Consider the following 143195-nt stretch of genomic DNA (forward strand, 5'->3'; position numbering starts at 1 on the left):
ACACTGTATATATTATGTTTACATTATTTATATTCTATTAATATGTTTTTGTACTGCATGTTTACTTATTTGTTACTTTTACTTATATAGATGTTTTGACAGCCCTCTGTGCTGCTGCTGCTACACACGAAGTTTGTTATCTTCATCTCTTTATCTCCAACACAACAGCCAATGCCACCACTTATATTATTATCTCTGTCATTGTCATTGTAAGTAATTTCTTCGTCATCAAGAATTGTCTTTACTGATCTGTTTTTAAAAGTTAAATGCAGACGGTGTCCGTCAGTCAATTGTCCCTCCTGGCTTACCGTATCATGTGACATATACCGTTCAACACAGATTTGATTGATGGTGCTTTTATCCAATGGAAACACTGCACTACCGACAACTAGCGTTTGCTTTTATTTTTGGTCCAATCAGATCGTTGTTATCGTTGTAACAAATGACAGCAAAGGGGACGGCTCTCGTTCAAGGAGCGCGAACGGTTAAGGACGAGAAAATGGCGAATGTAAAGTTTAGTCGAGTGAATCATGTCACCGTCACTCTGAACAGTATTTAAATAGCTTGGACGCGTCTCCTCTCTGCGTGTGGACCAGTCACTTCGAGCGAACCGCTTCACGCTGGCTGAAGCTAACTTGCTAAACTTTATTCTCGGTCGCTACGACACCTCACTAGAGTTAGCTGACTGGTGTTGGCAGCTGTAAATGGCGTCTCGGTGCCCACACACAATGCGCAGCCTGTGATGAGAGCAGTGACCCTGGAGTGAAACAGAATTCATCGAGGCCGGTCTGTCTTCATGGCTCACCGCTGAGTCCGAGGCTCCGGGCCCCACTCTGCCTCGGTGGACGCTGCATTGGACGCAATGGCCTCACACAACTTGGTCTTTGTCATCGATGTGGATTATGGAGGTCGTGATCCTGGCGATCAGCTGGGTGTCAGGAACCACTTAGTGAAACGAGGACTGTTGCAGATTTTGCTGCATTTCGGTTACAAGTCCGGATTCGAGAAGGTGCGCTGGGGCTATAAGTTCTTCCAGTCTAGGGGTGGACGTAATGCCAGCCTCATATCAAGGGGGTCTGACTTCAAGGAGCTAAGGCACAAAACCTTTGAGGACTTTGAGTTGGAGTTTGATGGTAAGTTTGACGTGAAGGACAAACCGTGGCCTTCTCGGCAGCAGCAGCAGGTCTGTCCGTCTGCTTCAGTTCAAAACGCTCTCAAAGAAACCCTGCTAGACTTCCAGTGGGACCGACCAGACATCACCTCTCCCACCAAGCTGTGCCTGAGACCCAGAAGGTCGAGCCGAGCTGGCAAGCCCAGTGTTTCACAGGAGGAGGACGTTTCCAGCAACGGGAGGAATGTGGTGTTTGTGGTCTCCGAGTGTCCACGTACCAGGATGCAGCTGCTGGACTATCTCTCTTTGGGGAACCAGGACCTGCCTACAGATGGGACAGATCACATCATGTCCAGGGGTCTTCAGGACATGCTGGCTCAGAGACAGGTTGTGCTGCACTGGATCGATAGTACATCGCATGTCCAGGTGAGTACAGCAGGCCACTGGGTAATAATGAAGTATGACAATGTTTATGATTCAGTGTTTCATAACAAAGGGACCTAGCAGTGGGTTGATAAAAAAATGATTAGAATGGATATTGAAATTATGCATCAGACAGTCAAGTTTGATTTGATATAGTCATTAGTCAAAGATGTTTACTATAACACAGCTGTAATAATATAATTTAGTTTTTTTATTGAAAAGCTCACGCTATAATACACAAGCCTATAGTCAGTTTACCAATCATATACTTTTGTGATTTTGTTATCAAAAAATTATTTAGATGTGTCAAACAGCATCACAGTCTCTAGGCACTCTTCCATATTTAACTCTCAACCTCGTGTCTAAACATCTAACCTTCACTGACACCTGTCACAGAAGCTTTTCAAATCCTTTTCAGACTGATATAAACAACTGCCTCTATTTCTCTTACTGCAGGTGCTGAGGTCTGAGGACTGTCTCGGCTCTGATAAGCTGTGTGAGGTCCTGGCTCAGTTGGGCGGCAGAGTGATCCCTGTGGTTGCACTGCTGAACCTGTGCTGCGTTCAGGAGACAGACTCAGGCTTCAAGCCAGAGGCCTTCACATTCAAGTCTGGTATTGGATACCTGCTGTCCTCTGAAAGGCTTTACCGCCTGGCTTTCCCTGTCATTGAAGGTCTTCTGCGCTGGGAGCAAGGTTGGTAACATGGAAGTCAACTGTAACTATCACCAGTTATGACTTAAACATGTCTGTCATAGTGCAGCTGTTAAAACTGTTTATATGATCTATAGTTTAAATGCAGATCCAAAACAATCATCAACTTTAAACTGTACATCCCCTTGAAATTTCACTTTGGTTATTTGCCAGTATATGTCTGGATGAAACAAATTGCAGTAAACATGCAGATGAAGGGAAAACTTGGTCCAGGGGCTGTATAACAATGTCCTTGGTCAAAAGAAACCAATGAAGATTATAAGGATTCATCTGATCTTGATCCAAACACAAAAGGGCTGATGAGATATGTAGAAATCACAAGTGAACTTAAACACAAAGCTCAAAATATATTGCCATTATACGTGTGTGGTGTGTTATTCTTTATCCAACAAGGTGGTGTGACACAGAGCTGTGACCTCATGGTTGAGCCAGTGTCCCGCAGACAGAGACTTCTCCCAGAGTCGGTAGAAGTGTGTATGAAAGGAGTTCTGCAGGGCTGGGATGCCTCATCTCTGACCCAAGTGTCCACAGAGTCATGGGTGATTCGGTCCTCCAGCAGAAGTGACCAGGAAGCTGCTGCCTTCCAACATCTCCTTCTGGAACTATCTGCTCACGCTCTTCACATGGTGAGACATCCAATAATGACAGTGCTACTTTACATGAGAGGTTAAGGCTCTGATGCAGTGTAATCTGCTCAGAGCAGAGACTAACAATATGACTACACACAACAGGTGCTGGGGGTGTGCTTTCCTGTTCCGGTTATTTAGTTATTTGGTCTGAATCTTCCTCATTAATATTTTCATAGTTTTGGTCATTTGCTTTAATATCACTCCCCTCGTGCAGATTGCCAGCCATTGTCTGAAATGCTACTTGAACAACTGTTTTGCAGGCCAACAGAAAACAAACAAATTGCATTTTTCATAATGCATTTTCCCTTTCCTGAGTATTTCTGCAAATCCCAATTTTGAACATGTCTTGAAAATGGTGACATCCTGGATGAAAGGCACCCGTCTCATCCGACCTTAAAGGGAGAAGCATGCAAACATTTCACCTGGTCTTGCGGGTATATACAAGCATATGTTGCATCCAGTCTTAATTGTTCAAATTGAATTGGGTGCAAAGTTGGGAGTGGGCTCTACATTATATTGTCCATTCAATATTCCAGTGCAACAGAGGGTTGATTGGAACATGAACTAGCCTAAAGATAGCTGCAACATTTGCAAAGATATTCTGTTTTGAAATCTTTCTTCTTTCCTGTGTAACTTTACTGATTCACTTCTCCCACTTGTTCACTTTGCTCTCCAGCTTGCGGATGTGATTGACAGCGGCCTGGTGTGCTCAGCCGTCCTCTCCCCCATGTCAAACTCTACAGCTCTGCTCACCATTCTCCAGCCTGGAGTCACTCAACGCGACACACTTCTGACCACAGAGAACATCGACCCTTCCACAGCTGAGACATCCACTGACCTGCCAGATGTTGTGAGCAGTGTTCTTGGAGTAGTGTATGACATCATGGAGAAGGATGGTGACATTGTCGATGGTAAGATTTAGACCTAGACTCATAAATTGGCTAACCAAATATAGTATCTGTTATTGGTTTATTGCAGACAGAATTGCCAGATTAGATTTGAGATTATCATCATTGCATAGTTTGTCCATCAGAAAGTATTGAACTTTTTTTATTTAAAATTTCCACCAGATAATTGTCCTTTTGTCGTGGCGAATTCTTGTTAAAAAATGATTTCAATCAAGTTTGTCTATGTTATGTGCTTACTGCTTATATAATGTGCTGTATGTGTGTGTATGCCCTGATTACATAGCAAATACTGAAAGAAGCAAAAGTGTTTAATTTGTGTTTATTGTTTGATTTCCATTTGTTTGTTTGTTTACTTTTCAGACAAGCTTAATGATCAACCAGTTTCTGAGTGGGCTCAGCGAGAAGTCGATCATTGCCAACTGACTACAGGCGTGTTGGAAACTTGGTTTCCTCAATCAGACCAGTCAGGAGTGACCTCTCATTTGATGGAGTCGATTCGGTATGTGGATTCTGATTTCACAATTTTTCTATTAATAATTATAGTTCCTTTAAAATCAAGAGTGATATACAGCTTCACTCAAAACACTCACTTGGTCTTGATGTTCTTCTCACTTTGTTCTGCAGATTGTTGCATGCAGTGCCAGAGCAAAGAGAAGAGGAGGAGTTGTCTGTCCTACAGCAGGAGCTGATCAGTGGTTTGTCTGATCTTTACCAGACGTCCCAGGGTACAGACAACAAGAGGGGCAAAAAACGTATGTCAGCTTTTTCTCAGTTTTTACGTTTATTTTTAGTTATTTCTTACGAAGACTGTTCGTTAAACCTTCACTTTATTCTTTTAGACAACATTAAAGTAAATATAGTTTTTCTCTGTAACAATATTTATCTTTGATCTACAGGTGGTGCCCAGCGCACACCAGTGAAACAGAAGATGAAGACCATGAGCCGCTCCCTGCAGATGCTGAATGTGGCCCGGCTGAATGTGAAGGACCAAAAGAACCAAGCTGAGGCCGAGCAGTTGGGGGGAGAGAGCAAGGGGCCAGACAGAAAGGGGAAGAGACACTCAAGTGACAGAAACAAATCTGTGGGAGCAAAAGCCATCAGTGAGTATCGCCCGCAGAACTTTACAGTGCAACTGCTCAGATTATCACCCTGCTATAACTAATAGTCTCTGTCATCGAGAAAGGAAATATGTTTTTATGGAAGTGTTAAAATAATTGTTTTCATTTATCAAGTAATGTATCTTCTCGTTTTACCCAGGTTTCACTAGTGAGGAGGAGCTCCTGTCCCATCTGAAGTCCAGCTACGATAAGACTCTGGCAGACAGAGACTTGTCCATTGTCACTGCGGTCCAGCAGCTCCTGTTTGCTGTGAAAATCTTTCTTGGAGCAGAATCCCATCTGGAGGTAAGGTGGTAGATTAGATAAAGTTGTATTGCTCTGGATAATCATACATTGCGTTATCAATTGTCAAAAAACTGTCAGTTTGTAGATTTGGAGATATTGAAACATTTAAATTTGTGTAAGGTAAATAGCAATATTATGGTAACTGATGCTGAACCTCTTCTTATCAGGATAATAAAATCATTCAGTGCATCACATAAAGTACATATAAGCCAACAGCTCAACAGTTGGACTGTGATTAAATTGTGTGTCTAACCTCTTCTTCACAGACAAAGATCTCCCTGTTTGTCCAGCAGCATCTCCTCAAGACCAGCAAATCAGTGAGGCAGCTCTATGGCACTGCTGCTGATGTTAATAGCAAAGTCAGAGAGTGAGTATTATCTAATCCAGAATCTTTCCTCCTGTTTTTTAGGCAGCAAAAAGTCTAAAACTCATTGTTTAAGTTACACTCACTCTCTTATATGTGAAATTGTGAACTGTGTGTGTCTGTCTGTGGCTTCTTCCTCCTGATATCTACTATTCTTCTCACACTGTTATTTATCCTTCAGTCAGTTTTTTTTTACATGTGCCAGTTTTGTTTGGGAACCAATAAGCACAGTTTGTTCTGTTTTAGGTGCCAGCTTCAGGGGGTGTTGAGGTTGGAGTTGTGCAGACTTTCCTCCTCAGACCAGTCTGACTCATTGGATGCCGAACAGATGGCAGAAGAGGTAAGATGGTCCCTTTCGAGGACTCTCTCTGTAATCTTTTGTTGTGTGTAAAAACAAAGATCAAAAAAGTAGACATGCATGTAGTTTGTGCTAAATTCCAACTTCTGTTTCTCAGGTGGCTGAAATGCTCAGGATAATCTCTCTATCCAAGGACCCAGGTTGCCTGACAAGGTTCCTTCAAGATGAAGTTCTTCCAGGGTAAGAACCTGATTCTTCCAGAAAATTACAAGATAATTAATAAAAATGCTAAAAGACGAATCTCTAACTCTCCGGTGAATTATAATGGGAAGCATTGATTCAGAATAAGCCAAGTATTTCTTATCTATAGAATCTAACAGGCCTTTCTACGTCATGGCAGGTTCCTGACTGCTGTCCCCAGGGTGCTTGCAGACATTTACAACAGTCTGGGCACCCAGCTCCCTGAGGCTTTGGTGGCTGTTCTGCCCGCTGACTTCTTCAGCGATGACTCTGTTGCCAAGGACAGCGCGTCTCCTTCAACCTGCTCATCGCCCTTTTCCACACACAGCCTGGTTTCAGATGGCAAAAGTTGCCTGCAGGACCTGCGAAATCGCCCAGCCAACAAGAGGAGGTGAGAGCAGACTGAATTACTTCTGCAAAGACACTGTTTGGTCCTGACAAAACAGGAATGGCCTAGACAACAAAAATAAGAGTAATTTGAGTAAGCATGATGATTTTGCTCTTTGAATGTAATTTGGAATTGAATCATAGTAGCTAAGGTTTGGTACCGACACCCAGAGAGCAATGCACAGCTCCTTACAGTATGTTTGGATGGTAAAAGTTATTTTCCTATAGTTTCTACTGGCTATGATGAAAGATTTGACTCATTGAAGAAAAGTATCTGGAACTATCATACGGAAGCTACACAATTATTTTGTAGTAATCAACCACCTACCGTGATGAAATTTGGCCGGGACAAACGTGATCCACTATAAGTGATATCCATTGTACTAGAATTTTGTTGGCAGCAGAGGCGGCACAGAATTTGATGGAGGAGGCAGCCTTGTAATTCTCTATGCAGGAAAGACTAATGGGACAATGTTTTGTTATACAGAGAGAGTAAAGTACTGAAATAAAGTACCGTCTGGCACCTGTACCGGTGAATGTACCCAACCCTAATAGTTACCCAATTTTTAGAGTCAGGTGTCTGTTTAACACTTACGATGTAGATACTTTCCTTGGTGAATGTCCAGATAAGTGTTTTCTTTTTCACACAGGAGTGGGATGTTGACTCGTCATCGCAGCATGACTGAATCATCTCAGAGTCTTCGTCAAATAGAGATGCCCAAAAAGACTACAAGAGCTGTAAGATGATTCTGCATAGTTTAATCACCTATAAAATCTTAGATTGTTATTCGGGGCAAATTGTTATTACACTTGGGAAATTTCTCTATAGTGGGATTAATAAAGTATTCTCTTATTTATTGAACCTTTAGCAGCTAATCTTCTCACAATATCTTGAATTGTTACTGCTTAATCAAAAGTATTCTGAACATCACCCAATAATGAGACATGAGATAGCATTTGCACTTGTGTATTATGGTTATTTCAGCTTTCTATTCAAAGTGATCTTATCTGCCCTTTTATGTTTTTTATTAGTCGAAGTCAAAGGTGTGTGTTGCCTTGGAAAAGCCTGTTGCACAAACACAACCTCAGAAACAAGAAACACAAGGTAAGTTCTGTTTCACATCGAATGTAATCGCTGTCGTGTGAAACTCTTGCTTGGCCCAGAAATTAGATCTGAGACAAAACACGGATTTAGCAGTACTTACCATTACGTTCCTAAATACATGTTCTGATTATCCACAGAGGTGACCAAGGTGAGAAGAAACCTTTTCAACCAAGAGATTGTTTCACCTTCAAAGAAATCCAAGCTGCCGAGGAGCCAGTCTGTCTCTGCTGTGGAAGGACTGAAACGCAAGCGATCTAATGAGTCCGACGGTAAATTGATAACAGCATAACAGATTGATTTAAATAAATACTGTAGTGAAGTTTACTAATCATTAGAAGAGAGAATATTGGCAGGGGAATAAGCCTTTTTGTTTTCAGTTGTGCTTTGTCAGGCAACTTGTTGTTCCTCCTTTTCAGACAGACACAAACTCCTCACGAAGAAGGTGTGTGAGACACCACATCACAAGCAGGTGTCCAGTCGCCTTCTTTACCAGCAGAAATTTGGAAGGTGCGTTTGAGTTATTGACAGTTTTCCTTATTGATACATGTTAAGTTTAGACAAGGAATGTATAATGTAAAAACACCTGTTGTAAATTATTGCAAAGTGAAATCTTCTTTTTGAACAGGAAATCTCTCCCAAATGAGGAGTGCATTGTGGAAGAGTCGCCAGTAAAACCTGCAGAAGGTATTTGACTGATTTATTTTAGCATTTATTTTATTATAAGCCTTTGTTGTGCCTCTTTCATGCCCAAAATAAGTGGGGATAAGCGTTTTTTGGCACAACACCCATAAATCCACCAAAAAGGTGATTGATACTTTTCCCATTGCCATTAAAACCCACGTTTACCTCTTCTGGGGTTTTTTTACCCTGGCGAGTCATGTTCGAAGTCACAGAAACCGAGAAGCTTTAACATCTTGTTGTCTTGCCAGTGTTGCATCTTGAATGATATGATGAAAAGAATCACTGTTTTATGTTCCCAATTTGTTAAAAACAATAAGTGCTATTTTTTGAGCAGAAGTCGTAACGTCGTGCCCCAAAAGGTGCAGTGACTGGACTTCCAAAATAAAGAGGAAATGAGCGTGTTCATGCGACTGTCACATTTCCATCACTGCCAAATCGAGCCGTAACCGGCTAAAACCGCTATCGAGTCATTTGACACAGAAGTGAATGCTGAGTGTATCCATTAGCATTGCAGACAAAGGTGAAAAAGTGATCTAAGTTTATCTAAAGGCATGCTGGTTATTTTATCTCTTTTTTGTATCAGATCTAAGAAGGAGTCCCAGGATTAAGAAGTTTGCTCAAAGATACTCGAACACCTTCTACTCAAGTTCTCAACCTCGCTCACGCAACCTAGACAGGGCTCTCTCTGCATCCCAGCTGACTCTCAGTGACGGCAAAATCTGCGAGCTCAACGTAAAATCAGTGCGGTCTCCCATGCGACTCCTTTTTGGGGCTACTGACTCCCCTTGTCATCTCTCTGACCAGAGTGGAGCAGCAAGAGCCACCAGATCACGACTTTTCACAGACTCCAGTGTCTTTGAGGTAAGATCTCCAGTAGTAATTTTTTCTCAAGATAAGAATTGTCAGTTCACAAAGTAAAAGGTTACAAAGTCTAAAATTGCATTCATGTTAAACGTGAGTTAAATAAAAACTCTGTTCCGTTTTTGTTTTTAGAGCCCAAATAAAACTCCAACAAAGTCGCCCGGCAAACATGGGATGGACGTTCTTGGGAACAGAACCCCGAAAACATCCAGGACTCGAGGAACCCCCAAAACGCCACCTTCATCCAGGATCAGTGTTTGCTCTGTTGTAGAGAGTCCTGCTGCTGGAAGCTCTCATGAGCTTAGTATGGCTCTGAGGGGCAGTCCTTTCAGATCACCAGCCAGAAGGACTCTCGTTGTAGAGACACCAACCAAGGAAAGCCCTATGAGAAGCCCGCTGAAGGGTATTCTTAGGACTCCAGTCAAAGCCTTGGTTGAATGCAGTTCCTCCTCTGGATCACATAGGCTCAGTAGCCCAGTTTCCAACACTCCCAAGAAGAGTGTCACATGGTCTCCATCTCCTCGGAAGTTTAGAGTTGTGGAGAACAGCACCACCTTCAAAGTACCAGAGATGCCTGGTATGTCATCTCGAAGGTCTCCGATACAGCTGAACACACCCAACAAGTTCAGCAGTCCTGTCAAACACACAAATACTAAAAGGGACATTTTCAAAACCCCAGAGAAGACTTGTCAAGTGAGTCTAGTGAGGGTTTCTGAAAGTTTAAGTAGTGTTATTTCAGCACAGGAAACCGTTCACAACAGGATGAAGACACCTGAAAAAAATGGAACACTGCTGGCAATGCCTCCTCCACAATCTACTTCCCCTCTACACCACCTCTCACCTAAACCAGACACCAGAGCTCAAAACAGGACCCCGAGTCCTACTTATCAAATGATTACCCGCTCTGGGAGAACTCCAGGCAAAAGTTCAAACAGTGCATCCCCGTGTAAAGGAGAATTCACACCAGCAAGAAGGAGTCCTGTTATAGAAGGTTCAGATACTGAAGTAAAGTCTCCAGCAAAGTCCCTGACAAGGAGGAGGTCGGGTCAAGGCAAAATAACCACTAGACATAACTTAAGATCCATGTCTGGTGAGAATGTTCAATCAGAATCTACTGAGAACTGTGTCTTTGTGGAAAAAAACATGCAGTCAGATACAAAAGCAGAGGCACAGACTGAACCTTCCCATGCCTCTGACTCTAGTTCCCATACTGATTCACAGCAATTAGACTCTTCATGTTTTAACCCTTCTACCACAGATGATGAAAGTATGGACATTGTTGATGCAGAAGTTGTAAAGACCCAGTTTAGTGGTGGGCTCAAGATGAACATTAGTTTTTCACGAAAAACTTCAAAATCGGGTGAAAACTTTCTGTCAAGCACAGCCTCGCCTACACCACCTGTGCTGCCCCAAGGTACACCCGGGCGCAACTATGGCTTCCGGCAGACACCTGACCGACAACAGAGGGAGGCTGCTGCTCGTTTGGGGTACGGAAACGATTCCCCTCGTTTTTCCACTCCGAGAGGCCCTGCAAGACGACAGAAGGGCACCTGTACTCCAAACCCTCTGTCCTACCAAGTAGAGATGGAAATGCAAACATCTGGACTTCCTAAGCTCAAATTCAAACGCACAGATTCCATGAATGCAGGGGATTTGGCCTCAGATGGAGGTCCTCGACCTGGTACTCGGAGCCCTTTAGTTGGTGTGAAGCCTTCTCTGCTGGAAAGCCCCTTGGCTTTGTTTTCTAAACATAGAGAACCTGGATGTGTCTCACCATCTATCTGCACTCATGTCACTCCAGCCAAAAGCACACCTGGAAAAGGTGGAAGTGTCCAAACATACATCTGCCAGACATACACCCCTACACGGCATCCTGGAGGAACAATGTCTCCCCCAGTGGTAATTCCAGAGATAATCCCCCTGACTCCTTCCCCTCAGAGCATGGGGAAGGTGACTCCGGACAATCTCAACAGTTGGCCTCGCAGGAAGAGAGCTCAGGTTGGAGTGTTTGGTGGCAGAGATCATGGCCTGAAGGGGGAGCCACTGCTGGAGGAATTGCTACAGGAAGCTGAACTTGGAGTTAGCAGATTACAGGACAATGATGACATGGATGAGGTTTCAAACAACAAATCTATAATATTAGCTCTTACTTCCAAACCGTCACACCCATTCCCAGGGGATGCATCTCCTCCTTCTCCTCTGGTAGACTTGCACTGGATAGAGAAGCTGTCTGAGCAGGCTGACTGCACGGACCCTCAAAGAGGTGAAGAAGAAAACGTCAGGGCTGCTGCAAATGGAGCTGTCAAGTCAGGTAAGATACAGGCTCTGTAACAAAAACTGATCCCAGTTAATTTAAGTATTAAAGATATTGTGTTGACTTTTTTTTTTGTTGAGATTCTGACCAAATATTTACTTTCGCAGTAGCGACTCCTCCCAGCTCAAAGGTGACCAAACCAGTGACGGTGAGTGGGATTTTAGCTCTGACTAACTCTCCATTGCTGTTCAAATCTGGATCTGCTAGTAAGAGAACACCAAATTTTAAAGGTAAGATGTGTTTCAACTTTAGCTCTTTGACTGAGCTTTATCTTGTCATGTTCTTCTCTTGAACAGCATGATTTTTGTGACCAAACCACATTTTCTTTGTGTATTTTGTAGGGCTTGTTGTTTTTTTATCAATTAATTAACGATTATTTTTTATAACTTGAGTAATATAGTAGTGAATTTATCAAAAATCCTCAAGCAAAGGTCCGAAACATCACAATGTCTCACATGCGTTATGATTCAATGTCATACATTTTGAAGTAGCCTTGTAGTTGTAACAATGTCTGTATGAAGTCAAAAACTTCAATTCAAAAAAAGAAACACAATTCAATGGTATTTCAAAAGTGTTCTAATTAATTTTCACACTGAACTGGAGGGGACTGTAAAATAAGGTTTGCATTTAAAAACAAAATAAAGACATCTTAAAGTAAAATACTTAATTTTACAAGGAACATTTTTTTTGTTTAAGTTTGTCCTGTTTTCTAGATATATATGTATAACTAAATTTCACATCTTAACAAATATCAACAACTTAACAGCTTAAAAACTAATTTTCTCTTTGTTCCCCACTTACTCATGTTCAGTGAGAGAAGTAAACTCTAACATGTGCTGTCACGATTTTCTACCATAAAGATGAAAAAAGTTGTGCAGGTTAAAATAGAACACTCTGTCAAAAGCTAATAACAGGTCTTGGTCCATATAGAATGGGGAGTTGGTACGGTCCAGATCTCGGTCCGTCTATTGGTGAATTGTGCTTTAGATGATCGTTGGCGTTTTTATCAGCTTCAGCTTCTGCTTTGGGTGAATCCAAGCTTTGAGATATTTACGTAATCGATGACGTAAATATGCTCTAGTAGTTCATAAATCACTCTAAATGTCCAGCCTCCAACTTCAATCAACTTTGCATGTCCACATAGTTTTTGAACATTTAGCATATTTACTCCTTTCCCAGGGCTAGTACTTGATTATCCTGTGACTAACAATCCACATTGTTTTCTAAACTTTTTAGATGAGGCTGCTTCAGGGCAGAGGCTAGAAGTGGATGGAGGGGATCACTCGCCCTTCAGCCAGCCAATCAGAAGCTCAAATAAAGGGAAAAGCTACAGCAGGAAGAGACTGCTACACTGAACCACTGAACTGTTGGGCAAGCAAAGCAGAGAGACGGTCCATTTTGTGTTTAACTATGAAGCTGTGACCCTTTCTTTACCTTATGTTGTCCAAAGGGCTTCTGATGGCAGATCTTAACCACTTTCAAGCACCACTTGAAAGACTTTGAAGATGAACGAATGATGCTTTCAGTGTCTTCCACTAATATTTTTGACCCTCTTCGTGCGTATCAGTACTTTAAGATTTAACATTAGAAGTATATTTAACACATTTCTGCCAAGTGTTAAAAAATGACCTTTACTGTTTGTATGTTTCCTGTATGGTCCTCTGTGAAGCTAAACCCTCAGGAAAAAGTGATATTAAATGTTGTCATCGTTTTTAAGATTTTAATCAGCCATTTACAATCAAGTTAAAGCTGTTGAAAGAAGTTTTATTCATGTCTATTTATTAGTTTGTTCTTGTCATAAAATTGCTGTGAAGTAAAGGGGATGCCCTTATGATTGATTCAGGTTGTAAACATGTTGCCAAAGTCTTATGTAAATAAATATCCATTTTCTTTATCAAGCTATTGAAGAAGGGTTTTGTTGTCTTTACCTTGCTTTAACACAATGCTTTTATTTGTTTTTGCCAAAAATGGGGGGGGGGGGGGGAATTACACAGTACATTCAAACTCAACAGTTTACTTTACTATGCAGCTCTCTTCTTTCTGAGAGTGACTTTTATAATTCTCACTTATCAACTACAAGCAAATAAAAGCAAACCTGATCCTACTCACCTGTTCAAAGGTCACTGCTCTGAAACTAAAAAAAAGCCTTTACATGCGTTCAGTAGCTGTCACACAATCAGACATCACAGGTTAATACTGTTTTTTTTTTTGTGATCACATTTTTATTTATTTAATAGTTTTTGATAATGTGCAACATTTTATAAACCTGATTATGATCTTATCAGTAATGGAATTATATTGTATTTCATCAGAACTGCGAGTTGTTTAATAGGTTACTTACTATAGTATCATTGTTCCTTATAATTCACGAGATTAGCTTGGCATCATGTTTGCTGTAAAGTCCGATGAAGGTTACACACCCCTTACATGTGCAGTTTGCCTGTTCACCAGCAACTCTCCTGAAATGGAGAGGAGCTCCTCATTGTGAGGAATGCTGTGCCAGTGAAAAATATTCTACCTCGTAAACAACATTTTATAAAATCTGTTCTGGGATGTCAATTGAAAAATGTGAAATAGAATAATGAGTAAATTGCATTTAGCATGTTTGGATTCAGGATCCTGGTATTGTTCACACTGGGTCAAGTTTGTTGTTCCATGTTCTCGCTGGGTGGCCCTCAAGCATCTGAGGTACTGTAGATTTGAGTGTCTAAAATGCCTGCAGATGTGAGTGAGATTGTTTCTTTGACTCTGTATGCAACCCTGTGATTGGATGGCAAACTGTTCAAGCTGCCTTCACCCAATACCAGCTGGGATTGGCTCTGACCCCTGTGACCCTCAAAGTACCTTTCAACACTCCAACTTTACTGTACAGAAGTAAGTGACCAATAATCAAATCTCACACCTTCATTAGTCACTTGATCGCCATTTAAGATGCCATTTTACAGCTCCCATAGTAAACAGGGTAAATATCTATTAATAGATTATCTCATTGGAATAAAGGTGGAGAAATTAGCTTTATTGTTTGTTTTTAGCTTTGAAACAAAAGCGTGTTGCTAATGTGCAACACGCATGAAAATCCTATTGAGACTAATACATTTTATAGGTACTGTATACTTACCACAGTGATATTTTGTCTTATCTTTCAGATGGTTAATGTTCACCCGAGTAAAATATTTTCAAGTGAATTTGTCGCGCCTTGTTTTAAATACGTCCTTTGTGTTTCAAACTTATATGGCTATGGGGCCATTTTTGTGGCACAACTCTTAAGACATGTGAGTCTCAATCCGTCTCTATGTAATCAGATTTGTCAATGTGTAAAATAATCTCCTAATGTGTAATGACATTTGTGAATGTGTACATGGATCTGCAAATCTGTATTTAGAATGTGTGTGTAACTGGATTTGAATGTATTTACATGTATATCTGTAAATGTGTAGACTAATCTGTAAACACATGCATGGAGATGAAAGGCTTAAAAGTCTAAACATTTAGCTTCAAGAGCTGAAAATCCAAAAAAGTCATCCGTTTCAGCTCAGGCGGCCTTTGAATTGGCTGGGGTTTTTTTTACAGGTGACTTTTGCTACACTTCTGCCGTGGCGGTTCTGCAAATGCATGCAGCGATCTGCAAGTAGATGTGGAGACTTGTCTGTTTTCAGGAGCTGCAGCCTTCATACCACTAGGTAACTGTAGCACCTTGTGATTTTAAAGGTTCAATGTGTAGAATTAAGGGACATCTAGTGGTGAAGTTGCAGCTGAATACCCTTCACCCTCCCCTTCCAAACATGAAAGAAAACCTGTGGTAGCCTTCAGTTGTCATACAAACGTAAAAGGTGTTTAGTGTGGACGACTGTTAAAAACATTGCGGCCTCTGTAGAGAGGATTCACTCCTTATTGGGCACTCAGCTGGATGAATTTACTGTTTGTCAGACCACAAACAGCAGTTAAAAAGGATAGAGACAACCAGAGCACAGTGTTTCTGTTTGCAGAACTTCAGTACAATAATGGTCTTATTACAAATTGTTTAATAGTTTTATTGCAATAATGGCCCAATATACGGCTCTCTGCAGAACTGCAATGTGAACTTTGATCAGAGTTCTGTATTCCCACTATTGTCTCTGTAATCTACAGATTACTGCATTTATCCTCCAAAAGGAGCTCAGGGCCTGAATATAAAACAGTATGGCCTCTGTCTGATCAAAGTAAGTGAGAGGACACTGAACAGGTCAGACTTTGTTTTGTCCATTCATAAAAACTATTTGCCAAACATATAAATCAGATATACGTAGAGTAATAAACTAAGCTGAGGTCCAGTTTTTGAAACTACTATAGTGGCAAATGTTAAGGGTCTGTGTTTTCAGGTTTCTTTAAACTATTACAGCTTGCTTACATGTTTTTCTTATGTTTTTCTTTCATGTCAGAAAACACATTGATGTGTGAGATCGATGTGCATATTGGCCAAGCTCTTTAGACAGACTTTATTAAAAAATATTTTCAAACATTGTATAATAACATTGGTGATGGTATCGCTGAAGGTTGCTTAATAGCATTGTTCACACAGGTCATGTTACTTTTTGTGATTTGCAATGTGTCATTTGGCAAAGGCACCTGATTCAAAGTCAAACCGTGATGCCTCACCATGAGGAAGTTGTTGCAGTACTCATGGTTCGAGTGAAAGGATCAATCCTGTGATTAGTCGTAATGTGGAAAAAAAGAACTGTTCTCGTTTCTGTTCAAACAGAAAGGATGAGTGACAGTATTGAGTGTTTTGGGACTTAGGAGAAACCCTGTGGCCTATTCAGTCATGTCCTTCAGTATTCACACCACATACACGCACACGCACACGCACACACATACCAGTCCACTATTGTCAAGTTTGCCAAAGAAGGAAATGTGACTTCCTGTACAAAGTTAATTTCACAATAAACCCCTTAGTAGCCACCCCTCTGTTGAATTTAGTGTGTATAAGGGAAATGGGTAAAAAAGAAACAACATTCTAATATAATTAGAGCCTCTGTTGCTTTAGAAATTATGGGATTCACCATGAGTTTTTTTATTTTTACAACTGCCATTTTGGCAATTGAACAGTGCCCGAGTGAATAGAAGTAGAGGTATTACTGTAGAAAAATAAAATTAAAGCTGAAAGTTACTGTTCAGTCTTTCTACCTCAGCCAAGAGGATTACGTTCATTACTCATTCATCTGAGTTTGTGGATTTATTAATTTGCTAGATTTATATAAGTTTATATTTTCTGTTTATACAGTCTATGAAAAGTCTTTGACAGATAAAGCATTGTGATAGAACCTTGTAGTGAAAAGCTCTAGGCTAAATCTCAGGTTCATGGACATTTCGCCCCTTAACCTGTGTATCTCCCCTGAGGGGGGCAGCAAAGAAGAGGTCAGCCTCCCCTTGCAGACAGGTCGTTGTTTGAGTCCCACACCAGCTTCTGCAGAAACTAACTCCCCCAGATGTCATGTTCCCTTTGTGTGCTTTTATTTTGAAGCTGCAGCACCTGTCTGCTCCTGTGTGTCTCCTTCCACCTTGACGCAGTTCGGGTCAAATCAGGCTGCGCGTTCTCGTCTCTCCAGCAGAGCCGCTTCATCACCGACAGACGCGCCCAGCCACCTGTCACATCCTCCGCTGCCAGCTTGGAGAAAAGACGTTATTTCATTTATTATAAGTCACTGAGGAAGGCACCATGGCGAGCAGCTTCTCCAGGATCCTGTCCACCAAAGGACAAATCGGGATCCTGTCTCTGGTGGGAGGCTCCGTGACGGCTGGATACCTGCTGCAGCACCGGGACCATGTCAGCGCCGGGATGCCCGTCCGCAGGGTGTACCCCTCCAGGTAACCGAGCCCCGTGTGTCCCTCACATGGAGCCATTAACACCTCACACACCACCACCATCATCATCATCATCATCATCATCATTTACCCATCTCGGTTATTCATCATGTTAATGTGTTAATGTCATCCAGTGATTAGAGGCAACCATGGTCTTTAATATTAAAATATGACTTAATGTGCAGTTTAATCAAATAATATCAGTGAGCAAAATATTCCATTGTATAAGAATGATATGCAATGAAGTAACCAGCAATTACATGCTTTATCAGGCTGCATTATCACATGTATGATGTATCACAGCATGTCAGATAAACAACCAAATCATGAGTCATGAAACAAGACGGTTTATGGCTAGAATCAAACACACGATAACTCTAAGCTTGTGTGCAAAATTTTATTTTTTATTCAAAGCCAAATTTAAGGCACTAGAAACAAGGCAACCTATAATAATAATCATAATAATAATAATAATAATAATCATAATCATAATAATAACAAAAGACGAATTTAAGTATGTCCCACTAAAAAAAATCAAAGATGGCAATAGTATGGAGTTGAAGAATAAACTAGAAAGCAGTTGATTTTGCACCCGACACTGCAGTGTAATGAAGAAGGTAAGATCAGGTTAAGAGGAGGGATGTGTACGTGTTCAAGCACACGCCCGCCTGGATTATAAAGTAGTGATTGTACATAGACTACCGATGAATAAAACCTTATCTGCTGCTCAGATATAAAACCCTGCCCTGGGCTTGTTACATAATGCTCACATCACAGGAACCTGTACAGCTCACCATAAACCGAAAGGTAATCTATTACTTGACAAATTTTAGTATTTAGTAAGTGTTGACATTGGTTAGGTGTACAGTGTGTATGTCCTCAGCCCTTTTCTCTGAGGTCGTCTCGGGTGTGTTTCAGTGGTCAACGCAGCCACACAGTCACTGTAGTGACTCTTATCAAACTGTATTGATATAGTGACCTCAAACAACCTCATAGGAAACACACCCTCAATCCTACCATACCCTATTTTACATTAGTTAACCATTAATGAAAAGATAAAGCTATAAAATGTGACTTAATGGTTTTGCTGGTGAATTAGGAGGATCAAGACCAGAGGATAACTGTGTTTTTTTATGTTAGAATTTAAAAGCAATAATAACGATAAACACTCATATCAAATAGTCTATGTCTAAGGTTATATTGGCAGTGAAATACTCAGTTGACTGTGTCTTTGCTTACTTAAAAGTACAAAGGATTCAGCACTGTAGCCTCATTATAAGAAGCTTTGGACCTGCAGATTTGGTTTAGGTTAATTGGAGACTCTAAATTGTCGGATATCGGTGGTTTGTTTCTGTGTGGTGGCGCTGTGACACGCTGGCGACCTGGCCAGTGTTCTCCCCGCCTCTCGCCTGATGAGCCAATCCCTGTAAACTGGGATTGGCTTCAGCTCCCCGTAACCCTCCAAGGATACGCTGTATAGATAATAATGGATAAACTTAAAGTACGAGAGTTGAAGAAATAATTATATTTTATATCACAATATTCTCTTATGTTATTGGGTTATTATTAAAAGTAAATATAGGTTCAAGTATTAGAAAAAAATGCAGTTGAGTAAAATGTACAATATTTCCCACAAGTAGCAGAAAAAGGAGATGGGTTAGTAAGTAAATTGTCAAATTTGTACTTAAGTAAAGAACTTTAATAAGTATGATTCGTTAAATCTCTTTGATTAAAGGGACAGTTCACAGAAAAATTAAAATTCACAAATTCAAGTAGTTTTTTGCCTAAATTTTATAGCCGCATTCGTGCGTGGATCACAGGACATTTAGGCTAAAAACATGGTGTGTATGAACTTGTTTCAAGTCGAATTTGAATGTCGGGGTTTATGGACACTTGGATGAAACCACACGAGCAATATGGCGGCATGATATTTTTTTTTCAGTAGTGTTCTTACATCTGAAGGATCAGTCACCATTTACTTCAATTGTATTGGATTAGGCTGCAACACTCTTTACCCCTAAAAATGTTTGGGTGATAAATCCCTTTAAGACCTACCGATAACAGCAATATCGATTCAAACTAGAATTGCACTCATTACAACACATACCTCCACCAAGGCTGAATTGTTCCCTTATGAAACTAGACCTAAATCCAGATTTTGATTTGGATCTGCACCTTATAGCACACACTCATAAATATCAGTTCCCAAAACCGCTGATTCATCCATCCATCGTTCCTACAGGACAATATGTGCCATGAGGACCGTGAACAGGCATCCTGTTTCATTACTGAACCCTGTCAGACGTGCCAATGTGGCCACCTGGGTTTTCCTGGCTCAGAAAACATTGTAATGGGTTTTCTTTGCATCTTTCTACTTCTGCTTTCTGATACAGGCTTAAATTGATGGCTCAATGAAGGTAACACTTCTGAATCTATTGTTGTGCAGACAAGAAAAAATAGAAATAAGGCAAGAGGCAGCAAATATTTTTAGACTGTCTACCCTTAGTATCACCAGTACAGCTCTGCTGAGTCACAGTTACTATATTATTTCATTTTGAAATGTCTTAGCCTTCCTCATATCTTGGCAGGCAGCAGGAGGAAGTAATCCATAAGCTGCTTAGTCTGTGCTTCTTTTGAACTTTTAGTTTTTTAAAGTTCTAAGTATGCTTGTTGCGATTAAACCCAGTCTTTGACAGTGGTTCCTTTTGGTTTTTCCACATCAACCTATGCTGAGGCCTAAATAGTTTGTTTGAAGAGATAAGTGAATTTGTCAAGTCAGCAGTATTTTCTTACTAAAACAAAGTGGATCTGAATGCTTTTTTAGCCACCAGCACTAAACATATGCCACTTTCAACATCTCATGAGGATTTAAACCACTGGTTTCATATATATACATATATATCCCTTTATGCTTTCTCACAGTGCCCATATGAGTGATCGCACCAGCCTTGTGTCATCTTTTTGCAGCAGTGTCCCATAATCAGACAGGCACAGGTTTAATCCCCAGTTTCCGGTTTACATGATATGTTGGAGTGTTGTTGAGTGACTCACACACTCTGAACCAGCTCCCTCATTAACCTGTGCCAACACTGCTTCAAAACTTATTTCTCTCTCATTGCAACATTATGTTATCTTTCATTTGTGTTTGAACAGTGCGGAGTACCCTGACCTGCGCAAACACAACAACTGCATGGCCAGTAACCTTACCCCTGCCATCTACACCAAGCTGTGTGATAAGGCCACTCCCAATGGTTACACACTGGACCAGGCCATCCAGACAGGCGTGGACAACCCCGGCCATCCCTTCATCAAGACCGTGGGCATGGTGGCAGGAGACGAGGAGACTTACGAGGTCAGACATCACTTTACCTTTTCCAACGCACCAACACACACAAACAGTTCCGCGGTGCTGAGTGAAAAGAAGGGCTGGCTCACCCCCTGTGTATTGTACTGATGAAACTTGAAACTTCAGTCTGATGAAACTTGAAACAACAAAAAGAGGGAATGGCAGAAAATGACAGTTAATGAAAGTGTTACAAAGTGGAAAATGACTCAAGACATTGCCAGCCACATTCTACTCCACGCGCAACTTCCTGTACCATGACCCTGAGCTTATGTCAGCAGAGATAAAACGTTTTTTATTCTTCAGAAATAATTGAAAATTCTTCTGTTGCGATAAGTGTAGAGAATTGAATAATCAATCCTCCCTTTCATCAGAAAGTATTTCAGCCCAGGAGAGGGAGAGTTTCAGCCCAGGACACCTCTTCTGGGATGTTTCATTATATCAATCTATATTGAGGACCTTACTACGTTTCGGTTTAAATTGCCTTCTTCATTTAGGACATAAAAATATCTCAATGTTATTTCAGTAGTCAGGATTTTTTTCAACTATGGATTGCCGAGAACCAGTGTTCAGGATGCAGATGCATAATTTTCAAAGACTCAAGGTGCAACACTTACATAACACGTCCTGAAAAACAATTGAAATGTGTATCAGGACGTGCTATGTTTTCAGGCAACCACACTTATTAGTCTCATCCCTGTAAACGTAATATCAGGAATGCTGTGAGGGAATTCATCAGATTTGGGACAAAAGATTTGCGACCATGTGACCTAACAAAACACAATTTTGTCCACAACACAATAATGAATGTGCTAATTATGATTAATCATACATACATTATGCATTAAAGTGCAATTTTACTGGTTGGCAGAGTCGTACATTCATAAGGCAATGATGCTCTGTATATATTTAGCATAATTTTGGGTTGTATTGATTCGGCAGATGTCTTTTTTTGTGTGCGGAATTTATGCAAATGTTTCCTATCCATTATCTCTAAAATGTAATGCAGTATATGATTCATCATTGCTCCCTGCTGTTTACTTGTTTTTTGTTTAGTTTCTCTCCACTGTGGTCTTATGAGAGGTGTTGGTGAATGGATAAAGGTGAATTGTGATGATGTAGCTTGGAAAGGTAAAGGTTGACCAACTGGGCAGTATAGCAACAATGGTCTCTTCCATCCCTCAGACAATATTATATGATTTTAATATTATGTTGAGGACTGTATAGTGTTACATTATGCTTTGAATTGGCTTTTATTATTTTTATTTTTATTTGGCAGCTTTGTTTCACTCAACCAGGATATTTGTTATATTAAAAGTATTTGTAGGGTGGCACTGATGTCTCACAGCAGGACGGCTCCCGGTTTGAGGGAGTGTCCCAGGCCTGTGTTTGCATGTTCTCCTCATGTCTGCATGGGTTTTCTCAGGTTACTCTGGGTTCCCTTCACAGTCCAACGACATGCAGATTGGAATTAGTTTAATTGGAGACTCTTAATTGACTCTAAACCACAGTTGTGAATGTGCATGTGATATGTTATTTGTCTCTGTATGTTAGCCCTGTGATACCCTGGCTCTCGTCCAGTGTCAGATTGGCTACAGCTCCCCCTGCGACCCTCATAGTATAAGTGCTATAGATGATGGATGTATTAATAACTTGTCTTCTGATACAGTCTTGCAGTCCAGAAACATTCTCTATATGTGTATGTCTGATGTCACATTTTTTGTCCAGAGTCTACCATACAAGTGATTAACCCAAACATTTGTCCTGTATTTTCATATTGTTCACCTCGGGGTGTTTTTCAGGTATTTGCAGCCCTGCTGGACCCGATTATCAAAGAGAGGCACAATGGCTACGACCCCAACGTCATGAAACACCCCACCGACCTGGACGCCAGCAAGGTAAAATTCACGTTGAATTGAAAGATATTTCATTCTATGACTTGAAATGACATACACATCTGTACATCTCCTTAATTGTCTTAATTGCAGATCCAGTCGGGCAACTTTGATGATCGTTACGTGCTGTCCTCCAGGGTGAGGACGGGCCGCAGTATCCGGGGACTGAGCCTGCCCCCTGCCTGCACCCGGGCTGAGCGCAGAGAGGTGGAGAGGGTGGCGGTGGACGCCCTGGCTGGCCTGAAGGACGACCTGACTGGGAGATACTACAGTCTCACCGAGATGACAGACAAGGACCAGCAACAGCTCATTGATGTGAGTCGTGCTGGGATGTTGCTGTATGCATGGGAAGATGTCGGACCACTTTTTACAAGTTTATTCTTTTTCACCAGCAACAACACTGTTTTTAGACTTCGCAAAGAAGGGTTCCTGTTTTAGATAATGAAAGAAAGAGTTTCTGCTTGACTGATGCAAGACTAGGAAGAAATACTAAAACATGACAAATATCTCAGTTTGAAAAAAAGGGAGCCATACACGTACAAGACACGGACAGAGATGTCAACTTGCAAAGACAATAAGATTGGCGTTTGGTGATAAGGGCTGACGCTGGTGTCAGTGTGCTGTTAACTAAAACCCAAGATACCCACAGTGCAGTTTATTAGTCAAAAAATAACTTGTCCAACGTAGAGAATTGTCAGCTCTGTTCTGAAAGAGAATTTCTGTAGAAAGTCCAGACATTTTCCAAAGTTCATGTGAGAAAATGGCTATACATGTGAACGGCACATCTTTTTTTATCTGAGGATGTTGTCACAGTTTCCCTTCAAGTCCTGGACTAGTACAAAATTCAACAATGAAATAATAACTGTGGGTGGACTGTGTCTGCCATGGCATTTTTCTCCTTAACAAAGAGAAAGATTGGCCCGATTACTGAATTCTTAAGTCTCACAAACTTGTTTCTGTTTTCCAATCTAAGATTTTGTTGCCACTCCAGTCATAACCATTGTTGAAACTTCAATTCTCTGTATTTATAACAGGACCACTTCCTGTTTGACAAGCCTGTGTCTCCCCTCCTGACATGTGCAGGCATGGCTCGTGACTGGCCAGATGCACGTGGTATTTGGTAAGTGAAAAGACCTGATGGTACAAGTAGGATAATATTGTCTGCAGAGTTGTACATTTTAACACAAGTAAGCATAGTTTGCTTTAGGTGTGCAGTACAGCACCGAATTAAAAAGTCTGGAAAAACTGCAACAGCACAACAGTAGTTAAACAATTATAGGATATTTATGTGAACTAGTTTGCATTTCCTTAAAATATTGCCCAACAAGCTCATGTACAAATTAAAAAACAATGTTCCGAGTATTGACCCTTGTGGAACTCCTGTAGAATTCCAAATCTCAACAGATTTAAAACTTCTCTCATCAACGTAGAAGAGTTACTCTTGTAAGGAAACTAAATATTGGAATCTTTCAATTAAATGATCATGACCAACAGTGTCAATGTGTTGACAGCAGTGAGGGAAAGCAAAACAGATGTACAAAATGTATTTTAAATGTGTGTTGATCCTAAGGTAAATGATTTGATTGTGTGAATCTGGGTTATTTTGGTAAATCAGGATTCAAGGAGATCTTTAAAAAAAAAAAGAAAGACAGAAATAAACATTTTTTTTAATTATTTTTTTTACCCATATTAAAATTATATAGACACATATGTAGACAGTAGATTTATTAAGTTTATCACTTTTTAATCAATCTTCTTAAAATGTCTCCCAGGTACATTATTTAGTTGATATCCTGAGGTTACAATAATGGGCAATAAACCCATTGAATTTAAGGGTGTCAAACAGTGAAATCCACTTATTTGAGTCTTTGCTCAGTTGCTGAAAACTGTCAGAGTTTTTTCTTTTTTCTTTATTGTCTTATTTCTTTCTGTATTATCTCATGTTCACAGCAGTATTGTCATTTCCCTGTTATTGAGCTGTGTTGGTGTATGGGCGATGCGGACAGCGCTCCCTCAGTGTGGAGTCATCTGCCAGCCAAAATCAATCAGCAGCCTCCTTCCTCTCTCCCTCTGCCAGTCGTATCAGCCAATCCTCTCCTCTCCTTAATAATTCCCCCCCACATCATCCCTCCATCTTCTCCTCTTACAGCTCCACTGCTAGCCTTCTCTTTCTCTCATTCTTTCCCCCACTTTACCTTTTTTACTTTTATCCATATGTCATGCTCCACTTTCCTTTCATTTTCACTTATCATCCTCCACACTTCCAATACAACCTTTCTTGTTCCACTCCAAACATAAACCTGTTATTTTCCCCTGTGGTTCAGATATTCCATTGGTGCTCTATTTTTACTCCCAATCTTTATCTCTCCCTCCTCTCTCATTCCCTTTTTGTCCGCTTTGCCGAATGTCTCTCCCTTACCTGCTGCCTCCACAACCCATATCCATTACCTTATTAAATCTATTTAACAAGTTTAAGGAGGTCAGTATGGACAAAAAGCTTCTGTACTCGCTGACAGTGACTTTATACAAGTTTTCCCTGAGACCGGTGCTCAGACGTGTCATGTGGTGGTTGAAATCCACCCTTCTCCTTTTAAGACCATCAATCCAACCATTTGTCCCTCCAATAGATGTTGAGCTTCTTCAGACTGGACGTTTACGTATGATCAATGAATAAATAGACAAACCTACTAACATCACCAACATAAGCTGACTTAAATTAATTTTGTTCACGTTGTTTGTTAAACCAAACATTTAGATTTTGGTGGTCAAAGGTCAAATGTAATTGAAAACTTATAAATCATATGTTGGGCTTCAATCATTAACATGCTAGTGTGACACGATTGAACAAATATATCTAATACATTAAAATGATAAGGTAATGACATTTTATATCCAAACTGTCTAAACTTCCTTGTGCTGTCACAATGTTCTGTAAAAACATGTTTCTCTCCATGAACTGGGGAACTAAGCGGAGATTGTGAACATATTTCTTGTAACATCACTTATTGACGGTAGAGGCGACACAATAATTCTTTAGTTTTTCTGTTGTTGACAAACTGTTCTCCATTAGGACATATATAAGAACATAAGTTCTAAATCAGTAGCACAGTGCAGCGTTGCAGATCACTCTGACAAACACACGGGTCAATGACTCTCAGCAGAAACAAGCATTATCCTCAATGATTAATGGTTATTGGTCTTCTCTCTGCTCACCAGCATCATCTCGCTCCCTTTATTTAGAAACCCATCATCTTCTCATTAACTTATTTTACACACTTTCTCACAATTGGCTTCCAAAGTACCATCTCTGTATCGACTCAGTCTTTGAAAGAAAGATTCAGATATTGATTGACTGTATATATGACTACTGTCTACATTTGGAACAAGTAAATGTATTAAAGTTGTTGATAAGGTTAAAACTGTCCACACAGTCTATCCAGTGTAACTTTCCTGTGTGCAGGCACAACAATGACAAGACCTTCCTGATCTGGATCAACGAGGAGGACCATACTAGGGTCATCTCCATGGAGAAGGGAGGCAACATGAAGAGAGTCTTTGACAGGTTCTGCAGAGGCCTCAAGGAGGTGAGAGTGTGATTGTATGTGTGTGGCCTGTTTAACATAGAATGTGCATGTGATGAGATGGAAAGATGTTTAAATAAGAGAGGGAAGTTGTTTGGGATTGAGAATAATTAGACTGAATATTTAATTGTCTTAATATTTTTTACTCTGAAATGAATCCACTTTATTCCCAATGAGAGTTTTGGCAGCGTATTTAATAAAGAATACAACTACCTGAATTTTAGGCCTTTAAATGATTATATACATTAAAATAGTATGCACTGGGTTTTAAACACCTTATGTTAATGTTCATTTAACGCTTCTTTCTTAACACTTAATCTTTTTTTAGGGAGAAATATAAATATATAAAATGTTTGTTAATAAGCACACTGTTAACTACATCAGCCCAATAAGGTAACTACACTCAGCTAGGCTATGGATACCAAGAGGCTACTGTCTCTGCCTGTAGTTTGGAAGATAATGTAGTGTTTCAATGGTTATTCTCTACTAGGGTACTTTACCTTATCTGAAGTGTAAGTAATTCTAGGACCCTGATATTCCTTCGTATCTGTCGTGTTTGACATTGGTATTAATTGGTTTATTAAAAAGGTCTCATAAAGTCTCACTTGTGGAAACCTACAGAAACACTACCAACGCTCCTCAGGGTGTCACACATAAATCAGGAGTATTTTGCATTACACCTGACCAGCCTGATGTGCACAGAAGCTCATGCACAATGGTGATAGTTGTGCCAGATTCAGCCAAGTTCAACCAAGGACACAATATTTTGAAGTCGGAGGCTGCAGCTGTATCAGACATACAGTATCCACTCTGCTGCAATCAGATGGCTGCAGGATTTAATCAGAGAAGAGAAGAATAACAGAATATAATTGATAAAAGTGCTAGCAGAAAAAACAAACAGCTCCCACTAGTCTTTGCCCTGCTGTGGATGTAAAGCTTGTAGACAGAGGGACAAAAACACACTAACCAAACATGACCACGCAAACATAAATTATTTAACCAAGCAGCCGCGGTTGCGCATTACAGAAAGAGCAAAAGACAAGCAGTGCAACATTTGGTATCGAACTGTTGCAACAACTCTGAGGGACACACCTCAGTGCTTTGCTAAAATAGTTTTTATCTCCCATACTATGCCAGTCCAGTCCAACCACAGTACATCTCAAGACGACAACTTTCAAGTCTTTACTTGTCAGCTCTGATGAATGAAAAATCAACAGCGACCAACAGTTTGCTGTGTTTGAACAACAGTATTTGCACATCCATCAAACGTATCAAAGGTCAAAAGATTGTTGAATGAATGAAGCACACCTTCATTGTGTTGTGACCGATTCTCTCCCTACAAGGTGGAGCGTCTGATCCAGGAGAGAGGCTGGGAGTTCATGTGGAACGAGAAGCTCGGTTACATCCTCACCTGCCCCTCCAACCTGGGCACAGGGCTCAGGGCCGGGGTCCATGTCAAACTGCCCCTGCTGGGCAAGGTAACTCAGTAGATGTAATAGAATGAAGACAGGGTGATACTTCAGTAGATAACGTGGGATCTTTTGACTCTCTATTCTACTTGTGTTACATAATGATAGTCCCAAATGAATGCATGGCCTTAAAAAACATTAAAGTATTAGATTATCAAGGCCACAAAAAGCCTCATCTTATCTAGTCTCCTTTATCTGTGTTATTACATCTTTTATTCACAAAAGTGAAGGACGAGAAGAACTAGATTTGTACTGTTAAAGGCTCTTGAAAACCAACAAATAGATTTTTATTAAATGAAGTTGGAAATGTTGTTGAGCAAGAGTTTAAATATCAGGATTCTGCTCATTTGGAAATAAGCTCTTAATCTATTTTCTATAAATGTTGCTATGAAGATTCTTAGTGATGGATGGATGGATAGAGAGGGGTGGATTTATCAGGTCATCACACTGCTCAGTGCAGAAAACTGTGGAGAGACAGTATTTATGTCATCTGGCCTCGGAACACCTCTGGACCCAATGAGGAAGTCATATTGGTAATTCCAAATACCTGCGAGAAAAACATACAGATGCAGATTGATTAAAAATGTTAATCTAATTGCATTGAAACTATGCTGAGTAGCTCTTCTCCTCCACCTTCCAGGATCTCCGCTTCAGTAAGATCCTGGACAACCTGCGTCTGCAGAAGCGAGGGACGGGCGGCGTCGACACGGCTGCTGTTGGTGGTATCTTTGACATCTCCAACCTGGACCGCCTGGGACAGTCTGAGGTAGGAAAACCTGTGTACAAATGTACAAAGTATATAAATCTCTACCTTTTATCGGCAGAGCAGTAAATCGTCCCATTCAATCAACCATTGTCAAATAAATGTTATGTACAAACAACTTATTTGGGGCACGAGGAGAGGAGAGTAGAGGAGAGGAGAGGAGAGGAGAGGAGAGGAGAGGAGAGGAGAGGAGAGGAGAGGAGAGGAGAGGAGAGGAGAGGAGAGGAGAGGAGAGGAGAGGAGAGGAGAGGAGAGGAGAGGAGAGGAGAGGAGAGGAGAGGAGAGGAGAGGAGAGGAGAGGAGAGGAGAGGAGGAGAGGAGAGGGGAGAAGAGGAGATGAGAGGAAACTTCTTGAACATGCAGTTTGTCTTTGTTATGTCCATGGTCATGCTGTCATGCCTGTGTTACAGAGTCATTCTGTACAATGGAGCGGTTCTCTGTCCTTGTGAGTGTGTGGTTGAATATATTATTCTGATTACATGTAGGCTGGAGATGGCTCTTCACTGTTTCTGGGTGGAGTGCAGTGTACTAATTAACAGCCAGTTTGCTACTGATTGAGACTCACTTATCAAATGTTCTTACTGTTGCATAATATTCTCTCCCTCTAACCCAATGTTTGGTCCTTAATTCAGACGGATGAACCATGAACACATCACTGTTACAAGATGTCAAAAGAGTTTGATGGATGTGGGAGCAACAAACTGTTAGAGAAAAATACACAAGGACAATATTGTGTAGCATGTAAATTTTCATGTTGAAGGAACTGTATTTTGTCAAACTTGTTAACCTCTAACAAATCAGAATACTGTTTACGTATATAAATAGCTTTCTACACCAGATTTTAACAAATTTGCTGGTTAAGAAGATCATTTCTTCACCTCCAGTAGCCTGCCACGTGGCAGTGGATGCAAAGTAATCTGTCAGAATGAGAATGAGACTTCTTGCTGAGCGAGACATTTATAGTGTTGCCAGATGCTTAGCAAAGACACAGTATAATCATTTCAGCTTTGATCGACATTTCGTAGATTGCCACTGTTGCCCCATAAGATTAAATTGTAGCCACTATGCTGTGTCGATGCTGCCAGCGGAAATGATCTTCCATACCTTTCATTTACATACCCACATTTATAAGATTTAAAAATATCAGAATTCCCCTCTTCACTTTTGTTTTAATCTGTACAAAAAGAGGTGCATTTCCAAAAAGGTGAAGCTATTTTTTTCAAAGAGGGACCTCTTGAATTACAAACTTTATACTATGACAAAAAAGTTATTGAATGCTAAATGCCCATGTTTGTTAAACCCCACAGCTCCAGTTTGTGACACAGACTGTCTGTTATAAATTTGTGGTCTTCAAGCCCATGTCATGTTTGGAATCAGAGGGTGATGTGAAGGGTTGTCAGCTGCAACATGCAACTTCACCACTAGATGTCACTAAGTTCTACACACTGAACCTTTAAGACATATTCAGGGTTATTTTCTCAGACTTGACAGAACCCTCCAGAGCGCAGGGAGTCATGTCGGCACATGTCACCTGTTCGATTTCTTGTTTCCTGTCTCTCTCCACAGTCACTGTCAAATAATATAATTTAAAGAAATTCTTCCTGGCTCAAAGGGTATTGAGTGGTATAGAGTTGCTTTCACAGGCGCAGTATACTCCCCATGACTAGTACACAGATCTTTATTAATTAAATTCAATTGAGTTTCATTAAATTAGGACTATATGATTATTATCAGTTAAAAGGATATGAGTTAGAGTTGATGTTTTACATTATTCACCCACTGTTGATTGCTTTTCTTCTGTGGACATTTGAAAATAGTCTTAAAACCGAATTTGTGTGTCCCTCAGGTCCAGTTGGTGCAGACCGTGATTGATGGCGTCAACTACTTAATCGAGTGTGAGAAGAGATTGGAGAAAGGCCAGGACATCAAGGTGCCCGCACCCCTCAAGCAGAAGTAGAAACCAATCCCTGACGTCTGCGCACAACGCACTGGGCACACAACTGCACAAACATCCCGCTCTGTGCCCATAGATACCATAACTATCGATGTCGTCGCATCATTTATTACTACTGTTGATCTAATCCACCCCAAAATATATTTCTCTATAATATAATATAATCAAAATATATTATAAACAGACCCAGAATAGTGCTTAAGTGTGTTGTTGGTGCATATGTAGGGTTTTTAAGTTACAACTCATATTCCCACCTGGCTATAAAATGAGGGCAAATATTAACAAATGATGCACAAGCTCTAGCCTGTTGTAATGGAGCAAAAATGGCCGCCTAACACCTTGCTCTGCCCCGCTGCAGCCTCCTTCCTGCTGCATGTCTCCGTCTCTTCCCTTACCCCTGTTTGTCGATCAGCCATGACTATTATCTGGTGCTTGTAAAGTCCATCCATTGTGGATTGTGTAAACATAGTAACCTTAAAAATCATTTTGAGTGGATCTGAATGTAGATTAACAGTGTGAGACTGAAGAGACTCGTGGATGTGTATGTTGGATGTCACCCTGGTGTCAGACTGTAATGTCATAACACACAGTGGCCTGGGCTGGGTTCTGTACTGTAAGCAACTGAAGCAATATCATTCCATTGTGACATTACTGAATGTCACATTGTTATGTCTTTTATTAAAGGAATCATCTATTTAACAGTACTCGCCTCTGTCTGTCTCTCATTGGTTGTTAAAGTGTTTTTTTTCCTGGTTTCTACCTGAGCAACACATAAGTCATGATATCCAACAAGCCTTATGTTACCATGGTAATCAAGCTGGAGAAGCATTATATGTCTCTATGGGAGCGTGATTGCATCATGTCATGTGACAATGTTAAGTCAGAGGCATAACAAAGCTGTATTCTGCTGAAAGGCTGAATCTTTTAAATCTGGAAAATGTCTGTTAAGAATTTATAAGTCCAATGTTCTTCCAGCCCAGGTAGTGTTTTAATGTAGGAGTCATATGTTAGATGATAAAGCTGGTAATATTTTTTCATCCTGCTGTACACACATCTATTGCATATCTGTCCATCCTGAAAGAGGAATCCTTCTCTGTTATTCATTTAGTGATTTTGGGGAGATTTTCCTTCTCTGAATGGAAGGATTAAAGAGAGTGGGTGTTGTATGCTGTATAGATTCTAAAGCCCCTTGCCGCTTTGGGCTATATGAAGAAAGTTGATTTGTTTTTTACATAAAATGACAAGACCAAAACAGCAGTGAATTGAGCCTGCAACACATATGTTCTGTATTTCAAATCGTGTTAAATCGTATTTCTCTTATAGCATGTTGATGTCCATAGTATTATATATCTATTAAAACATGTCAGCGAGGCTCTCAGCTGCACTCATTACCATGACCATGTGTTCTGTATTTCAGGTAGGTTGAGTTAATCCCACGCTCAGGAAACACTAATCATCACCTATGGTATTAAACAGCAGTGGCTTTACTACAGTGAACAGCCGTGTTAGTTCATTTTTAGAGCTGTAACGCTCAGTGGACTATATTCATGACCCAATTTTAAAGTTGTTTGCATTCATTACATATAAGTTATACACATAAGTATAAGGACTGCAAATAATGAACTTTTTATTTTTTATCATCAATTTATCCGACAACTATATAGGCTTTCTGAGGAGCTTCCACCAGCAAGTCTGGTGTTTTTGTTTTAGAAATGACTGAAACAGCAACTAGATCTAATGTTTTTTGATCGACTCAGTGATGAATTGAGTTGCAGCTTCAGAAAGTATAAAACAGTAGCTATAAGACAGAAGGATGGTCCAGCCGATTTAGTTTGTTTGTGATTTGTTGACAATAACAAAACTATCAAATATAATAATAGTGCTCCTCTATGATGACCCAGTGTGAAATCTGACGTGAACACACAACCAAACGCTGGACGCTGACAGGACAACAAGGCGTTCAGTGTTCAGAGGGGACACAGCTGAGACGACAAGTGTTGGTGGAGTGAGGCATAAAGAATCTGTTCCTCCTTCGTGGAGGGCTTGGAAGAAGGGTCTGTTGTCCTGAATACACACACACACAAACACACAAACACACACACACACACACACACACACACACACACACACACACACACACACACACAACCTGTCTCGTACAGTACTCAGAGCATAACGCTGAAGACCTCTTTTCTCCTCTCCTCTTCTCTCCTCCTCCTTGTTCCACATATGGCCGAGGAGCAAGTGGGTTGCCATGGCAACTACTTTACGGAGGTAATCAGGGATCTTTCTGTTTGGGGGGGGGCTTTGTGGGTAACGGAGTACAAATCTCTGCATCATAGGAGAGGTTTGCAATGCTACACGCCAAAATGAATGCAGGTATCTGGGATAAGATGGTGATAGAGTTATGATGACATTTCTGTAGCAGATCGTATTTACATATATATATATCTACATAAACATATTTATCTACACATTTAGCATAGCTTAACATAGCTGAGGTACGACCAGAATCCATACACAACAGACATGTTTTTACCCCCAAAAAATGAAAGGAACATTCATGAGATAAAAAAACAAACTGCAGTAACTTCATTGCCTTAATTAAAGCTTATAGGTTTTGATGCTTCAAGATTTTGATAATTACATTTTTTATATCACATAAATAAAACAACAGCTTAAAAGTGACACCAGATAAACCAGTTCTGCCAAATGCTAACTACAATCTGAGGAGGCATTCATGTGCTTAAGCTACTTTAAAATCATATTCAAAATGCATTTAATTGTAGATAAATTCACAGAATGGAGACAAAAATACACATTTTGTTTGTAGTTTCTTCCCTTTGTCCAAACATAAAAGGTTACTTTAGTGTCTAAATGTTAGGTTTTACTTAAAGGCAAATTTACAAATAGAGAGTTTACAGCTTATAGGCTATATCTGTGTACACCCCTTGTTTACGCAGGGTTCTAAACACAGTGCTCTCTGCCCTGTACTCAATGTGTGTTCAGAGGTTATGCTGTAATGCCAGTGGGTGTCTAATCAGTGTCCTTCAAATGTTACAGATGTTTAATAAAGTGCTGTGTAGTGCAAATGCACAATGTATTATATGAACTCTATTGTACTGTACGATCACATAAGAAGCTCTACATTTTCAGGATTTAATTTCTCTACTATAGTTGTCTCATTCAAACTAATGCAGGTTTATGACAGAGTTTTCACAACAACTGAAAAGTGTGATGAAGGCCTGAGATCTAAAAGCAATATTATTAAGAGACAGTCAGAAAAGTGAGGGATGAATTTGCAAATGTCAAATGTTACCGTTTTTTGGGGTGTTTTGGGACCAGACTAGCATGTACAAGTCCATATTTTGTGTACAGAAATCAGATTATCACCTATAAATATATAATTGAATAAAATATGAATGATTATAGTATTAATACATTTCGAGTTATAATATTAGCAAATATTAGATGATTACAGGGAATATCAAAATGTAGTCATTCTCTTGAATCAGAAATAATTTGTTTAATGATTTCCCAGCCTACTGAGTGCAGAGTACTTTGGACCAGAGATTGAGGGATGCTCAAAGAGCGCCATCTGCTGGCATCATTGTATAACAGCAGCTTTAGAAAGAGGGAAACATTTCAGTTCGACCAGGAAGTGCTTTACTTTGAAGTAATAGTAATAACATACAAAACAAAAACAAACATACTAGATACCACAGATATCCTTACAACTGAGCAGATTTCATATTTTATTTAGTCTGATCATTCTGTTGAGATTTTTCAAGATAGACTTAAGAACAATTAAAATTCAGACAATCGCACACAAACAGTGCACAAAACCACACATCATTCCAGACAGATACAACTGACAACTACTAGAAAATATAACAAAATTCAATAAACATTCAATACAATTATTTTGAAATTTTGTAAAAGCTTGACAACAATTAATAGGTTTGTCTCAAAATCTCAGCAATGTAGAACAACTTGTTAGGGTCCTGAGGGTGAATATCTGCCTCCAGTTTCCCCAGTAAAACCTGACTATTCACTGCAGCTTCATCTGTTGACCAGTCTATCTATCTATCTATCTATCTATCTATCTATCTATCTATCTATCTATCTATCTATCTATCTATCTATCTATCTATCTATCTATCTATCTATCTATCTATCTATCTATCTATCTATCTATCTATCTATCTATCTATCTATCTATCTATATATATATGATCTATCTTTGCTTTTCTTCTTTCATTTCTTTCCTTTTCTTTTGAACTTATTTGAGTCTAATATAATGTGGTTGGATACAATAACTGATAATGAGAATATTTCCAACACAATCTGAACATTGAAACCATTGACTTATTGCAGGACAGCTGTATTGGATTGGTTGGGTTTAGTTGTGTGTAAATAAAAAATCTGCCACCACAGCTGTATTCTCATGAGAGAAGTTCTGAACTCGTCACCACATGTGTCGGTGCTGCAGATACTGGTGTTATCTCGTAGGTGGCCACTCGTGTTTAAAGCAATAAACAACTGTCATCGACGCATACATCCGTTCATTAAAGTTGTATTAAATCGAGCAAGGAAGTTATAACACGATCCCTGCGGGCATGGGAGTGTGGAGTTTGTATTTTGTCAAATTGTGATTGGTCCTTTGATACTGAGGTCTTATCCGCCTGCCTGTCATTGGCTGACCGGGGTCGATTGACGGGCTGCGTGGACCAATGGGCGGCTGCCACACTGTGGTTAGGAGCGGTCCCTCTGCCTGAACCTCCCCGGCGCCTCGGTCTCTTTCTCTTTCTCTTTCCGACCTGTCTTCGTGTGTCCGCCCGTTGTTGCCCGGGCCCGCACACCTGAACCCACCTGAACAAGGGACTGCCTGCCTGCCGCGGACACACGTCGCCTTTCCCCCTTTGTTAGCAGAAAGAGAAGGAGGCTGCCTTTAGCCCGCGCCGTGTGCCATGTTGAGGCTCATCTTCTTGGCCGCGCTCGCCGGCTTCTCCCGGGCCAGCGATGTGCTGGATTTCACCGATGACGATTTCGACAGCAAGATCGGAGACCACTCGATGATCATCGTGGAGTTCTTCGCTCCCTGGTGAGTGTGTTCCCGGTCTGTGCACAGGAGCTGACGCTTTAGCTCAGGTTAGGCGAGCCACCGAGCTATAGGTGGTTAACAGGTCAGCTAACATTCAGCACCCTGGATGCTAGCCAGGTTTTTCTAGCACTTTAATCACCGTGTAAATTACAAACGTGTCTCTGACAGCTTGCTTGTTGTATGCACAGGATCGATGGTGTCTAAGTGTTTGTGGTTCATTGGCCAGGTACCAACGTTAGCACGTTAGCTACGAGCCCGGAACAGTGAAGGCTGTTAGCTGCACTCCAATGTGTTTTTAAAGAGGAGCGATGCTTCAACTACTTCCACACTGTGACGTTTCACTTGTATGTGAGCTGTTACTCGACTGGCGTCCGTCTGAAGTTTATTTAAACTGCTCTGGAACGGGTTAGATCGACGCTACGTGGGAAGTAGAGCTATGAGGAAGTTGGGGGCGTGCCTATTCGTAGTTGTAACGCCGTGATTGGCCAGGGAAGTTTTGGTGGCCGTGTTTGATTGGCCCAAAGGAACTGTGACGTATACCCACTGTGCCAAACTTAAATAAAATAGAAGTAAATCCCCTTTTGAATTTATAAAACCTTAGACCTTAAACACTTCCGTATACAGAGAAAGTGTCTTTTTTTTGTTTTAAATAAAATACAGATTTACTGCCTCCATTACCTGGAATGTGAATATTTGTTAAAAAGACAAGTAAGAAACTAAGACCAAGGTATATTATTAAGGGTTGCTATTATATGTCACATTGACAGAAAGTTAATCATCAACCAACAACTGAATGATCATTTAAAACAAACTTTTGCTGTTTTTAGCTTCTCAAATGTGCTGATTGTATGCTATTACACAATAGATTATAATACATTTAATAAGTACTGTAGTTTGGCCTGTCTTTCTAACATTTGAAGTGGTCTTGGATTTTGCTTAATTATACTAGCATTTCCAGTATTTTCTGAGGTTTACAATATTTATACATTACTTAATTACATGATGAAAAGGTTAATCAGAGTTACTGGTATAAAAATACTTTAAATATTTGTCAAGTTGAAACTGATTTCTGTTTCTTAACACTACTTGTATTGTATGTGATTTTTTTGTATTTTACTGACCCTATTGAATTACCATGGAGGTTTCCAGTTACACTACACAGTGTGAAATCATAAGATCTCCCTCAGGATATTTGCTGAGCTGACACTTCAGCTCATGTGTAACTTGTTTTCCCGTGACTGATCCATATCCTCCTGTCTATTAGGTGTGGCCACTGTAAAAGACTAGCCCCAGAGTACGAGGCAGCCGCCACACGTCTGAAAGGCATCGCATCTGTGGCCAAGGTATTGCATCATGAAGTTCAGGCAACTTTGTCCACTTACGTGTGGAATTGTGCACTCAGAACTCGAGTGCTCTTTGTACCTGTTTAAAGAAATCATGCCTTTTCCTCTCAGGTTGACTGCACAACCAGCAGCAACGTATGCAGCAAATATGGGGTCAGTGGCTACCCAACCCTGAAGATCTTCAGGGATGGAGAAGACTCTGGTCCCTATGATGGTCCCAGAACTGCAGGTATGTGACTGTGTTTTTAATTAATGTGTACCTCACATTTTTAAAACTGGTTTAAATCTACTTTCTCCCTGTAGATGGGATTGTCAGTTTCCTTAAGAAGCAGGCTGGCCCCTCTTCTGTGGAGCTCAAGGATGAAGCAGACATGGCGAAGTTTGGTTCAGGCCCAGACGCAATTGTTGTTGGTGAGTTGACGTTTGGACTTTAGTGAGATGCTAACTTGAATGCAGCGGGTAAATTTGAGGATTTAGTCATGTTGGTCTGAATGAGATTCATCTTTTGCTCCCAGGTTTCTTTGCTGATGACAAGAGCACAGCGCAGGCAGAGTTCCTGAAGGCAGCCAGCGCCCTGAGGGAGAACTATCGCTTCGCCCACACCAACTCTGAAGCTCTTCTCCAAAGCAACGGCATCGATGGAGAGTGAGTGGCTCTTTTTGCATTCAGTGTAGTTCTCTATCGTTAAATAACTGTCTTACTGACACAACTGCTGTGACAATCAACTCAGTAGCTTAGCTCCTGTTGACGGAGAAGGCTAGGAATTAACAGACCCTTCCTTTGTTGGTTTACAGGGGAGTCGTCTTGTTCCGCCCACCACGCCTCAGCAACAAGTTTGAAGACAGCTCAGTCAAATTCACAGAGGACAAATTCACCAGCGACAAAATCAAGAGGTTCATTAAGGAAAACATGTGAGTGTTGGTTTACTTGAGGTCTTCTCAGTCCATCCTGTCTTTTCATCTAGAAACTGAGAGATTTGTTAATTTTATTTGTAAAGCACAATATGTTCACAGTCCCTAAAATGGTTGACCGTATTGAAACGTAAAATTGTCTCTCATTGTAACAGTGTTTGCACACATGGCCAAGTGCCAACAGGACATTGTTTTGTTGGTGAGTTGTCCATAGCAAACATAGACGTGGCTCTCACTCAGTTCTTGTTGTGTGGCTTAACGTTGTGCAGCAAATACTGGAGTATTATTATCTGTCTTTAAATTGTGGATCCTTGGATCTATTAGGAAACCCACAAGTTTGATGTAATGTGAAAATCAGCAATAGTGTGTTATGAAAAACAATTCATTTGAAAAATAATTGGTACCTGTTATTACATTTAGCCTTTCTTTTTATACCAGATAAACCGTAATAATTTAGTTTAACTTGTTTAATGTTCAACACACCTTTTAGATAAAACACAGCACAGATGTACAAATGTCTCCTACATGTGAAAAGTCACATGACTAAGGCCACATCCATAATGTGAACGTGTGATCAGATTGAAACAATGTAGATGTTAATACAATGAAATGCAATTGTATAGCACATTTAAGGTTATGACAACATGTAAGAGAAACACAAGATAATATAAAAGAGGATTTAAGAATGTTTAAAGGCTAAAATCTAAATTAAGAGAATAAATAGATTAAATGGTAGAAAGAAAGATTAGTAGAAGATATGAATAAATGTTTCCTAACGATTTCATTATTTACACTTCTTACCCTTTTGTGAGTCACCTGTACCATTTGGTTATTTGTTTGTCCATAACCACCTTGAGAATAGCTTTTGCTGAATTTTTTCAATTCTTTCTTCCTTTAGCTTTGGGATTTGTGCCCACATGACAGACGACAACAAAGACCAGCTGAAGGGCAGCGACCTGATGGTGGCTTATTATGATGTTGACTATGAAAAAAACCCCAAGGGCTCAAACTACTGGAGGAACAGGTAGGTGTTTCAAAAACTGGCCTTAGAATTGTTCTCTTCTCAGCTCCTTGCATTGAGCTGCTACTTTCACCTTCCATTTTCAAAAGCATGACTTTTGTTCCACAGGGTGATGAAGGTGGCAAAGAGCTTCCTGGATCAGGGCAAGAAGCTGAAGTTCGCTGTGGCCAACAAGAACATGTTCAGCAACGATGTGTCGGAATTCGGCCTGGATGGCAGCTCGGGAGAGTTGCCCCTGGTGGCCATCCGCACCGCCAAGGGAGACAAATACATCATGACGGAGGAATTCACGTAAGTTGAGACAGTTGTCTATTGCATACCCCAAATAAATTAACAGCAAATCCCTTATTTAACTGTCTGTCTTGTTAACCTTGAAACTGAATGATGCCACAATATAAACCCTGATCACCTCATAATGATCTATACTTTTCTTCAACGGGTCAACTCTTCTTTCATAGCTACGCATTCATTCATAATTCAGCTCGTCTGTCACGCACTCACACACACACAAACAGTGTCATGTTAACTCAGACTGGGTAAAGAAACTGAATTTGTAAATTTAGTCAATGTATGGAGAGCTGGAGTCGATCACAGCTCGACTGGGTTGGCCCAGTGCAGTAACTTGTGTACAGCACGAATAACACAGAGAAGAGCAGTTAATTACTGACAGAGCCGGTAAAAACTGTAAATAAATAACCTTTTAACAATCCACACATGTACAAAAACCCACAAATGAAGTAAGCAGACATAGTGGAGATGTGCATGGCTCCCTGGGTGTCTGCCTTGGTGGCGCTGTGGCTGGACTGTGACCTGCTGTCGTGCATGGCTCGGGCGACATTGTTGACTTGCCCCTGTTTATTCTGCTGAGAACGGTGCGGCTAAACCACAGCTGACTGGCACTGCACCCAGGTCTAATCTGGTAACATGGGCGTGCAAATTAAAACCACGCCGTTCCGATACCTTTCCCCATCCAGGGTTAGTGTCGTTATATGAAATGAACAGATGTCTGAGGGAGCTGCTTGAAGTTTGTGTGATTGCAAATTTTTGAATAACGGCATCCACTACAAGAGTATGTCGTACTCTTGGTGTCTCTGACTTGAACTTCTTTTCTCTGTTCTCACAACAGTCGTGATGGAAAAGCACTGCAGAGTTTCCTGCAGGGTTACTTTGACGGCACAATTAAGCGTTATCTCAAGTCAGAGCCCATCCCAGAGAACAACGATGGACCTGTCAAGGTGAGTCCAAATTGCTCCTTTCTTTCTTTGTGCTTTGCTTTACAATGCGGCTTTATGCTGTTTGTCTGAGCTGAATGTGACACCTTGTTTCAGCATGTTTCTGACTTAATTCCTTTTTAATGTGTAACACTTACACACCTGCTGCATAAAAAGAAATATATCAATAGGAATTATTAGGAGTAAGAAACAGGAATAAAAACGTATATCCACGATCCTTCAATACAATGTTGTGTTCAGGGATCAAGACCAATTTGTCTCATATTTTTAAAGGGTGGCTATAGAAACTCACATGAGTGATTAAGGCCTTGAAGCGGAATATTCCATCAGTCTGTCAGTCCAGCATCTGGGAAAAAATCTGACCTAAGCTGAATGTTTAATAAAATAAAAGTTTTGTGAGAAATCTTATTTTAACATATTTTATTATTAGTCAACCAATAAATCAGTCAGTATTTACTTGTAATGTGTCCTGTCCCCCCCGGTGTTGCTCTGTAATTTTCATTTTCATGTATTCAGACATGAAACACAATTTTAACATTTTATTCTGCCGCCACGTCCTTTTAATGAATTTTCAGAATCGGACATGATGCTTGTTGAGGACCTGCTGTGTGCAATTACAACTCCTGATTCATCAGTGCCTTTTGTAATGAGTTATCCACCTTTCTATCCTCAGGTTTTGGTGGCTGAGAACTTCGACGACATCGTCAATGACGACAGCAAAGATGTGCTGATCGAGTTTTATGCTCCGTGGTGCGGACACTGCAAGACCCTGGAGCCCAAATACATAGAGCTGGGAGAGAAGGTGAGAGAAGGAACACCTAACCTGCTGCTTTTCCAATAATTCTCGGAATAAGACAACACTCTGACAATAAGCAGCTTTTAATAAACAAAACTGACGCATTAGTTCTGAATTTCAAAAGACCATGTTAAACAATTGACAAACATTTTGAGGTTTAACCGTGGAAGGAACTCTGTGTTCTCACACTTGAGATGCTGCCATTTTTAATTTTTGCAATTTAATTATAATGATAATTTTCATAACAAATGTTCTGGCTGTTCAGTAATTTTAGCTCCTGAAATAAACGATTGGTTAACACTTTCTCTCCTCTGTTCCTGAAGCTGGCTGACGATCCCAACGTTGTCATTGCCAAGATGGATGCCACAGCCAATGATGTGCCATCTCCGTATGAAGTCAGCGGGTAAGTCAACAATCACCTAAATGTAATATTCGATCTTCCCCTAATGTGGAAAGTATAAATAGGAATAATTACAGAAAACAATCTGCATACTGACACCTGATCATTATTATAAGGGACTTAAACACTGCCTTTTTTAATGTTTTAAAACTGCAGTCAGCTAATATAATATTATTGGCTTTTTTTAAACTGCCAAATGTCCACCTCAAATATCCCGAGTCATCTAGGTTGTTACTTTAGTTTTGTGTTTGAGATCTTTTAAATTAAGTCAGAAGGACTGCACTGTCTGATGGTAAATTATTTACTTATTAATTTATGCTTATTCTTCCCCTTAACTTTTGCTTTTTCAGTTTCCCCACAATCTACTTTTCCCCAGCTGGAAGTAAGATTGCCCCAAAGAAATATGAGGTGAGTTTTCCACTTGACTGATAATGAAACGGAGCCAAATCACATCAGTGCTTATTACTCATTGTCTTGTGTCACCGCTCTTGTTCCAGGGAGGTCGCGATGTTAGTGACTTCCTCGCTTACCTGAAGAGGGAGGCCTCCAACCCCTTGGTGATGGAAGAGCCCAAGAAGAAGAAGAAGAAGAAGGATGATGACGACAACAAGATCGAGCTATAAAGGCTCCACACAGGAACTCAAGACCCCCCCCACCATGACATCAGGAGGATTGGGGAAATCCGTGCAGAGAAAGAACTAAATTATATTCCACTCTCTTAGTGAACTACCGAATGCTCTGAAGCCAAGTCAAAAAGACGCGGCCCTCCCTTTAGGTCCTCCGCTGCCCTGGGGAAACTGTGGAAGGTGGAGAAGTGGTGGCCAGGGCCTGCCCGATGTTTAAAAACAAAAACAGATTTTTAGGGAAGAGGGGACAGCTTTTTGAAATTGAGATTTTTATTTCCCCCTGGTCTGAATTCTACACCTCAGGCTGATGCACTTTGGTTCGTCTAGTCTCCTGTCATCTTTCGCTTTTGATTTATGTTGTTGTTGTCACAGGGGATAATGGTAAATGGTGAATTCCTTTTCTTTTTTTCGTTGATTTTGTTACATGTCTTTGTTTTTGTACATTTGGAAGGATTCTGAAATAAAAGGCCCACAAAACCAAAATGAGCTCTATGATCTCATTCATGAATATAAATGTCGAGTTACTGTCAGCTGCTTTTTAAGCCACGGCCAAACACTCTGTTTGACTCAGCATTACTGAGATGTTTGACCCTGGAGAACCTGGTAAACGTGCTCTGCTATTTGATACATGCTACTATATGACATGGGAAATCACTCAGCAGTCCTTCATGGTTGAAAAATAACATCCTTTTGTTGCTTGCTTGTGAGTAAAGTCCATTACCACCAGAATCCAATACAACATACAGCGTACAAACCCTCTAGTGCCAAAGCGGTTAAAAAAAACATTGGCCATTCAAACATCTAATGAATGACAGTGACTTCCTCCCATATATACACCTCAGCCTCTGATAATGGCACAGTGACACCCAAAAGACAAGCAGCGAATCACAATTAAATCATGGTAATATTGAAAACGACATTTGGTTCTTCCACACTTGCGTAATAATTTGTATTATTATTGTTTATAAAGTCGTGTCATTGGTTCCTCATTAGAAAAGCCCTTAATTGCTACTGTAAAGGCTTCTACAACTGAAAGGCAGGTAAATGAAACATAAACACAATTGCAGCATCAATCAGGATTTTTTTTGTTTTAGGAATTTAGCTTAAATATTTTCAATATGTTTGCTCATAGATTAATTACTAGTTATACAAAATGGATTAATGGCTAATAATATGTGATCTTCAGAAAATGAATACTGACTTTAGTTTGGTATTTGGAATGTTTTTGTAAATGAACCCTCCATTTACAAATCATTGTGTGACAAGATATGACTTGAATGTTCCTTAAACGTTTTATTGTGTCTTTTCTCTGCGTTGTTTACCTTTTTACTATAATAACAATAATAATAATAATCATACTACTTCAACTTATAATAATAATTAATGTTATTTCTATAGCACCTTTCAAAATCCAGGCTGTTTCACAAAATTGAAATATAAGTCATACATTAATATAAATATAAAATAGCAAACCAAGCAAGAAAGGCCTAATCATACTCAGCAATAAAACAAATAAGAAAAAAGAAAACATTAGAACAATCAAAAAACGTGTTTTTGTTTTTTTGTGGCATTGCAGCACCAGGCCTATAGGTGGCGCATGTGCTGAACACTTCCTGTGAAAAGAAGAAGAGAAGCAGCAAATCAGATGTCAAATAGAAGAAACCTGCTCTGGCACGTCCGGTCCATACACGTGCTGCCTCAGAAGGTAAAGGCTGAATTATCTTGGTTTTCTTTAATGTGTCGTTCTTCAACAACACTTTTATCTAGTGACAGCTGTGCTTAACGTGTATTTGTATGAATTGTGCTCTGGTGTCTTGTATCACGTGTCGTCCCTCCGCTAGCTAAGTGTTGTTTCCAAGAAGGAACACCAGACTTCTTTGGAATATGTGGCACTTTGAGGTTCCGTCTCAAAAACATCGAGGTTAAACACTAGACGAGGAACCACTCTATTATATTCACTCAGTGTTCGCTTATATACCACTAACAAGCAGCCACGTCACTGTATGTATAGCTGAACCTTTCCGACGTCAGCTGGAACTTCACCTTGATTTGTGTGTTATATTTCCCACTCAAGTCCTGAAACCGTCTGTGAAGGAAACATGAACAGACAGGTGTTGTTAGCTAACCCGAGGAAGCCTCTTTGCAAAGAACAGCTTTTACTTGATTGCTTTTTTTACTGTTATAATATTTTCTTTGCCATCTATCTATGGATGCCATTTTCTTTTTTGCTATTTTCTTGAAATGGTGTGTTTTGTTTTTTTAATCTGCCGTCTTGGATTTTAGATTGTGTATTGTATAAAGTGCTGCCTATTATTGTAAATTACATAATTTGCTTCTTGTCTTTCTAATTCTTATTCAGCTGTTTTTAAATGTGCTATACATAGTTACAATAATTGTGACTCATAATTATTAACTACGGATAGCAAACCTAACAGGCCTTAGTGTTGTACCCGAGTTGCCGATAACCAAGTCAATATGTTTTATTGTCCATTTTTTTTACAATAATATAAGCTAATTTATGTAGCTCCTTTCAAAACACAGGTATAAGGTGTTTTACAAGTTAAAAAGAGTATAAGAAAAAAGTAAAAAGATAAAATAAGACTTACAATTGTTGGTAAGATCAGAACTAGGAGAAAACACAGCTTTTAAAAAGTGTGTCTTTAGGAGAGATTTAAAAGAGGATAAGGAATATGCCAGAATCCTGTGGCAGCCCCATTCATTAAGGGTGTATTTCTCCTTTCGAGATCAAATCTGTAGATTTTATGTGTTTTATAATACCTTTTTTTTGTGTGATTTATTTCAGAAATGACTATGCTATGGAGAATGCAGGATCAAGGACGATATACCAGAAGATAATTTTTAATATGCGGAGGAAAAGAAGAGGCAACCACAGTGAACCACTGGGTACAAATAAGTTGGTTAAAAAAACAAAATGGAGCGATACAATGCAAGAATGTCAAAACACTCAGATCTCTGAAAACAGGAGCACTGATGCAGCCAAACCCGGACACTCTGTCGTTGTTCCGAATACTGCTGACCACCACAGATTAGTCACAGCCCTCAAAGACAGCTGGGAGGTGGACAGCGGCTTCTCCGAGGCCAGTCCTCCAGCCAGCGGTCGGAGCTCACCGTGCCTTAGCTCATGCCCAACCACACTGGTGGCGTTGGACTGTGAGATGGTTGGGACGGGACCTGGCGGACGCTGCAGTGAACTGGCCCGCTGCAGCATCCTGGACTATCACGGCAACGTCCTGTATGACAAATACATCCAGCCGTGTCAGCCCGTCACAGACTACAGGACGCCCTGGAGCGGCATCCAGAGGCGGCATCTGAGCAACGCTACACCCTTTGTTCAGGCCAGGGAGGAGGTGAGATCAGCTTCACGTTAGGGGTGGGAATTGGCAAAAATGGGACGATTCAATAGTATTGCGATATTTGGGCCACGATTCAATATTATTGCGATTCTTAGCATATTGCGATACAGCAAGTATTGCGATTCGATTCTGCGATATATATTGCGATTCATGTCCCACATATTATTCAAAGGCATTACAAAAAATGAGGAAAATAAGACTGCTCTACTCACTTCAAATGTCACATTTAATTCTGTGAACAGCATTCTACACATTAACTGAAGTTCAAAAACTAAGAAAGGGTAGTACAAAAATGTTGTCCTTTATCATTCAGGACACAGGACCTCTGTAATTATTTTCTGAATAGGAGACCTCTCGCATGTAGGCTGAACTCCCAGCACATAACTTAAAATTATTTAAATACAATACAGTAACATAAAGCAGACATAATAGAGTAACATAAACCTGAGAATAATCAAATTAATAAGAGTAACTTAGAGCTTCAATCAAATTGAGAAAAATAAACAAATGTGTACAACTAGAGTCCAGTCCAGTTGGCTGCAAGGTCATGACCCAAAATGTTAAATTCATTTGGGAATATTGACATTTTTGTTCAGAAAAAGGAGTTGGTCAACATGCTCCGATGTTAAAGTGCTCCTCTGGGCCGTAACTATATCTCCTGCAGTGGAGAACATCGTTTCAGCAGACCCACTAGTGCCTTGAATGCTCAGGTATCTTTTAATCTCTGAAACTCTCCTCGTCATGCTTTGCCAGCCAGGGGCTGTTACATATATAATTTAATTTAAAAAAAATATTGCAATACTTTGTGCTACTGTATCCATATAATCGCGTGTGCAAAATATCACGATACTGAACAGAATTAATTTTTTCCCCCACCACTACTTCACGTTACTATCTACATCTGCTCTTTGATTCTGTCATCTACTGTCACTCATTTTTGATAACTATTTATACAACGAATAAATCTGACACAGTTGTGTGGTCTCTCTTCTGTAGATCATGAGCATACTTGAGGGCAAAGTGGTCGTGGGCCATTCCATCTACAACGACTTTGAGGTGATGGACATACTCCACCCATGTCACATGGTCAGGGACACGTGTACTACACGTCTCCTCAGCCGGTTGGCCGGTTTCCCCCGAAAACGCCACCCTTCACTCAAAATTCTGGCCGGTAAGCTGCTAAACAAGAAGATACAGGTGAGACTTGATGCTATTTTATACATTGTAATCATTGGGGATATAATGCCAAATTTCTAGTAGAAATAAAGTTCTATATATACAAAGGTTTTTCACTGAATCTGCAGCTAAAGACTGTGTAAATAGGTTTTAATGAGCCTAATAACAGAAATGTTATAGACTGATGTGAGACACGAAGAGCTCTAAAGACTTGGTGCGCCACAGAAGTAAAAGTTAAATGCATAAGGAGAAATTCATGTTCAATAATTTAATTTGTTAAATCAAAGGGAAGTTAGGTTAGATTTGATTGGATATGACTGATAAAAGGTCTTTGTTAGTGGATGATATCCAAAACCTGGCGTTTCCTCCCATATGGTAGAAGATAAATGAGAAGAAACGCAGCACAGAATTATCAAAGACAAGGGTGATGACATTTCTAGTGTTACTGTGATGTTTGACCACTAGAGAGCACTGATAAGTTTATTTTTACCTGTGAAAAGCTCTGCTTCAGTACAATTTAAGAAGCTGTCTGTATTCTTATTAATTCTGAAGAACCACAGCGGTGCAGGGTCGACTGAGGTTTTAGATGAGCATTGTTGAGGAAAATCAACAGGTTCCTTCATTTATTCTCAACCGTAAACAGCATATGTTGTTGATCATAGAAACCATGTTAACACCCGACCCTTTGATACTGATGTCATCGGAGCCCCAGCTCAACATTCATGTCGCTTGTTCATTTAAAGTTTAACATGCACTTTGTATTGCCATGGTAACAAGTTTAGACACAGCCATATGATGTCACCAAATAAAATGAGTCAGGGCGATAAGGGAGGATAAAAGTTGTTAAACAGTTTGTTAAACTTGTTGAGACCGGATGCGACATCTGTGTGTTTCTTCCTTTTAGAGCCGGATCAAACGCGTGTGCATCATCCAAGAAGTCACAGTTTTCAAATCATGTGACGGATGAAATAAATCGTGATTCGCTTAGGGGAAAATGTGTTATGGGATAAGTAATTTGTTTGTTTGTTAGCGCTCTTGGCCGGTCGCGTTTCAGACATGATCTGAACAACACAAGCAATATTTAAGCAGATTACAGCAGTTTCATTGACAAAACAACAAACAATGAAATTAAAAAAGGAGATTCTAGGGACGTGGGTGTCTTGGTGAGTTTGTTGGCTTTTAAAAAACAAAAAAAATTACAAACTTTAGGGAAACAGCAGTGATTAACAATCGAAGCCAGATGTTTAAGCTATCAAATGATTTAATTTTGTTTCTCTATCTGCTTTAGAGGCTGAGAAATCAAGTTTTTATTGACAATTCTGTTAACTCTTAAGAAAACCCTTAGGTATTAATAGGTTGTTTTCAAACAGTGTTTAGTTTTCAGAGAGTATTTTCACTCTGTGCTTTAATGGTTTGATTCATTTTTTTCCCCCTCACAATCTTAAGATAAGAAGAGTAAATTTTCCTCTTTCCTTTAATAAAGTGTGCACTGAGCTGTGCCTGGTACGTAGTCTGACTTGTGAACCAAGCTGAGTCTGTCTCTGTTTCTCTGACCAGGTTGGGGGGAGAGGTCACTGTTCGGTGGAGGACGCTCTGGCCTCACTGGACCTCTACAAGCTGGTGGAGGGCGAGTGGGAGCGGGAGCTGCAGAACAATCTGAGGGACAACAATGCTCCGCACGAGCCCAGCTTCGCCTCCTCTAACCACTACATGAAAGACGAGTACTGGCCTGATGTTGTCACAGCTGACAGCCAATGACCAAAGGGTATTCATGCGACAATTAGTGGGAAACGCCAAGGTCCAGTTAGGTGGTGATGTTATTGTCAAATCTGGGAGATAAAATTATCCTCATTAAGTCTCATATGAGAAGATGGGTGGGAAAACTATTGATTGAAAGCAAACACTTGTTAACTTATTATCGTTGGGCATGTTAAACATGGTTGATTATCCCAACAGCATGTTTCTGCTGTGATACCAGTTATTTGCTTGCAGAGTTGTTGATATTACCGTGTGAGGGAAATATTTAACTTAACAGGGCATGAGACTAATCTTAGGCCACAGATAGGTTTTGGAAAATAACTGTATTTTTCAGTTTGTTTGTATTTTCTCGAAATACCTCTGTTCACAACATGTGAACATCTCGTGATGTGGGGATATGGGAAACTGTACAAGCCGCAGCTCTTAAGATGTTTTATCACTTTCATTTCAAAAGGAAAACACATTTACAAAAAAAAGTGTTGGAAGTTACCTCATTGTTCCTGCTCCTAAAGGTCCTAATAAAATGACATCATTTTAAAATAAAGCTCTGACTTTGATTGATTTCAGTGAGTGAATGTGACAACACTGTGAAAACATAATTTTACCTTTTTCCCATGAGGACCAGGTTTGTTTGTATGAGGAGTCGTATAGAGGATGTCACAACAGGTGTGTAATGTTTATACTGAGGTTCTGAAGGAGCTTTGTCAAGTCAGGGGGGGGGGGACTTTGGGATCTGATGTTAGAAATATGTTCAACAGGAAACAGTCAAACTGAGGCTATGGAGTTTACAGGTCAGAGCTGTGGAGGAAACCACAGCTCTGAAGATGTTATGAAATATTCTAGCATGTGAAGTCATTGAATGGCACCATGTATAAATGGGTTATAAGATTTTGTGACAAAAGCACAAAGATTTTCTCCAATCAGAGCGTTTCCTATTAAATCCCTATAAGTAAAGTCCTTGTGAGTCATTGAGCCTCATGTGGAAAGCTCTAAAGACGTGATATGTGAATCATGATCCATTGGAGGGTATAATGTCACTTAGACTAAACATGCAGTGCAGTGAGCTGCAGGTGGAGCTGTACAGCTCTGTAAATGGCTTTGTCCCTGTGTCTCAACTTCTTTGTTTCCTTCTCAAACCCCACAAACACACACACACACACACCTAAAGCCTAAACGTGGACCTACAGCTCAGGCTATAGGGAGTAAACACAGAGGAGCATTGTTTGCCCAATCCATCTAATTTTGTTTTGCTAATCGCTTTCTTGAGCAGATCAGGCCCGATTTAGAAGATTACAGGTCGACTGCCTGCTCGTGCATCGTTGCATCAGGAGGACAAAACGTGTGCTGGTGACGTCAGCGCTGCCCGGGCGAGAGGAAGGAAAATGCACAACTTCCAAATATGAACCAACACAAATAAGCAACCTGCTGCAGGGGTGATGAGACCAGACACTGTTAGGTGTACACAGACCTTCCTGATGAAGACGGAAGGTCTGAATTGTCATGTGTGTAGTGACAAATGTTAGACTTTGGTGGAAAGTGTCTTTGACACAGCTTCTTTAATTATTATGCCAATAAGGATTATGTCAATAATACCCCAGTAAAAGAAAACAAATGATGATTATTTAGTCCATAACATTTCATACAAAAGTTGCCTCCAGCAAGGAGATTATGTTTTTATTAATGTTTGTTTGATGGTTGGTTTCTGTTTGTTTGTTTGTGAGCGGTAATACATACAAACGGATTTTAATTAAAAGAAAGGAATGCAGTGTGGGTCAGGGAAAAATTAATTCAAGGTTTGGTCTGAATCCAGGAATATTTTTTCACTTTATATAACCTTGTGAGATTTAACATTTTCGCTATTATCCCAGGAATCATAATGATTGGATTTTAATTTGAACAAATTCTTACGCATTAATGGAAACTGATATCTATGAGTGTGTGAATTTTGTTGCAGCTTGATTTGATTCAAGGCGACTGTTGGAGGCACAAGCTCAGCTGAGTGCCATTCGAGTTCATTAATGGTTCATGTTGCTGATGATTTCATTATTCTAGGTTTTTCCTGTGCAAACATAAGGCTCAAACATGCTTCACTGTTCTGCAATGCTGATTTTTTATATGTTAATAAATAACTTAATATTTTGAAGCACCTCCAAATTGGAGTCAAATTTTTTCACATCTGGCACAAACATTCACTTCGACTCAAGAATGAACTTAAACCTCACAAAGCACCTTTTGTGTGTGATATGATGAAGGGCATACACACGTACACACGCACACTGCAATCACGGTGACTGACACTTGCAGTGTAATTATGTTCTGCGCACTGATGGTTAACGTGTATGTGAGAACTAATCTGATCACAGGTTCTAAGTCTTGTCGCGAAAGTGGTGGTTGTGTGTGTGTGTGTAGATATTTCTTATTTATCAAAGCCCAGCTCTTCTCAGTCGCACGAGGAAGGATTATGACTTGTCCGATGATTTGGGAGACTTTTGGAGTGACAGCGGCTATCTCTAAGAAGTTCAAGCTTTGGCAGTTGGATGCCAATTAGACTAGATTATGCTGAATTTAATTACACTTTTTTTTCTGCAATAAGCGGACAAAGTCCAGCAAAGTCTATTATAAACTGTCTGAAATCTGTTGTTATTGGGTTATGTTTTTATTACCTCCCTAAGAAGCTTATGATTTCACTCCTGTCGGTTTGATTGTTTGTTGGTTGGTTTGAGCAAGATTACACCAAAAGGCCCTGAAAAGTTTACCATGAAACTTCATGGAAGGATATGGTACAGGTGAGTGAATAACTCATTCAATTTTAAAAAGATTTACCTAACTAAAGAATAATGTGATAGTGATCATATCTTTGAATTAACGAGAAACTTGGATGCTATTTGCAGTTCTAAAACATTTTTAGTCTTGCCTGCTGCCTTCAATAAAATATTCCTGGTGGCTGAGTTAGGCGCATGACCTCTAAACAGAGTTCCACTATCGTGCCTCTATAAACATGTGAAACCCACACATCTGAATCCAGACTCCACCTCTCCTCTCACCCAAGTGTGTTCACGTGGCAGAAATCAAACGGGGAATCAGCCACCACAATGGTCACTTTTCTCTCCATCCAAGTCTCGTTGGAATGCGATCAAATCCGTCCAACCCCCCCTCCCCTTAAACCACCTGTTACCTAAAGTACATACCCAGCATTACATCATCCAAAATGTGCCCTGATCCTTTCCCTGTCATCATGCGAGCACCTTCCCCATTGGTCTTAAAAAAAAACCATCACCATCACTCCCCCTGCGTCCTCCCCCTTCTTCAGCACCTTCAGCACTTTATGCTGATCGAAAAAGAACACGAATATTTGTTGGGTGTAATCTGGTGTGACGCCACTAATCCCACAGCTACAAATCACCGGTCCCCTGCACCCTGCTCCACGCAGACCGCTGCAACCTCCTGCTAGCAACTTCACATCTGCCTCAGGTAAGACTGTCGAACGATGTACTAGTCTTCTGCCTAATACTGTAACTGAGGAGTAGAGCTTCAGCTGGTGATACTTATATTGTTTACAGTTTCATGAAACCACAATATGTGTATATATTAGTGTATTTGGGAAATTTTTGTAATATAACACTACTTTTTGACGTACTTTTCTATCTGTATGTGATATTTCAGTGTTAAATAAAGTCTGTTGTGGGTAAAAAAAATTGCATGGTAGCTGCACCTGTAAATGGGATGACCATGGTCAGTATTAGTCGGCAATACAGGTACAGCATGACAGGCAGAACAGGGTTTAGTCTCTACTACCCAATAGCATATTAAAAATGATGCACAAGACGTGAAATTTGTTTTTGTCGCAAGGTAAAAATATCACAGTGGATTTGAATATTGAGGGTTGTAAATTAGGTACGTCAAACAGAGGATTGTTTGCATGATGAGTCATATCCCTGTTATTTCCCCATTCCACCTATCATAATTTCTCAAGGTCAAGTGTAACATTTCAATTTGCTTGTTTTGTGTGACCAACCATCCAAAACCCAAAGATAATCAGTTTCCTGCTGCATGTCCTGGCAGATGAGAATCTGGAATTGATAATGAACGGAAGATTTGCATGAGAAATTATGAATCGATTGTCAAAATAGTTACAGATGAATTTTCTTACTGTGAAATACTTGATAATTCAGCTATAAGAATAAGAACACGCTGCAACAAACATTATGAAGAAACGTTTTATTTAATTAATGTAAGATAAAAGGGAAAAATATTTGATTGGTTAAAAGATTAAAAGAATAAAAACGGTGACAGTGACTGTGAGCGTGTTGATTAGGAAACAATAGAGTGCCGACCTTAAATCTCCTGATCAATCAACCAGGAAAGGGCGAGTGCCAAATATAGCACAGAGAGGCTAGCTTGTGATGGGAGAGAGGCTGAGATGAAGGGGGATTAATGTGGACTACAATGTGTCAATTGTCTTTTTCATTTTTTATTTAAACTGTGATTCATATTAATAAATTCTTTTTTATTTTCTTCCAGTACAAAGCTGATTTAAAGAACAGAGGACATGGCTGTGGTTGTAAGTACTAGCACTTCTACTCATTTACTTATTTACAGTGGTGTTGAGGGATGAATGGGTTTGGTATTAAATAATACGCCCATCAGGCAATCGCCTTCTTCAGCACAAATACCAATTCATCCTCTGTAGCCGCAGCTCAACATTTCTCAACACCAAAGCTCATTGTTGTGGATGCTGCTACAGCTACAGTAGCCTTAGCCGCTTAATCTCTGATCCCTGCTTCAGGCCAACGGGTATTCCTTAACATGTATTTACAAGCTTTACTGGACTCATGTGAGGGAGATTAAGCAAACACTGAGGCCCATTCATTGTGGCCCTGGAACACCGCTGGACAGGCATGTTGCTTCACGTGGATTAGACCCATTAAAAACAGCCCAAGACAAGAAAGTTTTTGCACTGGCATACCAAGGCATTGAGCTTTTGACTAAAGAAATATGCAAGAGATAAAAAACAGTCAAACAACCACTCAGCAGTACGGACTACAGGGTAAATAACTTAAGTGTTGATCTGCACATACAGATAAGTGTGGATGTTTCTATTCGCACAATGAAGGGAGAAAAATAAGTAATATGCAGCATGGCTTGGGTTATTTGTTTTGTTTGTAATCTGCGAAAAGCACATTACTAACATTAATGATGCATTTGCTCCATTCTTTTTGCTGCCAGGTCAGTGAGCTATGTCTTATGTTAAAGCCCTGGACCAGCACAGATAAACATAAGTCATCTATTATTAATGGTTTTAATTACACCCGTGCTTTTCTATGGTGAAATGTCATCTGTAAAAATTACACATTCGACAGTGTAATGTGAGCTTAATGTCCACAGAGCGCTGTGGAAAAACAGGGATCGACATCCAACTTTATAAATTATATTCAGTTGTCAGTACAAGATAAATGCAGGGACCAGTCTTCACCACCAGGACCCATTTGGTCGAAGTAGTTGAGATTTTTCCTGCAATTATAGAAAGGTAAAACTATTTTGCTTTCAGATATTTACTAATGTAGATTACTGTTTTTCCAATTCTAGACTCGATTCAGGTACAGATCTTCTTAGGTTTAGACAACATGTAACTTATGAGAAGTTCTGCTGAATGAAAGAGGACATTGGTGATGTGGCTGTAGAGGTTGGCAAGCCCCTTGAGATAAATTTGTGATTTGGGCATTATAATATATAAATAACATGACTTGACTATTGTACAATTATGTGATCCCTCAAATGTAGTGTGTATATGTTATAAAGTGTAATTAAAGTTATATGGCACATAATATTATCATTAGTTAAACCAGTGATAAAATATAAAAATGTCCACGAAGGAATATGCCAACCAGTATAAAAGTTTGACCTGCTGTGTTTGTGTTTGTGTGAGCAGACTATGGGAAATTGTCTGTTGCATTAATGCTGTCCCTTGTCTCTTCAGAGTGGAACTTACCGTATGGTGTCGGAGGAGGAGCAGGCTCTCAGGGCCAAGCTGGAACGTCTCACCGTCAAGGACCACGGGCCAGTGTTTGGATCCTGTGCCAGTCTGCCAGACCACACTAAGCAGAAGGTACTCGAACAACCAAACGTTCAGAGACATCACCAAACTGCATCAGACATCAGGACATAGAACAGTTCTCTCTCCCTGCGCACTCGCAGCACACCGACACTTATCTTTGCCTGATTAGACTCCCTTCTAGGAGTCTGTTGGTATATCTGACTTTCTTTTTATTTCACCTGCACCTTTTAAGAAAGTATGACTTACACCTTTATCATTGCAATAAATTTTCAAATTTAGTTATCGTAATTTGTAGCTTAGTTCGGCACCGGGAGAGGTCTAAATTAGCCAGAATACCTGACAACTCCTGTGTGTTAGCAGGCTCTTTTTAAAAGTTCTATATGGATGATATATTCAGAATAATAATCATTATTTTCTGATCATTAATATTAGCAAACAGTGTGTTTTAGACACCTCGGCTATGCAGGGTCGTTGACATTTGCAACATATTAGCTTCCAGTAGCCTACAGTTGTACTTTCTCTTTATCATAACAGATGTTTAGTTTAACATATATTCTTCAAGGAAAACACTAGAAACATGAGGAAAAACATGAGCAGAGGCCAATAATTCAGCTAACTTAAGTGAGCCAACACACAAACACTAGCCAGTTAGCATAACTAGCTTATCATCTGTCTGCTAATATAATCCACCTGCTATGTCAAGAAGGCAAATTTGGCTGCAGCAACATTTAACAGACGTTTGACAAACACTTAAATTTTGTTATGAAATCTTCACCTTTCTGACCCTGTGGTGTACAAAACCAAAACACTGAGTAAAGAATGTGAGCTAACCATCTGCTCTGGCTCCCCCTGCAGGCAAAGGATGAGCTGAACGAGACAGATGAGAAGCGGGTGGCTGCGGTGAAGGAGCTGCGTGAAATGATAAAGGAAAAGGCGGACGCAGGCGATGATCTGGCCAAGGGGGTGCAGACCACCTTCGGGGAGAAACCCGACACTTTGCTGGTCCGCTTCATCCGCGCCAGGAAGTACGACGTGCCCAGAGCCTTTGAACTTATGAAGGGTAAATCTAAGAAAATGTTGAAAACAGATTAAAGTGCCATTTTTTTTAACATATTTCATATCATTTAGCTGACACATTTATCCAAAGCAACTTCCAATAGCTATTAGGGGCAATTCGGGTTTCAGGGTTCAGTATCTTGCCCAAGGACACTTCGGCATGCAGTTTGGAAAGACAGGGTTCAAAACGCCGACCTTCTGATTGGAGGACAACCGCTTTACCCCTCAGCCAAAGCTGCCTTTACACAAATAATTATTTCCCGGTTTATCCATAACAACTGTAATTATGTTTCAAGTAGTGAGAAAATCTGAAGCTCCACTATTCGCTCTTGTCTAGCAACAGTTAATATTGTATATTTATTCAAGTTACACATGGTTAAAAGGCTGATAGAGCACCAATGTTGATATACTATGAATAATTATTTTGGTAGTGGTCTTGTGTTTCCAGATATTTGTCTTTGCCAGGGTGAAACAGCATTTAGAGTATCATGAGACACTGAAACTCTGCCTGGTTATATTGTTTTCATTTCAGTTCCATTGCAGCTGAGTGTGACACAGTCAAACTTTTCATTAATAGAATACATTTTATAATTTGGGTTTTCAATCGTAAATAAATATATAAAAGTGTAATTAAATCAAAAATGAAAACAATTATTTCACAGTGTAGCTGCAAGAAGGACTTCTATCAAATTGCCAGTGGACGACAGGACCAAACAGGACGTGATCACAAGAAAACCTCACAAATTCTCAAAAGCTGCTCCTGTGTCTCTATAGGCTACGTGCGATTCAGGAAGGATTACCCTGAGCTGTTTGAGAACCTGACCCCGGAGGCCGTACGCAGCACCATCGAGGCCGGCTACCCTGGCATCCTGCAGAGCAGAGACAAGTATGGCCGTGTGGTTTTGCTCTTCAACATCGAGAACTGGGACTACGAGGAGATCACTTTCGATGAGGTTAGAAGTGCTCACTTTTCATTCAAACTCAAGATTATCTGGCAATTATCTGATATCGCCATAGATGTTTTCTAAATCATATACTGTTCAGACCCTGGGACACTTTGGCCTGAGCTCTGCTTTCGAGAAGTTTTAATCTTTACTGGACTCAATCATCACACAACCTTGATAAATGATGTTTGGCTCGACAGTGTTTGAACATTCACAAAAGTTAAATAGTCGACATGAAAAACCCCATTGGTCTCTACCATGTATATTTAAGGTACATTATTTGTGACCTTGTGCACAAGAGTGGGGATGTCTGTTAACAGGTTAAATCAACTAAGCAAACAAACATGGTGCATGTCTGTGTGTGTGGGATTTCAGATCCTTCGTGCCTACTGTGTGATCCTGGAGAAGCTGCTGGAGAACGAAGAGACTCAGATCAACGGGTTCTGCATCATCGAGAACTTCAAGGGCTTCACTATGCAGCAGGCGTCAGGAATCAAACCCACTGAACTCAAAAAGATGGTGGACATGTTGCAGGTGGGAAAAGCCGTTCTTACCCTGGACTTATAGGTTACTACAGACAATTAGAAAGTCGATGCTGAAAATATTTAGTCTCAGAAAGTCACTAAATGTTCTTTTAATTTTCTTTTCCACCAGGATTCATTCCCTGCCCGTTTCAAAGCTGTGCACTTCATCCACCAGCCCTGGTACTTCACCACCACCTACAACGTGGTCAAACCTCTCATGAAGGGCAAGCTGCTAGAGAGAGTGAGTGTGACAAAGTTGATACAATACTAATGATAATAATGACTACACTGTAACAATACCAATATAACCATTTTATTTATATTGCACTTTTTAAAACAGTTACAAAGTGCATCACAATAAAATGACAAAGAAATTGGAAAAAAAAGCAATTTTAAACAAGCCAGTTGTTATTCTTTCTTTTTTTTAACAGTGATTAAAAATAAAAATCATCTCTGATATCCTCAGACAAAGGTTCTGTCACCTTTGTTTATCAATGGAAACCATGACAATCAAAAGCAGCGCTTTAAACATAAATCAGTAACAAATCTGATGAATAACATGGGGCGCTGCCTATCTGAGTTTTGCAAGTAAAACCCTTACAATCAGTTCTTAAAAAAAAAATAGGTAGCCAGTGAAGAGAAGCAAATTTGATAGTTGACATATTATCACAATGCTTAGCCTGAGTTAAAAGTTTAAGATGAGATGGAGACAAGGAAGGGATTTTTCTTTGGTACCAGAGAGTAGTGAATTACTGCAGGGCAATCGACTGGTTTATAAAGCATGAAAAACAGTTTCTACTTTTGTAGCAGAAAATATGTTCTAATCCTTGAAATCCTTGTGAGAGGATCAAAACCATATTGAACCACTGATTTGTCATGTTTAATTAGAGTGAGGCTATGATCAAAGATGGCACTGAGGATTCAGCAATGCTGAGTTATGGATTTAAATCGTGGACCACGACTTCATAATAAGGTTGTTTTCACTATCCTGACAGACAATTAAAATCTGAATCTCATCAGTATGAAGCTGCAGAAAAGCTGAATAAAAGTCAAGGAGACAGTTTAGCAGGGTGACAGAGTCTCCCTGGTGTTGTAACTATTATGTAATTAAAAACTTGTAAGGTGATTAATAAGAAGGTAACATGAGTTAAAGTATATTAATACTCCAGTTTGGAGGGTCATGTTTTCTGGTTTGGTTTAAATATCTTTCATGTGACATTGCTTGATAATGCTGGAGTTTCGCATGCTTTATATTAGTGCCGCATTTTTTCTATGCTTAGCCCAGCAGTCTGGAGGCTGCAGACTCTAATAATCATAAGACCTAAAGTACCACTTCAAAATTGTACCAGTCTGTTTATGGATTATTCCCACCTCACGGTTTTATAGTTAGGAAATCAAATTAAATAAATGTTCACACATTTACAAACTGAATACACAGTCTGTGATGACTAACAGATTGTCGTCCCTGCCTCAGGTGTTCGTCCATGGAGACGAGCTGGAAAACTACTACAAGGAGTTTGACGCCGACATCCTGCCGTCTGAGTTTGACGGAAAAGGCACCAAGTACGACGGCAAGGCCATAGCGGCAAAGCTGTTTGACTAAACATCCTCCATCGATCATTAAGATATTGCACACTCCCATAGACTGTGGAGACTCAAATTCTAGCTGTGTGGTTGTAGCGAAAAAAAAATATGAATGAAATTGAAAGTCATGAGTGTGTGAGTGATGTTGTTTGCCAGAGGTCCTGACAAAGCACAGATACGGAGGAAAAGGCGGCTTCTCTGACTCTCAACATTCAGTCATTACTCCACTCTACAGTATTCTGTATATTCTATATCTGTTATCAGTAGCATTGAGCAGCATACTGAGACGCTGTTTCTTGCTCCTCTGTGAAGTTGTGCTTTGTTCAGACTGTAGCTGATCCACACAGCTTGTTGTGACACTGGCAGGCCCCAGATTACTCAGTTTCCACTCTCCACTCCCCCCCAGTCTCTCCTTGAAAGCTGATATTCCAACTTTTAGGTTGTTCTTCAATATGAGTATTAGTTACAAGTTTTACCCCTTGCACCAATAAGAATGTCAATAAATGTACAATAAACTGTATATAAATATAAGTTGTATTTGTATCAATCTAAAAATCTATAAAAAAAAAAAAAAAAACGAAAAAACCCTGATCAGGTTAAAATAAACAAACGTAAATGTTTGTGGAAAATATCAATAAATCGGTGTGCTCAAATAAAAAAATGATCAAAACACATTCATATTACACCCATATAAGGATACACATTGTCATACAGTAAAAAAGAACTGTACAGGCAAGTAAAGTGCAGGCAAAAGAGTCTATATCTGTAACAGTCAGGACATACTGTACTGTACATATAGACAGAGGAGTGCTGCTGCCGCAGGTTTCAGGATTCAGTTCAGTTTAACATCAAACACAAACCATAGGCACTTCTCAAAGTCATGAAGAAAAAGAACAAAATAAACCACAGAAATCAAAAAGGAATTCCAGCACAGAAAATGCAGCTCTTATTACCTCCACCAAGGAGGTTGTTTAGCCCCGTCTGTTTGTTTGTTTGATTTTGTACGCATGATTACACAAAAACTACTGAACAGTTTACCTCTAAACTGTATGTATGGATATGGTATGGGTCAGTAGAGAACCTGTTAAAGTTTGGTGCGGATCCGGATACAGGGAGCAGATCCAATTTTTTTCACTTCATTTAACATTGCGAAAAAGGGTCTATGTTGTGTCATTTTGTGCAGATCCAAATAAGAATCTGGATTTATTGAATTTGAATGTGTCTTCTAGTCATCAAGGAAGCAGTGCTGTTTAAAGTCTTTTAGCAAATTTTCTTATTATTTGCTTGGAATTTGGCAGAAATTCCAGTGTATATCAACGAAGCTCAGATTCAACGAAGCTGGAATTTCAAGGACAGCACTACAATGTGCTGTGTTGTCGTTTTTTAAGATTTTCACTGTTTTCTCAGGGAATAAATCATGGGAACTGGAACTGATCTCTATGAGATTGTGAAATTTGTTGCAGCTTGACTGAATCTAAGGGGTCTTTTGAGCCTTGGTGGAGGTATGTGCTGTACTGAGCTGTTTGATTGTTGTCTCATTGTATCAACACATTACACATGGAAATCTACCGAATCATGAGACACAGCTAAATTCCGGGCTGTGTTTTAAATGAAAGAAACATTTTCACTCCTCCATTCACGACATTAATTATGTATACATCATTATTTTACACAGCAAACTCCATCTTTCTTGTATGCAGCAATAAGCAGCTTAAAAAAACCCCAGAAAACTGGAAACTTATTAAAACTAGTAGTTAGCTTTTGTTTAAATATTGTCTAATAGGAAACTCCACTGTATTTGAGGCAAAGTCATATGTGCTGGTTATGTGGCCGCAATGCAGTAGCATCATTAAAAATGACAAAGATGAGCTGCTTTGTATTTTAAAGTCAAAAGTGCTTTGGTCCATTAGTTTGTATGTAAGTGTGTAAACTGAGAATCAAACACTACATTTTTTATTTTATACTCTAGCTGTTTAAGTCCCAGTCACACAATCTTCTCTACTTCCTGTTGAACTATTCGTAAACAAGGTTTGACGCAGCAGCCGTTTGCTTCAGTTTATTTTCTGACAAACTGCTCTGGTTTGTAAATGTGTCAAAGCACATTTTTGTCCTAATAACCCAAATAGACGGCATCATTAAGAAAATTCCTTTCCATCCTCCTACAACAGGAGGCATGAGGGTCAGAGGAGCTGTAATTTGGCCTCTGGGTCAAAAACTGAATGGGACAAGCTGACCCAGACACCTACACTGTTTGGAGTGCAATGTTAAAGGTAGTTTGTATGTAGGGTCCATATTTCCATTCAATTACACAAATCATTAAAAATGTTATTAAATAGAAACAAATACAATATCTGTCTGACTGGGTTGTTGTAACATCTAATAAAGCTGTTGTGACCTGAGTCTTTTATTCTGAAGGTCAGGAGCAAGAATGCAGCTAGATGATCCGTCACACACCATTGAAACGCAAAGAAACTGCACATCAGTGTCCAGTGAGCAAAATGGAGCCTCAAACCACATAATAACACCAAACTGTATGTTGTTTTACAGTAATTTGCTGCAATAAAACAACAGGATTGTCATATCTAAGATTTAAAATGCAGCTTCAGGAAATTAAAATCCAATTTTGAGCCCAATTTATGTTATACTGAACCATAACAACAGTTGGAAATCCACACTGTAAACCATAAACCATGTTGTTCTGCTGCTCCTCAGATTCCAGAAACTGAAACTCAAATATATTGAAGCATCAGGTATTTTTGAAATTCTTCTTCTTAAGATTTTAAGACTTCAAACTGTTTGCCTTCACACTTTCTCTAAGTGAGTTAAGTTTCAGATCGATATTCAAGTATAGAGCTTAAAAGTGACCACCCAGTTTTAGAACAGTTCTTTAGAACAGTTCTGGTACTCATTTTTTTTCCATTGATGTTTCAGAAAATCGTTATAAAAAAGTTTTAAGCCTGGAACGAGCAGGCCGAGCAGCTACGAGATTGATCATGACCACAAAATATTGGATTTAGAAAACAAACACTGGATAACGGAAAAAGGCAAAAGTACAAGACTGTGAAAATAATAATAAAATAATTCCCCCTCCCATCACACATGTTCAAAAGGGAAACATGGTTGCTCTCTAGTAAACGTAACGTAAAGCTGAACAATCTGATTGTAGCTAACGTGATTTTCATGGTTATGGATAACATTTCCATAGATACTGCTTTGCTTCACAATCTATGGCTGATGATAAAAAACTCTACTCGGACAGGGGGAAAAAACGGATTTTAACTTCTTTTGAGCTACCTGCAGAGGGTGAACTGTTGCTGCTTAATATATTAGGGTCATATTATCCTTGAAGGTTTTATTATATCTGTAAGTTCTACTTTTCACCTCCACCAGCCTGTCTTAGTTAATCTAGGTAGGTTAAGGCCATTAGTACCAAAGTAGAGCAGTAGCAAAGGGCTGTGTGCGCGTTTGTTATGGTCTGTTTTGTCTCCAGTAGTATACTGTATGTACAGTATGTGTTACCCACTAAGGGTTAACCTTGTGCTTGCAGGCAGGGGTTCATGTCCTGATGGCTGCTCCTCTGGCAGGCTGGCTTGTTCTTCTCCCAGCGGCACATGGCGTTTGTGTACTCCACTATGACCTTGTCCATCCAGGTGAGCGGCTGAGGAAACAGCACGGCTCCCTCGAAGAAACCCAGGTGGCCCCCGTGTTGGGTTAGGACGAATATCACATTGGGCATCTTCTCTAGAAAGGACGAAACATAGAAGGAGGGGTAAGAGTGTGGTGTGGTGGCAACTTATTTAGTGCCAGCATTTCATTCTTTGTCTATTAAAAGGAAAACAAGTTGGGATACTAAAGTACTGATGACATGATCTATCCATTAGAGCTAAATAACACATTTGTTCATATGTGTTATGTTTCACTTCACTGAGTTGATTGAACAATTACATTTTTCAAAGGCGAATTCATAGGTCCACATCCACTAGTCCACTGAGATCCACTGGGGTCCCCTACACTCCTCGTGTCTTAAATATCGTCATCAACCCATGTCCGAAGGGCACGCATTGACCCCTATAGTACTTGACTTTGTACTGTCTCATTGAATGTATTCTTATCAAAATGTCAATTATTGCATGTGAAAATAGTAACAAAATAAACACTAAACACAGAGTCCTGACAGACTGTTCAACTGGTTCATCAAGTTTAATTGACTATAATGTTGAAAAAGCATCCAGAATAAGTCCAATATTTACTCTCCTGGTAGTTCAGTTTTGGTTTTCGTCAACTCTTGACAAACTGATAATAGTAAATTCAAAGTCTATATACAGAAAAATAACAAAAATATGACTAAATTCTAAGAGCTGCAGAGAGCTTCAAACTGAGTGCATATTCTCAATGAGACCTGAGACCATTTCACAGATTATATAGTCACTCAATTTGTGGCAATACATCAAAAGCTTGAGTAAAACCAATAAATCCTAGAGGTGATACACTCCCCAAAAGGACATCCTCCATGCGGATCACTTAAAACTCAGTGGAATTTCGAAACGTTTTTCACTTTGTCGTGTCACTCTAATTTCCTTGATAAGCATCTCCAGGCATTTGTTAATTAAGGGCGTCCTGATCTTGCTGGTGTGAGGGTAAATAATTAAACCCTCCCTCTACTTAGAAAGAGATGGTATCAGTAAAATGGTTCAGTGACTCACTGTGAGGTCAGGGGTAAAGATGTTTGTTTTTCCACACAGACCTGCGTCCTCTTCCTTTCCCTTTCTGTTATTCTACACCATCGTCACACTCAGACCTATTGCTTTTGTTGATGCACATACACACCAACTCATACAGAAAAATGTTCTCCCCAATTCAACTACATTTTACAGAACTTAAAAGAGAAGCAGTAAAAACTACACAATGGCCTCAAGCCTCCAGATAATACATTATTATAACTAAACAATTGTTAAAAATCTATTGTCGAAGATTTACTTTGTATACATATGTGTATAAACCCTTTATAAATGGTGCCTTATGAGAGAGTGGTAAAAAAACATTACCAAAACTTGAGATCATTATTTTGGTATTTCCTTATTAAGGCTTTTTCCCCTTATTATTAGGTCTTGGGTCTCTTCTGAATAAATTACATTATTATGTCAGAATTCTATGGAGAAAAAAAAGTAATTTAATGTAATGTTAACATGTCCTGCCTGTGTAGTTTAATCAACATTTATTTTGGTTTGGGACATTGAGAGACGGGTTAGTCTTTGCACAGTCACTAAAGAGCTTAAAGATTTGGTCCTGTGTGTGCAACATAGTTTTCAGTAGGTCACACTCAAATGTAACTTCCTGAAAACAAAGGTATACTGTTTCTAGGGCAGCCATGACGTTACTGATAAGGTAGTTAGCCATAACAAACAGCCAGCATCTCTGTGTGTCATGGTCAGTGAGTCTCCCTCACTGGGTTACGGGGACAGTGTTGATGACAAGCAGAGCAAACGTAACCACGTTTCGTGGAAGTAGAGGACCAGTTTAGGATTTCATTTGTCCAGGTCTCAGTCTTCACACCCAATCATTTACACACACAGGGTCAGTGCATGTGACCTGCAGACGCAAGACAAGACAGCCACACACATACACACAGACACACACACACACACTTGCACCCTGCTCTATGTATATAATCCAGCAGCCTAAGCAGATCACATAGCCCTGAAAAATTCAACAAGAGTGTCTAGGTTCGCCGCTGTTGAGTAGATAGCTCCAACAAGACTTTATCAACACTTAAGACTCTGGCTCTAGAGTTTAGCTCCAAATGAAGGACAACGGGTTCATTCACTTCACATTAGTCTGTGCTCATGTCACTGCGAGGACAATGTTTCACTGTTGCAGTCATTGCTCTCTAGGAAACACACAAAATAGGCACAACCAACACAACCGTAGTTTACCACAAGTAACTACAAATGCTGTAGGATAATTGTGAAGAATACTTTCATATGGTAAATGGACTTCACTTATTAAGCACATTTCTGGTCAAAATGCCTACTTAAAATTTGACTGCAAAACATATACAAAAATGTTTCATTTGATGACACAATATTTAAATATAAAATATAAATATGAAAATACTGTGTGTGTGTCTGTCTGGCGAAATGAAACATAACGGTTTCCTTTTTTCTTAAGATTTCAGGTACTATGCTCTTTGTTGATAGGACATAATTTAGGTGTGATAGTGGGAGAGAGTAGGGGAAAACATCAGACAGCAAAGGGCCTGGAACTGAACCTGCGGCCACCGCAGGAGGCCTCTACAGGGTGAGGAATTGGTTGAACAATTGACAATGACTTAGACATAAGGTATAGGTGAATACGTTTTTTTACTATTTAGACAATAGATGTTCTTTTCCAAAATGGTCACTGATCCAAAAAATGTGCTGTGTGGAATTATGACAAGCAAATACACAAACAAACAACATATTTGATAAAACTGTATTTATGTACAACCAAAGAATTAGGTACCATTAACATCCAGTGATAAATTAATCTTAACCACAAACCTGCGAGTGTGCGAGGAATAGCCAGTAGTGACTGATGAATCAGTGGGTCGTCTGAGGAGTTAACCAGGAGGACAGGCACAGTAACCTGGGCAAAAAAAAATCTGATCAAAAACAGTTGGTTTGAAAATCACTTTGTAAGGCCTAGTTACACACTGTAACTGCATTTTAGGGGTATTCACAGAAGATGGTTTACTGGTTGTTAAGTCAGTGTCAAAGTTGTAGAAGCAGTGTCTGTAGTAGAGGTAACAGAAGCAGTGGTAGTATATGTAGAAGTAGCGGTAGTGGTAAAAGCAGTAGTTGTATATGTTATATTATTTGCACATATATCTGTATTCAAATTAATTCAGGAATAATGCTTATTTACATTCTTTCTTTATCGATTTTTCAACTTTATCGATATTTTTGTCTAAGTCTCTGACAGAAAGCCAATAATTATTACACTATTCCTTGAAGTTTAACGAATAATACATTAAGCAAAATATTAACTACAGTACATGCATTTGGATATGCTCCAAATTGTACACACGCTTAAATATCAGTCCCTTCTGCCTGCATTTTTCAGCAAGATCGATAAAAGTTCTTCTTTGGGTCATGCCCCACTCCTCCACAAAATGTCATGGAAATTGGTTGAATAGTCTGTATATCAATCAATTCTACAAAGTAGACGATGCGCAGGGTGTTGGACCAGAGTATCAGGTCTGGTCTTAGGGTGGTAGTAACTATATGTGATGGGACTGTAAGCCGCCAGTCTCTGGCTTACTCCAACTGACCACTCCTGTTCAGTGGAGGAGGCCCTCTCTGTCCCTGTGTCCCTTCTCGGACAAATGTTGTCCTTTGTACAGTCTTTGATGTTTTGGATGCCAAGGCATTTGTCGCAGTTTTCTTTGTTTCAATTGTTGCTGCAAGGCATTTGACCACCAGGTTGTGTCTCCATGTATACCTATCTTGGGGGAAACTTATTATATAACCAGTGAGGATGTGCCTGAGGGTAGCTGGAGTTTAGCACAGAGGGCAGGATGGATCTTCGTTCAGCCACTGCTCTAAACAGGAAGCAAATCCTGCTTGCTTCCATTCCCCACAGGTCCTTCCAGCATTTCTCTATGCTTTCCCATTTCATCCAATACTCCTGTATTGCTTGAGTGAAAGACCTTTGCACATCTAGCTGCCTCTTCCTGACGCCAGATTCCCAGGCCTGCCCCTCAGAAGGAGTTGCCTTGTTCTACAGGGGTCTACTCTGACCTAGGCCCAAACCTACTCTTCCCTGATAAACATGGCGCACAATGTCAACGTGCTGGAGTGAGGCTTTTGCCTGTCGAGTTGCGTCTTTTGGTGTCCATTTCCGTCCTGTTGTCAGTGATGGTCCAGCAGCCCATATAGATTTGTCACAGGACTCTGGGAGGGTCATCTCCAGCCTTCTGTTGGTGCATTTAAACTCCTCTGCGAGACTTGATATAGGCAGCTTGAGAATGTCATGTCCATACAGGCCAATATTGCTCAGATATCTTGGGACTCCTAACCACTTTCTCACATTGGTGTTGATCATTCTCTCCATGTTCTCACTCTTGTGAGGAGAACGTTGACTACTGTAAGTGGCCTCATCAGTCGGGGTAACAGGACAAACTGTAAGCACCAGAGCTGTGGTTTGCCAGGAAGCATGGACTGGTTGATGTTATTTTAGGCCACCGTTGATATCCCGCTTCAGTTGCTGGACCTGCATGAAGTTATGCATGAAGTTAGGCTTCATCAAATTTATGATGGGCTCTGGTACTTTGAAGAAGTCGAAAGCAGCCTAGAAGACACTATGTGGTACTGACCCACATGCATTATCGAGATCGAGGAAAAACATTATATCCAGCAAGGTTTCAGTAGTAAAAATACAAACACTTGTCACTTACTTTGTGGATGTAGTGCACACAGCTGTCCTTGTCGTAGTACTCCTTTAAGGAGCTGTATCCATGGAATTTCCTGCGGTGTAACATACACACAGATCAGTTATAGAGTTAGGAGAAGCTATTAGTGGCCTAATAAAATCAAAATCCAAGAAGCTTTCACCTCATAATGCTGTCATCTATCTGCATCAGAGAGGTGGCTGCGTGCAGTTTAATCAGATCTGCATCACCAATGCAGCTGGAGCTCAATTCCAGCAAACTGCTCCTGTTAAACACAACAGTAAAAGTTATATAGTCAAATCAGGCCAGGAGGTTGAGTTGTTGTTTGGCTGGCAAACCCGAACAACCACCTGTCCGCTATTTATAGCAGAGCACAAATAATTTAAACAGTTTAATCCAGAGCTTTACACTATACATTTACCATGATTCTTCAGCATTTGTCTGACAGAAAATAATTTCTTTCTGTCTGTAGACAAGATAGTCAAGAATATACTGTGTCCAAATGATGTTCATTTTAGTGTGTTGTAAATCAGTTTGTTGACAACTGTTGCTGCAGAAAGATTTATGTTTACACGCACCACTCACACAGGAATTCAAAACACTACTGCATTTGATATTGGCATATGCTTATTTTTTCAAATATTATTTACTTAAATTAACTTATTTACTGTATTAAAGTACATTTGTTACAGTACATTTATTATCTGTACCTTACTTAAGTAGATCTATTTTCAGGTACTTGTCCCTTTCACTCCACTACATATATCATCAAATGTGTGTTCTTATATCTGTAATTTCTAACTTAACAATGCATTGTATTATCTGTTCACATTTTTTTTTTATATAGTAATCAATCACTAGATGGAATTGATCCAATCAGAGCAGGCAGGTGACATTAGACCCCACCCCCTTCGACGATCGCAACGCCAAGACTCAGCTACAGTGATGTACACTCTGCAAATACTTTTACTTTGAGTACTTTAACTTTATTTAAAAGTGCCTATGTTTACTCAAGTAGAACATTTTATGTCTATTTATTTGTACTTTCACTTCAGTAAAATGCTTGAGTACTTACTCGACCACTGGATATTGTTTTGTCCAAGGTTTTTTCATACACAACTGAATCTAAACAATAAATATGTTTGTGTAGCAGCTGTAACTGTTAAATCTGCAGACACTGCATGTTGTGTTTCTGAACCTGTGTGACAGGATGAGCTTCTTCATGTTGTCCGCCAACACAAAGTTGTAGAGCCTGCGGCACTGGTCCCACTGTAGGAATGTTTCCTGAGCCCTGAACACAGAAATGTTTCAATGAACACATAGAAATACACTATGGGAGAAAAACACAGGACCACCTTTATAATACTGGCGCTTAAACAAAAAAGCTTCACGGTGAACACGTTTTCTGACTAAAATCACTCAGGTATTCTTATCTATACATTTTCTGTCATATCCAGTCATGGTTCTGTACTTTTGTTTTTCCTTTCAGTCCACCAACCTGAGGGCGTTGTACCCCTGACACACGCTGACACAGCACAGCACGCGCTCCTGGTTTGATCGGTTCTCGCCTAGGAATTTACAGACAATGTTCCCCCCAAGACTGAAGCCCACCACCACCAAGTGCGTCTGGGGGAAGGCCCGCTTGATGTAAGCCACCATGGCTGCATACTCCCAGGTGCAACCTAAATGAAAGACAGACACTTTTAAAACTGAGTAACTGATTTTCACTTCAGTTTGACATCAATATCATTAATTATTGTATTCTGATTCTCCTACTCCCTTCTCCTAGTCAATTCTCCACACAGTCATTTAGTTTTGCAGTTGTATGTCTGTCTCTCAGTTCTTTTGTTAAATTACTTTGTAACTGTTAAAAAAAATCCTCCGCAAATAAAGCTTAGAATTTATTTAATTTAATTTAAAAAGCCCAAAATCTAAAATACAATGAAGATTACTTCCCCACAATGTTTTGGACTAAAGCTTGCAATCATGTGGTGTTCCTTCTTTACCGTAAGTGAACATGCGCGGCGACGTGAGCTCCATGTTGGGCAGCGCTCCCAGGTGGTTGAGGACGGCACAGCGGTAACCCTGCCGCTGGGAATGATCAACAAAGGTCCGAATGTAGTTCTTCTCGCTATGGTTACCGATCCCAGGGCAGATTACCATGGTAACATCACCTGATGAACATAAAAAAATGGAGTCACGTGTGTAAGGGTGGATATTGTGCGCCTCTGTGTCTGTTGTTTTTCCCAAGAGGGACATCATTAGACTGTATACTGTAGAATGAGCTGCTTGTGACTTGAGGCTGAGCCACTCATGATCCAAACAAGCACTTATGACTCAATAAACAAACAAACAAACAAACACAAAAATGGTAAACTGATCATTATTGTGCTTTATCAGTTGTGTGACTGAGTGATTAACATACAGTAAATCTAAAGCAGACTGCTTAGGGGCTTGAACTACTATTTGACCTCTGACCTCCTGTGCTGTGATCCCCTCGGGCTTCGAAGAGGTCGAAACTCGCCGTGGCTCCGTCCTGCATGGGGAGGAGCTTGCGGACCCCGCAGGGCGTTGGTGTGTTGACACGTCCCATCTTGCCATACAGGGCCGTCTGGAGATGACCACTCTTTCCCCACAGCAAGGGAGGAATGTATCTGAAGAGGAGGAGAATCATGTTATATAATATGCAGTCCAATGACAGCAAGACATACCAGTCCAACCATAGGAGGTGGCAGACAAATATGCCGGCATCGTGAGCCGTTTAATTGAACAGCTCTGTCTGAATAGATCAACTGAAAAGGATCAGCCAATGACGATGCAGTGTTACCCCATGTGAGAATTATAATGGAGCAGAGAAAAGTTTGTCTTCAGGACAGATCAAAAGACAAGAAATGAAAAGAATCCAGATACATTCATTCAGTGTGGATTTAGAAAGAAGTGAGGTGACCCGGGCTCAGAGTTCAAATGTGAATCTCAGTCCAGTGCTCGGAGGTCATATCTGAGGCAGGATCATGTCTGAGTGTCCAGGTCATGTGTGAGTTATTAATGTAATAAGTTAGTCGCTGAGTCAAGACACAAGTTTTAGCCCAGCTCAGAATCATATTGTTTCCTAACAGTCAATGAAAATCCAACTAAAACGCAAACAGAATCCCTTCAGTTGTCAGAATCTCCAATTAAGTACCGCGCGCTCCCAATTAGTGGTTGTAAGCCTGAGGTCAACTAGTGGTCTTTTATTGTTACCTAACCAGTAAATCAGTAAGTTCAATGTTGATCAATGTTTCAGTCCAAGTTTCATTAGAAATCTTTAAAACTTTAAACCAGACTCTGATACAGTAAAACACTCACTCTTTGGTCAGCATGGGGCAGGACTTGAGCAGGAAGCGGCCGAGCGCTGTGTCCTGGTACACGATCTCTGGTGCAGCTGTGGGACTCTTCAGATTCAGACAGCGGACGATGATGTACAGGGTCGCTGCCACCGCTGCCATCTTCATGCCATCAAACATGGCAGGCAGCTCGGAGCAAAGTGCGTGCAGGTCACCGCTGTACTCGAGGGTCGGCATTGTAGGTACGAGAGAGGACCTGAAACAGGAAATCAATTAAGTCGGGAGCTCATAGAAGTAGAAATATTTACACAATGCGACTTCTAAAACCAGATTTAGATTAATATCAGTTTGCCCATTTCTGCCTTTCATTACATATAAGCTTTCTTCAGCTCACATTATTGGACATTTCTACCTGAAAGCAGCTCCTGAAAGAAAAAAGACTCTCTGTGTCGCCATCTCAGAATAAACAGTTGTATTTTTCAAACATGTTTATTCTGTGTGACCATGGCCTGTATAACTTCTTATTTTTAATATTGTTGATTTTAACTTATTTCAACAGCCTATTACTTTGTACTGTTTGATTGGTGTCCTGATCATTTGCTGTATTGTTGTTATATCTGTGAGGTGGTTTGAAAGGTTCCCATTAATATAATGCATTATTATTATTATTATTATCATTATTATCATTGTGACAAGGGCAGAATTAAGGTAAGTCTTTAAGCAAGTCCTTATAGACAATGATTCATAAATAAGTATAACAAAAAAAGAGCATCTCTCTTTTCCATTAAGACAAGTAGCAAGAGTCCACATAAAAATTTCCAACTCTGCCTTCCTCAGCCATTTGAGAGCTGTTGCTACTGGAAAAACGTCTGTAGTCTGGTTTTCCACTGATGGTCAAGAGAATCTGACAACTAGCAAACAGACACTGAGGCATACTCGCAATCCCAGATACAAGATTTTGAAATATTTGCTCATGGTACAAAACATCACGTGGGTGATGATTCACTCCGAAAGTATGCTGTTGCTAATAATGATCATTAGAGCCTTTGCATGATACATGTCCGATTGTTGTTTTACGTACAGTGCACCAACTACACCAAAGCAATTTCCTGCATGTGCAAATATACTTGGCAAATAAAAGAATTCTGGGGGGGGGGGGGGCTCTAGCCCCTGCTGTAATCTGATTGGCCCCTTTGGTGCCTCTGATCCGTCATTAGTCTTAAAAAAAACTAGCCACTTACTTACAATACTAACCATAAAAATGACATTTGTAGGTAAAGATTTGCTGAAGTTCACAATGTGCTTAAACAGGGAATAGTTTCTAAGATAGGTTTAATTGTGTGTGGTTTTGCTCAAAGCTATAGAGCTAAACGAGTAAACAAGGAGTTTACATGTGATTCAGGTAGTTTGCATGGATGTTGGACGTATACTCTCTGTGTAAACTGTGGCCCCTTCATGGCCCCCTGATTAAGAAAACCCCTATTTCCGCCCCTGGCATGATGACCCCTGATGAAGAGTTTTACTCACCTTGTTGTGTGACTTTGAGGAGACTGAGAAGCTTTCAGTCTGATGATGTTGATGTTGTGCTGGGAAACACAGATGAACAACTTCAGGAACAACTTAACAAAAGCCTTGATAAGAAAAACAAAATGTCACTGGCTGTTTTGTCCTATTAGCACACATGTTTAACACATGAACGAAAACACTGGAATACATAGAAGAATACAGCAGCCCGCTGTGTTCGGCGGACTCGAACAAGGACAGACCTGCAGCCACTTGTCTGCTGGATTCAGTTTCTTACTTTCTTTTGTTTTGTCACTCAGGTGAAACTGTGAGACCGAAGTGTTTCCACACTTCAGCAAACGGGTAAACACCCCACGGAGTTCAAACAACAGCTCGGGCGGTTGTTTAGAAAGTTTGGATGGAAGTTTCCAGGCGCTAGCATCGTGTGAGGCTGCTGTTCGTCCCGGTTCTGGTCGGATCCACCCAGACTTCAGCTCCGTGTCTGTCACCGTCACTTCTCAGCACAGGAACTCACGCTGCCTTCACAGGCTCCCACCAGGCTCCGACAGATTAGATCTGAAAGTCAAATCGACCACCCCCATTCGTTTGGGCTACTCGATACGCGAATTTAGCTATCTGGTTGTCCAAAAGATACAACATTCGTTATGCTAAGTGTATATTGTTGTTACATTTATGAATGAAAAACCTACTGGTGGCTTATTGTCCACTTCCGGCTTTTTTCTTTTGACATTCTTGAAAAAGTAGAATATCCTACAGCACCCAAAGGCAGCATAACAAGATGCGGTTTAGTGTACTTCCTCATTCTGTCAAACCAACAGCAATGACTTCATTATAATATGATTGTGTGCGGTACATTTCACACAGTGACTAACAACAAACCTAGTTTCACAAGATTTCTATGTGGACTTAAAGAAAATGTCCAGACTTTACAGCCTGTAGACTAAAAAGGTAAAAACTGTCCAAAATTCACAATTAACTTTTCAACGAACAATAAGAAAGTGTTTATTTCTGACTAATATCTATGTCTGTTTATTGAACTGTTCTGTCACCTTAGCTCAATATTTTTGTTTTGAGCACATATCTGCAATGTTTGTTAATAAAGTCCTTCAAAAACATACACACAAACAAAAACAACCAAAACAAAACCACAACACTAGTGATTTCAATAATAGATTATAATAACAGAAACATCATCAACAGAAACATCATTTATATATAATAATAATTTAAACATGTGTAACATCAATCTATAAGCCGCGGTTATATCTTACTCATTGCACTGAAGACGGCTGTCTGTAGTCATACATTTAATAATGACACACAAATTGCTAGGGTTAGGGTAAAATATCTCAAAATAAATCCAAATAGACCCATTCACAAAATGTTTACAGAGATGCAACATGATAACAAGGCATCACAATAATGACCACAAGAAAACAATATATGACCACAAAGAGGAAAAAAACTGCAAAGAGACACAGGATGAAATGTATAAATGAATGTATTATTCAAACTTTTAAAACCTTTTTCAGTAGCCACACTTGTACTCTTGAATTAAGGTAATTATTTGCATGGCTATTTTCATACCTACTTTGCATGAATACTGTAAATTGAGCTCACTTTTTTCTATTCTTCCCTCCTCTAATCACATATTAACTAAATAGAGGAAACATGAAACTGTGCCATATTTTTTTAAGGAATAATTATTTATTATAATCAACATTAATCTGTAATATCAAACAGACCGGGATATCCAGTTGACATTTTCAGTCAATAAAAACATGATAGCTTTTTAAAGATGGCACGGATAAACGTGACACCATTAACAATATCAAAATTAGGGCTTTTATATTGAGTTAGAGTTTGATAATTATAATGATAATAGAATGATTATCATTTGATAATAACAACACTTTCATGATGTTTCAAATTGTCAGTAAAAAAGATTTATTTATTTATTTTAACCACTGGAGGGCGCCATTTACTAATGAAACATATAAGCGGGAGTGAAAATTATTTTATATACTAACTTAGTCACACTTTAAATGTGTTTTTACGTACATAAACCTCTTATAAGACATTATAGGTCAACATACAGATTAAGACCCATCACATTGTTTATCTGGAGTTAGAAAACCACTAATAATATTGTCTCACATCTGCCTAAATAAAGATTATGAAGTGAAATTGAAGGGGGAGCTTGGGTGGTTTGTGTTATAGCTTCAATAATATTTAGTTTCACGCCAATTCAGAGTGATGATGATGCTTGCTCATTTCAAAAGATCATAATTTCAAAGAAAATAGTGCACAGGTATAAATCTGCTGAAGAACATTTTATTTATTAAGAGTTTATTATATTCTTTCCATCTAACTATGCTTATGATCATCCACTGCACACCTCTCTGATTCCCAAACACAGCAGAGATCCTACACGTGGCACAATCCCATTGAGCTGTGAGCGAAAACTGTGTGGACTATGTATGTGAAAAGAGGGTTTTAGATGAACCATGGCTCTTTTCCTTCCGAAGAAATGAAACCAAAGCAACCAGCTACATCTTCAATCATCTCCTGCTAGATATGTGACAATGTTGCTCAGAAGTGTAACTCCTCTCTTTGACTCCAGATGGGAGGCAGAAGTGAAACAGGGCTGGATGGATTCATTCGTTTTTTGTGTATGAGACAGAAGTGAAAATCCACTGGATTGTTTCCCTTGTTTCATGGGTGGTGTTCCCCTTTAGCAATACCACATGTTCACGAGGTTTGAGTTGACAGGATTATGCCCTGTTCTGTTTTGAGGATTAGGATCAAACAGGCTTCTGTCTCATTGAAGTAACATTTAACTCACATTTAGTAATAATGAACTTGGTCTGACACGGACTTACTCAAATTTGGTCCTGAGAAGAAGCTTTGTTGTTCAGAGGACGCCTCTATTGTGGACCATCACCACATTTGACCCCTGCTGTGCGTCAGCCAGCCCACAGCGCACATGACCGTCTGATGTGTACTAGTGGTTTCATGACTGTAAGAAGCAGGTTTCTCTATCTGCCTGTTGAGTTTTATAGTTTAGGGATTTCGATGACACAGTTTTTCCTGAGCCAAGAGAGGATTAAATGTGTTTTTTTTCTGAAACACATTTCAACATGATGAGAGCATTTGGGACTTTAGGCACCAAAACATTGACACTGTTGCTGCAGGAGAGAGGAAATCGCATATGCCTGAATCCTGGATCCTGCATCCAGGCTACACACAAGTATGGCTTTAACTCAAAATGGATTAGATGAGAAGTAAAGTCAAACGCAATACACACACGTTAATGCCATTTCATCCAGCTCTTCTTTTTTAAATACACATCATAATCACACATTGAAATAAAAGATAGACATCATGATGAAAGATCAAAAGCAGTTTAGAAAAGGTGGGTTTTAAATAGTGTTTTGTAAACGGACAATTTTGTGTGGTCTGTTTGGAAAAGAGGTCCGTCTTAATTAAGCACCTCTTCATTACTCATTTTTCATTACACATGTGTATAAACAGAAGCTTGTACTGTTGGTACTTTAAGTTTATGAAAATACCTCCAAATTTTACCTCATACAGAGAAAGATGTTCTTTGAATTTCTCATTTGCTTGTATGTTCATTGCTTTATAGGTGATGACGTCAGGGATTCTTTCAATTCCCACAGTAAAGTCTGTTCAGCCCCTCTTTGACCCATACAGCTCATCAAACTAATGAGTGGGAATATAGGAGGAACTTGGTCCATACAGCCCAAGACTTAGCTTTGATGTTAAAGGGTCATCCAGGAGAAGGGTTTTTTTTTCCAGCTTGGGAAAAATGCTATAGGTTTCACAAAGAACTTTTCCAAGACTGAACAATCTGTACGTTTATAAGCACGTTTGATCAAAAAGTGTATGAGAAGACAGCGATAAACTGAGCATTGAGACGTGATGAAAACAGACCATCAAAGCGCAGCAGCCTTTCTCCTCTGTGTTAGAACCCATCGTCGAGCGTGAGATCATTTTAAGCTGCATTTAAATCACTCTGGCGTGTTACTAGGCTACAGAAGGGTGAATTTTACCCTGCCAATCAAAGTGGGTCGACTTCAACTGAGAATATTGTTGCTGCTTAGTAGCATATGTCACATTTTGAACCCACTTGGAATGAAATGTAAATGTGATAGCTAAGAATACACTGCCTGGCTTATAATAAAAATAAGAATTATTTTTTTTAATTGCCTGTGTTTTAAGGCTATATACATTGTAGATTTAGTGCATAAAGATTATAGCAAAACCATATCCATCCATGGATGAGGAATGAGACAAAAATGCAAAGACCGAAAGGGTCTGCCACTATCGGACACTGCTCAGAGTCACTCCCATTAAAAACAATTCTTCACTTCACGCCCACTACCACTGACAGCAGAAAAATCTGCTCTGACCCACACTGCTGGATCTCGGCTCAAGAAACACCCACATGAACCTTTCAGCTTTCCTCAATATAACACTGGCCTGAAATCTGCATTACAGAGGAGGATTTCATGCATGGCGCCATCATGGGAATTCTCTCAGAATTGAAGAATTGGACAACAACACTGACCATATAAGCTCATTTAAGAAAGGAAATTACAGATTTGAAGATGCATTGATGTGATAAACTTGTGTGATCAATTTAAACAGAATAAACCTGCAAAGTCAGACTTATTCTACAAGTGTTGAAATAAACAGGTTTGTTGGTGTTCGTATATTCACACATCCCGGTCAAATGTTCCAAATAGTACAGTGTGTAGACTATTTTAACTAAAACAATAGTGATTTGTGTCACATGCACAATCAGAAACTGTAATTAAACTGACTCTTGCCACATTTATCCCAACAGTAAGATGTTTTTTCTTCGGCTTATCTTCCTATCCACATTACCCATCACCCACAATGCACAATAGACCATAAACATTTAGGTGACATATATCTGGCTCTTGTTTTTCTGTCTGCAGACATTTTGAAGGGGTTATTATTATGAGGGGAAATAATAAAATGCAAATTTGATGTCGAATATTCTCTTTGTCAGCATAAGCTAAAGTAACAACAACAATAATAATAACAATAACAATGACAATAATAGTTCTAATAAAAGCTAAACACATCAAATAGAACCATGTAGTCTAAAACATGCAGCTTTCTTTGTTGTTTTCTTTCTCGCCTCAAGCAGTCAGTGGGCTTGTTGGTCTGTCGTTGGAAAAAGTCTCAGGAAGACACAAAAAACAACCAAAATTAGTCACAATACAATTCGGAGAAATGCAAAAAGGACTGTTAAGAGACCAAATTAGTCCAAGATGTGCAACACAACCACAAGAGACATGAAATGACCATTGAGCCACAGCAACACAACTAAAGAGACGTGCAAAATAACCATGAACCGACCTCAGCGGACATGGTTGTGTGGTCTGGTTTGTTTTTTTTGCAGGAGGGATAGGGATGGGAGGGGGGGGGGTGGCTTTTATATATCAGTGGCCCATTGTGTAACAATCTCTCAATGGAGACAATAAATTAGGTCAGCCTTAAATGTAAGTGCAGCTGGCAAAAAATGCAGGGAGGCATTCATTATCACTCAGAGGTTTTCACATGAAAGATCATAATCAAGACGTTTCCATTTAACACAAATCATTAGCCATAAAAGCTCTCTTTTGTTTCCATGGTAATTTATTGCCCTGTTGGTCTTTTTTTTTTCTTTTTTTTTTTTACATCAACATCAGCGAGGAGGAGGGGGCGGGGCTACAATTAAATGCCACACCGTGATTGGCTGAGGTGGCAGGCGCACGTGCTCCCTCTCCGCGGCTGCTGCCTGGGACCGAAGAGCCGCACAACGAGCGCGACCCTCGGCAGCAGCGAAGCGCAGACCCCCGCTGTCCTCCACCGACCCTCCGAGACCTCCGAGACCCCCGACAGCCCACCGCCACAGCAGCCATGACGGGACACACGCGTATTCTCATGGGGCTGCAACTTTTGGCGGCTTGCCTGGTGTTGGCGGTGAACGGTAAGTTTGGCTCTTCCACGTTTGTTTACAGTTCAAACCCGTTAAACGTCCCCGTAGCGCCGCTGGGTTCTGTGGAGTTGGTGGTTTCTCTCTCTTTGTCTCCTCTTCCCCGACCGAGCCCACGCACTCACTTGCCGTGCACTTTGAGCCCGAGTGTGTGTTTTGCTACGTGAAGGTGAAAACTAAGCTGAGCCTGGCCCCGGTCACTTCATCAGCAGCCACACAAGTTCGAACCCTCCCTGAGTGAGAGCACAGTGTGGGAATGTGAGCGATGAGTCGTTGTCCGGCTCGGATTCTACAAGATTAGTTATAAGAATAATCAGATCATTTATCTTTAAGAAATATGGCTGACATGTTTGAAGCGTTGTCCTCTTTTTGCCCCTTATGTCAGAATGAATGTTTACCTGAGGGCATTATTCAACATAATAACCATAAAAGGGGTCACGTGCACTGTGACCCCTTTAAAACAGCACGGCGGATACAGGCTGGTTATTATGTTTAACCTCATGCCGTTGGCGTTTGGCTTTGTTTGCATTTCCATGCATCAAACACATTTAGGGCGATGGACAAAGGGCAAAATGGCCTCATTCTCCTGCCTTCACTTTTCCTCACAGACCTACAGGGGAAGACTTCACATGTCACATGAACCCTTGGTATGATGATGTATTTTCCAAATGTGAAAATGTCCCCTTTTCCACTGCGTGCACACAGACAAGGAGGTGAATTCATAAGTCGGGTGCGTTCTATGTGAAAGACAGATTGTGTTTTTTCCTGAAACATTTGGACTTTTGACCCGTTTCGTGTTGACAAGTCAAGCTTTGACGTTTCCTCCACGTCTCAGGGATCAATGCTTGTTTCCAGAGGTCTGGCTCTTTCCACTCATTAATAGATGTATGTGGAAATGTTATATAAAATAATTAAACAGTGAACTGGAGCACCTGGAAAGTTGTAGGCCTATAGACAAACAGTTTAACTAGTCCCCTTTGCTCATGTATAAACTTTCTTGAATATAAATATGGCATTATATCTGCTCATCGAACCCTCAAGTGGTGGTTCTAGGATTCTTCTAAGTTTGGGCCCACAATTTCTACAAATCTATACTCTATAGCTTTGACCAACACATCATTACACATATATTTGATTGTTAAAATTGATAATCGTTTCAACACATTGAGAACTTTAAAAAGCTTTGAAAATATAAATTCTTAATACATTTTCATATTTATTGTTAGTAGGTGACTGTTTTGTTTAGAACTATTGACAGAAGGGTCAATTGGCTGTACTACTTAGTATTTTAAATTGAGTTGCCAATTTTCTTTCTGACGAACGAGTAATTGATTCAAAAAAATAATGGTTTCTGCTTTACATGGGACTTAATGTGGGTACTTCTCAAAGATGATTCTACTGAACTTAGATTTGGCCAGTAATCGTATTCTGTCTCCTGTAACGTCCTCATGCGTGACAGGCAGGCTGCTACGTTTCCCCCGGTGCATCACTTCCGTAAATGTTTAATACCCTCCCTTTAATATCTTTTTGATATAACTAAAACTGGAAGCATTTACTGCCTCAAGAGAAGCACATAAATCCAAGGCTTGTTTTTTCCTCAAGGATCAGGGGCTGGACGGCCTTATAGAGAGAATAGGTGTGGTTGCCCCGACCACATCGTTGAGTCACTTTTCCGGACTCAGCAGCCAACATGCCAGTGAACTTCCACCCTCATCAGTCCTCACTGAGACCTTTTCAACGCTGTCAGGGAGTTTGTGGTGGTGGGGGGGACTTGTTGCTGCTTTGTCACGTGAAATGTTTACAGGGAAAAATGAAAGCTGAGGAGTGTGTTTTATTTATTTTATTCCCCTTCGTTTTACACAATTAGGCTCAACTCAGCACGTTGTGGCTCATTGGTCTTCTCTGTCAAATGTTTAGGGGAGAGCAGTGGAAGCCTGTCTTCTGTCTCAGGACTGAGGATGTCTTCAATCACAGGGCCACTTGAGTGAGCGTAGGGAACCCACGCTAAATATAACCAGATGCTGGCCCAGTGGCGTGGCAGGAGGGTGTAATATGTGGATGCAGTCAGATGCACCGAAACACTTTGCAATTAGAATCTGTGCAAATTCACTTGCTGGAGTATAAAATAGGGTTCAATTGTCAATATTATCAGTCAGTCATTGGCCTCATTCAGGAATTTAATTTCCTGCTGAAGTAAGGGATGTGCTTTGTCACATCAGATCATGCAATGACTCTTATGCCTGTTTAATTATGGTTTATTTGAGGTCATTTAATACATGAATTATCCTTTTTTTCTACTCGCGCTTTTTTGATGAATGAGGTTTCCCTTATCAACAGACTGAACAGGTGCTGGGGCTCAAATACTAAGTTATTAGCTATTTAACCCTGATAGAAGCTAGATTCTTTTCATTTTTAAACAAGAATAAACACGACAAAAAAAAAACAATAGAGCTGAAACAATCAGCTATAAATTGACTGAAAGAAAATGAATCTTCAACTTTGTTGATAATTGATTCCTGGGTTTCTAATGTAAGGATTTGATGCATGAAAATCAAGTGAAAGTCTTTAGGTTTGTTAGTTGAAGAAAACAATACATTTGAATAAAATGTGTTTTACATTTATAAAATGTTATTCACATATTTTCAACCTTAAAGGAAATATCCTGTAGATGAATCCATACTCAAAAGATTACTAATCGCAGTGAACCTTTTATTGGTCAAGTATTTATACCCTGACTTTTTGAGTCAGAAGGTTTATCAATGTGCGTGAGAGAAAGTTGAATGTCAGTGCGTTTCTTTGTCAAATCCAACTCCTACCATCTGCGTGTGCTGTGTCCTCCCTTTAGGCGTTTGTCTTCTTCAACTCTGATGACTTTATTACTTTTCCCATCAAATCTCTTAGAATAGCTTCCTTAATCAATGTTTCATTGCAATATGGAATATCGTCTAATTTGGGCCACTTGATTAGTATCACTCGTCCCACTTTCCAATCTGCCATGTTGAATATTTTACGCACTGTCATATGAGCTAAAAGATTGAGCCAATGACAAAATAGTCACTACTTCTGTCCAAGAACATGAAACATGTGAGTTCAAGTGATCAGAGCTCAGAAACAGTGTTGCATATACATCACATTCTGCTAAGACTGTTGTTGTTGTGGCATTATTCCAGTACAGTTCTTCAGAGAAAAGCATGCTGTTGCGTTGATGGTGCGTGACGTGTGAGTGTATTTTTAGCGGCTGGCTATCTTTGTTTTTATTTTTTCTGAGCGGCAGCAGATGGCTGTGCTGCTCTGGAGTAGCACTTGAAGATTACACAAAGCTAACCTGCAGCATGAGTCCTGCTGATCTTCATATTGACAAAAAGGTTCAGGGTTATTTAAGGACTCGGAGCAGTCCCGAACTTGATGCATCCACTTCCTGTAAAGCATGTCCAGGTCTTCTCTTTCTAATGTCTACTGCACTCAATGGTGCAATTTGGCAATCAGACTTGATGAGCACTCTACAGGTCTCAAGCCTTCTTATTATGCATCAGCACATCCTTAACGGGTTTAACAAGGGCTGGACCTGTGTCTTTGTATGTGTGTGCGTGTTTGACGCGGGTGGCTCTCCTTTGCTTTCTGGAACACAGAGTTCCCACTCTGGCCTGCCAGCCTATATGCTCCGGCATCCCAGTGTGTGTGGCAGAGCGCTGAGCGTTACTGTTGTCAGGCTTCAGGACATGGAGCAGTGACGTAACCACACCAACTTGAACATGCACACATGCACAGTATATTCAGGCTTATTCATGTGGATTTAAGGTTCCTACTCAGTCAGATATGGAGCGGATCATGAGGGTCAACCTGGCTCTTTTCACAGTTCCTTTTTTTTTATAAGCTAATTCCTTCCAATCCCTCTTTAATTGTCACTGCGCTGCTAATCTTCATGTCATCTTTAATACGAGTAATTCAGATGAAAGAGGTTTTTGGCCATGGCTGTGGACTCTGTATTTTCATAACAACATGCTTGTCAAGGGAATTTTCTGTGAAATAAAGCCATTATGTGTTTTCTTCTATGTTTATTCATGAGTGTGGTCTTTCAGTTTGAGAGCAGGACTTATTGATTGGTAATGCTTTCATTGAAACCCCTGTGGTCGCACTGAAATAGCCCCTGCTAGTGCCAAGATTTGCTTTGCTTGTGCTCAGATTGTGCGATTGGCCTAATGCCAATACCTTCATGGAGTCCAGTAGATCCCAGGTCAACATGGAGCGCCAAATTCATGGAATTGAATAAAGAAAATACTCATTAGCAGTCCCTAGAAAAACCTATTAATATTCCCAAATGCTCCTCATGTTAAGGTGACATTCCCCCAAAGTGGTATTTTATCTCCAAAGCCATCAACTGTTTTACCAATATGGGCTGCTGTAAATGTCCTCAGAGAGTTCACTCCCAATACTTGTGGACTCTAATGGCTCCTTCCTCTTCATAACAATTTAGCAAAGCCCTTAACTTACTTCCTACAGCAGGTTTTGTAAAAGGGTACCATCCATCTACACATTAGCTGTACCTTTTTTATCCTTGTAAAATGGTTGTTTCCTTTTTTCCCTTTCACCTGTGATCTTCTACAGTTTGAGAGGAGATGTGTTGTTACAGGATATTTAATGTCTTCCAATGTTTGCAGTAAGAATCTCTTCTACATGAACCAATATGACAAACACATTGAGCTGTGTCCTCATATCAGAGGCTCAAGCTCATACACCCCTTGTTGGCGGGACTCACCGATGACTTAATCATTGTGTTTTGCTGTGTGTTTTTGGTCTGGTATTTGAAACTCATTCTTGCACTGAGGCATCATGGGAAAGGCACAGACTATGACTCATAAGGATTGAGAGAAGCACAATGCCCGGTGGAAATGGCTTGTTCTGCCAAACATAACTCCACATACCTTACTAATCTGTCACTGTGGTTAAGTTAAAGTGGCACACTGGGCTGGGTACACTTAGCACAGTGGTGTAATTTGTGCAAATGTATTAAATGAGCTGCATTGGAAGGTGCTGGGAACCTCTTACTTTGAGTTATGAGGGAGTATATCAGTGTTTTTCAAATAATTACAATCAACAATTGATATTTTACATATTTTATATTGCCTGTTCTAAATTTGTTCTAAACCTGCCTGTTTGGAATGGGCTGTTTGTCTTGCCTGTGAGGATGCTGTTTGCAGTTCTCTTTCTGAAAAAGGGAACTGCAGTAATTGAGCCACAGCAAGTAAAGAACGACTGCAGGACTCAGTCCAAAGAACCCTGAAGCCACCACTGCTGCACAAAGAGTTGTTCACCTGTTTATTCCACCCCAAACTGGAGAATTGTCGCGCCCATTGTCTTGGACATGTTCCTGCCAGTTTGCCAGGGCCTGTTTAACCCGTACTGCAGATTGCCTGTAGAGGCACGCTACGGCACCCCCACAGACTGAAAGGCTCTGTTTACCTGTTGATTCAAATTGAGTTGATATAGAACGTATAACGTGTCCAAGTCGCACCAAAGTCGACCCTGCACTTCGTGGGTCCATGCCAGGTGTGAAGCCGATAAGACAAGAAGGGTCTCCTGAGATACATGTTCCACAGACAGACAAATATGACTGGAATTAGTAGATAGATGTCTTCAGGTTCAGTCTCATATTTAATTGAACATCAATATGCTAACATGCTTAGGCTTGTTTCCGATCCCTTCTTACAAAGGGATTTAGGAGTCACTGCTGCAGCAGCAACCTTTTTTTTAGGCACATGCACCCAAAACAGGGTTAATATAGATCGAAGTCAAAGAGACAAACAGCACTTAAAGTGTTTTGCCCTTACTTGATGTATTTCTGGACAACTTCTCAGTTTTAGGAATTTCCCTTACAAAATGCACAAAATAAATTCTCACTGAGGTTGCTAAATAAATCCCTGAGATTTTGGTTGCCTACAGATCACAATGAATCGAGATTAATAAGTTTTTGCTTTGTGCTCTCAGCATGTAAAACTGGCATTTAGAAAATCCACCAACATTCATGTGTCTGTCAAAGAGTGTTCATAGGGGACTATGTCTAAGTGGAAAGTTTGTTTAGAGTAAGTACAAGAGGTTTTGGAAACAAACTGCATTTTCAATGTTGTTGGTGCCTTAAAACAAATATGATTCACTAGCAATGTATTGATGATGTAGGCACAAGTCTCAGAGATGGACAACTCGTGACAAACCCAATCTTTCATAGGTTTGTTAAGAAAATATATCTTGTGTTTTGAAATAAGGCGGAACTAACCCTCTAAATTGAGGTGAGAGAAATTGGAAGTGCTGAAATCCAAGCCTTTGTTCCATCATGGATTTCTCAAGAAACAAAACTGAGAGCCCCAGATTTCTCTTGAAATATTAAGTTGTGTTTGTATGAAACAGCATTTGTCAGCTGTTCCTGTTGATTAAGGAAAATAACAAGTTTGTGGTTTCCTCTGAAACAGCAGCAGAGCTTAGGGAGGAAACCCAGACAACTACTTATTATATTTTCTAAATGTTTGAGTTCAATGCCAGTTTTTTCTTAAAGCGGGTCTTGTGATCCTATCATATCTTAAATATACTGTGGATATGTTTGAAAAATAAGCAGTTTTCGTTATTACTGTGTAATTTAATACCATTGTGGTTTTTACTGACAGTGGCATCACTTAGGGGATTTTTAAGAAGTCTCTGATGGTTTGACCACTGTCTCGTCACTGACCACCTTGACTAATATATCGCTCACTTAATTTCCTCATAAAATCCTGACAGTCTCCCGACTGCATTACCCTTCTGTCAGAGCAGACCACAAGCAGCGTTTACAGAGACAGTTAAATAAAGTTTAACTCCACCGAGGAGGTTATGCTTTCATCTGCATTTGTTTGTTTGATAGCAGCATTATGCAAAAACTGCTCCAGTTTCCATGAAATGAGGGGGCGTGTGCATTGCCTAAAGAGAAACCCATAAAATCAACATTTTCTTGATGGGGACCAAAAATCTGGCATGTTTGACGGACTCATTTTCCTGTGTGTGTGTAACTTGATGCAGATCGGATAAAAATATGGATTTTGTGAATTATAATTTTGTTTCATAAGGGGACTGTTGGACCTTGGTAGAGGTATGCATGCCCTTCTAGTGAGTGTATCAGTCAGATTGTTCCAGTAAAATATTAGATTTAGTCTTTTCTCAGGAGGTCATTTGTTTAATGTTGTTATTTTATCTGCACTGGGGGAGTTTCCTGTTGGAGGGGTCTGCCCCTGAAGGACAAGAGGATGTGCTCCTTTCCTAGAGATAAACGGGCAGCAACATTTGGATAAGGATGTATCGGCTGTGCCAGTCGCATGAGATTTGAAGGCACTTGAAGGCCATGACACTTGATACAGCGCTGATAACACTTGACATCCATGAGAAGTGCAGTTCAGTGGATAAACAGCCAAACGGATGTTTAAACGGATATTGCAAAGTGGATCTCTTTCGTTCTTTTTTTTCCTCCTCTCTGTGGTGTCACAGAGCTACATTACATATCCTCCAATGGAGAATGGCGGCCAAGTTTTGTACATTAGTGGATAAAATTGAGGCGAGAAAGATGGAGAGGACACAGGATAAACGATCAATAGGAAGTTTCAAGTGTCTTCAAAATGTGTTTCAGCTGTGGCATTATGGTTGCAGAGAATTATAGCATCAGCAGGACTAAACATTACTTTTGTTCGTTAGTATTTTTGTTCGCGATGGAATAGGCACCCTGCTGAAACCATGGAAAGTTCAAAAAAACAGTCAGGGCTCTTTTTTAGCCTATAGACCATCACACTTTGGTTCTTAAACCACCAGTGTCACACTTGGGTGTCAACCACAGCTTCCTCATCAATTATCCAAATGCTAAATGTTAACTTGGTAAAATCATCCCTGCCCTCTCGGTGTTAAAAAGCTCCCAAAGGATTTACACTCTCCATATTTAAAGTGAAAAAATGGGGTAATCAGGGTATAATTTAGAAGTTCATTTCCGCAGTGTTACGAGGTGTACGTGCAGGAAACTGTAATTACACGTGGTTTGTTGTTCAAACCATATATAGAGCCTAGTTTGGTATTTTGATAGATTCTATGCTAGCTAGTTGAATTGATTGATTACTTTTCAATCTGTGATATTTATTTTAAATATATACAGTACATACACTGACAATAAATCATTGCTCTTGCAGTCTTCAGCGTTGAAAACCTCCACGTGCCTCTTCATTCCTTTATTTTCTCCTGCAAGAGCTGTATGACATGATTTCCCTCATGGCCTGAGAGCTGCCAGATTGTCAGGTTCTGGCAGAGCAGAGGTGGAGCGGGTGGAAGCATCCAGTGCCCTTGTTGTGTTTACAGTGTAGTGACGGCTTACTCAGCTGTTCAGTCTAACACATCCAACCTTCAGCAGGCTACTAGAGGGGGAAAATGGCAAATGTAATTGTAATGGAAATTTTAACTGTCTGCTATACCTTGTATGTGATGTTTTTCTACTCCATGAACTTCATTTTGCCTTTTGTGCATGAACGTCCCCTGACCTTGTAAGAAGCAAGATGAACTGCGACCCAAAGCACTGGCACTGATCCAGTGCTGATTGCGGAGTGTGGGAGCTGGCTGAGAGTTCCTGGATGAGAGTTTTTCTTTATCTTTCCTTTTTGAGGATTCTGCATCAAGCTGGGATGTTGAGAACTCTGTCTTATTCAGCTGAAAATAGACTCTGATATATTCCGATAAATTCTCGATTATATTTTAGATATACTCTTTTGTTATTTTTCCTGCTACAATAAATTCACCAAAGACAGTTCAATATATGAATTCTTATTTAATTTCTCACCAAAAATTTTCACCAAAGTAATAAAGAAAGAAAATATGATTTGAGCCCTTGCCTTGAACCTCTCTTCAAACATGGTTCACTCTCAGATAATGCTGAAAAACGAGTCTTCTAAAACCACTGACAAGTCACAACTGCTGCAGTATCTGATCGTCCTCTTCCTGTCCTGAAATATGGGTCTGGGGATATCAGATGTTTATTGACAGGAAATGCTGAGCTTCAAGGCATTTAGGAAATTGAAATGTGGAAGACAAACCCCAGTAGGATCAACCAGTTTTTATAGTATGCTCCACTTTTGCTGCTTCGATTTTTTTTTTCTCCCACACAAGATATTTCAATGAAAGTAGCCAAGAACTCAATGCAATCCAGTAAAGTTTGAATTGTTTTCTAAAGCTCAACTAACAATATCTTCAGATGTCAGATGTTCTTTCAAATCACTAGAAACTGATTTCTAGTTTTGATTGATTTACTAATCTTATCCACTACAGCTTTATGAGATCATTATTCCATCCGTCCATTATCTCGACCACTTATCCCTTTTAAGTCATTCTCACATTGACAGCTATGGTCGTTTAAAAGTCCCCAATTAGCCAAACCCAATTTGCATGTCTTGTAACTGTTGGAGGAAGCTGGAGTACCTGGAGAAAACCCAAGTGAAAATGCAAACTCCACACACCCAAGCTTAACAGGGAAACTTGCTGTGATGCGACAGTGCTAACCACTGCAGCACAGCGAGCTACCCTAGTTTTTTTCTAGGGCTCTTTGCACCAAATCAATATCTTTTGGGAAAGTGTTGCAATTTGAGCGGGTAAAAATGTTTTTTAAACATTTCTGCTGCTCTACTTTAGCTGCTATCACTGTTTGAAATGTCTGTAGCACTCAACCTGTCTTTCTCCCTGTGTGTGCAGGTGATTACTGTGAGGTGAATGTGTGCAGTAATGGTGGAACCTGTGTTACTGGAGCAGGAACTCCGTTCATCTGTATCTGCCCTGACGGCTTCTCTGGAGAAACCTGCAACGAGACTGAGACTGGTAAGTCATTTGTCCTGTCCCAGTTCCCATCGAGTACATATTCATTAGAGGTTACAATACACAGTACTGCTCAACCTCTGTTCAACCCACGTATGTCTTTCCTCTCCTCCGAAAGGGCCCTGCAACCCCAATCCTTGCAAGAACGAAGCCATCTGCGAGGTGACGGGCCAATCCCGCCGAGGTGACGTGTTCAGCGAGTACGTCTGCAAGTGTCAGCCGGGCTTTGAAGGTGTCCACTGCCAGAACAGTAAGTCTGGGTTCCCTCTTCAATAGTTTGATGAGGATTACATCAATAGTTGTTCAGCGACTGGACAACTATTCTCTGAAAAGTTGTGCTTAACTCTGAGATTTTGAATAATAGTCTGCTTCTAATTCTATCAAGATTCACAGAAAGTTGCTCGATGTTTTTATTTCCAGGCATTTTTGTTCTGGCAGGCTTAAAGGTTTTTTGTGTATTTACCCTTTTGCCATTTGCAAGTCTTCACTGTAGTGGAAAAGAATAGATAGAAAGATCAACTGTGAATATTGAACGCATCTCATAACAGCATTACTGTGTGTAAAGATCAGTAGGTAAGTCTTAGGTTCAACCTTCACCAACAAAACATCTATTTAGCCTGTTTGGTTTATACTACAAGTGTAATTAAGATTTGTTGACGTATTGAGAACACAATTACTACTCCCAGTCATTCCTACGTAACCATTTGGCCAAGCTGAGGAGGTCCCTGTTTATCTGTCTTACCCGGCACTCTAACTTGGAGACAGCTGTCGTAAGTGCTGGCCAACAGACAGTCAGCTGTGGTCCTTATGGGAGCTTCATTCACACGTCACTCAGATCAGGTTGGTTCAGTCAGGGTCAGGCCTAAGAGAGGGAAACAACGGTGGGAACATGTGCTGCCCTCCTCCAACAGCCTCTGGCCTCGCAGACAGAGACAGATGGCTACTGTTTGCACGAGAAGGCGGTAGAATAACAGCAGGCCCGTGTGCAGAAAGAACTAATTTAGCAGGAAGCTTTTAGGAAAAGCGTAAGTGCATTCTGTGTTTGACCATGTGTGCCTTTTTATCCTAGGTGTCGAAGGGGCAGAATTAAGTTCGCAAAAAGGTAAAACTGGGATTCAAGAGAGAACGCTCTGTCTGTGTGTTTCCTTCTTTGATCCAGGTGCTCTCTGTTTCTTTGGCTGCATGTGGAGGCAGAGGAATTCCACAAACACTCCCACACAAACATATACACTCACCATGCATGCACATAGACACTCTCTCACAGGCAGGGAAGTGTTGAGGTCAACATTATCTCTCCTTGTTCCTGACTCAAGTCCAGCAGAAAATGTGGCATTGAGAGTGAGGTCAGCATTAGATACACCACCACACTTTTTTATCAGTTCTCCAACCCTGAAAAGAAGACTTTCTTTCATACTCATAGATTAGTTGTTTAACGCTTCAACCTTTACTGAATGTATGTATATGGCTTCAAGGCCTTTTTTTTTTTTTTTTTTTAAGTTGGCATCTATTTTAAACTACATTTCCCCCGCCAGTATTTATGTTCCAAACGTACTCATTTTACTGAGTATAGTCCAAGTTAACTGATTTACTGTTTTACTTTTGACCCTGAGAACCGCAAATCACAGCTCATAAAAATCCACATTTGGAAAGTGCTACAAGTAAGTAAGCTGTCAGAGTAGGAGCCCTCTGCAGAGCAGGCATTTACGTTGTTTACTAGATAACGCCTCAGGGACACTGATGAGGGGAATTCATTTGACCAAACTGGTTATTAGAACCCCTCTATTCACAGCTATTGAGGACTGTATTGTGTGACCGCTTAATTGTTCTTGTGTGTGTGCACTATCCACTAATAGTCACTTTCAGTTACAGAAAACAAGTAGAAAAACAATAATAAATGAGTTTCTCCAATGAATGTTTTTAAAATGTATAAAATTAATTGCTGATTACCTTTCCCCCCTAAAAGACTAAAATTCCTTAGAGAAACCAATTTTGGATGAAAGAAAAAATCGAATGTACAAACCTTAAATCACATGTGCACTGCACGTCCCTTGTGAACAACCCCACACAGCCAATGATCTCATATACAGGCTGTTTAGTAAACACATACACACACAGTTTATCCCTCGTGCCGGTCTAGCCAACAGAAAGTGGCGGCTCACACGGAGCGCTCACAACGTCAGCACTGCTCCTGTTGCCGGGCGAAAACAGTGAAAGTGGAGGCGGAAGAGTGAATTAAGTCTGCCCTCCTGACAATGTCACACTCACTGCTCAGGTCTGGCTCCAGCACTTGTGACTGTCCTGTCAAATTGGCCTAAAAGCCTCTATGAGTGGGTGGGGAGGAGGGTGAAGATGCAGAGAAAATAGAGAGAAAGGTTAATGGCATTTCTCTTTGGGCTGAAGCAGATGATGGAAACAGTCAAGGAAGAGGGAGTCTTTTTGTCTAAATTCCAGATTTTCTCAACAGATAAACGCAGTTATTTGCTGCTTGGATGTTGCCAAAGGGTGTGCTGCTCACGCTGTTGAGTTTTCAGCTCCTCCCATGTGGTAGTGTGGGCAGACTGGGCTCCATGCCCCCTATGGAGTGAGTGTGTGTGTGTATTTAATACATCTATATAAAGTACGTTTGTATCAGATCTGACAATTTTTACATATAGTTATCTTTAAATGAACTGAACTCGCTCCTCTCTGACTTGAATTTCCTTGTTTACTATTGTCTCCATTTAACAAGCGACATTTAACCTACTAGATCTGCTTACCTGGAATTACAACAATATTTTAAGTAGCAGAAGCAGCTTTCGGGTGTCTAGACTGGAGAGGCTGAACGTTCACGTGTTACCAATAACCGACTGATGAGAGCTGTAACCACAGTTAACCACAATGGTTGTTTTCGTCAGAGTGAAACCTGTACAGCTGGTTGGATTAAACGGTAAGACGGTTATTTCATGGAGACTAAAATTATATTTGATGAGGAGCTGGTGACAATTGAGACTTACCTTAAGTTCCTTGTTAAATCAATCAAGGGGAATCTTGTTGCAGAGATTTGATGACGTAAACAACATTTCCAATTCTGTGGTACCAGAAAATTAGGAAGAAATAATTATTTGATGAATAACAAAGAGAAAAGTAAAGAAAGAATGTTAAGTACTGTATATATTCACATCCGTCACTCCTATGCCATTGACCACACTATGCAGATTGGGGTTGAGTGCTTTGTGTGAGCTCCTTCAGAAACTCCAATAACAACATGCTTTATAAATATGTCATCACAATGTGGAGTTCAGTCAGGGGAAATCCATTGTTGTTCAACACCCATGGGACTCCCTTTTGTAACCATTCAAGCCACAAGGACATGAATTATTGACTTTTTAAGTTTGGTGACAATTTATTTCTCTGACTAAGGTCCCTCTGTATGTTTGCTATAAAGAAAGAGCCAACAACTGTAGGAAAGTTGGTCTTACATTAGAACTGAACTGCAGATGTGCAATAATTGAGATGAAGATGTTGCATCTTTAAGAACCACAGCTATTATTTACCAGTGCACAGGATCTGACGTCACCATACCTTGTTCTATTCAGAGTGAGTGCTTAGAGACACAGCTTTAAATAATATGCTATGTAAATATACTTTATGACATCAGAAGTTTCAAGTCGGCTCTGCCTCCCTCCAGCAGACTGACACCTTGGCAGATGTCCAATTTAAAGCTATTCCGGGTGCTGCTGTGGCGCTCCCTGGTGTACTAATGCTAGTCCAGTCCACACAGTGCACAGCAAATTACACATCTGGAAACCTTCTTTTCTTCATCAATAATCCCTTGTGGTCTTGTCTGGTGACCATAATGTTTTAAGAGCACCCCCACCCCCCCTTGGTCTCCCAACCATGGTTACATAGGAGTGGTGATTAAAAACATGTCATTTCCTTATTTTATGTTAGTCTAACTTAACTAGTGTGCAAACTTTCGTCTTCAATTTTGTGCAAGGTTCATCCCAGTTGTCCCAGATACGTGAGTATTACAGTATTGAGCGACACTTCCGTAAGGACAAATGTTTCTGACTTTTCTTAGTTTCACTCCTCACACAGTCACTGTTATGTAGCAAAGTGTCGTTGTCGAACAATAAAAGTCACGGATGGTTTTCACTTTGTGGGTTAAGGCCTCTCACTGTGAGGTTTGTGAGAACATGACACCATCTACTCTTCATGCTCAGCAGTACAAAAAGCAGGTTTGGGCTTACAGACGCAGACTTGCACCTTGTATTTAGCCCCATCTCTGGCTGGCTGCAGCACAGACGGAGACAGCTTTGCTGATCACCACATGCACTGCCAGCTGACCTTGATTTTTTTGCATTGATCAGGGTCTGGTTTCGGGTTTGTATTGGCTTTGGCTTCATGCTGAGACAGATATTGACACTCTCTGTATTGTGGTAGTGAGCGTTTTCTCTTGTAAGCTATAGGGTTTGTTGGACGCAGGCCATGCACATGCCCCTACTCCAAAAATCTATAAGTGCTTAGTAGAGGATAGTGCTTCATACAGTATGTACAACTGTTGTGTTATTTGTCTCGGTTGAAGTAGTTCCGATGTCTTTACCCTGAGGCATGTTTAAAGTAATGAGAGCAGCGTATACATGTCATGCGTGCAGCTCTGACTGGTAAATAAAATACACCCACCTGTTCTGTCTCAGACACTTCAGTTAAATAAAGAGAAAAGTCAACTGTGTTTCTTTCTGTAAGTTTAATTCAAAACACACATAATTATTTGAGACATGCCATTAGCACACAGGGAAGGCCGTGTCACATTATCTTAAGGTAAGTTGAACAGTGTCAACACTTGAAGGACAGAAACAGTGTCTTTGGGGAATGACGGCACAATTCAGGCCGTCTTGTCCCGGATTTGGATTGAGACAGTTCACAGTGTGTTACATGCACAGAAAAACTAAGTAAAACATAGAGTTTCCTCACCTTTTCTGTTTAGTCATATTGATTCATCTGTTGGTCAGTGGGTAGTAGCGAACTACCAATAGGATCTAGATATTTCCAGCACAGTTCTCATGGATGATGCGTGAACCTCAGCCCCCTCTGCCGTTATCTGGTTGTCACATAAATAGATTAAAGCCTGAAGCTGAAAAGACTATATTGTCCTTCTGCTGCCCAATCCTCTTACTGGAGAGGCGGCCACAAGCTGACCCATGTCACGGCTTGACCAGAGTGTCTGTCAGTCGATCATCAATTAGTGATTCAGGTCTCTGGCTTGCACGTGTGGTATTCTCATGTCTCGTATAAAATAAAAACATAAGATTGACTTTTGTGAGGTAGTACATGGAGAATTATAACATCAATTTAGGAATGTTTAAATAAAAAATGAATAGCTTTATCCAGACAAAATTCAAACCTTTTTTAATTTAACTTAAATATACAATTATATATTGCTAATTCTCATCTTGACTATATTTGTTTACCAAACACATTTAATACCATTTGACCTATCCAAATGGATATTTATTCTGTATTTTAACAGCCTTGCTTCACACTTCCTGTTATCTAATTTGCAATACCTTAAAACTTAGATTTAAGTTACACATTCTCCCAGTCAAACCTAAAATGACCTGATGTTACGAGTGTATTTTCACATGGGGATACAGACGGAGGTAGCTGCTATCAAATTGCGCTGCGACACTTAAGTGTTCAAAGAGGTTATTTACAGTGTTTGGAGCTTGATGTTTAAAATATTCAGCTTCTGCTGCTAGAAATAGTCTGTTTTATGTGATTCGAGTGAGTTCCCAGACCTAGAAGTGTCATGACTGTGGACTTAATCATTCAGATGTTAGGGATGCACATTTCAGAATGACTCCTCTTGTGTCTGTTAGGGGGAAAAATGAATGTTTGAATATGGAGCTATTTATGGACCCTGCATGTGGGTAGGGGGGTTAGTGCCATGTGTGTGTTTGCTGGTTAAATTCCTCACATCGGTGTGCTTGGATTGTTTGTCTGCATATTAACAACTTCTAGGGATAAAAGCTTCAGAGATTGACTGAAATTCCCCTCTTGGCGCGCAGTCATCTGTACAAGCAGCTAAATATGAACCTTGACTAGAGCTGGTTTAGTCGCGCTGCAGTTCTCGAAGGGGCGAGATACATAGGAGTTTGAGTTTATCCCTGTATGACTCTGACGATTCATTGGCTCCCTGACTCATGGAACTCAGACTCAGAGCTGATAGTGTTGGTAAGGGTGCCATCGAGAGGAAACACAAAGAATTACAAGGAAGCTTTTAATAGACTGAAGAGAAAAAAAAATGCTTTTATGAACTCATTCATTTTCTCATTTTTTTCAGTTGATCAAAACATTTTGTAAGGCTATTTATTTTTCACTTTTAGAAAAATGGCGTATTAATCACATGACATGTATAATAAACAGTTTTATAAATCTTCTACAGGCACCCAGCATTATACATTCATTCCTGGAAGCCTTCCATTATATACTTTCACCCTGACCTCATGATCTCCTGGTGCAGCTGCTTCTTTGACGCAAGGCTACATTGACTGTAATGATAACAACAAGCTCCTGTCAGCATGGCTTCAGCTTCCCTCAGTCTGAGAAATATTCAAACTTAAATCTCGAGCATGACCTGATCTGTACTCACACCTAACTGTGACCTGTGTCCAGACTTATAATTGATATAAGATAATTAAAGTTGACCGGTGAGCTGTTTATGTTCGAACACAGTAATGATGGGGTTTATCTCCCTGTAGATATAAACGACTGTGCCCGCCAGCCATGCGAGAATGGAGGCACCTGCAGGGACCTGGAAGGAGATTTCAAATGCCACTGCCGTTCGCCTTATGTGGGCAAACACTGCCAACTGCGTAAGTGTAACCAGCCATAAAAACATGCTCTCATGTGAGGGCCAGATGGCTGCACAGATCTGTAAAGATTTTGTAAAGATAAGAGATATATAAGACCTGAGTATGTAACTATATAGTCACACATGGCTCTTTCTTGTCATTATTATAAGGACTAGCACCATGTCGTCACTACTCTTTCTCCAGTTGTTCTGGATTTTTTTATAGTAGTGGATTTCCAGTTGAGTTAACCTTCATACAGGAACCTTTCAATCAGCTGTCTGAAAGGTTATTGTAAGCCAAATTTCCATTAGGGAAATGTCAAGCTGACGTTTGAATCTGCCCCCCCTCCACACTTCTTCTCCACAGGCTGCATTTCTCTGCTTGGCATGGAGGGAGGGGGCATCGCTGAATCCCAGATCTCAGCCTCATCAGTCCGCTACACCCTGCTGGGCCTGCAACGCTGGGGCCCTGAGCTCTCCCGCCTCCACAACAAGGGGCTGGTTAATGCCTGGAGTGCTGCTGCACATGACAGGAACCCATGGATAGAGGTGAGAACAGGGCTTCAGCAGATATGTTCAAATGTTTAATACAGTGGGTAGATTAGGATGATTAGTCTTGAATTAGTATTAGTAGTCTTAAGGTCTTTGTTTTGTGTGGAAATGTTTGTCAAGTGTTATATGAGGCTATTCATATTTTTTATTGTGCAATCAAAGATTTGGAACACTTGACCTTTCAGTTGAACTCATGTATAGAAGTTCTATTAAAAAGGAAATTTATCCGTTTCCTCAATTCCAGATCAACTTGCAGAGGATAATGCGTTTCACCGGTATCGTGACTCAAGGTGCCAGTCGCATAGGAACAGCAGAGTTCATTAAGGCCTTCAAGGTGGCCTCCAGCCTGGACGGCAAAACATTCACCATGTACAGAACCAACGGACAGAGGCAGGATAATGTGAGGAGACACGTCAGGACACTTCAGTGCACTACAGCCCACAACTCTTATTTGAAGCTGTTTTTTGTCCCCTGCAACACATTGAAAGACATTAGTGTGAACAAACACACCACGCCATATTTCCTAAAGATATAAATGAACCACTAGAGGGAGCGTGGACTGTTCTACAAAAACAAACTGCAGTTTCTGGTCACATTCTAAGGCAAATAGACTGTGTACTGTCTTTTGGTTTGACAAATTACACCACATTACCGCATGTGAAACAGAGGATTTCTTTAGGGAACTCACAGTTTAAGGAAAATATTTATTTTGATTACATAGAATATAAAAAATAAACTGGACAGATCTATTGTACATTCAAAGGAAAACCTTTGGCTTGAGTTGCAGAAAGCATGGGATAAAATTAGTGTTAAGGTTCTCAGGAGATATATTGACACTATGCCAGAGAGATGTGCTGCTGTAATTGCTGCAAAAGGTGGACATACCAAATATTAAAGTTAAAAGTGGATAAAAACAGTAGGACTCACTTCATCTGTTATTTGTTTATGCTCAGAGCAACCATCTGCATGTTTCATGAACATTATGAAATTAAATCATGTTTTGGAGGCAAAAAAAAGGTCAATTTTGTCGGATCCTAAAGGTCTTTATATATATTATGAAATGACAATTTATTAACCATGCACTTGATTCTATTTGCTAACCCCTTACCTGTGTCTTAGGTATTTGTGGGAAACGTGGACAATGACGGCACCAAGACCAACTTGTTTGACCCTCCAATCATCGCCCAGTTTATCCGCATTGTCCCTGTCGTGTGTCGCAAGGCCTGCACCATGCGCATGGAGCTGGTGGGCTGTGAGCTGAATGGTAAACTTCCACACGAAAGAACATACAACATACACACTCTGCATGTACACCCATAAACCCAAAGTGTTCAGTTCACTGTTGTTTGTTGGTGACTGAAACAATGTTGGAAACATTACTCGTATCTCTTTCTCAGCATTAACGTCCTGCTCTTCCTCACTAATTATTTTCAGTCCTAAACTTGGTAGGGCAGGGTGATATGACTTCCAATCAATATCACATTTATTTCAAGCTTACCTTGATTATAATTAATGTATGATTATTTTAGGCCCCCCACAGTTGGTGAATACACGCACTGAGGAACATATTAACCGACATGAGCAAGATTATGTTGGTGAGACGTTATAAATGTTGGGTTTGAAACATTTGTTACTAGTTGCCCAGCCCTACTCAGAAGATTTCATTACTCAGTAACTTTGAATGCAACTGCATATAGTCTGTTGAGTGTATTGCAAGAGGGTCCCTGGAGCTCTCATCAAAACCATGTGTAATCATAATAATTTCTAACTGTAATGATGGCGACACACGTGCATCAAATGCTCATGATTCAGAGACATTTGTCACATCTATCATCTGCAAATGGAATGTCAACCAAGCAGGCTAAAATAATGCTGGGTTCTTTGTATTCTGTACAAGAATAGCCTTATTTTGCTTTTCTTTGTTATCATGAACCAGTGTGTGTTTCTTTTTTTTTTTTACACATTTAATGTTGGTTGTGTCACCTTCCGTCAGTGTCTGTTCTTCTTGCATCTTGCCACTTTTTGCATGACTGCAAAACTGCTCAAACTGCCATCTGTAGCTTGTTGGTGCTAAGGTCACCTCTCAGTCGGACAAGAGAGACTTGATTCCACTTTTTTGGGTCAGTCCAGTTTAAAATGATTTGATGAAAATGATTTTGAATGAGCTGTTACTTTACATGGTGCCAGGCAATAACAGTTCAGCTGAAGTTCTGAATTTCTTCATGCAGCTTTCGCCCTCTGTTCATCTGACCTGCATGCCCTGCTGCCTTACTAAGCCACTTTAAATGTCTGTTTCAGCCAAATAATGAGCTCCACAAGTTTTCTTCATGATTAACATTCTGTTCATACTGGATATATGAATTGATACAGTTAGTATAAGACTACTGCAAACTTGTGAAGGATCATCATATAACTTCACAATGTGTATTATGGCCATGTTTAAGTTTCAAGATTACAGTCACAATATTATGAGAATAAAGACGGAATATTATCAGAATAAAGGTGTAATTTTGAAGGAATATTCTATTATTAAGAGATAGAATTACAATAAAAACTTGTTTTACGAGAATTATGTTGTAATATTAAAAGATAGTCCACTAAAATAAAGAAGATAATTATAACTTTATTCACATAAAATTTAAATGTATTTTCTGGTTATATTGTGACTCTTTTCTCCTAGAATGAGACTATTCTTGAAAGCTCAGATTATGTGTTTTCTTCATCATGGCCCTTTACTTACTCCACAGCTGGTTCAAACAAAGAGTTGAGTGGGTTAGATTCCACTATATTAGCTTAGCTACAGCTGCATATTGACCTGTATGTCATATCTCTGCCTGCTGTATCTGCTAATCTCGTCCTCCACCATCATCACATCTAAATGTCCATTGGCTGCCTCGCATCACTGGCTGGCCTGGGCCGCTTCTTGTCCGTCCTCTGTCTATCATACTTTCTTTTTCTCCCTCTTTCCATTCCTCTTTTTTCTGTCTCTTCCTCTGTTACTCTGCCTGGTCTCACCTCCACAGTGTATTCAAACACTTCAGGTTGCTCTGAGCCCATGGGCATGAAGTCCCGACTGGTGTCTGACCGGCAGATCACAGCCTCCAGCACCTTCCGCACCTGGGGCATCGAGGCCTTCAACTGGCACCCTCACTATGCCCGACTGGACAAGCAGGGCAAGACGAACGCCTGGACCGCCGCCTCAAACAACCGATCTGAGTGGCTGCAGGTACAGCGGAAGAAGAACAAGACAAAGCTGCACGTTGTTTTTTTCCCCCAACACTGCTTTTGTAAAGCGTAAGTGCTTTTGTGTGCTCAGGTGGATCTCCTGGCTCCCAAAAAGATCTCAGGAATCATCACACAGGGGGCCAAGGACTTTGGCGCCATTCAGTTTGTATCGGCCTTCAAAGTGGCTCACAGTGACGACGGGAGGTCCTGGACCATCGTGAAGGATGAGACCACAAATACAGACAAGGTCAGTCCCGCTACCAGCAAGTTGGTCAGGAATGTTATGTCCAAGCTTATGTCCAAGCTCCAGCTTATCAAACATATCAAGTAAATATGTGGGTAACATGACCAAAATTGAGAGAATTTATTCGGGGAAAACGTATTGTGCTTCTCTATTAACCCAGAAGAAAAGTACTTGCAATCATGCTGATGCAGCGTGGCCATGCAGATGCAAACTATACTCTTATATCTGCTGGAGTTGCCTGAAGATTGTACCATTTTGGAACAATGTCAATTTAGTGCTGAACGAGATGCTTTGAAATATAATTCCCATGAAGTGATGTATTTTCTACTTTGCTAATATAACTAATGTGATGCAGGAGGAAGATTAGCATCTGGTCCAAATTCTGCCTCCAGCTGGAGGAAAGGCCAAGGAAACTGGCTTTATGTCTATATGACCACACCCAGTCGTGGACAACTGTTAAACATATTTCTGGAAATATATGTGAAGAATAGATTTCTTTTTGTTTAAGAGTGCAAGAAGATGGATTTACCAGAATTTAGGAAATGGATTAGGTTTAGAGATGAAGACGTTGGGTCTGCATTACAGTATTATAAATATAAATTATTGGATACAAACACTGCTACTTTTTGTTTGTTTTGTATAAATGCAATAAAGACTAGAGGGGCAAAAACCCTTGTGATAGGAAAATAGAGTATATAGGACAAGAGATATGAAGGCCGGCTGTGGCTGAGGGGTAGAGTGGTCGTCCTCCAACCTGCAGGTCGGCAGTTCGATCCCCAGTCTGACCCATCTGCATGCCGAAGTGTCCTTGGGCAAGATGCTGAACCCTCAATGGCCCCCCATAGAATAACAGAGTGCTGCGAATAGATGCACTGTATGAATGGGTATGTGAATGGGTGAATGTAAACCTGTACTGTAAAGCGCTTTGAGTGGTCATCAAGACTAGAAAAGCGCTATATAAATACAAAACCATTTACCATATGTACTATAATGATATTAATAATAATTGTACTTACTCGTTGACACACATTGAACCAATCTAGTTGATGCTGTGCCTGATTTGTTTTCTGTACGCGTTCCTTCATGATGCATTCACAAACCCATTTATCTGCCAGATGAACCAAACTGAGTCAATAAATCATGGCGGAGGAGCTCTGATTTCGTTTGCTCTGACTTAATCCATGAAATGTTTATGACTGAAGTTTTAAGTTTATGGCTTGAATTTCTATTTGATGGGATCATGTAGGCATTTCTTTGTGAGGTTCTTTCAATTGCCAAAATTCCTTTGACGTGATTTTAATCTGGCATCTTATGTGCAGTCAGATAAAAGTCAGATTCTCTGCTTTTCCAACTCACACATGGGGAATCAATTCAACCAGATTTTTTTTATCACGTTGTGTCACAGAAGGTTTGTGAATACATATGCTCATTGTTAAACTCTCATTGTGAGTCACCACAGGAAGTAGTGACTCAAAATATACCTTTACCACATATACCTTACCACATTTATTTCCAAACATCTTTAATAACAATAATAATGGCACTTTTCTTGATTGACAAAGTGTTACTCAAAAGGATAAAACAACAATAACTTCACACAGATGAAAGGTTAAAGCAGTAGTAACAGATGTTGAAGGTGCTATCTCAGCTGGTGAGTCATTCTAGAGTTCTGTGGCCTGTACTACAAAGAACCGATACCCTGTATTTTAGTTTTTGGACAGCAGTTAATTTTAAACCCTGTTGTTTTCAGGCTCTAACCTTAAAAAACAATGTTTAAAATGTCAGATTACATTGAGTAGTTGTAATAAAATGAAGTAAACTAAGTGTTTAAACACCTGAACTCCAATCTTTTATGAGTATAAAAGGGATAGATCACAGAAAAATTTAAATTCACTCATTATCTACTGCGATGGAGTGGTGGGTGAAGTGTTTGAGTCCACAAAACACTTCTGGAGTCTCAGGGGTAAACAGTGTTGCAGCCAAATCCAATATAATTGAAGTCAGTTGTGAGCTCTTCTTCAGACATAATAAAACAGAAACAACTGAAAAGGCCTCCATACTGCTCATGTTGTGTCATCCAAGTGTCCGCAAGCCCCGACATTCAAATTAGACTAGAAACGTGACATTTACACCAAGTTTTAAGTTCACGTACCTTCGGGTACCTCAGAGCACCACACACACGCTCCCGATACCTCACACGTGGGGTGCGCTTTCCTGTGGCTACGTCCACTAGCGGACTTTTAGGTAAATGACACAGTTTCCAGTCGAATATGAATGTCGGTGCTTGCTGACACTTGGATGACACCACACAAGCAGAATGGAAGGGTGTTGTGTTTTTTTCTGTTTTATTATGTCTGAAGAAGACATCACTTTGGCTGACACACTGTTTAACCCTGAGACTCCTAAAGTGTTTGTGGACTCAAGCACTTCACCCACGTCTCCATCAGCATAGTGGTGAGTAGATAATGGGTGAATTATCATTTTTCAGTGGACTATCCCGTTGCAGCATAAAACCATATTTAGTTATGTTGATGTTTTAGTGGCTCCGTGTTGTTTTGATTCGCTGCTTCTCTCTGTCCAGATCTTCCCCGGCAACAGTGACAACAACGTTCACAAAAAGAACATCTTGGAGCCGCCGATCTACGCTCGATATGTCCGCCTTCTGCCGTGGGAGTGGCACGAGCGCATCACCCTGCGGATGGAGCTCCTGGGCTGTGGCGAGTAACTCCGCCCAATACCTGTCTCTCCTCTCCCCTTCGACTCCCCTCTCTACCTCCCCCCCCTCCATCACTTCCTTCCTCCTCCCACTTCCCTCCTCCTCTCTCCCTTGTCCCTCCTGAGCCACACCTGCACTGCCTTGCTTTCAGCCCTAGGGGGCAGCAAACACCAGAGTAGCACCTCACCACCCCCACCCAGAGGTGGGAGACGTTACCCCTCACCACTGTCACTGGGGCTCAGAGTTTAGCTCATGTGTCCCTTCATTTTTTTGTTTGCTGAAAAAACAGAAGCAAATATGTGACCTACTTCAAGAAGTGGCCGTGTATCTTCCGGGGTCAGATTTGTTTTTGTCTCACCTACATGCTAAATGAAAGTTGATCCCTGTGTCAGAGGTCAAGGGTAACAATACTGCTGCTGTATCAGTTGGTGCTGCCTGATCCTACATCAGTTCTACCTGAAACGTTGAACCTCCAAGACCCACGGCTGGTGATGTACATAAGCTCCATTTAACCGCTTGCACACTTGACCCCCCCCAAAACACACAGAATATATATTATCTTCAGACAATACAGTACATTGATGCTTTTGATTAATTATTGCTCTTGTTGAGACAATTTCTGTGTTTGTTGAGAAAAAAAAGTACACAAAAAAATCTTGTCCCTGCAGTTCATATTTTCTACAACATTAAAGGTTAACAGTGTTCATGTTGGTTAAACATATACTGTATGTGTAGTAGCCAATAACAGAATCGTGTAGTAGCCAATAACAGAATCTGTGTACCGGTAGATTCTATTTGTATTTTTACTGAACCTGTATGTGAATCTGTGGTCCGGTTATCAAGGTTACATGTGAATCACTTTGTTGCATTTGGCCTCATCAGGGTGAAGCTTTGTGCCAAACACACCCTCGTTTTTTTTGTTCCTGTGGGGTTACGTAGAAAAACATTGCACTGATGTAACTCCACACTAAACCAAAAGAGGAATTGACTACATTCATTAATTATGTGGAACATAATCAGTCAATAAACCATCACACTCAGTCATTTAAGCAGCCAAACAGTGTGTGATCTCACTGACGGACATGGTGCATCATCAAGGAACCAAAAGAGTTTTAAATCTTTAGTGAACAAGTTTAAAAGAAATGGGAGATTTCCATGTGCTGCTGCCGTGAGTTGTGAAATCTTCACTTCAGTTCAAAAAAGACATGACAAGTCTTACATTACTCATTCAGAAAATTAATGTGCATTTACGTGCTCCTTGGAAGGTCCAACTTCCCGAGTTGTGAAGTCGTTCTTCCAACTGCAGTGTTTTGGAGTTGGAATGTTGAAAATGCATGGACGCTGTAACAAAATATGTAGTATCTATATGTTTAGAGCCTTTAAACATTATCGCTGCACCTAGTTCCAACATTTATATCATATCGATGAGTGCAAGACTTGCAAGTGACAACATTTTAACACTTGACAAGTTTGACAAACTAGAGCCCACTGTTTACAGCTGATTGTAAAATTATGTTAATTGGGTTTTAAGTGATGACCTCAGCCACTTGGTAACTCTTTTCCAGTGGATAACAAATGTTTCTGATTATTCCAATTATTTTCCCCTTTGTTTCGCAGTAATTTAAATAGCTTGATTGCAAGGTTTTCATGTTACAGTTACTTATATTGCCTGCTGCAGAAGTGTTTTTTAAAGAAAAATCACATTCTTTGTTAGTTTCTTCTTGAGCAGGAGGTTTGAAGTGGAGTGACCGTCACAGGAAGCTTGGGTTGATCTTTCTCACTTCACGTTCGATCTGGCCGACAGGATTTCTCAAATAACACATAGCCCTCATGGAATAATTACATTAAGTCGATACTCTTCCAACAATTCCGCGTATTACCCGCTGGTTAGCATCATAAACTGAAAGTTAACAAGACTGCAAATTGGAACATGTAACAGTGGATGACTCGGGTCAATGCAGATCTGCTCCTAATGTACAGCGAATGCTACTGAAACGCCACTAATCCCCTCACTCAGCTGTGCTTCTAGTTGTGTTCACCTACTTTCACTTTTTCAAGGCAATGTGATGTTTGTGATTTGATATTTGAAATATCTGAAAACCAAAAAAAACAAAAAAAAACAGAATTGTGTACATTGAAGAACGAACCGTAAACATAAAACATAGTCATTATAACATGTGAAGGTTAAAAAAAAACTGAGAGAAGAAAATAGACTTGCTGTTTCTTTGGTCAGCTGAGTTTTGAAAGTCTAGTGTTTCGTGTTAATATGTGACATGCATATACACAGTACCTTAGTACAGGAGTGTGTTCATATTAGATGTTTGCTGCCGACCATTTATTTACGGTCCAACACTTAGCCTCCAGTTGAAAGCTGTGGTCCCGCTGATAAGACTGAAAGAGAGAAACCAAATTAAAAGCGATTTTTACGCTTCCACCGGACATGTGACATGACCCGCCCTATCATCTGCTTCTGCCAGCCCCCCCCCCCCCCCCCCCCGTCACAGTATTCTAAACCGCTCCACCCCATGAATTATGAATTATGGGCTTGTGCAATATTACACTGTTAGTTTCGATAACAATGAATATTAAATTAGAGATCTTTAAAAATGCATGAGGGGATAGCGTTGTCATCGAGAGGCTGGGATGGATGTTGGTGTCAAAACACTGTACAATATTTATTATTGTCGCAGACGTTTCCATGAGCAGCCACCCTTGTTATCCACGACTGCATGCTTTCTATTGACTTGTGATGTGGAACCCATCTGAATTTTATGGTGACATAGCTTCATTTTTTTCTAGATGTTCATCAACATACAAATTATTGTACTTCTCTTTGTCCGCTCTTCAGGTTTTCTATGATGGATTAAAAAATTGAAAATTGGTGATGGTGATGTGTTTTGATGGTATTATATGATTTTGTTTCTTGCTATTTTGACTGTTAACCTCATAGAATTTTGCCTGGATTTTTTTTATTCCAGTGTTGTGTTTCTAAGAGGATTCCTTTATGTTTGGCCTTTGTATCTTAAAATGAAGAATAAATAAAGAATTTAAAAATCAGCTGGATGTTTTTTAATTGACTCTGCTTCAACAATGGTCTGTACTCCTGTGTAGATCAAAGATTAAATATTTAGTGTATATTATTAATTATAATGCTGAATTCATTGGAGCTGCTTTCCATTTAAAAAGGTGGAAGATCAAAAGGTCTAAAGCACTGAGGGTCGTTTTGCCTGTTTAGCATTTAAACAGCCCAGGGGCCTAATCTCTCTTTATAACACACAATCTTCCAAAGGTATCTTCACTGGAGGAGGGCTCATCTTCTTCTTCTCAGCCTCATTACAGTCTGTATAGAGGTCACACTGAAGTGGGGATCCCTGCAAGCTTCCAGCCACACAATCAAATGAAAATACATTCACGCTCCAACACTGTGAAGGTTATTTCTGGTCTATTCCGCACATTTGGGTGGGTTAATGTTATTGCTCAGGGAACCTGGCTGTTGTTCCTCCACATTACGTCCCTTCATGTGTTCACTTAGTAAATACCAGCTAATTATCACGTGAGACCACCTTCGTTAGATCGTCCTGTTGCCACCATCCACAGTGAACCAGCTGTCGTGTGTTCTTTTAAGCAGTAAGTCATTATTGCTTATTCACATCCTTGATGCTTTCATGAGAATAAGTCATGTCTTAAAATAACAATGTGAATCATGTCATCATTTTTTCCCCAAAACTGCATGATTCAAATACAATACCTTAGTAATAAATAAGTTAAACCTTAAACACGTACCTAAGAAGTACATGATGTTTAAAAACCATGAAAACATTGATTGATTATACAAACTTGACAAACTCTTGAATGTCCAAACTGGACAGGTATCATGCCCATAATAATGAGATTGCAATTTCAAAGACAATTTGTGTTTATGAAGCAATTTACCAGAAGCGTCTTTATCAGAGCTGCAGTCGATCTAAAGAAAATGAATTGCCATTTTATTTTCATAATTGATTTGGTCGTGTTTCATGCAATCATACGAACGGAAGTGCTGCTTTTCTTTGACCCTAACCCTGAAAGTAATACTTGGGGTTTTGGTCTTTTGACACTTTGAAGTCTTCACCTTGAACTATGGGAAACTGTGAGGGGCTTTTGTTTCTATAATTGTTCAACTGATTATTCAAGAAGACATTGGGCAGTTCTTTCAATAGTTGTTGCAGCTTTAATCTTTTTGACCCAAGCGTTTGTTGGTGTTACACATCAACAGCCATTTTGCACATGGCCATTTTCAGTGTAAATTACATATACCTTTCGGAACTGTCGTGGAAAATATGAGGAGTTTGAAAGGACAGACAGCGCTTCTGTCCGCACAGGGTTCCTCTGTTTACTTTCCTGGTGTGACAGCTGGTCAGGGACGAATGCAGTCTCAGGCCAAAGCAAGCAGGAAACTGGAGGCACCGCAGCGGCTTTGAACAGGAAGAATCCATTCCTGACAACAACTATTTTAAATCAGTTATGTACCACTACCAACACAGACAACATCTCCAGGGACGTCACCTCAAAGAAAAAAAAATTGGAGATGAGTGGCTTTTACGTAGGGATGTTTAGAACTATGGCCCTTGTTTGGCATTTTGAATGTGTAGTTAGGTTTAAACTTACACCAATGGCTTAAAAAAGATGGAAAATTGCAGTGTTTATTTGTTATTACAGCTCATTTTACCTTGTATCTTTTAATCAGGGTGGAAACTGTCGCCCCGAGTTCTGCAGTTCACTCTCTTGTTGGTCTTTTATAGGCGCCGTCCTCTCTAATCACTACAGTCACACTGAATGCACTCTCACACACACCTTTTGTGACTAACAGCTAACTATATAAGAGGACTCTCTGCTAATGACAGCGTGTGACATGATCAGCTGCCTGGTTCTTCAGTCAAACCACACAAACACACACAGTCATGTCTTCCTCTTTCATGTCGTCTCTCTGGACTCCAGGGCCAAGCCAGCTCACCTTTCCGGGCCTGGATGTGGCTGCCCTTGCAGAAATTACTCCACCTCCACGGTCATCCAACAGTTCACAGGGCCTGCTGGTATTTGGGGCCCCAGGCCAAAACCTTTCATCTGAGGCTTTGGGAAGTGCAGCCACGTTGTCTCTCTTCAAACACACTGGGTGATAATGGCTTAGAGACACACAGGGCGGAGATGTGGCTGTCACACAGGCTGAGAGCGGGGGCTGCTGCTGCTGCTATCTGACTCCGAAGGGAGGTTTCAGGGTTTTATGAGCTTGTAATGTTGATGACCACTCATCCTGCCTCTTAACATTTCATGAAGTTAATTTAATTTGGGAATAAAACTACTCTCCTACTTAAATGGAATTCATACATCAGATATTGGCTACTTGTGGTCTGCATGGCAGACTGCACTCTTGTCTTGTAAACACTTTTATAAACAACTTTCTGAAGACGGACAAACATTTTTAGACATTACTGAGGAAACAATGGGGTTTGGAGCGGAACTACAAAACACAAGCGAAGCAGGCTTGTTGCATGACTCTGTGGTCTGTCTGTCAGTCTGTCAGGCAATCCACTGCTTTGCTCCAGACTGAAATATCTCATCAGTTACTTGGATGTATTGCTGTAACATTTTGTGCCGACATTCATGGTCCACAGAGGATGCAGACTCCAGTATTTGGTGATCCCTGAATTGTTCTGCATTGGTCTGAGTTGGTCAAAAGATCCATTAATCGAGATGTTGGCGGTCTGTGGCTCTGAAGGTCTGAAGCAGAAGAGGAGGCGAGCTGAAGGAGGATCTACACACTGAAGCACTTGACTTGGTATTAAAGACAACACTTCTGCTGAAATGGAAATCTGTGGAGATATCCAAGTGAGAGAGCTGAACAATAGTAATTCAGGTCAGGCGTTTGAGGTCATCCTGAGTCCCTCAACTCCCGACGCCAAGGTGGAATGTCCACTGTCCCCTCTTAAAAAGAAAGACATGTCTATCGATGATATTAAGAAGAAGCTGGTGGCTGCTGAAGAGAGACGCAAGAGCTACGAGGCTGATGTGCTGAAAACCTTGGCTGAGAAACGAGAGCACGGAAAGGAAGTCGTCCAGAAGGCCATCGAGGGAAACTGCAACTTTAGCAAGATGGTGGAAGAGAAACTGAATCAGCAGATTGAAACATATGAGGAGAACCGCAGCGCCAGGATGGCGGCTCTCAACGAGAAGTTCAAGGAGAAGGAGAAGAAGCTGGAAGAAGTGAGGAAGAACAAGGAGGCGATGAAAGAAGTTGAAATTTAATTTGATATAACCGAGAAAACCGTTTTGACTTCTCTAAAGATTTTGCTATATTTTTTTATCTGATACTTTCACAACTACTCTTTCTTGGATTTGAATACACTGTTGATACTGATGCTGTTACACTGTTAGTTGGTCATAGTTTAGGTTTTGTGTGGATATAGCTGGGTTTTTCTTTACCTGTAGACTTCTCTTTGGCAGCTGATTTCATATTATCTTGTAGAAGAACTTTGTTTTTTCATGAGCAGGCTTTTCATTGCCATTGATTGGTCCTGATGCTTCATGCTGTTAAAATGCATCAAGGTATCAATTGTTCTGAGCTGTTGATAAAGTCTTTTAGTTTGAATATACTGTATGTTACCATGGTTTGAGCATTAAAGTTTGTTCCCTAAAAAAAAAAAAAAAAAAAAAGATCCATTAATCATTAATCAAAAACAACTTTAGTTAACGTTTGACCTTTTTAATATAGCGTCATCATCAGGTCAACAATTATGTCTAATTGTTTGGTCTTTGAGAAACACAAAATTACATTTTCTGCAGTCTCTGCTGATATACTTCATCCTCTTCTGGGGCCATAAGGCATCAGCTGTCTATCTCCATCCAGGCCTGTCCTGGGCTACGTGTTGAGCTTCTCCAACGTGGAGACCCATCTTGTCACAGTCCGCTGCCATGTTGTCCTAGGGAGACCTGTTTGCATTTTCCAGGTGGTGTCCATGATGCTGCATATCTTCCTGAGGCCTACGTTGTGGAGGGGCATTGATCTTGCTCATGTTACCTTTTACTACCGGCTGGCATTGAGAGCGTTAAAGGAGAGTGTCTGCTGTGCTTTGTGCTTCTTGCAATTTCTCATATTGTCTGCATGCTAACACAACATGGTGAACACAGTATACCAGCTGAATATCAGCAATGCTGTCGTCTGCCTCACAAAGTTTGAAATGGAAATCCCAGGAGAGCTCTTTTCAATTTTAATTTTCAATTATCATGACCCTGTCCAATAATGGAATGTAACATAAATTACCACCGTGTTAATTAAACGGTTGGTTGTAGTGCAGGTTATCACAGTCTTTACCGTGCTTGATAAACAGAAGACAGTGGATGTGAGTTTGTGAAAGTAAAGAGCAAAAGAAGATGGCCACTGAGGGTTAACTGCGGATTTCCACTTTGGGCAAACCACAGCTGATGTTGGTATTGAAATCCGGATCTGGGATTCTTGCCATTATAGACAATTTGTGTAAGTGTGTTTTTTCAAGCCATGTCTGTAACCTTAATGTAGCAGGGCTGTCTGCAGGGTCACATAAACTCAAACTGAGGTTAGAATTCCTTTGGAATTGTTCAGCTTAAGTGAGGGTTTGTGACTTGGCCATTCTAAAACCTCTGATGATGGCAACACTGGTTCGTCCAACACATCAGAATAAAATGTCTCAACCACTACCGGACGGTTTGCCATGATGTTTTCTACACGTATGTATGATCCACAGAGGATGAGGCAAACTGACTTTGGTGATTCATTGTCTTTTTCTCTCGGGGCATCAGCTGGTGGATTTTTTTTTTGGACTAATTAGTTGGACTGCCCGAATGACCCGAATCCGAATGACTTTGGGGTCCCCTTGTCTTTTCCTGAGGTGACACCAGCAGGTCATAGTTTTCACTTATCCAGTGACTCATCTATGTATCTGGTTGGCACACATTTATGTACAGACATGATAGTTCCCTGGCAGTGAATCCAGATTACTTAGTTGTATACCATTATTACACCAATATTTGTGGTGTGAATAGGATTACCAGCAATACTTGCGGGATTCCTTAATTGACCCTCTAGCGCCACCATCATGTCAATTTTAATTTCTCCTGAAGTTGGGTCCATCCAAATACCTGCAAGAAAGTCCCCTTCCCATGAGCCTCAACTATACCCTGAGCTCAGTGCAAATTGGCCAATGTTAGCATGTTAAGATATACTGAACTAAGAGAGTGAAATCTATACCAGCTTAACAGCAGATTGTTTGCATTGTGAGAGTGTTATGACGCCATTATTAGCATGTAGCTCAGTTAACTGCTTTGGTGTGTACAGACTTGTTTGCATGGCTGTATTAACACACTGGAATAAGTATTTGGTGAAACTTCATGTTACAGTATGTTACATGTATCATGGCATGAGTTATGTGATTGAATGATCAGCCTGACCATCCTTTATAGTTGACCATAAACTGAAACCCTGTGATTGTCTTTCAGCAGAATTGTTTTTTTTCCCTCAAACTTCTACTGAAACAGTGGAGGTCTTGGTTTTTTCTGTCAAATCACTTGAAAAACATCCGTGGCTGTAGAGCAGCTGACCACAGAGGAAAACATTGCGTGCAGGACTCAGAGAGCATCAAGGCTCTTTAACTGGAGGACTGGCTGCTCTTCAGAGGATGGCGGTGTTGTGATAGACAATAATATTTAGTAGCACATGAGCGTTCACTATGTGCCAGTGTCAAGAGGGCAGCTTCCATCTGCACTGTGATAATCAGCCATCACTCAGATATTCGGGCGGTGGTGCAAGAGCAGCACATTCTCAGAGCCCCAGCGGAGCAATGGAATTACTATTGTTTTCCTCTTCTGCTGCTTCTATTAAGATAACGACTGAAATATGAGTTTGTGTGGCAATATATGCTGTGTTACTTGAGGGCAAGCAAACAAGGGCATGAAATATGCTCTGTCAGGCTCAACATACCAGCAATACAGAACCTGGCAGCCCCTGACAATACTTCTATTTAAAAAAACAGGTTTTAAACTTCACAAAAAACACCTGCCAGAAATTTAACAAGTAAGTTGTGGCAAGTAAAACCTGCAGCTTTCCTTGGTTATAGATTTTATCCAACACATGCATTTTTAGATCATGTAGTTAAAGGATCTAAAAATATTTTTGGATGAGATCCATACCTCCTCTGTATTTTTAGACTCCAGACGCAGAGGGTCAGAGACAGGCCCTGGTGTACCATTGGAGAAAAGGTAATAAAATACACCTGCATTGTTAAATGTTAATGAGGATTTTCCTCTGCCTCTGAACGGACTCACAGCAAGGAAATAAATCACAGACTGTAGGAATAAAAAAGAACGCACACTTTCACACAGGACTGGACCTTTGGAAACATGAAAACTAGAGCATGTTGAGGTTGTATATCTGTACTTTGGAGGCTGTAATGTGCAGCCACAGTTGCATAGAGCATAGAGCAGTTGGGTTTGAGAAGGAGTTTAGTGGGATGACAGGAGGTCAAGTAAGGGGTCAGCAGGGTTGAACTGACCCCTATTCATTTTAAAGAGAGAGGCCACTAGCAGTCAAGTTTCATGTGTGTGCAAGATGAAGTGAAGTGGCATTGGTACATGTATTTGTATTATATATGAAAAATAATCACTTTAAGTAATATTCTTTAATTTTCTACCGACATTTAGATGATTAGTGTTTGTTATCACATCTTAACTGATGGTGGAAGTGTCACTGCAATATTTTTTTATTTTCTTGGTTATTTCCCACTGCTGTTTATAGTTTACACTGTGTTACTGTATTCCTCCTGTTCATGCTGAACTTTAACATAGCATCAATGCATTTTCAATTAATTAGTGTTTTAGGAAACAAAAGCTATTGCCCTGTGCCTGTGCACAAATACATCCAGAGGTTTATCTGATGCTAATGTGGAGCTTCAAGTCTTTGACAGACAAATCAAAGTTGCTGTATGTTTGATATAAAATCCTATCTTGTTGTGACAGTCCCTCATCTGCAGGGAAACACTGCCCAGGGAGACTGAACAAGGAATTTTCCTCTAAAAACAGAAAGAGATCCGGTTGACTTGACTCACTAGAGCCTTTTACCAGCTTCAGATTCGGGATCTGTTGAGAGAACAAGGGCTGTGCATCGTGTCCACTGAAATCCTATCAGGGGGAGATCTGGTAATGTCCTGTATGAACCAGTGGAATGATCACAGACGGGAAAATACTGTTTTAATGGACATGAATGGCTGTTGACTATTGTTTTAAGACTTTAAATTTGTTAAGCTTTCCTGTAGATATTCGTGTAAGCCGCCTGTAGGCATTGATGATGCTCCCAGTGATTTTACTATCGGCATAAATTTCATTATACTTCGCTACACACCTTTTTGTCACATATACATAACAACTTAATTTGCAAACGTGTATACGTATAAACATTGCATATATGTGCTCAACACAGAACATGTCTAGCTAAGGTGATAGTACAGTTTATTAACGAGGGGAGAGTTTCTTCTTATTCATTGAACATTTGATTGCAAATTTGAGCCGTTTGTGTAAAATCCACATAGAAATCCGGTGAAATGAGGAGAATTGTTTGCTATTCAATCATTAGGTTTATAATGATATTAATGTAATAATTATCATCTTTGAAATGGGTAATAACATACAGTCATACACTAAGATTACATTTACACAAGTAAGTCCTTGAATGCACACAATGGTAAAATAATAGATAATAACTGTCAAAGATTCTGATTAAAGTGTGTATGGTGCGACGTGTGTGGTGACGCCCCTCTCGGGGCTTCGCTTCACTTCATAAGGTGACTGGGGGGGAGATGCCTGGTCACATGACATCGCCCCGCTCTCCCGTGGACGCGCTGCAGTGAGCAGAGGATGAGGAGGAGATGAGCTGAGGACGCGCTGGATGGACGGAGCACTACTCATCTGTGAGTCTGAGACACTTTGTTTCTAACAACCACGCTCACAATGCGGATTCGAACCGGAGATAGTTAACGAGACCGATCTTTATGTTCCTGACGGGAATGAATTTGACTGCCATGAGGACAAAATAGCTGGTAAAGACAAAGTCCTGGATTTTAAGAGGCGGCATTGGATGAACATGAACTTTATTATATGCTAAATAGTTTTAATAATGCAGGGGTGTCCAGTGAATGAGGTTTATCCTGTTTATACAATAAACGTGGATCTATTTCAACATCCTTGTTCGTCCCACCACGCAGTTTTCATAGATTTGTATTCGGCATAAAATGTGTTGTGTCTGTGTGAATGCATTTATCTTATATCCGTCAGATTATAATATCTGAGGTCGACATTTTAATTGATTTATGATAACTAAATAACTCCAAGCTGTGTCTTCAGTGAGCCTTTAAATGTCCTGTAGTATTACCTGCTGAACTGCCTTCTAACCCCGTGTAAACTGATTTTATCAAGAACACACAGCAGTCAATAGAGTAGTGTGATTTGAGTGTAATTTATTATGTTGGACATTTAATTGTTTAACTATTTAAATTGCGACAGTTTAGTGCTTTTGTTAGTTGAAGCACAGGTAATTTACTACACAGTGATCTAACCCTGTCTGCCTGGTATTTATGACAGTTCTCAGACAAGGGGGGGTTAAAAAAAAAAGGACTGTATTTGTTTTTATTGCAGAGGACAACGTCATGCTCAGTCTACTGCGCCCCCTACTGGTCGCCTGCGTGTACACGCTGCTGCTGCCCGGAGGTCAGGGCAGGATCCCCGGTTACTACAACGGGTTCCACTACCAGGACATCAGCAACGGCAATGGCAACGGAGAGAGTAAGTCCCCCCCCCCCACTGTGTGTGTGTGTGTGTGTGTGTGTGTGTGTGTGTGTGTGTGTGTTGTGTGTGTGTGTGTGTGTGTGTGTGGTCAAGGTATTAATCATGCGGTGTGAACCTGAATCTGTTTACAAAGTCAAATTATGGGAACTTATGAAAACAAAATTTGTAAAATCATACAAAGTCAAATATTGTTTAATGTAATGTCCTCTGAAGTCATGGAGACAGGACTGTGTGTGTGTGTGTGTGTGTGTGTGTGTGTGTGTGTTTTTGTGTGTGTGTGTGTCTGTGTGTCTGTGTGTCTGTGTGTGTGTGTGCATGCACATATGTGAGACACGGATCAGTTACATGCATCACTTGTGTACACGATAACACAGCTGGCAGGAAGTCACATGGATGTTGAGGGAGGAAAACTATAATTCATAGAGGCCAGGCTTTCAGCAGAGTTATTAAAACAACACATGTGATTGATGTGGGTCTAAGTTTCTGTGCGTGTCTGTGTTTGTGATCCTGAGCAGTTTTTCAAGAACTCAGCTTACCTCTACTTACATGAAGTTAACATATGCATATGTTGCCTTGAACGTAACCAATTATTTTGGTAGGATTTGATTCTACATGGATGTATACTATGTAGTGAGGCTGCACAAAGAAACTTTAGTTCACAAGTAAAAAAAAGTGACACATTTTGACTGAATCTGTATTTAATGAACAACACTTTTGGTTGATATGAAGCGACAGGCCAGATTGGCTGAAAGTAGGGAGGGGTGTTTGTTCAATTTGATCATAAGTGTGTTTAATCAAAGGCCTCAAACAGCTTTGCTTTGAATGCAAAATCAAACATTTCAAATACATTGCTTTCCCTTGATTAAGTATAATTAAGGTCCAACTAACCGAAACTTGTGTTTCTGGTGATTCGTGCCGTTTCTAGTCTATTTCGATGGGGTTCGTCTCCATGTGGAATCCCCGGAGCCTTCAGTGTCAGCCTCCAGGGGGAGCAGTGTCACCCTTCCCTGTCACTACCACTACGAGCCTGAGATCGCCACACCACGAAGGACCCGGGTCAAGTGGTCCTGGTTGCCTGCCAACACCAACGCTGCACCTGCTTCCCATGAAGCCCTCGCCAGCGAAACTGAGGTTATGGTTGCCATGGGAAACCGTCACCGCACATATGGAAACTTCCGGGGCCGTGTGCGCCTGAAACGCTCAGCACCGGGGGACATGTCTCTTGTGATCAATGAGCTGCAGCTTAATGATACAGGAAGATATCGCTGTGAGGTGATTGACGGCCTGGAGGACGAGAGTGTGACTGTGGAGCTGGAGCTGCGAGGTGAGGAATGCGAGTAGATAGGAGTAGATTAGATGTCTATCTTTTGGCACTGATGGACCACAATGTTTTCCCTTCAGAGAGATCTTGTGAAACTGATCCACTCTTTATGGTAAATGGTTGTTAATGGTTTTGTATTTATATAGCGTTTTACTAGTCTTGATGACCACTCAAAGCGCTTTACAGTACAGTTTTACATCCACCCATTCACACACACATTCATACAGTGCATCTATTCGCAGCACTTTGTTATTCTATGGGGGGCCATTCAGGGTTCAGTATCTTGCCCAAGGACACTTCGGCATGCAGATGGGTCAGACTGGGGATTGAACTGCCGACCTTCAGGTTGGAGGACGACCACTCTACCCCTCAGCCACAGTCGCCCAGCCGCCCTCTTTATGAGTTCATTAACAAAACAATCCTCATCACCTTTCCAACACTACAGTTATTTCTGTGGATTTTTTTATACTGTATGTCATTTTTATGGGTTCGGTATCTTGCCAGAGGGCTCTTCGGCATGCAGAGGGGGAGACTGAGGGTCTAACCGCCTACCTTCTGGCTGGAGGACGACCGCTCTACCCCTCAGCCCCAGCCAGCACCTCAGTTAAATTTACTTGACTTTAGCTTATGAGCTAAATCACTTCCCAGTATTACCAAAAACATTGTCACTTGCCCTGTAATACAGATTTGGCTTGCCCGGTATCACCACATCTGAACGGGTCTCTAGTACAATAATATAGCACGCAAGCTAAATCACTTCCCAGTGTTGCCCAAAACATAGTGACTGGGCAAACATTGAAATAATGACTCCCACCTAACAATATCTTATCTCATTGAGTAATAAGACACCTATTGTTTTTGTTGTTAATATTTAATATAGTTAGTCTGAATCTGTTTGCATGTTGATCCTGTGATACACTGGAGACCAGTCCAGGGTGTACTACACCTCTTGATCAATTCACATAGGATTGGCTATAAGCCCCTCCCCCTTTCTGACCCTCAAAGTATAAGTGTTATGAAATAAATGTGAACATTTACTTTCCAGTGTTTCCCAAACCATAGTCACTGGGACAACATTGAAATAATTAGCCTCAACTACCAATCTAAGCACAATCATTAAAAAATGATTAACTATATCAGTCTATCCCACTTACACAGCAATTAATCTCTATCTTATTTTCCTGACCAATAAATACCATACATTAAAAATAACAGTATAACCCCACCATACTATAACTGGTTTCATTAACTTTGAGGTCCCAGTATTCACTGATAAACCCTAGCATTGGGTTGTGCAGATGTTTGTGAGCTTCCCTCTGTAAATCAGTTTCTTCTTCCCTTCGCAGTAGCAGTATCGTAGCCTATGAGGTCAATGTGAGGCATGATTATTGCTAGTTGAAAACTTTAACCAAATCCCATCTTGACGACCTGAAATATAGTCAGCAATGGCAATTTTTGATGGTCTCTTTGGAGACTGATAATATTGTGAATGACATAATAATGACATAACCAGCCTGTTAGCTTGTCCGTTAATACGACATCCGACTGTCACTAGTACAATAATAAATAATGATCAATTCAGATAGGAGACTATAAGCCCTACCATACCTTACTATACAGCATGCAGTCAGGATTTCCACTTTCACATTCAGACTGGAGATGCAACATCATACAGATTTCAGATCTGATGTATTGGACTATATTGAAACCCTTTTCCTCTATATACAGGTGTGGCGTTTCCCTACTACTCTCAGAAAGGACGCTACCATTTTAACTTCTTCGGGGCCCGCCAAGCATGCCAGGATCAGGATGCCACTCTAGCTACATTTGAGCAGCTCTTCGTGGCGTGGGAAGAGGGATTAGACTGGTGTAACGCCGGCTGGTTGGCTGATGGTACAGTGCAGTATCCAATCACAGTCCCACGAGATGGCTGCGGAGGCATGGACTTAGCTCCTGGTTTGCGAAGCTATGGTCAGCGCCATCGCCTCTTCCACAGCTATGATGCCTTCTGCTTCTCCGCCTCTGTCAAGGGTCAGTATAAAGATTTGTGATTTTTATTTTTTTTTTTATGTGAATGTGACGATGTCTTCATTTATATTTCTCTTCGGCTTTAGGAGGTGTGTACTTCTTAAAGCACCTGACCAAGCTTAATTTCACTGAGGCTGTCCAGGCATGTGCCATTGATGGAAGTCAGATTGCCAAAGTGGGCCAGCTGTACGCCGCCTGGAGGCTGATGGGGTTTGACCGCTGCGATGCTGGCTGGTTGGCTGACGGGAGTGTGCGTTATCCTATCACAAAAGCTCGGGCTAACTGTGGCCCGCCTGAACCAGGGGTGCGTAGTTTCGGGTTCCCCCCTCTGCACCTTAAGTTTGGTGTCTACTGCTATCGGTAGATGCTCTGACTAAACAGGAGACAAAAACATACTGTTCTTACAGCACACTGGTTTAAAGCTCTCCTCGGGGGTGTTAGCATTAGCTGTAGACTGGATGCAAATTAGCAGTTAGCCAGTTTGTTCATTTCTGAGCTGTTTTAAAGCGAAACCATTGGGTTAATCACTCTCCACCTCCATTAGACTGAAACTCATGTCTCAGTATTGAACTTAAGGTTATCAACTGTTTTTGCACTTGTGCTTTGGCATGGCCACACTATATGGCCAGAAGTATGTGGACACACATGTGTTATAGCTGAATATCTCATTACTAAAACAGTGGGCATTAATATGCTGCTGTAACAGCTTCCACTCTTCTTGGAAGTTCTCTATAATATATTTTGGATCCTAGCTGCAAGGATTTTCTTGCCCCAGTCACAAAAGCATTACTTAGATTGGCAACTAAAGTTGTGTGATAAAGCCTAGCTCAAAGTCAGTATTCCACTTAATCCCAAAGGTGTTGGATGAGACTCAGGAAAGTTTTCTGTGCAGGCAAGTCAAGTCAAACCATTGCTTCATGGCTCTTTTTTGTACAAGGTGTATTTTCATGTTGAAATTGGAAAGGACCTTTCAAAAATTGTTTCAGTAAGCAACACACTACTGAGGAAATTCTGTATTTTTATTGTATAATTAAGATTACCCTGAAAACAAAAAAAGAGGCCTAATCCTGACAAAAAGTACATGGCAGGAATGTCTAGATACTACTGGCCATATAGTCTCAACCTTTTGGCTAAAAATACCCCTCACAGATCAAATCAACTATTTTTTCTGTAATCATTTGAAATACGGCTAAATGGCTTTGACTTTTCTCCACCAACAGCACTGACTTTAATCCACATATGATTGATTTCAAACTCAGGGACGATATTCTAATAAAAACCACTCTCCATCCACACCTCAGTCCTTCACCTTCCCTGTCTTTATTCAACAAGAACCTTTTCCTTGTCTTTTTATAGCTGTGCCCTCCAGAACACTGCAGTCAAACAGTAACAAACATTAACACTTTCAACCTTGGTACTGCATCTTCAGACCTTTGTGTTAAGTGCCTTGCTAAAGGGCACCTTGGTGCTTGATGGTCAAGGAATTGGAGAGTGTCTTTCATTATTTTTGTGTCAGAACTGTCTTATTGGTTGCACACTCACTAACCATAGTTTACTTCCACTACACACTCTCTGTCTCTGAGTCTGTTCTTTGTAAATGTTTGTGTATCTTGAGTTCATAAAGTATAATAGATCTCTTTTTCATTGTTCTGGGGATGATTAAGAGTAGTACTCTGTGATGGAGAAGTTAGGAGTGTACCTTTTTTTTTTTTTCATTATATACTGTATGTCCACAAAATTTGTACTATTTTCTACAGATTAATAAAAACACATTCTGAAGTGACAATTTTATATGAGATACATTTGTTAGAAGCCCATAAACACAATAAATGATGGTGGAGTAGCGTCATGGTATTGATGTTTAAATACAAAAAGAATATATAAAGTTGTTTATATTGCACTTACATGTAGCACTTGTAGGTTTTTGAAGGTAATTTACTTACCTGATTCCTGCTGCTCTTGGTTTGTGCCCTCATAGTTGAATGCACTTATTTTAAGTTTCTTTGGATAAAGGCATCAGCCAAATGATATGTAACGTGATGTAATTTCCCACTGATACACATGCTCAACGAATTGCAATCAGTCTCAGCTGTCAATCTTAATGTTTTTATATCATCAATTAACTAATGAAACCAAACTTACCAGACAAAGATTTGAACAAACATTTGTATAATAAGAACTGATGAAAATGTCCAAAATCATCAAAACCATCAAAGTTAATTTGTATAATTTTACTATATACTTTTAGTTTGGCCCATTCACTGACATTGACACAGTAGGCTTTATGGACTATACTGCAACTAGCCACCAGGTGGCAATCAAGATGATTTCCCTTAAATTTTTGGAGCTGGCGTGTTGTTCATCTTAGAAACTGTCTATTGCTGCATTTCAACCCAAATTACCCAGAACTATCCTGTGATCTTTTTTCAAAGAATGAAAAGGTTCCTGTAGACCATTTCCTTCATCTATGTTTCCACCGCGGCCTAGAGATCAGGAGAGAGTTGACAAATTGACCTCCAGATGTGTGATCAGCTGAGGGCTACACATGCTGTTCCATTCTAGTCCACTAGGTGGCAATAATGCAGAAGACTATACAACAACTAACTCCTCAGCAAAAATAATCCAGAGGGCCTGGACTTTGTTGTTGCCCCATCTGTCGTAAGATTTCTTCCATGGCTCTATAATAGTTGTACACAAGAACACCATATATGTTTAAAGACAATTTAAAAGTAGGTACAGGTTTTTAAATATTAAGCCTGATATAAAATGCTGGAGTACTCAACCAAACAGATATGATTAGCACTGCCCAAAGGTTCCTAAAACGGACTTTTTGATTGGTAGAAAGATTTACTCTGAACCTTATTTAGACCCTGTTCCCTGTGGTGGAAACGTGGCTTCGAGTTGTACTATTTGCAAGTTGTTCTAATGACTCAGGTCATGTGCAGTAAGAGCACGGACAGGGTGTACACACGCACGCACACAAGTCAGGGTGACAGACAGCCAGGTACGCCAGCCAATCATTTCATTTTCCTGCATGGGCCACAGACACCATCTTTTTTTCCCCTGATAGATACTAGGATGTAAAGAGTATTTCAAAGAATGAGATAGGAAGTGCTTCCGAAACAACTTACTAACCCTACCCTACTAGTAGTGTAGAAGAGTAAAGATATCTGCCTCTGAACTTTAGTAGAGAAGAAATGAAAAGTAAATATATAAATAATAAAATTGTAAATATTGAAGGCCAACTTGTCAGGTTGACATATTGAACAGGACCTATAGTGCACTAAATTTACTGTCCAACATAGTATCTGGGTTTGAGACTCTGCACTTGATGATACAAATTAAGAAATCCTAATTGGCCCTATACTGCTCACCACTGAGTAAACTATTGAGTGTATTATACAGGGTAAGTGAACAATTAGTTATTTTGGCCACAATCACTTTTTGAATAACTGAGCCAAACTGAGATGTGGGTCAACCAGACCACAACTGAAGGGTTTGAAAAGTGAAAATCTTTATATGACGGTAAATCTGAGGCAGCATATCATCAACTTACCCACACTCTAATTCAAAGATACAAATACACACATAAAAATACTGACACACGGATATTATTATTGGGTCATGGCTGGAACATCATTAATGGTCATTAATTAAATAGATGACATGTTAAGAAAACCTGCTTCACTCCTGAAATTATTTGATCAGATTTATTAAAAGCATTTCTGAATCACCGCTGAACGACCCGTACTCACAAGTTGGTACAGTCTCACTCACTGTTTAGACAGGAATGCCAGGGTAGAGAGGTGAGATGGGCGAGTGACCCACACAGAACAGCCACTGTATGTAAAGCTAACACGCGCCACTCTGTCTGGGTGCGCTGCACTTTCAGATGAGTGGAGTCAAACACGTCGCTGCGCCCTCCTGCTTCCGCGTGCAAACAGACGTCCCAGTGATTAGATGGCCTGCAAATTTTATAAACATCCTATTTACACCTGTTGGCCAAACATGAGTGGACACACACACACACATTAACACACACAGAGATTTACAGTCCTACACTGCCACATACACATTGGATTAATATGCAGAGGAGTGTATGACTGCACAAACACACCACATAGACGTATATATACACACAAGACCACATATGTACTAATATACATGCAGGGCTGGTATTCCTGTTACGCACACACACACACACATACACACAGTGTGGTGATGAAGGTAGTCACTGTAGAGGCTGATAAAGGTGCTTTAGGTGTGTGTGTTTTTTTCACGGCTGGCCTCCACAGGAAGGTACAAACCAAACTAAATACCAGGTTTGTTCCTCTGGCTCAGAGATTTCACCTCAAAATAAACTGCTCCAAGCAAAGATGGTGTTTCCAGAGAGCTGAGAAAAATGTGATTTCCATATGTCAGGTAATATACCATTCTGTAATGCTTGATACCAAGAAGCTAAGGAGTGATGAATTAGTCTTGCTCACTACAGGACAATAATTACAGAAACAGATGATTCCAAGTTTTATTTGGCCCAGCACAGTACATGTATACTGTATGTTCACATCAGGATTCGGGATCAGAACAAAATCACAACAAAGGTGACATCAACATTACAGTTTTAGGTTTTCTGTCAAAAAGCATTTCAGTTTGATGAATCAGGAGATCCCATAATCTAACAGTTTTATTTTCGAAATGCCCTCACCGTTACACCACATCTTGACTTCATGCTGAAATTTGCACAAACAAAAAGGTTTACAAATATTAGAGCAACAATACAATTTTACTTTGTGGAAAATTATCAGATTCACTCATTTAAGTCAACATTTGGTTGTATGTTCACTGAATTATGAATGTGAATTGCTGTTTCAGTGTTTCTGAGCTGGTCTGTGAGAAGTCAGACATGGACACAAGTGTCTGCTCTCCAATTTGAAGCTAATCTTGACCTTTAAAAGGTCATGGTCAACATTTTATAACCTCCTCTTCCTCTTCTTAGCCCCTTCTCCATCTCCTTTGACATAATTTTAAACACACACCACCACTTTCACAGCTCCTTTTCCCTAAAATGTCATATGTCAAGTACATTTCTCTCGATCAGTCACATCAAACACAACCAGAAACCTCCACAAAGACATGTAAGGCTTAAATAAAAAATCCAGTTGTGTTGTCACATGTGCAGCAGGCTGTTAAATCAGTCATGACCATTTGATATTTATTTAAACTAACAAATCAACAATAATGAATTCATGAATTAAACTGTTTGCTCTGTGCAAGTTATCAACAGATCCTGCTGTTCAGAAAGTTGTGAGAATATTTACAGTGAGGAGCTCATCATTCAAGCTCTGTGATTCGCTGACAACCTGTCCTGAGTGCACCCCACCCCTCACCTAATGTGAGCTGGGATTGGCTCCAGCTCCCCTCCGTGACCCTCAGTGGATAAGCGGTACAGAAAATGGACGGATGGATACTCATTATTCTGCAAAGCCATAATCTTATAAAAATATGATTCTGACATCAGACAGTGTTGACATAGATGATGGATTGCTCTTGAGTTGCAAATGTAAAAATGAAATGATTTGCAACTTAAAACGACCTAATGAGGTGGAGTTTGGCACCAGTTCAGTGTCCTACTATAAATCTCACTTATTAACTTAGTATAGTTTCCTTGTTGTGTGTCAGCTACAGGTGATTTTTATATTTGTATTTTTATTACTATTTAAGGTGCACTGGATTCAAATGATTAGCACAGAAGTGACTGATGAATCCCAAAAGTGCATGAGTGCTGACTGTTTCACTCCAGGTTTGTTGCAGTGACTTTATTCACGTCTTGAAGTTTTTATTCATCATAAAATGGAACAGCACAATCATGACAGTATGTCTGATACTGCTGTGTTGGCGTCATAGCACAGCGGTTCTCAAACCTGAGGTTGTGAACAAAAACAAAATGTGTCTCCTGAAAGATACCTTAATGGTTTAAAAAAAATCTATTTCTACCACACCAATATATTTTGTATGCACTTCTCATCTGCTGTGATTGTGCTTTTATACAATCTTGAGTTGCTGTGAGGATCAGAGACTCGTGATGAATCAAGTTAAGCAAAACTCATCGCTGTCATTTCAGGAATCACAACCAAAAAGTTTGAGAATCATTGTCTGGACCTGCAATGTAAGATACTTTACTTGACGTTACGTTATTTTCATTCTCACCAGTCTAAAGCACACAGTTGTAGTTCTACGACCCAATAAAAGAAAAAGAAAGAAATGCTAACAAACACAGATCTAGAAAAAGACCCTAAGAATTGCTAAAGTCTATGTAACAATGTGTCAGAGAATCCAGCTGCAATTGAAAACACTTTTGTTGGACTGTTTTAGACGTTGTGTGTGTCACTCTTCTTTCACTGTTTGACAGTGTTTAATCGACCTCACCTTGTGTGCAGGACGGGTAAGGGATTGCAGAAAATGTCTACTTTTGAATTAATGATGCTTGAGAATACTGGATCAAAGCTATAAATTAGATGCTATAAATACGAAGAAGAAACTGCCTTCAGAAGGTGCAGAGTGACACTCAAACATCCAAAACACCTGTCAATTACACTACCAGTGTCTAAATGTGCTTAAGTATGTGTATATACATAAGAGGAGAATGTTATCTTTTTGGTCGGGCATTTGCATTGGTGTCCATGCTTCTTTGCAAAAGGGGTCCTTTGTGGCTCTCTGTTGTATGTCCTTTCAGTCCTGCTCAGAGCAGCTTCCTCTTTTCCTGTTGGCTGCTGACCGCTTTACTTCTTCTCCTGAGGGATCTTTTGTGTAGCCTGTTACTGTTGGCGCCGGCTGAGGAGGGAAAAGGTACGCATACCGATGATATCATGTAAACCGAAAGACTTATTAATTACCCTGAAGTGGCTAAAGGACCCGTTACCTGTGGGCCAGTACTACCCCTGGCGCACTGATACTTAGTTTCATGCATTTACATTTTTTTCTAAGGTTTAATCCTCAAGTAACCTCAGGGACATTTTGGTCCTTAAAGTGCTCGGATGTGAAAAGCTTTCAAAGGATGGAAGGGTTGCAGTTCCCAACATTAAATAGATACCTCCCACCAATGTGGTTTATATGGTTAATATCAAATTATTGCAGAATATATAAAAAATAATCTACATTTTTGAACATGACTCATAAAGCCACCTAGCGTGTGCTGTTACAGGAGTTGTCGCTAAAAGCTAGACTACCTTAACCTGCTTTTAGCAAGCTAATTGGTTTGTCGTGTGTGTGTTTACGATAAATGTTTGGGGACTGATATTTATGAATATGGGAATTTTTTTGCAGCTTGATTGAATTTAAGGCTACTGGTAGAGGGCCATTCTAGTTATAATATATTATTTTGCTTATAGTGGGGTTTTTTCAATTCATTTTACACTGTATCTGGTCTTTTTTTTGTTTTGTTGTTTTCTGTTCAGCCTGCAAAGTTCAGCTGTGGTGTGTGTTACACTGATGTGCTTTAGTTTTTAAGATACAAACATTTTTTCATTGTAGATTTAAATTCATATTTCATGTTTTCCAAGCTGCAACCTTACCATCTGTACATTCCACTTGAGGTTCCCCCCACTGTCCATCTGGCATACAGCGGATGACAGGCAGGTGGCGCTGTGTATAGCCGGCATCACACTGGTAGCGGACTATAGAGTTGACAGGGTAGCGGTCTCTGCTGCTGCCCATTGGCCGGCCATTTTCCACGTAAGGGGGAGTTCCACACATTACTGCAACATCGAATGACAGGTGAAAGTTAAAGCTTGTCTTGATAGAGGTCACTGGTTCATTTTTGTCCCATGACCCCATTAAGATTTAGTTTTGTGTCATGGCCCTGTGCGCTTTGCCTAAACTAACTAACTTTGGGCCTCTTGGTCCACATGTAAAAAAGGCGCTAAAAAGAGATTTGACAAACGCCTTCCAAAGACTTCTGTGTAACCACATGTGCAATGTAAAATAGAGAATTTGGGGAATTTAGACATTACAGTTTACCTCACGCTTTACTCTTGCTTTGTGTCATGAGCATTTTCCAGAAACAACATCAATGGCAGTTATATAATGGTTTCTCTGCCCCAAAATCATACAGTTGTGTAGACAATGTCTTGGTTCGACACATGTTCCAACCCAGTAAGCCTACCTGGTCCAGTCTTGCAGGTGAAGGGAAGGTGGTAGTTGCAGGGCACGTCATTCCACTGTCCGCCCTCATGCCAGATCATCACCACACAATTCTCCTCAGAGTTGAAGTAGTTATCGGGCTGGTTCGGCCTCCAGTTCGCGAAGGTCTGAACGTTGTAATATTTCAGTAAATGAGCACTTGAAATTCACTCGTTAAACAAATACAAGTCTACAATGAATATGTGTGTAGAGGCAACAAAGTAATTAGTAAACGGTAGTGGTAGAAGTTCAACCTCCGCTGAACAAAATCTAACAGACTATGAACAACAAGCTCCTGCCACACTCACCAGAGGACTTCTGTCTGTCCAGCGGAACTCATTCTGCACATCTTTGTCATTAAGCCCGATCCACTGGTAGTCCTGACCATTGGCTGTATCACAAAGACAGAGAGCTTAGCTGAAACATGTCATCCCCAGGAATTACGCTACCTTTTTTCATGATGACAGTGAGACTAAAACGTAATGAAACTAACCTTTGAAAACAATTATATATGTCACATGTCAAAATATGTTCGGTCAACTATACAAATTTAATGATAGTATGATGAATGGACAAACTATAGCCTAGCTCCTAATTAGTAAAACAATATCTCCTGTTACCTTTGTCAGAAGTTGACTTATCTGTTTTCTACAAGACTAATTGCTGTTATAAGAAATAAGTAGTTGGTCCAAATCAAATCTTCCTCTGGATTTTCGCAAAATAAACATATAAATGTATCTAATTATCAAGGTCAATTATAGAGTCAATTCACATCTAGAGTCAGACTAAAGGCCTTAGAGTTGATGCCTAAACTACATAACAACATAGACTGGGTTGGGGGAACCTTGTTGCATCTCTTTCCTTTAAGTATCTCTAGATCAGGATACAATTAGGCTTAAATAAATTGTCCTCAAAGACTAAAGCGAAATCAAAATCAATACCAACGCTGCAGATCAGTGGTTATCTCTCAAACAGCTACTCACAGTTGACAAACTCCTGCTCCTCCTGGGAATTGATGCTGACCAAGTTAGCATTGAGCACCTGGCAGCGCTGCTCGGCCTCAGTCCAGGTATATCTCTCTGCAAAGTGCAGGTAACAGCTGCCCCTGAACTCCAACCAGCCTTCAGCACAGCCCTGCACCGCTACAAACACAAACATACACATTTGGACACAAAATATGGACACAAATGTTGAATTTCTGTAGTTTATTCCAATAAAACTTTGGTGTTTCAGCTTTTTGGCTGTGAGTGGTGGTTGGTGACTCACGTGTTGAGCAGTCTTCACCAGTGAAGCCGTTGGGACACTGACACACAGCGATCTCTCCCTGCGCCGAACAGGTTCCTGAGCCACAGGGGTTTGGATCACAAGGATCTACAGAGCACGACAACAAATGGAAAGAGACTTAATAGTTTATCCAGTTTATATATAAAAGTATATGATATGGTGAAAGCAGATGAATTACTGCAAAGTCAACTACTAATCAACTTACTTTCAACAACATCAGGCTCCTCCACTACAGCAGGGGTTGCTAATGACACTGATGGTGCTGTGGTCGGGTTGGTGTAGGCTGCGTCTGGAGTCACAACATAAAGTGTGCGGCCTTCTCGTTCGTCCTCCCCAAGTCCAGATTGAGCAAGACTAGCAATGTACTCTGTGTAAGTCATCGTAGAGTCAGGTGGCAGGATGACAGAAAGCTGCTCAGTCGTTGGTTTCTCATGAGGGACTCCGCTTCCTGAGAAATGCAAGCTTTGCTCCAAAGTGCCGCTGAATTCATGGTGCATCGCTGACCCACTTCCTGCCCCGCTAACCTCCACCACCCCCCGGCCCTGCTGAGGTTGGCGCTCCAGTGGAGATACGGTCACTTCAATCATCTCATCATCTGTTACATAAATGACATCTTCACGATGCTGGAAAGCATCTCCAGAGGCAGAGCCGCTGGCTGAAACACCAGAAGGAAAACCACTGGGAAAGCCACTGTTGAACCCTGATCCAAAAGGACGATATCCAGAAACCTCCTGCTCACCTAATGGCTGAACTGTCAGGTCAATGGCACTGTGGTCAAGAAATGAGATGCCAGAAAATCCACCAGAGCCCGACCCAGAGACACTTCCTGATCCGGATGCACTTGATTCCATTATCACGATGCCCTCCTTGCCTAACAACTGTTCATCGGGTCTGTGCGTTTTTGAGACCTCCACCATCTTGCCATCAACCATGATGACCATCAAGTCTCCTCCACTGCCACTGATATCCCCACTGCCACTGGTAAAACCTGATCCTGATACCCCAGAGCCAGATTGTTGTCCATCAATCCCCTCTCCAGATCCAGATGCACTACCCAGTTCTCCAGACGAGAAGGGGAATGCGCTTCCCCTTCCTGCCTCTTGGGGATCTCCAGAGGCTGACTGGTCTCCAGAGAAGACGTCAGTGTGTCCGCTGTAGGTGATGTCTCGTCCGGAACCAGAGGTGTCACCACTGGCACTGGAGATGCCAGACTGCCCTGAAGTCTCGCCGCTGGCTGAGTGATCAGCGGAGCCTGAGCCTGACACTTCAACAACGACTGGAGGAACGGTGGCCCTCACTGCAGGATACATTCAGAATATGGTAAAAAGTACACATTAGCTATTGTACTTTATTGTGTCTTGTTTAACAAAGAGATATGTAGGACAGAGGTTGGTGCTCCAGTGGAGATACTGTCACTTCAATCATAATTATATGATAAGTATTGGTAGCTCTCTTTTCCGCAGCATTTTCCAGAAGGTAAGAAGTTAAGTGGCCAAACCAATCACAGGGGTTTTCACCACCTGGTAACTCAAAAGTGTTCTTATTAATGCCTTATTGGTTTCTATAAAGTATTAGTTAATGTTTAACTAATATTTGTTATATTGAAGCTGAATTCTTTCATTACTTTGGTCACTTTTACAGAAAAATCATACATTTTGATGATTTCAAGCCGTTAACAAGGATAGTAAAAGACTAAGACAATTTCATTTACATATCTCTGGACATCTTACCAGGAGGAAGAACTTGATGAGTTGTGATGGTTGTCTTGTTGATAAACTCCTCTATTTCAGTAATATTTACACTGGATTCCGTTTCATTGTAGACTACAGTAGTTTCACCTGAAAACAAACACAGGGGTGTTCATACTATTTTAGTAAATAGGAAAATAACTGACTTACAAGGATAACGTTGAATAACAAAGTAGTTTGGTCATTAGAACCATTCACATTGACAAATATTACAGTAAAAAATGTAATAATATTTACTGAATATGTCTTACCCGTTGGTGCAAGGTGATCAATTGTAGCTGTTGTCTTATTGATAATATCCACTGTCACTATTGTCATATTCACACTAGTTTCAATTTCAACGTGAACAACTGGGAATTCAGCTGAAAAACAGACAAAATAAGATAAATACCACTCGTTAAGTCAGACATCATCATATCATTGTGAAAATTATTATATTAAGTAAATAACAAGTCACATTACGAAATGGGTGGTAACATTTTTGTTTGATGTATCCCAACTCTGTCAAAGAAACTTCACCTTTTTCAACTACACGTTTAATGTTGCAATGTGTTATTCAATTTAAAATGGTTTAAAACTGAGGTTGTTGGACATTGTTAAGTTTACAATTGTTCTACTTAATCTGGCAAATTTTCCCATCCATTTTCCCAATACTTTTTGCACAAATTATGTCATTCAGTGGTGCAGGCAGACATTTAGAGGAAAGAGCAGCATTAAGTGGAGAAGGAGCAGAGAGTTTTTTCAGAGGTCTGTTAAGCAATCAACACTTTTTCCAGATCAATATTCACAACTTTTCAAACTATAAACTCTTTAATTCCACTCGGTATAAAGCATTTTACCAACAAATCAAACATTTAGCTTTTACTTAGTAGACAAATTGCCAAACAGAAAGTAATTCTATGAATGTTGTTACCATAATGGAGATTAGCGAGTGATTTGAAGTTGTGTGTGTATGTTATTATGTCTGTGCATCTTTCTGTCTACACATATGGGTGTATACACATGTATAGCCTATGTGTGTGTACAGTATGTGCAATTTAATAATAAAAAGTAATATAGTGGTATTGCGTATGATTATATAAATAATTTGGTGAATTTGTCGTTTGGGAACCACAATGTTGGCAAATATGTTTTATATGTGTGTAACATCTATTTAATTTGACTGTATAATATAAACAACCAGTATATATGCATTGTACATTGAAGTTGTAGCTTGGTAGTGAGACGCTGGTCCAAAAACAACTCTGATTGAATGTTTATGCTTTTATAGCCGTGCATAGCAAAACTTCAATATCCAGAAATCGTCATACTAAAGAAAGTCTTCTCTGTATCAATTTAGCACCTGATGAGTTAATAATCTTAATAATATCTTGAATATAAAATAATCAATCCCTACCTTTGAAACAGTATGCGTCATAACGCGAGTGCTCATCAGGGAATCCTGTCTGGTTGGGGTAGGAGTAGATGATCTGAACCCCCACATGTCCGCCTCCACAGTGGGACCTGGGGGTTGTGATGGGGTAACGGACACTGCGGTCCGTCAGCCAGCCGGGACGGCACTTGTCAAGTCCTTGGTTCCAGGCGGCGTACAGCTGCCCGGTGGTGGCCAGACTGGTGTTCAGTTTCTCACAGTGCTGGACGGCCTCATCATAGGAGAAGCTGTCATAGTCACTGGTGAAGAAGACCTCACCTGAGAGAGAATGAGCATTCAGCAGCATCCATAAGAGTCCATACAGGTCAGGTACAATACATATTAAAATAAAAGTTGACAGTTGCTGTAGGGTGTGAGAACGGTTAATCCTGCTCACCTTGCAAACGTTCCACGTAACAAAATACATCATAATGTTCGTTGGCTGGCCTCAGGCCATAGGACCTTACTCCTGGAAGATGTGGCAGATTACCAGCACAGTTTTCTCTGGGTGACACAATTGGATACCTGGTAATGAAAGAAGATACATCATGCTAAGGCTTTGTGTTGTTGTATATTTTAGGGATTGACTTTAATAAACAAAATGGAACCATTTCCAGTTCAGTGTTCTAGATGTTATTCTCTAAAGTCTATTGATCTGTCCCACCTGACAGTCTGATCACGGAGCCAGCCTGCATCACATTGGTGAAGGCCTTTCTCGAATGCTGCCTGCAGCTGCAGAGGACTGGCAATGACCGCATCAATACTCTTGCAAGCCTGGTGAGCCTCCAAAAAGGTCAAAGTGTACCGACCAGTGATGGGTCGATAGTGGAACACCACACCTGGGAAAAGCGATGGAGAGAAATAAGAAAGTTGGTGGCGATACCAGAGCCAAATTTCCATATGCTCTTTTTGCTGTTGTGAACTTTTCTTGTACTGCTAAAGTATTACAACGATTTTGTTATCGACCACAAAACCCACTCACCTGTGGGAGCCATGGCAGCATCGAGGCCTGTCAGCTCAAGTCCAGGCACACGCACAACAGGAGTCACCTTGGTGTATGTGTCTATCACACTGGGGGGGATGGGCAGTGGGGAGAGCGTGTCCACTCCTGCGCCCCTGATCTCTTCACCCCCAGGTGAGGGAGAAAGGCCTGGGTACGCCCCAGGGGCGGGTGTCATTCGGATGATGTCTGGAAAAGGCGTGGTCCTTAAAGCCACGACGTCTTCATCCAGACCATCTGAAGAAAACCAGATTGTAATGACTGACATGTTTTCTTGCCTCATTAGTCAGAAACTTAATCGAGAAATTCAATACAGCAATGACCAAATACCTATTTCCCCTAAAGGATTTACCTTGGAAGCAGATGGCATCAAAACGAGAGTCTGGGTAGGGGTATCCAGTCTGGTTTGGGAAAAGGTAGACAGTTCTCACACCCAGAAGCCCCCCTCCACACTGAGGCCTGGCGATGTTAATTGGGTAGCGCACGCTCCTGTCGCCCAGCCAGCCAGCGTTACACACATCCATGCCAGCTTTCCAAGCCAGGTACAGTTCTCCAGTGGTAGCGAGCCGAGCGCCAAGTTTGGCACACTGATCTCCTGCTTCATAGAAAGTAAACTTCTCCACGGACATTGAGTAGAAGACTCTGCCTGGGAGGAGAGACGTGCAGACAAACACATTTACATGACATGGAGCAGTGGTGAGTACATTACAGAGGTTTCACATGGGCCTTTTTTGATGATTACCTGATATCTTCTCAGCAAAACAATACACGTCATAGGTCTCGTTGACATCTCTCACTCCATAGGTTCTCACACCTGGGAAGTTCTCCTTATCTCCAAAGCAACGTTCGCGGGGCTCATGGATTGGGTATCTTGAAAGATTAAGAAGAAGATACACTTTTATTAATCCCACACACATGCACAACCATGCAAAGACACACTCATGCATTGGGGAAATTAGTCCTCTGCATTTCACCCATCTGGTGCAGGACACACTGCAGAGCAGAGCAGTGGGCTGCCAGGTACGGCGCCCGGGGAGCAGATGTTGGGGGAGTAAGGTGCCTTGCTCAGGGGCACTAGACAGGGTAGGGAGAAGAGTCTTTTTGAACTTTGGACAGGTCCAGGTTCGTTACACCATCCAGGCAAGTTTCCGCCGAAACTCCGAGGAGACGAACCGTGGAGTCGAACCAGCATCGAACCAGAGACCCCTTCTCTGCCAGTAGTCCAAGTTTTCTGCCACTAGTCCACTGCCTCTCCCTAAGAGGCAGGGTTAGCTAAACCTAACTCAAAGACATAACCCTTTTTTATATTAAAGTCTGCATCACACTCATTATTTTATTCTTTTCCATTTCCTCTTGTGTTTGTTTAACTTTTCTCTCACCAGGTCAGCTGGTTTCCCCCTATGTGAGTGTGAATTGCTTTGACTTCAAACTGTCCACAGTGACCCTGAATGAATAAATAGTTTAGTAGTTGGAGGGGTGAAAATTACCTGACAGTTTGATCGGAGAGCCATCCAGCATCACACTGGTGGTATCCATCATCGTAGGCAGCCAAGAGCTGGGCCGGAGTGGCGATGGTGGCACCGTTTTGGATACAGGCTGCCTTGGCCTTCTCAAATGTCAGGGTATAGCGGGTGGAGATGGCTCGGTAGTGGAACACAATACCTGTGAGATACAGAGAGTGAGAAGAGGACAGAAGAACTGTATTAACATATTTGCCATTTTGCCAACTCTTTCCAGAGGAGGGGGGTTTGATTTGAAAGCCGGTTGAGCTTGATGAATGGAATTTCTTTAACCTTATCTTTTTGTCAGAGGTTTTCTACAGATTTTCTTAATCAAAAGAGAAACATATGGCTGTGTAAGATTACAGATTATGTTGTACATGTGCATAAAGATAATTTTCTGTGAGGAAAATCTAGAATTGGTTGAAATAGTTTGCATTACTTTGACTGGAAAACACACTGGAATTTAACTTACTTACTTTTAACTTCTAATACTACTTTAATATTGTTTGTAAACTAATGTGAATAACATTGTTTATCTTTCTATAGCATACCCTGAACCAGGATGTCCACAGAGTCGTAGTTATCCTCGATACCGTGCATCACCTCGCAGCGGTAAGTGCCAGAGTCTTTGGACCTCAGCTCTGTTATCTCCAGAGAGGCATCAGTTGGCACCAGGGGATAGTTGACCATCGTCACTCTGTCCAAATACTCCGTCTCCACCTGAAGCTTTCCCTCTGATGCCACCAGAATGGTAGTGACTTTCTCCTTGGTGACATAGGACCACTTGATGCGGTGGGAGAGTGGGGCAATGGTTGGGGCTCCAGGGTCACTGACGGTGTTGTCCTGGAAGTAGCACGGTACCACTAACTTCGCTCCCATCAGAGGACGGAGAGGCACCTCCATCGGGATGCTGACACGCAATGTGCCGTCCATGTCTGTGAAAATAGTATTTCAAGGTTTATTTCATTTTTTTTTTTTTTTTTTTTTTTTTGACGAGGATACAACCTAATTCATGGTGAAGATGTATGTTTTGGCAAAATCTCAGTCACATGGGCTGTAGCACAGTCTATATAAAAATGGTAAATTATTTGTTGGACTTCTCAGCCTTAGTGGGACAAAGCAGGATTTTAGTGTGACCTACAAACACCTTCACACACAGAACTGATTGCAGAACTTACAAACGAGGCAGGAGCAAACAGGGGTTAAGGGTTTTTGCTTACAGACAAAAGGAGCCAGGGATTGATCCACCTGCTATTTCTACTATATACGGATGATTTGTTCTACAAACCAAAGAAAACTTAAATATTTAATTTTATCTACTATTTTTTTAGGGAGGGGAAGTATTTCTTGTGGCTTTGAATATGCTTAAATTTTAAAAAGGAACAAAAAAGACAAAAGCCCCAAGAGACTGATACATCAGTCAATACATCTGCTGCTCATTTAATAACTTTTAATCAGATAGTAGGTTTCATAAGACAAAATTACTGGACTGATTAATACAAGTATGACACGTCTTGATATAAGTTTCTCAATGTCTTCAGATTACACAACTTTTATATTTAATAATAATAATATTGTATGGGGTTTTTCTATTTTCATCTTATTTGTTCTATATTCTGTCTTTATGCTTATTATAACTTCTTAGTACATTTCCCCTTGGGCTGCTACTTCATTGTGTTGCTCTGTCAATTTTGAATTTCCCCTAGGGACGATCAATAAAGGTACATCTTATCTTTATCTTATCTTGTTTCCAAGGTATCTGGAGAGAAGTTGGTAATTTTTACAAACAGATGATAAGGCAAAGACTTAGTTCAATAATACAATTAAATGCAATGAGTACTCATTATATTTTTCAAACTTACCATCATGATTGTCAAATGATATTGTTGCCTGGATGAGGGGCAGGGACACACACAGCAGAAACAAGGGGGTCATCGTTACCTAAAAAAAAAACAGTGGAATCAAGTAAAACTTTTTTTTAGACTCAAACAAACTTTCTAACCTATCTTCACCAGAAATGCTCATTGAATGAACACTGAAGTGAATGTATGAATGAATGAATGATTTATTTATCCCTAATTTCTCTCCATCCAAGTTTTTTAACATTCATTATCTGTGGTTTCCAGCGCATTTGGTGATTACGTCAACCTCGTTAGCTAAAACAAATAGGACGTCAAGGGTCTCTTGTATCATTTGGAAATATCATACATGCTTGGAGAGGCATGAAAGCCCCTCTCTGTCTCTGGGCACAGGAAATGTCTTTATTGCTAAAATAAGTTCAGGCAGAGAAAGGGCGAAGTATGATTCATTCACCTGAAATACTTTACGTTTGTTAATGCAAAATGACTGTTGAAGTGAGGTTTAGTTTTTCCAGCGTACTAACTGTCCTAGTGTTTTTTGTTTGTGTGTGTGTGGGTGTGTTTGATTGGGTGTGGGTGTTTGTTTGAGTGGGCACAGTGCGTCTTTGTTTTGTGTGTTGACAGTATATTTACACTGCGTTCATACAGGGTAATGCTATATGCTGCTGTCAAATATAATACGATTAGTATAAATTTAAGAAGTCTTGTACAGTATCCACGGTACCCACCCAGAGTATCAATCCTCATCCCCTCACTTTTCTTTCATTTTCTCCAGGTCAGAATTTAAATTTGCTGAATGCATTAGTTTGTGACCAAATAACGGCAAAACCAACAACATTCCTATCAGCCAGTTGTGCTCTAGCCTACTATAATTAACCATCGGGCAAGAGGGGTACAACACCCTGGACAGGTCAGCAGCATATCACTGGGCCAACATACAAGGACAGTTCACATTCGTACGATTTTGCTTTATGTTTAGTGCAAATTACCAAACTAAGATGGTCAAAAAGTTAATCATTATGCCTGCAATGTCGTAAGTCATTGTCAGACATATCAGAGGCAGGAGGTGACGTAATAATTCTGCTGCGGAAATAACGTGTTTTTGTTTACAGCACATCAACAATGGTATCAGCTGTAGTCACCACAAACCCTCTTGACATCTTCGTCGGAATCTTCTACGTGTGTACCACCACTGTTTCGCTCGAAGATATTTGTTTTCTTCTGTTGCTGTTTTTTTCATTTTGCTGTTGTAAAGGACGCATTGGAAGAATGTGGGCAGTGATGGTTACATCATTTGAAATGGTCATGTGTCTTTTCGTACTTGCAGCATAAATCTGTCACAGAGCTGCTCACATGGTTGCCAACACCAAAAAAGTGGAATTGATCAAGCTTCTATAGTCCAAATGCGGCCTCTGAAGGATTTGTTTGTCAAAAAAAGTTTCTTCCTCAAACTATAATCAGAGTATGGCAACTTGAAAGCAAATAGTTTCAATATCACAAACCCACATCTGACCAACCCTGATAACCACATTGCTTATTTTCTCTCAACTTTCCACTGCTGTGACGTGCAGAACAGTCAAACACTCCAAACCTTTGCTGAAGTCCCAACTGAACGCTCATTGTGAGGCGTTCACAAGACCTGGGGCGGGCTGCAGTTCATTCCTAACAGCCACAGAGAGACCGTTTGAACCAATAAACCTGAAGTTTACAGTTGTAGAGCATTTGCAGTTGCTGAACTGAGGTTGGCAAGCCAAGGTGGTGAAGGTCCAAAGGAGCTATTCACTAACTCCTCAAATTCAGCAATAAAAATCACCATTATGTGTTTTGTATTTAACACACAATCAATCAGTCAAGCTTTATTTGTATGTTGTCTTTCATACAGGTTAATGTTATTCAGACAAGCTGATAATATGGATACAAACTGTTTCCACATGGTTAACTTTTTATAGTCACTTTCATATGCGTGTGTGTGTCTGTGGGCTGCTAACATTCTTAGAGTTCCACAGATCCAGCATACAGTACAGTAAGACTAGTATTTGCACTGCTGTCTAAGATGTGCCTGAGCGTGAATGTGGGCCCAGTTCAAGCAGAAACATAAAATACCGCATAAAGTGTGTGTAGACAGAGAGAGAAATCCACCTTGGAATCCTGTAATATGTTTATTATCACACTGCAATGTTCCGTCCAGCATTGCAATGACATTGTTGTATCTTGCTGATGATTCCTGATTTTCTAGTCTGTGATTTTCTGGATTATTCTCAAATATATAAGTTATTTCTGATTCCACCGGAATTGTTGGGCATTGATTTTGAATGTTCTGCAAGAAGAAATTTGAAAGTTAAAACAATTTGTCTCTAGCTTTTTAGTTTTGAGCCACTGCCAGTGGAATACATCTCTGGATCTTCAGATTTGGACTTCTATTTGGATGATTGACGGAAGTGCTGCATCCTTAGGTTTATGATTTTAAAATGATATAAAATGTAATTTTCCTTTCTTTTCCCCCTTTCTTTGTGCAACTAACACTATTTCAGTTATGTGAACAATCTCATGACATAATGTGTTTCGGCGGTAGAAGAAATCAATATCTAAATTTGTAGCCAACAAAAGGAATATATAAAGTTTATCTTCACTGAATAGCAACTGGATATAATTTTATGCAATCCTGATTTTACCTTAACACTGACCACACCCAACCAGTCATGCTGGGTGTGGTCAGATTTTAAAATTCCAACCAGAAAGTGCAGTGAAACTCTGCTTTTCAGCCAAATATAACATTTTCCAGCAATAAAAGTTAAAATAATAATATAATAATAGGTTAAATTTGAATATATCACTGTTTATGAAAAGGTGTTTCATTCATATATTTTCTTGCCGTGACCTTGCCTAAAAAGCCCTACTTTCACTGGGCCTCACCAAAAAAAAAGCTAAAAAAAAGGAATAAAGACGGTAAAAATCAGGCAGTCAATCAAACTCTGCTCACACAGTCCTAATTCACACAAAACGCCAGCAAAAGCTTCCCCCGTTTCTCTAATCAAGCCAACCAAAACCTCCTCGTCGCTCTCTATCCAATCATTGAGCAGATCCTCGGCTCTCGTTAAAGCATCATTTAAACTGCGGCCACTTTGTGATGTGCACCAGCATTCGTGAGCAAGCCACGCCAGGGCAGGTCAAGCCAATCAGCCCTTGCTCCACAGTGTGCCCATTTAGTTCAGTGGGATGGCTGGAGCTCCCCTGTTCGGTCGCTGTGGTATGTTCCGCTCCCAGCTGAGGAGGACAGCAATAAGGCCTTGGTCTGTTCCAGCAACGGACAGGGGCAGGGTCTTGGAGGGGTGCAACCCTGCCAAGGTAAACACAAGGCAGGCATCCAGGGGAGCACCCTCCACCCTTTACCACCACCACCACCTCACTAACTCCCCCCTCCACCCACTCTCCTGCAACCCTCCAAAGTCCCTGAGCAGCAGAACAGAGTCGACATTGATACACACACACACACACACACAGGAACACAGACCAACACTCATGGATCACCGAGGGGATGTGTGGGAGTGCACGTCTGAAAGAGAGAGTGTGTGTACATATATGAGCACTGACACACACTGAAAGGCCTGTGTTTAAGAACACACACGGAGGCAACTTGTACAGTTAGGTGGGTGGAGAGGAAAAATCATATTCATAGATGCTAATGGAATCATTAGTACAGTACATGTCTTCTTACTTACTCAGCAGACTACGGCTGGAGACATCCATGATCAGCATTACTCAGTTAAACATATCAGACATATGCACAAGTAGACACACACACACACACTGATGGATACAACAAGCCTACGCTCTCGCTTGAGAGTTAATTCTCAAAGATAGTTCAGTTATTTGCTTTGACTGACACCTGAGGCTCACACAGCCTGATGTTACCATAGTTAAGAGATGTCACTTTTTGAATGTAGTTGCCTATTTAACATTGTTTTCCCAAAATTAAACACCCCTTTGTACCGCTCAGGTGCTCCACTCAGAATCTGAATTCAAAATGAAAATCATTATTTTCCCTCCTTTTCAATTTAGGAAGGATGCCAGATCTCTCTCCAATGGTGTATGTTGGAGCTTGTGTGACAATATATTGATTCACCATACTGATCAGAAAAGCAGTGACTGAGCTGTATGACTCATGTTTAGCTCAGTCATATGTCATGCAGAGTGTACTAAGTGTTGAACCTACACAAGGGGTCGTGAGATAAATCTGACAGGGTTGTTAGATGATTGTTAGATGTAAGACACAAACATACTTTATCATAAAAAATAGTCTTAATCTTTTAAATTTCAAATTTAAATTTTTCACATTGCTGGATAATTTGACCTTTCCACGCCTCAAAAGATCATTCAGAAAAAAGAATCAAATCCCTCGCTGTTTGGTTTGAGAGTTATGGGGTTAGGGTTAATTTTAAGTTTTTACTAATCAAAAATGTTGTGAACATACGATCGATAAATGAGAGTACTGTCATTATCTGATCAGTTGTCTTGTACAAACACATTGAATTCAGACACTGAGTGATCATTTGTATTTTCATGCAGTGCCATTCATGCCACTCTTCATCCAGAGAAGCCATCCAGAAAAACTGACCTTGTGAATATGGAATCATTTCCATGTATTAACTTAACCTGGGTAACTTCCCAGGGAACATAACTGCTTGATATTGCAGAAGAATTTTCCAAAAGTTACCTTTAGTTTGAGAAAGTACCTGAATCAATACCTGTCCACCAAAGCAAAGGCTGAAGAAGAGTCAAAGTTTCCCCCTGAAACCCAGTCACAGTATTCCTCCAGTGGTGAGTCGTTAACGTACCGTTAATGCTCCAAAGCTCCCAGTGCCAGCGACTCCACGGGCCTCTCACTCCTGCCTGTGTAGGAGAGCAGAAAGAAGCTTTATTCAAACTCCGCTGCACATTTAGATGTTGGACAGAGACAGAGAGGGAGGGAAAGAGAGAGAGAGAGAGAGAGAGAGAGGGAGGGAGAGAGAGAGAGAGAGAGAGAGAGAGAGAGATGTGTTCCTCTACTGCCAGTTGGTGAGGTCATACAAACAGCCTCCAATATCAGAATGCAGAACCAGAGAAAATCTGAAGGGGGAAGAAAGGATCTAATTATCCCAGTGTTTCTACAGTTATTGGTCACTCTGGTTTCAATTATGGTTGGTGTTGCCACACACTCAGAGCGAGTTTTGTAACTACAAAAACTGTAGTCAAATGTCGAAGTCCAAAACCTTCACGGGTGGTTGTGCATGTTTAAAATAAGCTGACAGATATCATTTATTTCAGATTTATTATCAGAGAAATCATTTAAAAGTATTATTAACTCATACAAGTGGGTTTAACATTTCGACAGAAGGCATTTTTCAAAGTTTTCATCAAGTTGAAATATTTATACATTTACAGTGCTGCAGTAAAGAAAGTGGTGCTGTACATAAAGCAGATTTAATACTAACTTAATGGACCGAAAAAACAGCAAATTTGAAAATAATATTGGAGAAAAATGAAATGTGTTGATCATATGGTCAGATATCATATCTCAAGAATGTGTGTGTATTTGTGTGTGTGAACACTGTGCTTCTATGTTCAACATGTGTCTGCTGCTAGTGTCTGTGCATTCATTTAAACATGCTGATGTTGACCTGAGGTTGAGGAAAGGCGTGTCTCCTGTTCGTCTCCCACCAAACTCCATTCAGACCCGTAAATACTGGCTGTGTGCTCCGTGCACTCAATGACGCACACAGTCACCGTCCACGTCTTCAAAGGGAAAAGTATTAAGAGACGATTTACTCTAATTTTGTGCTTATTTGCAGACCTGCTGTTTGTTCAGCAGCTGCACACAGATGAAATAGAAACACCAGGTTTACTCCCCATCATTCATGGCAGTCAGCTGTTGCTGGGTAACGTATCTCAAAGAGCGGCACAGAAAGTTAGACGCCAGATTATTTTTAAACCTCGCCACCTCCAAACATCTATTTTATAGATTTATGCTGCAGCTTATTTTACACATGGAAAGTTTGCCTGGTAGCACATGCCCTTTATTATCGACACTCTTGTGCACATTCATAGTTATACAGCCTCTAGAAGCACAGATTTCTATTGTTTGTGGCTGAGCAGCTCCACTGGAAAGCTGCAAGGCGAAGGTAAGTCAGCGTTTCCCACTGTTCAAGCCAAAAGGTTTGGAGATTTAAACCAGTGATCTGCAATTTTGGGTCAAAACCTTTGACATATGAGTCACAACTCTAAGAAACTATGTCTCTCTGAGAAATGTGTGACATTCACAGTTTTCCTACATGCAGGATCTATTAATAATCCCAGAGAACCACTCATTTGATGTTGCTATGATCTCAGACAAGCATTTCTTAATTTGTTAGTATTCATTTGTCTCTCTCAAGGTAAAGCCAAGACTCGTGTTGAGTCAAACCCTGCAACCACTCTGTGACACAAGAAACTGAAGGTCATACAAAGGAAAAATATCAAGGCTCCTTCTACACTACCATTTTCCACTTCCACTTCATACACCGTGGAAAAACTAAGTCCATAAGTTTCTCTGAAACAGGGAGAGCTATTCATCTTCTCAAAATCTGACTCAGATAGTCAAAATATCAGTAACAAGGTTGTGTCTATGTAAGAATTTCTTTCACTGTCTGTTAGGAGTATAGTCATACTTTATTGAGTCATTTAGTGCTCGGTTATGCTCACAATATTACAGCAGGGTTTTGATATAGACCGAAATTAAAACTATTGTGCAGTCCACCTTCATGTCCACCCTAGAGATATTCTGTGGTGTCATGATGCCCTATCAACACTTCAGTATTTTGTATCCCAGTGCATCACGCTAAATAACTCATGACAAATTTGGTACTAACCCTTGTTCTCTGTACCAGAAGGTTGTAAGAATACATTGCCACCTAATGTAATTAATTTAGAGAGCTCTACTGTTGCAGCTTCCAAGCTACTTCACATTAAGTTCTACAGTACACGATCCAGTAATGATCTAACCCTAGATAATGTGCCCACAAAGATTGGCAGATTGGGTTTCAGGTATTATGCACGGTTTAATTGTAATGAGCTACAATCCACCCTCAAAACAGAGTCCCCCATTCCTCTTGGCTTTTTTCTTATTAGATGTAATACTAAACATTTTTTTCTTCCTGTTTGTGGTGCTGTTTTGTATGGAAGCCCATTTCCGCAACTGTGATGAAGAAGAAAAAATGTGTATCTCATAATTATGACTTAGTATCTCATTATCATAAGATAGTATCTCATAATTATGAACTAGCATCTCATTATTATGACTTAGTATGTCATTATCATGACTTAGTATCTCATTATCATGAGATAGTATCTCATAATTATGAACTAGCATCTCATTATTATGAATTAGTATCTCATTATTATGACTTAGTATCTCATAATTATGACTTAGCATCTCATTATTATGACTTAGCCTCTCATTAGCATGAGATAATATCTCATTATTTATGAGATAAGGACTGTGGGCGGGGCGCAACAGAGCAGGGAAGACGTGGTTGAGCGGAGTCATGATCCAACATCATCGATTAATAACTAAATACATATGATTATCAGTTTGTGTGAAGATGGACAGAGAGGAGCACACAAACACACACACACACAGAAACGCACGCTCCCGCAGACAGACCCTGCAGTCAGTATCTCATAATTATAATATCGCTCCGTCACTTTAACACTGATGTAGTTTTTTTTCTTCATCACAGTTGCAGAAATTAGCTTCCATAGAAATGGGCTTCCATACATGGCTTACTGCTGGCTTAATAAATGGTATTTTGTTAGAAAATGTTTAAACTTGAGTATTTTATTTCACATTGTGTAAACCTTAAGTGTACTTTAGTTGTTTTCCCTTGTTAGTGCTAAGGCCTTAGGACAGGATGAGTTTATAAGCATGTGTGGACAGCTGCTGGTCAGAAAACCCGATACAGACAGTCACATAAGAGTCCTCCCCTTGAGTCCTGTGATCAACACATTTATTATATATTCTGTACATGACATTTGACAGTGACTATTTCAGATCTGCCATGAAATTGACTTATTTTGTTGCCCAGACAATGAAAGCCTGTTGGCTGTTATCGTTACATGGTAACAACCACCCACAGATCAAACTGTAACATCTAATGCGGCAGTAGGAACAGAAAATTACTCAGTATACTGGCTTATTTATTTATTTCTATGAAACTTTTGTTTGGGTGTCAGGAACATCCGCCTCTAACTGTTACTTAAGCTGTTTTCACAATTGTCCTCTGGAAGAACTCTGAAGAATTGGGTCTAAACTTGAGGGGTCTTGCAGGAAGTAACATATTTATTCTGCTGCAGAGATCATATGATTTTATTTACAGCCTCGGATCTCCTGCTGTATTGTCACTGATTCCTTTGGACTTTCTGCAGATTTTATACTCGGGGGGCAAGAAACTCAGAAGGCTCTCACTCGGACATTCGCGTTCACAAATTCAGCTCCAAGCAGCTCAATTGTGCTGTAAGTTTTTGTTTTTTTCGATTAAAAAAACAGTTCTCAACTTGATAATGGCTCAACATTACTCTGTTTTTCACCTGAAACATACAGTGTAATTTAAGATTAACATCTCCTCCAGTTTATTTTTTTATAAGACCATTACCAAAGCAACAAATTTGAAGAACTGAACCGCTCTTTTGTTCTGTCTGTGGCGGCAGGAAAAACCCCTCCTGTACACGTTATAGTGTCATTGGCCTGAAATTGCACAGAGGTTGTTAAAAGTGTTGAGTGTCCAAGCTCTATGTGTTGGCCGAACTATATATTTAGTCACACAAGGAGTCTCTAGAAAATGTGTTTTCACAGTCCGGGTCGTGAAGTGATTGTGTGTATGGATACAGAGAAAAGCTGACTCACAAAATCAATAACATTCCCTTTTAAATGGCTCCTGTTACTCACAGCTTTATATATAACTAATAAGATTGACCATGAATACCCTTTTGTTGGAAAAAAATGACATCACACTATTGAGTTTATCTAAAATTGTTAATTCTGTATTTGTGTGTTTATCTGTGTCTTTGTGGACACACCTGAACCGTTGCCTGTAGGAACTGGATTCAGCTCATTAACAGTCTCTGTGAGCACAAACCTAACTTGCAACTGGAAGCATTTCTCAGTGTGCAGTGCGCCTGAAAGACCTCTCAGAGTGGACGAGGGAGGTCAGCACACAGAGACACTTGTTTTCTCTCCTCTCAGGCTCAAATTATCCAAATATGAGCAGCCACAGGGTGGAAAGTTGCTGAAATATTGCTGACACAGGGAGCTGGAAGGGAACTGGAACCACACTGAAGCGTTTTTCTTGCAGGGTGACAAATTTCAAGCTCTGAAAAGTGCTGAGGTGTCTCTGTCAGAGGATGGGTTGATGCACTGTCTGTTCACACAAAGACGTCACACACACTTGCACGTTCTGGTCAGTGTGCAGACATAAACGCATGGCAGCAATGGAATCAGTTTTTGACCAAGGAATCTGACTTGGCTGCTCATTCATTTCTCCAGTGGCTGATCTGGGATTTTTCTTAAAAAAAACTGTGCCCCCCCTCAGTTTACACAGAGGGGCCAATGTTATGTTCAACATCCATGCACTATTCCTGATTCAGCATGTTGCACATTAACATCATTCTATAGCTCTGAGCAAAGCCACACATCATTGAATATATTTTGAAAATTCTTCAGGCACATCGTGTTATTCAAAAAAAACTTAGAAGATAAACATTCTTAATAAATTATCAGGTCTATAAAAGTAAAAGAAAAATGACTGCTGAAATTGGGGCATTTTAGAGGCCAATCAGTTTTCAGTTAGGCCCTGTGCACCCCCATGACCCCACCTCTAGGTCCGCCCCTACATATGTCACAGTAGTCCACAATACAACACAATACAACATAAACATTTTTATTCATGCAACATTGTCCAAGAGTCAATGTTGCTCTTTCCATCTGTCTGCTGGTCCCTTCACGACTTTGGTCACCTCTGAAATATCACAACTACTTGGTGCTGACAGTCATGGTCCCAAGAGGATGAATCCTACAGTCTAAAGTGAACC

General features: G+C 40.4%; 10 protein-coding genes and 1 non-coding gene across 13 annotated transcripts; 9 read left to right on the forward strand and 2 right to left on the reverse strand.

Annotated features, from left to right (window-relative positions):
• The first annotated feature begins 819 nt into the window (after positions 1 to 819).
• On the forward strand, positions 820 to 13330 carry ticrr (TopBP1-interacting, checkpoint, and replication regulator). Its single transcript, XM_061076919.1, has 21 exons — positions 820 to 1537; positions 1991 to 2228; positions 2640 to 2872; positions 3552 to 3786; positions 4144 to 4282; positions 4408 to 4535; positions 4680 to 4883; positions 5041 to 5186; positions 5453 to 5553; positions 5797 to 5890; positions 6006 to 6088; positions 6249 to 6479; positions 7126 to 7213; positions 7508 to 7580; positions 7718 to 7849; positions 7997 to 8087; positions 8206 to 8264; positions 8845 to 9122; positions 9255 to 11433; positions 11544 to 11666; positions 12673 to 13330. Exons 1-21 carry the CDS (start codon positions 863 to 865, stop codon positions 12789 to 12791), a joined length of 5649 nt encoding a protein of 1882 aa, XP_060932902.1. The 5' UTR covers positions 820 to 862; the 3' UTR covers positions 12792 to 13330.
• Positions 13331 to 16994: 3664 nt separating this feature from the next.
• LOC133008810 (creatine kinase U-type, mitochondrial-like) lies at positions 16995 to 30986 on the forward strand. Its single transcript, XM_061076132.1, has 9 exons — positions 16995 to 17280; positions 20431 to 20629; positions 22423 to 22518; positions 22609 to 22830; positions 23550 to 23635; positions 25976 to 26099; positions 27440 to 27574; positions 28206 to 28331; positions 30175 to 30986. Exons 1-9 carry the CDS (start codon positions 17132 to 17134, stop codon positions 30283 to 30285), a joined length of 1248 nt encoding a protein of 415 aa, XP_060932115.1. The 5' UTR covers positions 16995 to 17131; the 3' UTR covers positions 30286 to 30986.
• Positions 30987 to 35073: 4087 nt separating this feature from the next.
• On the forward strand, positions 35074 to 42198 carry pdia3 (protein disulfide isomerase family A, member 3). Its single transcript, XM_061075976.1, has 13 exons — positions 35074 to 35386; positions 36651 to 36729; positions 36841 to 36958; positions 37033 to 37140; positions 37245 to 37374; positions 37524 to 37640; positions 38539 to 38664; positions 38770 to 38952; positions 39788 to 39896; positions 40567 to 40695; positions 41013 to 41092; positions 41440 to 41497; positions 41587 to 42198. The coding sequence occupies exons 1-13, from the start codon at positions 35253 to 35255 to the stop codon at positions 41710 to 41712; spliced, it is 1497 nt and encodes a 498-aa protein (XP_060931959.1). The 5' UTR covers positions 35074 to 35252; the 3' UTR covers positions 41713 to 42198.
• A 1161-nt stretch (positions 42199 to 43359) lies between these two features.
• Positions 43360 to 48545, forward strand: isg20 (interferon stimulated exonuclease gene). The gene is made up of 4 exons (XM_061076512.1): positions 43360 to 43420; positions 44519 to 45083; positions 46086 to 46286; positions 47823 to 48545. Exons 2-4 carry the CDS (start codon positions 44532 to 44534, stop codon positions 48021 to 48023), a joined length of 954 nt encoding a protein of 317 aa, XP_060932495.1. The 5' UTR covers positions 43360 to 43420; positions 44519 to 44531; the 3' UTR covers positions 48024 to 48545.
• A 5449-nt stretch (positions 48546 to 53994) lies between these two features.
• rlbp1b (retinaldehyde binding protein 1b) lies at positions 53995 to 58205 on the forward strand (the record flags this gene model as incomplete). The annotated part of the gene is made up of 6 exons (XM_061076566.1): positions 53995 to 54129; positions 54934 to 55138; positions 55909 to 56087; positions 56454 to 56612; positions 56733 to 56843; positions 58077 to 58205. Coding segments are annotated over 6 exons (918 nt in total), but the record flags the coding sequence as incomplete, so codon positions are not given.
• On the reverse strand, positions 57956 to 71950 carry LOC133009155 (monoacylglycerol lipase ABHD2-like). 3 transcript variants are annotated; one of them, XM_061076564.1, is made up of 11 exons: positions 71739 to 71950; positions 71465 to 71523; positions 69960 to 70193; positions 69093 to 69268; positions 68621 to 68788; positions 68113 to 68296; positions 67813 to 67905; positions 66778 to 66879; positions 66621 to 66690; positions 64726 to 64810; positions 57956 to 61927 (listed from the first exon to the last, which is right to left on the reverse strand). In XM_061076564.1, the coding sequence occupies exons 3-11, from the start codon at positions 70172 to 70174 to the stop codon at positions 61716 to 61718; spliced, it is 1305 nt and encodes a 434-aa protein (XP_060932547.1). In that variant the 5' UTR covers positions 70175 to 70193; positions 71465 to 71523; positions 71739 to 71950; the 3' UTR covers positions 57956 to 61715. The 3 variants fall into 3 exon arrangements, 2 of the variants coding, with proteins under 2 accessions (XP_060932547.1, XP_060932548.1); XR_009680528.1 differs by lacking the exon at positions 57956 to 61927 and adding an exon at positions 65252 to 66436 and having other exon boundaries at positions 64775 to 64810; XM_061076565.1 differs by lacking the exon at positions 57956 to 61927 and having other exon boundaries at positions 64753 to 66436.
• Positions 71951 to 77284: 5334 nt separating this feature from the next.
• mfge8b (milk fat globule EGF and factor V/VIII domain containing b) lies at positions 77285 to 103392 on the forward strand. Its single transcript, XM_061076641.1, has 11 exons — positions 77285 to 77486; positions 87231 to 87353; positions 87469 to 87600; positions 88420 to 88452; positions 94091 to 94204; positions 94550 to 94731; positions 94979 to 95134; positions 95854 to 95998; positions 97776 to 97960; positions 98051 to 98206; positions 100785 to 103392. The coding sequence occupies exons 1-11, from the start codon at positions 77417 to 77419 to the stop codon at positions 100926 to 100928; spliced, it is 1440 nt and encodes a 479-aa protein (XP_060932624.1). The 5' UTR covers positions 77285 to 77416; the 3' UTR covers positions 100929 to 103392.
• A 3320-nt stretch (positions 103393 to 106712) lies between these two features.
• Positions 106713 to 107210, forward strand: LOC133009460 (stathmin-like). The gene has a single exon (XM_061076968.1). The coding sequence runs from the start codon at positions 106761 to 106763 to the stop codon at positions 107199 to 107201; it is 441 nt and encodes a 146-aa protein (XP_060932951.1). The 5' UTR covers positions 106713 to 106760; the 3' UTR covers positions 107202 to 107210.
• Positions 107211 to 112624: 5414 nt separating this feature from the next.
• On the forward strand, positions 112625 to 116476 carry hapln3 (hyaluronan and proteoglycan link protein 3). Its single transcript, XM_061077034.1, has 4 exons — positions 112625 to 112760; positions 113689 to 114087; positions 115813 to 116115; positions 116199 to 116476. Exons 1-4 carry the CDS (start codon positions 112625 to 112627, stop codon positions 116474 to 116476), a joined length of 1116 nt encoding a protein of 371 aa, XP_060933017.1.
• On the forward strand, positions 115419 to 115558 carry LOC133009920 (U4 spliceosomal RNA). Its single transcript, XR_009680620.1, has one exon. It is a non-coding gene; the product is annotated as a U4 spliceosomal RNA (small nuclear RNA).
• A 6375-nt stretch (positions 116477 to 122851) lies between the features above and the next one.
• acanb (aggrecan b) lies at positions 122852 to 133170 on the reverse strand. The gene is made up of 18 exons (XM_061077036.1): positions 133098 to 133170; positions 131787 to 132170; positions 131221 to 131395; positions 130476 to 130603; positions 130086 to 130379; positions 129716 to 129970; positions 129398 to 129572; positions 129131 to 129258; positions 128719 to 129012; positions 127574 to 127684; positions 127305 to 127412; positions 125780 to 126850; positions 125557 to 125661; positions 125274 to 125432; positions 124599 to 124702; positions 124274 to 124418; positions 123684 to 123866; positions 122852 to 122943 (listed from the first exon to the last, which is right to left on the reverse strand). Exons 1-18 carry the CDS (start codon positions 133168 to 133170, stop codon positions 122852 to 122854), a joined length of 3984 nt encoding a protein of 1327 aa, XP_060933019.1.
• Positions 133171 to 143195: the final 10025 nt, after the last annotated feature.

This window comes from Limanda limanda, chromosome 8 (genome assembly GCF_963576545.1).
Source record: "Limanda limanda chromosome 8, fLimLim1.1, whole genome shotgun sequence".
NCBI classification, from domain to species: domain Eukaryota; kingdom Metazoa; phylum Chordata; class Actinopteri; order Pleuronectiformes; family Pleuronectidae; genus Limanda; species Limanda limanda.

Bases quoted from the DNA above. Each gene is read 5' to 3' on its own strand.
- ticrr (XM_061076919.1), top strand. From the start codon at position 863: ATGGCCTCACACAACTTGGTCTTTGTCATCGATGTGGATTATGGAGGT. The intron at 3,787-4,143 runs GTAAGATTTAGA...TTTACTTTTCAG, and splicing joins GGATGGTGACATTGTCGATG to ACAAGCTTAATGATCAACCA. The intron at 9,123-9,254 runs GTAAGATCTCCA...TTTTGTTTTTAG, and splicing joins CAGACTCCAGTGTCTTTGAG to AGCCCAAATAAAACTCCAAC.
- LOC133008810 (XM_061076132.1), top strand. From the start codon at position 17,132: ATGGCGAGCAGCTTCTCCAGGATCCTGTCCACCAAAGGACAAATCGGG. The intron at 20,630-22,422 runs GTCAGACATCAC...GGTGTTTTTCAG, and splicing joins GAGACGAGGAGACTTACGAG to GTATTTGCAGCCCTGCTGGA. The intron at 26,100-27,439 runs GTGAGAGTGTGA...TCTCCCTACAAG, and splicing joins TCTGCAGAGGCCTCAAGGAG to GTGGAGCGTCTGATCCAGGA.
- pdia3 (XM_061075976.1), top strand. From the start codon at position 35,253: ATGTTGAGGCTCATCTTCTTGGCCGCGCTCGCCGGCTTCTCCCGGGCC. The intron at 36,730-36,840 runs GTATTGCATCAT...TTTTCCTCTCAG, and splicing joins GCATCGCATCTGTGGCCAAG to GTTGACTGCACAACCAGCAG. The intron at 41,498-41,586 runs GTGAGTTTTCCA...CTCTTGTTCCAG, and splicing joins TTGCCCCAAAGAAATATGAG to GGAGGTCGCGATGTTAGTGA.
- isg20 (XM_061076512.1), top strand. From the start codon at position 44,532: ATGGAGAATGCAGGATCAAGGACGATATACCAGAAGATAATTTTTAAT. The intron at 45,084-46,085 runs GTGAGATCAGCT...TCTCTTCTGTAG, and splicing joins TTGTTCAGGCCAGGGAGGAG to ATCATGAGCATACTTGAGGG. The intron at 46,287-47,822 runs GTGAGACTTGAT...TTCTCTGACCAG, and splicing joins TGCTAAACAAGAAGATACAG to GTTGGGGGGAGAGGTCACTG.
- LOC133009155 (XM_061076564.1), bottom strand. From the start codon at position 70,174: ATGCCGACCCTCGAGTACAGCGGTGACCTGCACGCACTTTGCTCCGAG. The intron at 68,789-69,092 runs GTCAGAGGTCAA...TATGTTCATCAG, and splicing joins AGGGGATCACAGCACAGGAG to GTGATGTTACCATGGTAATC. The intron at 67,906-68,112 runs GTTGGTGGACTG...TTCTGTGTTCAG, and splicing joins CAGGGGTACAACGCCCTCAG to GGCTCAGGAAACATTCCTAC.
- mfge8b (XM_061076641.1), top strand. From the start codon at position 77,417: ATGACGGGACACACGCGTATTCTCATGGGGCTGCAACTTTTGGCGGCT. The intron at 87,354-87,468 runs GTAAGTCATTTG...CTCCTCCGAAAG, and splicing joins CTGCAACGAGACTGAGACTG to GGCCCTGCAACCCCAATCCT. The intron at 95,999-97,775 runs GTAAACTTCCAC...CAAACACTTCAG, and splicing joins GGTGGGCTGTGAGCTGAATG to GTTGCTCTGAGCCCATGGGC.
- LOC133009460 (XM_061076968.1), top strand. From the start codon at position 106,761: ATGGAAATCTGTGGAGATATCCAAGTGAGAGAGCTGAACAATAGTAAT.
- hapln3 (XM_061077034.1), top strand. From the start codon at position 112,625: ATGCTCAGTCTACTGCGCCCCCTACTGGTCGCCTGCGTGTACACGCTG. The intron at 112,761-113,688 runs GTAAGTCCCCCC...TGCCGTTTCTAG, and splicing joins CGGCAATGGCAACGGAGAGA to TCTATTTCGATGGGGTTCGT. The intron at 114,088-115,812 runs GTGAGGAATGCG...CTCTATATACAG, and splicing joins TGTGGAGCTGGAGCTGCGAG to GTGTGGCGTTTCCCTACTAC.
- acanb (XM_061077036.1), bottom strand. From the start codon at position 133,170: ATGACCCCCTTGTTTCTGCTGTGTGTGTCCCTGCCCCTCATCCAGGCA. The intron at 130,380-130,475 runs GTAATCATCAAA...CTCTCCTCCCAG, and splicing joins TTTTGCTGAGAAGATATCAG to GCAGAGTCTTCTACTCAATG. The intron at 129,013-129,130 runs GTGAGCAGGATT...ATTCTCTCTCAG, and splicing joins TTACGTGGAACGTTTGCAAG to GTGAGGTCTTCTTCACCAGT.